Source organism: Crassostrea angulata, chromosome 10 (genome assembly GCF_025612915.1).
Source record: "Crassostrea angulata isolate pt1a10 chromosome 10, ASM2561291v2, whole genome shotgun sequence".
Classification (NCBI taxonomy): domain Eukaryota; kingdom Metazoa; phylum Mollusca; class Bivalvia; order Ostreida; family Ostreidae; genus Magallana; species Magallana angulata.
In genome coordinates, this window is record NC_069120.1 from 25,463,409 (window position 1) to 25,565,670 (window position 102,262).

Here is a 102,262-nt window from a genome sequence, read left to right on the forward strand (position 1 = left end):
TACATGTATTTGGATAATATAATTATACAATCATGAAAAATTATATTCTGGTATATTATTCTATTTACTAGGTTTTACAGTCTTTGAAGTTTATGTATTCGATCATGTACAATTCATTTTTAAGACATAATAATGTCGTTTATTGCATGCAATATGTTTAAATGGACACATTCGTCCAAAACAATATTGGCCCGAGCATCTATTTCTGAACAGATATAAACTACTGCACTGGCTGGCACTACGGCTCTTCTCCTGGGTATACGTTTGTATGACAGAAGATTCTTGTTATCAATATTGTCGTAATAAAGTCCTGTGATGACCTTAATACCAGCTGGAAGAGTTGAGCCCCAAGCGTCAGTGCTTTCGCTGTTTAATGTTTGAATTGCTTCCTGAACTTTTAGCAAGAAATAGTCATGGTCTGGGTCATCCGCATATACGGCAATTACCTGTCCTTTGGATACCATTTCGGACAAGGGCACCTCTTCGTCATCTTCTTCAACATCGAATGTGTTGTTTGTCTCCTTGACCATTTCATGGTGTTGAACTTGCCCAATTCTTTGAACATTTACACATTCGTGATAAATTTGTAAACTGCATTTTTCACAAAAGCAGGACAGTTCGCGTATAATGATATGGGGAGACGAGTTATCAACGATGACTTGATGGACAGATCTGATGTTTGAAATTGGTTTGAAACTTAAATTGTATATCTTGAATCAGTATACCCATCACCAGGGTCAGTATATCTATAACCAACGTTAATGTATATGTTACAAGGGTCTGTACATGTATATGCATAACCAGAGTCAGTATACTCATCACCTGGGTCTCAATACCTATCACAATATAGGTTTTGAGACCCTGGTAATGGGCACCCAGACCCTGGTGATATGTATACTGACCTTGGTGATATGCATCAAGACCCTGGTGATGGATCTACTGACTTGGTATTGGGCACAAAGACCCTGGTGAAACGTTCACTGACCCTGGTAGTAGATAAAGACATCCTGATAATCGTAATACTGACCCAGGTTATGGGTATACAGACCCTGGTGATATGAACACTGACCCTGGAGATACGTACACTGACCTTGATGATACGTACACTGACCCAGGTTATTTGTATGCAGACCCAGGTGATGGGAACACAGACACTGCATATTGATACGTACTCTGACCCTGGTGATACTAGTAGGTAGTGAGAGCCTGGCGACGGGAATACTGACCCGGGTTATTGGTGTTCAGACTCTGTTGTTAAGTACTAAGACCCTGCTGGTAGATTTACAGACCATGGTGATAGATATGATACATATTAAGACCCCGATGAAGGGAAAAAAGACATTAATCATAGGTAAAATGACCCTGCTGATAGATTTACAGACCCTGGTGACTGGTACACAGGGCTTGTTGATATGTACTCTGACTCTGGTGATAGACTTACAAACTCTGGTAATACGTACTCTGGCCTTGGTAATCATAAATTTACAGACCCTGGTGATGGGCACACATACTCTATTGATGGGGATAATGACCCTGGTGATACTTGTACAGACCCTGGTTTTGTAAATACAGACTCTGGTGATTGGTCATTGAATGATCTACAAGGGTTAAGTGACTTGCTCACCCCTAATACCCCCCTCAAATAACTCCTGAGAAAAAGAAAATCAAAATAATTTCCTATCTCCCCTCCTAGCCTTGGTGTTTTTTTTATTCTGGACTAAGAACCTGGTGAATGGCCCAATGCACGAGATAATATTGATTTATATAAAATCTTAACATAAAAGTATACATGTATGTAACGAAACCATGATATTTTGTTCAAGCGCGTACTGAGCATCGTAGAGAAGTGGAGAGGGTACAGACTCATCCAAACAATCTTGACTTGTAAAGAAAAAAAAACCCGGGGGTTAAGTGTACCTTTAACTTCAATTTTACAGTTTTTTCCCCTCCCTTTCATTTCAGTTTCTACCTGGTCCCAAACATTGGGAGGGACTCTATGTTAATTTACCTTTTATATGTAAATTCAAGAAAAATGTTTGCTGCGAGAAAACGTTTTCTGAAAAGGGTAGTCTCGTCCCCCTGCCCCACTCCACAACCCCTCCCCCACTCCGATGCTAAGTGCCTGTTGTTGTTTTCCTGTAACATTGCTCTTTATTGTTCTCTCAAATACTAATATTAAATCAACATTTTGGTGTAAATCTTATGTACATAACATTCCTTTTAATGAACATGTATAATGTAAAAATCGAATTTTTCAATCCTTTTTTGAATTGCGCAAATATCAGTTCAAAGTTCCTCCAAATAGCTCTCGAATTTCCTCCCAAACGTTAGCCGATCCAGATGAAAAGTTGGTACACACATGCGCATATCCTGGTTATAGTGCCTGGTTATCCTACATAAAAAAGCCTATTCTATACATCGTTCCGATGGAAAGTTTGTTCACAAATGCTCATATCCTGGTTATAATGCGTGGCTACATCATATAAAATATCATATTTATATATTTAAAAGTCCTTTACTGTGATAACATTACGAATCAATTTCGAAACCTATAGCGCAATAATTTCGTAAAATATGAGCGACACAAATGTCCTACAGCATAACGAAAAACAGTATTGGCTGTGCCGCGTAATAATTCATAGCATGTGTTATACATTAAAAAAACCCAGTGGTTTTAGAATGTTGTTTTAAAGCGTAGAAATTGGAAGTAATATACATTGTAAATATAAGTAATAAAGAATCATTCTTTGAATATTATGAGGTGATAATTTGGGTCATACCCTGTTCAAATCTATAATAAAGCCCTTCGAGCTTTATTGGATTTGAGCACGCCCTGGCCAAAATCACCTGAGACTATTAATACTCAAAGAATGATTCCTTATCTTTAATAAATTCTATACTAGACCGGTATTTTTTTAAGTATGGCGAAATCTCACGGTTTTGTGATGTAATGAGATGATAAATGCAGATATATGTTAATAAATCAGCATGATCATTGATTGATAACATAAATTAAACAAATTTTTGGAAGTTTGCGCAGAAACCCGTCGAAACAAATCTGTATATCCTGGTATTTTTGGTGAAATTGCATTGCTACATATTTAACAGTTCTTAAATATTTTGTTTATATGTATGCAGGAATTCTAACAAAGCCGATAAAGAAAGATTCTACTAGAATTGTTACATCTGTTACCATGGTTACACCAACAGCTGTGACAATATATTCATCCATTTTTGTTTTACGCCGGTTTACTTCATTTGCCATTTCGCCGTACGCCGATATGGGACAAATGAAGTCCGCCCCGTTTAATTTGTTCACCAAAATATGAAATTTGTTACCACAATTTGGATGGAAAATGGTTATAACCGATTTTAAAAAACCGAAATTACGAATTAAAACTTTGAAATTACGAATTCAAGAATTCGTTATTTCAAATTTAATTTGTTAAAACAGATTTCAATATTTGAAATAACGAATTGAGCGAATTTGTTATAACAGATAAAATTCGTTATAACGAATTCCTAAAATTTGTTATAACAAATTTAATTCGTTATAACGGATTCAACAATTCGTTATAACGATTTAAATTCGTTTTAACAAATTCAAGAATTCGTTATATCAAATTGAAAAATATTTTTTGATAGGTCCTAAATGGGCTTCCGTATTAATGAATGGTTGAATTGCCAGAAAACATGAATGCTTTGATCACACTGCATGTTTTTCTAGTCCACATTTGACCAGTCTTGCTTATTTCAACATTCTATTATATCATCCACATGATATTACTGCACAACTACTCAATATCGTTGATGTTGAAGAAACCCGCAGGCTGATGCTAAAAAAAACCATGCAAACATACATACACTTTTTGACGGAATTACTCAAAAGTTTGTACCCAAACCGATTTCAGATGTGCTCATTGTTCACCCGAAAACAGATCTCTGCATAACATGATCACATGTTTCTTTTAAATGAAATAATTCGTTTTGTAATTGTATGATTTTTCATAGTGAATAGTATATCAAAAATACGAAAGCCGAGAAGGATCATTCGAGATTCGAGATTCAAAATACGAGATTCGAAATACGAGATTCGAGATTCGAAATTCGAGATTCAATATCTAAATTAACCAATCAAATCATGGATCTGAAACCTGTATCCTAGCAACATCAAACTGTTCTAAATAAAGATTATTCGTACATGCTCTTTCCTACAAATAAATGTCTTAATAGATCTTAATAAATGCTATGTTCACTTCTCCCTACCTAACTAAATAATTATGTGTATTTACTTTTACACAGAATATCTAAGTAGACTAGATATAATGCAGTGTGCTTCGCGGATCTAAGTGATTTTGTTTGCCCTGGTGCATTTCCACCGGATGCGTTTGAACCCTGGGGTATTTCACCACCAGTAATAGTTTAAAACCCGGGTTTATTCACCCCCTTTGTGTAAAAATGCGGTTATGGTAGAGAACTTCATAAGCGTAGCTAATTTTTTCTGTAGGGGGTCCAAGGCCAATTTTAAAAAATTTTACTATGTAAATTTAATAAGCTCCAATTTTCCCGAGGAGGGGGGCCAGATCCCCTGACCCCCTTCTTTCTAGATCCCCGCATGAAGATTAGTACATATATCTAAATAATCTAAATATAAATAATCTGTCCTGTTTCACTAATAAATATAAGCATTTGTTATCGTTTTTATGTATGCATACAGTGATACACTAGTACTATGATTATAAACAAAATCATTGAGATATCACATCATACGGAGTTATTAATAAATACATTTGTTTTTCCTTTTCCTCAATAAACAACTTATTATGAGTCTTACTTTTGGAATTGTTTTCAATATAGAAGGATACCTACTCTCTACAATTAAAGGTAGGGATGATAGGGTGGCAATTTCTTCACATTGTCCCCCCCCCCCCCCCCCCGCACCAAAATTGACAATAATTACATATAAGTCATACAAATGTTTACTTTTTTTGTAAGTAAATCTCTAAAGATGTAAATAAGCACTGCAAACAAAGATGTGTGTATTTAATATACTACTACATTACACTTAGCCAGATAAAATGTAATCAGGATGAAGCTACAAGGGGTGAGTGGTGCAAATTTACCAATTTGTCGCCATACACACAGAACACCAAATAAAGAAACTGTGAGTGGTGTGTGGAATGCATAAAAGATGGCGGCAAATTATCTTAAATAATCAGTGCAAAAACCAACAAATAGACTGTTATTTGTTACATATCCTGCAAAAACATTGATAAAAAATGGTATCGTCCCATAACATAGCCGATTATGTTAATGTGTACATATGGTCAACGTACATGTGATTCTAATATACATGTACAAGAAGGCTGACGTATCAGGCGGGGATCCAGAAAATCAAATTTCAAAAATGATCGGTTGAATTACATTAAATGCTTTGAAAATTGTTTTAAACTATCGCACGGGTCAAAATGCATGATAGAAGCTATGTACAGTTTAATTGGAAACTTTCATTTTATATCAATATGTAGTATTACCTATTATAACAAATGAGAGTATAGCACAACTGCCACAAGCAATACATGTCCTTTACCGGCACCACCTCCCTCCCCATAAAAAAATGAAACAATTGTCGTTTTATTTGCTAAAATGTGTGTGGTTCAAGATTTTTCTAAAGGACATACCCGATTAGAATTGAAAAAGTGTCGTACGATTAAAACTAATTTTGTAAAAAAATTTAGATCCATTTGGTTATATTTTGGTCCATTTGGGTAAATAGATGCACCAGCGCAGCTCTTATTTATATATAATCAGGCCATAAATTCAAAATATTTTCAAAAATTAATAGCTTTAAATCCAGTGGATGAAAAAAAGGAAAGCAAGTCGAACTCGATGAGTGCTAATACCTGTGTTGAATGAATGGTACAGTAGGATATGCGCAAAAAAGTCCCGTCTACTCTTTCCTACCCTATATTTATTGGAATATTAAATCCGATTATAAGAGTCAAATCAAAAATCAAGTACGGATATGTACCTGTTTATCAAAAGTAAACCTACTCATAATTTATCTACAGTGCATCGTTATGGAGCTACACTGAAAGTTTTATATTAATTTGCCGAGCCAAATAAAAAAAACCTGGAAAACGAAGAGAAAACAAAGTGGGGACAGAATAACTGGCAAACTAATTAGGACTATATAGCCCCCCCCCCCCCCCCCCCCTCTTGAAATGTATATACTGAAAACAGATTATTGGAGTAAAACATCCCCACACAATTTAAAGAAAACTTCATGTTTTTTTTTATCATTTTCGCTAATGTAAGACATCACAAATACCCCAAACCCCCTCACGGAAAAGGAAATGCTAGGTGATGAGAGAGAGAGAGAGAGAGAGAGAGAGAGAGAGAGTCGATGTAAATCACAGGTGCGCTAACACCGTTAAAATTAAAGCTTGCTAGTTGGTCTGCCCTACCCTAGCTACCTCCTCTCTTTTCTCCTTTAAGAGGCTTAATCATTGTCTATATATGCTTGTAACAAATCAAATCAATTTCAAATTCTAAATCAAAACTGAATTTGACACTACAAAACTCTCTCTGTGTCTGTCTGTCTGTTTGTCTGTGTGTGTGTGTGTGTGTCTCTCTCTCTCTCTCTCTCTCTCTCTCTCTCTCATATATCGACAATGGCATTGCCATACCCTACAATACACTATTCTTATCTGGATTTTTAGCCGGGCTCTGCTGAAAGCAGAGTCCTGGCTATAGGCAGGCAAATCGCCAATGTTACTATAAATAGCACAAATAAACAAAAAACCAAACAGCGTCAAGGTAAAGCTTCCGCTATACCAAATAGTTACACAAAGAGCCACGTTTTGTCAAAAGTGTTGGCATTTTGTTTCTTTTTTTAAATTTCGAATGAATTGTCTATCTTTTTTAGTTTTTTTTATTAATAACGTGTTTTTAAAACATTGCTATGCATTTTGGACACATACAGTGCGCATGAATTTCCATAACTACTTTGCTGCGCGATGAAGAAACGGGGATTGAATATATAATGCTTGTTGCAGAATTCAAGACAGCAACTGTTGAAGAACTTTTTAACTACTCCTAGACAGACATATTTTTTGTCTATAGCCGCTTACATTAAAAGCATGAGAGAGAGAGAGAGAGAGAGAGAGAGAGAGAGATAGAGATTTTCAGTCTTTACTACACAATATGCATAAAGACACACCAAAAGAGCCCGGCTTTCAGTACTTCAGTACTTTGATTGTCTTTGAGGTTGTAAATCATTATATCTTCTATGGTTGAAAACTTTATCATAACCTATATTTTGACATGTCGATTATTTCATTGAGTTTCGTTTCATAGCTAAAACATTAAGATTAAACAGATCTTTCTTCGCGAGCCGAGTTTTACACAGTTGGGGCGAATACACTTCGGGTTATAATTGTTTGGGGGGAAATACATACAGAGCAAACAAAACCACTTAGATTCGCAAAGCCAACAGTGTTATTTCTAATTTAATTGTTTATACTGTGTGGGGTTAATTCATCAATGTTAATTCAACCATTTTATAACCACTATATAAGAGCTATTAAGACATTTATTTGTAGGAAAGAGCATGTACGAATAATCTTTATTTAGAACAGTTTGATGTTGCTAGGATACAGGTTTCAGATCCATGATTTGATTGGTTAATTTAGATATTGAATCTCAAATTTCGAATCTCGTATTTCGAATCTCGTATTTTGAATCTCGAATCTCGAATGATCCTTCTCGGCTTTCGTACAAAAAGCTTTTAGCAATTATAAAAATGTCTTATCTTCAAAAACGTACGTCAGTATTTTTATTCAGTGGCACTTTTATTATATATATATAGTTACAAGCTCTGAGAAGGTGTAGATGGTTAGAATCGATCAAATTTATGTCGATGGGATGGTAGAAATGACTGCATGACTTGAATCTAAGTATCATTTTGCGTCAAAGAGGGTATGTTCATGTATTATAAGGATTGCCAGAAAAGAAATATCTTTATCGATCCTACTTGATAAAAATAAAATGTTTCTTTGATAATTAAAACAACAAAAATGGTTTTTTTTATTAATTGCTTTACAAAACGCGCTATTTTGAACACTAAGATGTGCAAGTGCAAACGCCTCCGAATATAAAAGCATGTGAATAATTTATTTATATTATCTAATAAATATACTGAAAATAGAAAAAATGGCTAGTATTGATGTTATTACTGTGAAATTGTACTAAATCGGGCATTATCGCATCTATTTTAATACTAAATTAACAGCGGAGCACTTTGGACTGCCCCTCAGACGTAAAGGCTCTTTAATCCGCGTCAATTTCCGTTTTATAAAAAAGTTGCATTTAAAATAGAACAAAAAAAGATATAACTTCCAACAGGTTAAGCATTGAAATGACTTACCATCTGATTTTCCTCTGTTAAAAGGAATACAAAATGACACGAACAGATAGTCATTGGTCAAGAAAGTAGATGCCTTGTTATTATCAAATAGAAATTCTTGTTTACATCGATATTGATTCTCCAGTTCCTAGAAAAAGCTTTATCTTTTAAAATTCGAAATAAGATTCCTTTTTATTATGTAGTGTACATGATGTGTATAGATTGTTTAAAGCAGCTTTATGAGTGGCAAAAGCCACAAAACGGAAGCGTTACCTGTAATTGATTATCGATAAGCAAAACGTCAGTGAAAAACCAGATTTGGCTAATTTACTAATATTATTACAGATCTGGGCACCAGCGGCAAAATGTATAAATATTTTTTTTAAATCACAGTTACTAGAGATTTTGTGGTTTTATTTGCATCTAGGCAAAATGTTCGATATAAACCTAAAATTGTGAAAGTCAATTATCTGCAATGTACATAACAGAACAGCTTTGTACATAGTTTGGATCTCATTTGTATCGGCGTCTTTCGGAGACCCATGCATTGATTGTCGTTTGACAAACGTGGGTGTCCTCTTATGTAAAACGTCATCTGTCGTGAATGAAACCATCGCAGCAGCTAGCTTATCTGGGAATAGTTCAGGATCTGTAGTAATTCCGGAGTCATTATGTACAAGTCGCTCATGAATGAAACAATGAACTGCACGGATGTTCCACCAATTTTGAATTGTTCAGAGCAAGGAATGCACGAACTACAATTTTCTTTGACATGGGTTATTACGTTATCATGTCTTTACGCCGCGACAACAATTTTCTCGGTTTTTGGAAATGTAATGGTCATTTTAGTTTTCTTCAAAGGTAGACAATCTAAAACAGACCTACGGCCTTACCTCGTGAATTTGGCGGTTGCAGATTTGATAATGGCAGTGTTTTGCATGCCTTTCACATTTGGTGATGTAGTCTTTAGGTCCTGGATATTTTCTGACCCCATGTGCCCAATTGTCATTTTCATGCAAACTTTATCTGTGTCTGCTAGTGTCTTTATAAATGTTGCAATCGGGATTGACCGACTTTTAGTTGTGCTGTACCCATTAAAATGCAAGCGGTCAAAATCTCGGACTAAACTGGTTCTTCTGTTCATCTGGCTTATGTCTCTTATTTTGGCATGCATGGTGGCCCCGGTTGGAAAGGTAAAACTCGACGGAGAAAGATACCAGTGCCAAGAGGTTTGGCCGAGCAGCCGACATAACCAAATCTTTACCATTTTGATATTTGTCTTGACCTATGCTTTACCTCTGCTGGTTCTGATCATATCCTACTCCATTGTCGGCATATTTCTATGGAGGAGGACATCGCCCGGCAACAGGGATCACGTGCGAGACCTTATGCAGCTACGGGCAAAAGTAAAGGTAAATAATGTGCAAGCATTCTTCATACTATTATTTGTAAACTACATGAAAAGCGGTTATTTTTTGTATATAAAGTAATTCTAAATGAAAAACCACCAAACAGGAAGTTGATTGTTATGTCAGTTTAAACAAATGAGTCATTGTAGTCGGTAATGTTCGATGTAACGTCATTTTAACGAACCTGATTCCTGTTTTTCCCTCAGGCTAAGGCATATATTAATAGTGCTTTAATTATTTATTTCTTTTACACATATAACCCTGAATTCGTACACTTCTGTGAAATGTACACGTATGAAAAGAAACTCCAGTTAACAAAATCACCGCTTCATTAGTGTTCTCATTTTAGTTTTATAATTTTTTTTTAATAAATAACAACAAATAAGCGTGTTCTAGTTTTAAATTCGTAATAATTTTCTTATAAGAAAGTGTCAAGTTTAGTGCTAAAAAAGAAATCGATGTTGCTTCAGTATTTTATTTTATTTGACTATCCTCAGATGAGCAATTTGCTTTGCGGCAACAGTATTTTTAAGGGGAAATTCAATCTTAACCCATTAAAAACAAAATCAATGATTCATGTTCCCCCTAATTTTTTTTCGTTCGTGCTCGAGTAGCTTTTTATCAAATATCAGCGACAGATACATGTATGCTGACAGAACAGCAACAGATTGATTTAAATAGGCGTTGACTCTCCCTATGTTGAATAATGAGGCTATATAAAATAAACATCACAAGATTTTCATATTTTATTTTTACAATTTACAGTATTTTGATACAAAGCATCGGCACACATATCAGCAAAATTGTTTCACATGATTTTCATTCAATGGAGCTCTGAATGTAATTATATTGTATTCATTAAATGGGTTTACGGTTCTGTACCACTTCGAATTTTAATTAACCTTGAGGGCTCCTCTTTATTAATCACTGGCACATCCCGTATTTAACATTTCAAAAACTCAAATTATCGAAAGATTAAAAAAAGATATGAAGGCGGACGTCTCTGGATTAGGAGAAAGAAATCAGCTGAACCAACATCTCACGTTTTTCCAAAATAGATAACATCTGAGCAAAGAAATCGGAAACCAGGCACCGTCAACGTAAAACCAAGGATATTAATAACCACCCTCTGAAAAATGACCAATTAATTAAAATGCCTCAAAAAGTTTCTCCATTCAGAAGATTGGGAACTTTTGAAGGATAGTACATGTATATATATTTTATTTTGTTACGCTAAGGAGGTTGATTGTCAAGGGAAAAAGTCCTGATGGCTGATGACAGTCATTTTGTAAGTAAGAATCAATACAGTAACGTATAAATGTAGAAATAGGTGATTTTGAATCATATATCTTATGTTCAAGTCGTCCCTGTAGATCTTTATTTCAGTTTTGCCCAAACATACTTCATCATATGCATTGGTCTGATGGTTATGATATTATATCCCAGAAATAGCCAATACACTGGTATAGAACTGTCTACTGGCGTTGTTTTTGAGATATGTCATTTGGAGGGACAAAGTGTTGCGGTGGCCTGCAAGGAATTTTAAATTTTGATGCAATTAAAGGTATTCCTAATGTAGAAATTTTATAGGTGAAAACCAATTAAGAATTTTAGATTTAAAGGAATAAATGACGATTATTTTTTCAATTTTTTTTTCCTTTTGATTTCAAAACGTTTCTTTCATTTAATAATGAATTGGCAAACGTTGTTGAAAAGGGAGTTAAGCCCTGTGGTTTTTACATACTTCAATTAGTTTGTCCGAGCTGCATTAAAAAAAAGACTACTAGTGAAACATTGTTGTTATTACATCTTGTTATATATGTTAAGCTAGAACAACAGTCGCTATAAAATATTATATGTAATAACAATTGTTATAAAAAGATGTTGTTGACGTCATTTTAGCCTAAAACAAGTGAAACACTATATTAAGATCATGCCTTCAAGTTAATACCGGTCCATCCTTTTTTAACTTATTCTGGCTTAATCCCTCGCGTTGAGCTATGATTTCAAAGAAACCTTACTACTGTTCTAATCAGATTTGTTTTCACACGAAAATCTGCTATTAACATTTTGAATCACGCGTTTAAGCAATTTGGAAGAGAAAATGGGAAGAAAACATTTTTTTTTTGTAATAAGTTTACATTTTGAGCAAAAACATACCAAATATATGTGAATTACTGAAATCAGGTAGATATGATTCATTTATATTCTCTTGTATTTTTTAAATCAAATAAGTTTTTATACTAGTATTTTATGAAGCAAATTTACAACGTTGTATAAACGTTGTATTTTAGTTTATGAATAGTATTTTATCTATTTCGTCTACCAAAAACCAACCATTGAAGTATGAGTGACACTTTCATTGAAATGGTCCCGTATATGAACAACAGGCCGAATCACCATCGGGCAAAGTAAACCATCGTTTGAGCAACATTTGTTAAACCTTATTTTAAAATATGTTTTTTAATTACTTATTACTGGTTCAAACTTCTAAACGAAAGAACCATATTGAGTTCTTGAAGAAACTCGTTTAACTTCCAAAATATTCTTAATGGAACAATGTCTTGTAGATTCCGAAACTTTTGCACTTCTTATTACATGTATTTCCCGCCAGTAAATGCATTGTTTTTCGGGGGCGGGGGGGGGGGGGGGCGGTGTGGTTGTTCCTAACTCTTTTTTACTTGAATATCATTCACCTACGTCAGTAGAATAAAGCTTAGAACTTTTTAAATCGTGTCTTAAATGATTTTACAAATTTAAAGCTGAACCGAAGGCTTTTTTCTGATGTTTCCTCATTTGTACGGCGGAGGACCATCCAATAACGCGAAGGATGAAACTTGTATGTCTTTGGGGAGGGAAAGATTGCATTCAAGTATAGAAAACTTCTGAAAAAATAATGTATTTTAAAGTAATAAAGACTATTCATTATTATGTATTCTCTTTGGTCATAGATGTTGGAGAGAATATTTTTCTATAAAGATGTATAAAAATATAGTTTAGAATATATGACAGTTCAGTGAATGCAAGAGTCGAAGAAAACCATCTATTGTTTGGAATGTGTGCAAATGAGACTAAAATAAAATCGTGTCTTGCTGGGTTTTTTTAAAAACAAAGAACGGTGAAAAGTTGTATCCCATGTGAAAAAAAAATTTTCACACAGTTAGAGGGTTCTAGTAAGTAACTTGACACGGTTCAGGGGATTTGTTGTCCGAATATTTTCTTTTAACGTTACCTTACAATTAAGGTCACTTGTATTAAAAAAAGCTTATTTCCAAGACTTGTTCTCCTCTGCTTTGCATCTTGTCTATAATAGGCAATATTTTATTAGCCTGGTATACAATTATTCATGTTATACATACACAGTCAATAATTCATTCATATGTCACGACTTTTTTTAATATTGCATTGAAATTTTCCTGTGTCCCCACTCTGTCCCTTTTAAAAAAATTCTCAATGGTATTGGATGCATTAAATTCCAAACAAGTTTAATCAATACTATAGAAACGTTTTATTTCATATATTTTGAGGGACAAAACTGAAATTAAAAGTACCTGACTGACGAAGCGATGTACATTAAAACCTCAAATAGATGTCTACAAGAAATATTTTTTGCAAACTTCATGAGCAAAATTCCAGTAATTTTTTACTATTCTTTATTAATCTTAATTATAAGACTAACTTTAATGTCAGATTGATGATTAATTTTTGAAATTTTTAATACACTGCACATAAAATAATAATGAATACATATGTAAACCAAGTTAACAAGATGCCAGTGGTAAGTCATGTTGGTTATATCTTACTTTCTAAGAATCAAATTTAGATCCATTAAAATTATACAAATATATAATGCAAAAGATCTAGAGATAACACTCAATTTTTCTGAGACGCTGAGTAAGGATATGAACCCACTACATCATTACTAACCATCTGTCTAATCACTTCTCCCCAATTGATTTTAGACCAGAAGCTTTACCTAAAATCAAACAAAATGTATTTTTTTTTTAGATGAAAATGAATTATATTTTGTAAATATTGAAACAATGATAAACGATAATGCTCACTGTTATGTAACAATTTATTCAAAATTGCATTTAATAATTCAATCAAGCTTGACAGGTTGCGATATCAGAATCAATGAACAACGTAATGTCGTAAATACATGTAAAGCTCGCCGACGGAAACTTGTTTCACCCTGAATCCGAGAACTTTAGACTCCCTTGTTGGTGATATCATTTCATGTATATAAGCGACTCTGAGGTAATGATAGAATATGTCATTATTGATTGATATACATGAATAGTTGACGCTCTGATAAAGCGGGCTGTAATGTCGAAAGTTGGCAGACATAAAAGTTAATTCTCCAGTGCAATGATGAGTTGGGTCGATAATTTTCAGATTTTGTCTTCCTTTTCCAATTAGATTTTGCACGCAGAGAATTTTGATTCACTTTCATTTTCAGTTTCATTTAAGTTTGTCGTCGATCAATTTTATCTTTTAATGAAAGTTATGAACATTGAAGAATTTCTTATTTACTTTTTTTTAATTTTTCTCTTGGAGAACTGTTCAATTGCAAAATTGAAATCTGTTTTTACTTTTATCAAGTAATAAATAAGCCATTTACTATATATATATTTCGATTTTAAAAACAAGGTCATGTTTTGTGCTTGTATCGATATGATTTTTTTTTATTTAATATGATTAAGAAATCAATTGTTTTCTGCTGTCTGCGTTAGTTTTTTTAATTCTATATAAAATACCAAAAAAAGTTGAACAATGTTAAAAAGGTTGTGTGGAAGTCTTTTTTCCAATTTGTAAAAAAAAAAAAAAAGACTTCCAAGCTGGACGTGTATCATATTGAAATTTTCATACATGTCAAATGGAACATCAGTTATAAAAATTCCGGGAAACATGCATCTGAATCAGCCAAATACAATCAATATTAATTCTAAACATAATACAACCATAACAAAAAGTAATCTACAACGTTAATTCCATGTCATATTTAAAAGCACGCATTCTATTATTGTGTTTTTGGAGTGTTCGAGTGGGAACTTTTACCGATTAAATGCATGTAATGAATTAAAAAGCGTCTCTATAATAGAGTGCTGAGTATGCTTTAATCTAATTGTGAGATCCACTGATAAATGGCAATTCGTAGGCCCGGCAATTAAGTTTCTCTATTCATTAATGAAGAAATGACAAACGAATTTATCGCCGCAGTTATTCCGGTGGAAAAAACGCTATAGTACAACCCTTTGTACTTATGGAAGGAAGGAATCCGGGACAGTTGATACGAAAAGAGTTCCACGCTCTCAAAAATCACAAACTAGCGTGTTCGTAAAAGATATCATACTCTTGCATAAGTGCTAATTCAAAATAACATTAGAAATAACTTTGGGGCAGGGGACTTGCATTAAAAAAAAAAAAAAAAAAAAAAAAAAGGTCTCATATTCGAACTTTGGATCTGCTTGTCAGTAGTCTAACCTTTTACCGACCATCGTTTTGACCCATCGATGCATCGTGAGGAAAACTCTTTTTTTGTCAACCAAATTTTTCCATTAATATAATACATAAGCATTTCCAAGAGAAACACTAAATGATTGAAAATCATTTTATGATTCTTGTATACACAGTAATTAGAATTGAATTGTCTGAAGAAAAGGGTTAGAAAAACAAAACACCAAATTAAAAATTTCATACATTTATTTATCCAGAGACATAAAAGTAGTATTTAATACAGAACCCTAACAGGGTGAAGGTTTTGCACATTGCAAATTGATTATAGTAAACAGGGCAGGAGCCATTCGAGGGGGGGGGGGGAATTCCGGTTTTATTTCAAAATCTATTTTTACAAACATATAGTACTCATATATTTTTAGAATTATATGATAATGGATAATGTAGATCAGAAATATCATAAAGTTGACATCTAAGCTGTAAAGTACATTAACAGCGGATTATCTCTGTTCAGCCTTATGAGCCCTAAAATAATGTAAACCATCATACATTTCGCATTCTTTTTCAAAAAAAAAATATTTTCATCGAAGTCAAATTGAAACATTTTGCAGACAAGAAAAAAACGGGTCGTAATGTCCCAGACGATCTGCTAGCTTAAGGAAACCAATATCCGATAGGAAACCTTGATTGCTTTTGTCGATTGGGGCAAAGATTTACTGTAAATTGAGGAAACGTTATTCTTAAGATTTGCCTGAATCGTCTTCAAGTAGTTATTTTAGAAACACGACAAGTTCTTATCGATGCTTTATAAAACCACCTTTTTTTCTATTTTACAATGTCAACTTCTTACACGGCTATCAAAAGTTTATTGCCCCTGGTTAGTATACAGAGCCAACATATAAATGACCATATTTTATCTTTGACCCACAGAACAGTGCAAACAGACTGGTTCGGTTTAGTAGTGATTTACTCTTTTCTAAATACTCAATCACCATTGCTTAATCCTACTCACTTTCTTCCTGACAGGTTGTTAAGATGCTCATCGTTGTCGTTGCTATGTTTGGGGTCTGCTGGATGCCACTTCATATCTTAAATGTGATATTGAACTTCCGGACCGAAACATCTAGCCGAGCAGACGACACCATTGCCGCCATTTACATATCAGCACACTGGTTAGCCATGGCCAACAGTTTTGCCAATCCAATCATATACAGCTTTACAAACTCCATATTTCGGGTAAAATTGCTTGTGCTACCAAATATTTCACTTTTGATCCCAACGTCCTTATGTAATTTATATTACTGAGAAAATATTAAGTTGCAACATCCATTTCAGGTCAATGCTTTCCATATTTTTTCAGCATTTATGTCATTTCGTTTGAGTTTAGAGTTTTGCGGCGGGGATGAAAAATTGTGTTTTTCGTCGTTTTTCTTTTGAATTTAATAGAACATGTAGGAGTGCAATTGTAGTTTGAATAACATCTGCTAAGTCTCCATCTTGCTCGATAGTTAAAGAAGTTTTTCTTAAATTCATAGAAGAAATACCAAAAACGCAAATATAAACAGCGAAAAACAACACCCATTTGTAATGCCTAATAGTAAGCAATTTTCAAAATCGTTTATCACAACTTCCTCTCAAGTTTTATTCTTAATTTGTAATGGCAAATATTTCCAAAGTCATCCACAAAATGATACAACAGCGTTCAGTAATAAGCTAACATTCAAAAGCAATGCGTGGACGTTTTTTAAATATAATGAATTTATTGTCTTAATCAACGAATGTTTTATTATATTCAAGTTAAAAAACACAGCAGTTGACCATTATCATAATTTCACGTTTCCTCTTCGGAGCTACATGTACCATACATTCCTACTCGTGATTCAAGATATACTGCGTTGTGTAGTCCTGTTTTATCTCGGGCAGTAGATTAAAATACTAGTGTATAACACTTTCATTAATAATTTGAACGAATAGGGAGATCTAGAAATTTGAAGGTCATGTAATTAAGATAAATCAAATCTGTTTTTAAAACTGTTCGTCTAGGCCATGCCAGTAATATGCACATTTAAATATGTGCTGATGATTGTCTTCTGGTTAGCTTTAATTTCGTTTTGATTCTTTTAGAACAATGGCATCATAATTCATACAAACGTTTTAGTGGATGAAAGCTCATTATCCCCAATGTCAGTTTTATTTTTTTTTTCTGACACTAGATAGTCAGTCTGAAGATTAAAAAATATTTCTCAGGAGTATGGCACGTCTGCTCGCATCCATTGTTTCGTTTTGCTTGATGGTAATTTACGGTCAGGCTTGTGTTTCTTGCGCTTAAAAGACTTGCAAGCTTCTGTTTCATGAAGAAATGCACGATTTCTCTACGGACCACTTCTATTGGTTATTTTGTCTTCGAATGGTCGAAATTATTTTAATTCAATATGATGAATGTAAGAAAGACAACTCCTTTACTAAAAGTTCATGATCAGTTAAAGGCATTCAAATTTCTATAAGAAATGAAAATGTATTTTTTTTTTAATTTCGTCTTGGATGACTTGGAATTTCTTAAAAATATATTCAGCATTTTAAATATCAAAATTAATTATCATTTCAAAGTACGTTAGAAAGGTAAAACAAAAAATTGCAAGAAAATCCCAACAAATATGATTTCATTAATTCGTGTCTTTTATAAATTTTAAAATTTATTAGATATCAAAACAAGTCATTTAAGTGTCTAATTTTTAATAGATATCACAATCGTTTGATTACAAAGATTAAATACTTTGATAATATGTATGGCCTCTGTAATCCTTAAATGTCCAATACAGTAACTGTTATAAACATATCTATCTATCTATCTATCTATCTATCTATCTCTATCTATCTATCTAGTTATTTATCTATCTAGTAATATATCTATCTAGTTAGTAGATAAATAGATAGAGAGACAGAGAGGGACAGATAAACAGATGAATAAAACTAGACTCTTGTTGCAAAAGCAACAAAAAGGTCTTCCGTTTTGATATACATTTATCAATTTAACTGTAAGACATTGCTTCTCTCAGTATTTCATAACCATTAGACAACAGGACTTAATTGACTATCAATTTGTCTTACCTTGTCAAACAGAAGCAGTAAATCTCTTAAACAACATGAATTGTTTGAACTCTTCCGGTGTGGACCGGAAGTGACGGTTGACAAAATAAAAACGGTTAAACACATCTTCTATCAAATGTCTATCATCCGTGTAAGTTTTGTGTCTTGGTCACTTACAGTTTATGAGACTTCGCTGTCATAATATTTGTTTTAAAAAGACTACCTGAGATATTTGAGATATCTCACCGGAAGTAATTTTTTTTGTTTATTAATCATCGGATAGATGACATATGAAAGCGTTTATACCTTTATATCATTTCAGTGTTAAACAAATAAAATGCGTAAAAACATAATTATTTGAAGAGCTTCCGGTGACGACCGGAAGTTACGACGAACAAAACAAAATAGTTTAAACACATCTACAGCTATAGGTCTATCATCCCTCAAAGTTTGGATGTTCAAGTCTTTATCGTTTCTGAGATCTCATTGTCCATAGCTTTTTGTCGCGGGACAGGAAACGGACGACAGGAAGTGAATTTTAAAAAAATGAAAAAAATGCCTAGAGATATTTTCGTTCTCTATCAGTCCTATAAATTTCAAGAAAATCCATCCATGCATCTCTGAAAAATCGAGTTAAACTTTTAAAAAACTTGATTTGTTTGAACTCTTCCTGTGTGGACCGGAAGTGACGGTCGACCAAATAAAAACGGTTAAACACATCTTCTATCAAATGTCTATCATCCCTGTAAGTTTCGTGTTTTGATCACTTACAGTTTCTGAGATCTCGGGGTTCAAACATTTACTTTAAAAAAGGCTTCATGAGATATTTGAGATATCTCACCGGAAGTAGAATTTTTATGTTTATTAATCATCGGATAGATGACATATGTAAGCATTTATACTTATATTTCAATTCTCCGAGAAATATATTAAATGCGTAAAAGCATAATTTTTGAAGAGCTTCCGGTGACGACCGGAAGTTACGACGAACAAAACAAAATAGTTTAAACATATCTACAACTATAGGTCTATCATCCCTCAAAGTTTGGATGTTCAAGACTTTATCGTTTCTGAGATCTCATTGTCCATAGCTTTTTGTCGCGGGACAGGAAACGGACGACAGGAAGTGAATTTTGAAAAAATGAAAAAAACGCCTAGAGATATTATAATTTTCTGTCAGTCCTGAAAATTTCAAGAAAATCCATTCAGCCATCTCTGAGAAATCTTGTGGACAAAAAACGGACAAAAAAAAATAATAATAATAATAATAACTAGACACTTGTTGCAAAAGCAACAAAAAGGTCTTCCGTTTTGATATACATGAATCAATTTAACTGTAAGACATTGCTTCTCTCACATAGAAAAAGAAGTGGATATGATAATTATTGTTAATGATATATCCAGACATTACTTACATGTAAAACAACGAGATTGAAAAAGAAATCAATTTTTGAAGTACTTTCTGTGACGACCGGAAGCAACGCCGATCTAAACAAAAACGTTAACCATTTGTACAATCATAAGTTAATCCTTCCTCAGAGTTTGGTTGTTCACGTCTCTGCCAAATCTAAGATCTCTTTGAAACAATAGTTTTTTTCTGGGGACCGGAAACAGACAAACGGAAGTGATTAATAAAAACAAAAGCTGGTATTTCTCGTACATTTGCTTAGCGTACATCACTGTTTATCAGGCTAGATGAAACACCCAATAAAATCAGTTAAACTTGTTAAAAACATGATTTGTTTGAACCCTTCCGGTAAGAACCGGTTCTTAAAGTTGACAGAATTAAACCCATTAAACACATCCCCAATCAAATTTCTATTAATCATGAGAGCTTCGTGTCTGAATCACTTACAGTGACAAAAATCTCGCGGACATCAAATTTGTAAAAATGAAAGTTACACAGATATATTTGAGATATCTCACCGGAAGTAAAATTTATTTGCTGATTTAACATTATATAGATGACATATGTAAGATTATATACTGATATTTTCTTTTTATGTAAAATGAATAATATTTGAAAAAAACCCAAATTTTTGAAGTGCTTCCGGTGACGACCGGAAGTTCCGCCGAACAATACAATATAGTGTAAACATATGTACATACATACTTCTATCATCCCACAAAGTTTGATTATTCAAGTCGTCACCGTTTTTGAGATCTCTAGGAATCAAGGTTTTTTTGTTTTGGGACAGGAAACGGACAAACGGAAGTGTTTGATGAAAATGAAAGTTAGTATTTCTTAACCATTACACAACAGGACTTTATTGGCTATCAATTTGTCTTACATTGTCAAACAAAAACAGTTAAACTCTTAACCAACTTGAATTGTTTGAACTCTTCGGGTGTGGACCGGAAGTGACGGTTGACAAAATGAGAGCGGTTAAACACATCTTCTATCAAATGTCTACCAGCCATGTAAGCTTTGTGTCTTGGTCACTTACAGTTTATGAAATCTCGCTGTTATAATAGTTGTTTTAAAAAGATAACCTGAGATATTTGAGATATCTCACCGGAAGTAATTTTTTTTGTTTATTAATCATCGGATAGATGACTTATGAAAGCGCTTACACTTATATTTCAATTATGTGTTAAAGAAATAAAATGCGTAAAAGCATAATTTTTGAAGAGCTTCCGGTGACGACCGGAAGTTACGACGAACAAAACAAAATAGTTTAAACACATCTACAACTATAGGTCTATCATCCCTCAAAGTTTGGAGGTTCAAGTCTTTATCGTTTCTGAGATCTCATTGTCCATAGCTTTTTGTCGCGGGACAGGAAACGGACGACAGGAAGTGAATTTTGAAAAAATGAAAAAAAGCTCCTCTAGATTTTATCGTTCCCTATCAGTCCTAAAAATTTCAAGAAAATCCATCCATGCATCTCTGAGAAATCGGGTTAAACTTTTAAAAAACTTGAATTGTTTGAACTCTTCCTGTGTGGACCGGAAGTGACGGTCGACAAAACAAAAACGGTTAAACACATCTTCTATCAAATATCTATCATCCCTGTAAGTTTCGTGTCTTGCTCACTTACAGTTTCTGAGATCTCGGGGTTCAAACATTTATTCTAAAAAAGGCTTCATGAGATATTTGAGATATCTCACCGGAAGTAGATTTTTTATGTTTATTTATCATCGGATAGATGACATATGTAAGCATGTATACTTATACTTCAATTCTCCGAGAAATACATTAAATACGTAAAAGCATAATTTTTGAAGAGCTTCCGTTGACGACCGGAAGTTACGACGAACAAAACAAAAATGTTTAAACACATCTACAACTATAGGTCTATCATCCCTCAAAGTTTGGAGGTTCAAGTCTTTATCGTTTCTGAGATCTCATTGTCCATAGCTTTTTGTCGCGGGACAGGAAACGGACGACAGGAAGTGAATTTTGACAAAATGAAAAAAACGCCTAGAGATATTATAATTTTCTATCAGTCCTGAAAATTTCAAGAAAATCTATCAAGCCATCTCTGAGAAATCTTGTGGACAAAAAACGGACAAAAAAAAATAATAATAATAATAATAAGAAACATTACAATCACTATAAGGTCTTCCGTTGGAAACGGAAGACCTTAATAAGAAACATTACAATCACTATAAGGTCTTCCGTTGGAAACGGAAGACCTTAAAAAGAAATGCGGACTTTTTAAAAGAAAAAATAAAGAAAACATTTGTGTATGTTTTTAAGCATCGACTTTTTTCTCAGATTTCCTTCTCGCCAATAAAAAGGAATTGGCAAATTAATCTGTTAAAGGATTTTATACGAATGATACAACCATTCCTGTGACACTTAAGGTCATATATCACCCTAATCCCCAGGCATTTGTCAATAATCACAATTGAATATCCAGATCTTGGCGAGCTACTGTTGATAACGTTCAATAATTAGCAACATTTCGTCCACAGCGTGCGTATGCAGGAGTGTCCGCTTACAAAGTGTAAAAGTTCACTTGTGCGGGTCTAATACAAGGGCATAGTAATCCCTTGTCTATAATGCGTGATAGCGATTTATTCACATTACACATTAATCTAGCGATAATATTCTGTTGTATGGGATGGAGGTAAAGAAATATAAATTTCTTTTAACGGTGCTTTCGTGATCGCAATGAGAGATAAAACGAAGTCACGAATGAACGCGACCTATATTAGCATCATCTTCCTTGTTTGTTCTGCTTTCATTGCAGATTGGTCACATGCCTCAACTACGCATGTGTGCATTTGACTTCAATGAAATCTGGGTCGTTCGATGTTTTTTGTAATTTATGGAACATTAGTTTAATTTAAGTGAACGACCTCATTTATTTTTTTTTACAATTTCCACATCGTTACATTTAGATATTAGTATTGATTCTGGCACTCTGTAAACCATAAAACGATTACAATTTTGCTCAATTCTCAGGTGACCAATCTATTCTCCTCATCCCCAAAAGAGAAATATTCTTGATTTTCCTGCATATTTCTTTTTTAACTTCTCGTCTAGGGATCAAATAATGTGCTTGGAAGATTGATATAGATTAAAAGGGAAGGAAATTCAAAATTATATTTTATTCCTGATCATGCTGTTTTGAAAATAAACTACATGTACATAATTAAGCTTTAATGCACGTTTGAAGTTAGAGAAATCGTATTTACAGGAGGCTGACATATGTAGAACTCTTGTATTAAAAACCAAAAATATGAATTATTTTTATTAAATAATTCAAAAACTAAATAAAATGTAGTTATACTAACATTACGAAATATTAATGTAAAATAAAACAAACCGAATAGATGATGTGACGTCATAGATTGAAGTTTGATGGTAGCTCCGATCCCAGAGCGGCGGGAAATTTAAATTAAGCGACCAGTTATCCTACTTTATTCACTGTTCCGGGGTTTTTAATGAAAATAATTAAATACAATTTACAATTATAGTAGATGATAATTAATTGATTAATTTAACAACATATACTTAGTTTCCTTCCCCCTTTAAATTAAACGAAATGTTCGATCCAGCAAAAAAGACACTTTTTCGCTGCTTAGATCTATATCTGAAATTCCACAAATCCTTTATCAAATCCTCGATCAAACCTATTCATCATTTACTTAAGTCATGGTCCCAAATCATGAATTTGGTTGTAGTTTACATGCAATGCAATGCACAGTCAAAGCAACGTATAGGATACCTTTTATCAAGAAACGCTTTTATGGCTAAAAACCTTTACAGAACAATTTTAACCGGTAAAATAAATAACATATACATGTATGAAGACTTTGACTTATTATTAATTTATGATTGTCAAAAGATACATGATATTGTAAATTGACATGATACATTTATTCGAAAAGTTATGTTTTAATTCCATTTTTCATTTCTATGAATGAGGATGATTTTTACTTGTTTTTTTTTCTGTTAAATACGCCATGTGTTAGATCAGATACATGTATCATATTTTATATATTTATTTTTCCATAGACGAGGACATTTTTTACAATCTTTCATTGGAATATATCATGCCTTTTCAGACCAATAAGATAAAATCCTTTGTCAAATTCAAGGTGTTCATATCGTTCAATAGAACGCAAATTCTACATCAAACACATACTTAGCGAATCCTTCGACAAACTCACAGCAAGCAAATGCTCAATAAAAATCTAAGGAAATCCTTCATCTAACTGTACAGTTATTTAACTCCATTTTAAACGGGTGTTCGAAAGGAAAAAATCCGGCTTTTAAAATGGTGAAATAAGGGGAGGGGCGGCTGCCAAAAGGGTACCCCTATCGTACAGATAACTCTTCCTACAGTTTTTATGATAGGAAGTTGTTGTTTTGCAGATCAATTGTATATTTATTAGAGATGTACATATTAGGTCGTACATGAATTTTGGTTTATGATAACTTTTGAAAAAATACCACCTGTTAAAATTGGTAATTTTTTTTATGCATAATACTGCATATAGGGTAGCTCTATTGCAGGATAACTCCTCCTACAGTTTTCAAGATAGATGTTGTTTTGCAGATCAATTGTACATATATTAGAAATGTGCATAGTATTTGGAGTTTGAATTTTGATGATTTATTGAGAGAAAAAAAATACCACCTGTTGAACTTGGTTATTTTTTGGCAAAATATTGCATATAGGGTGACGCTTTTCTTGGGATAGATCAATTTAAGGTTGACAAATGGATAATAAGTATTGTTCCCACAAAAGAAAACCCGGTTTGCTGTCACATTGACATATTTTTCTTGTTATTCAAGGCACGTTACATTAAAGATGACGGTGTGTTTCTCTACGCTTTCTTAAACGTTAGTTTCGAAATAGCGTCTCCATAATTTTGTGAAACAATTCTGCACCGAAGGTAAATTATTGGCGCAAAGTGTATGTCGGTAGAATAGATTCAATTATAATAGTGCTAAACTACATGAAAATAGCTGCGCCTCTTAGATGCAATAGCTATTCGCTTTCTTAGATTGTTGTCGGAATGAATTGATATCGGTAACAGTATAGTACAAACAAAATAATCTCTAATATTTGAAGACTCAGCTGTTCCTTTTTCAAAATCTTTACCTCTTCACCGACATAATTCAATTCCACCCCCTCCTCCCTGACAAAAAAAAATATTAGGTTAATCGTATCGTTCACACTACTGATTCCCATTTTTTGCCAAAACATACGACAAACAACATTGATTTACGACCATTAATCGTTATACCACTTCGACACTCTATCCCCATATTCCCTCTCTCTCTCTCTCTCTCTCTCTCTCTCTCTCTCTCTCTCTCTCTCTCTCTCTCTCTCTCTCTCTCTCATCTATAAAAAAAGAGCATAAATAGGTTTGAACGGAAAAAACAATCCGACACCTCAGTTAAAAGTCCGAAAGGAATTGATTTGTCTCTGCAATTTTTTTGAGACATCTGTCTGTGGTATTTTTGTCTTTCTTATTCTTGCTAGAGGTTTGCGTAGACAAAAAATGTCTCTCGATACTTAAGAGGCCTTGTTATGAAATGCAATTCATACTGTTTATATGGTTTTTATTGAAAAAAAAAAAGAAATATACTTAATGATTTTACTCTAGAGTTCCAAACAATCATAAACGAATTTTTTTCTGTGAAATTATATCCGATTAGGTTCTACTGTGGTTTCATTAATATTCAATGGTATCAATTTTCGTGGATAAAGTAAAAATCACAGTTTCAAGGATACATAAATTCGTGGCCAATGCCCTATCAATATAAAATGTTGATAAAAATTGCACTTCAATGAACATTAAATTTCATGGATGAACTTAACAACGAAATCCACGAAAATTGGTTTTCAACGAATATTGATGAATGAGTAATGTTTACAGGGATAAAATTTTAATGTCTCTCTATGACGTTTTACTCGCCGGCTGATGCAATTCATGGCACATATTTATTTAATTTTTGCCTCGTGGGCAGAGATTGGGGACATTTTTTTTTCATGACTGTTCTTTTGTCTTTCTTTTTGTTAGTCTGTCTATGCAAAAATTTATAGTAAAATAGTAGAAAGCCCTAGTAAAACTGCATCAATAAGGCTAACGAACGTCCGACGGATGGCACAGCGGATAGCAAAATTTTTCATTCTTACAAAAGGAACAGGTATCAATTTATTTTATTTTTATTTATGTCTTTCTTTCTCTCTCATACACAAGAAGTATTTTCGAGAGAAGGAAAAATCTCAATCAAACGTTATAAAAAATAAAAATAAATAAATAAAAATAAAACTGCAATTGTTGCAAAACATAATAGCAACTTCCCTAACCCACACATCCCCTTTATTTCTATATTCAACTCAATCTATAACAAAAGAAAAATATCTTGAATCAATCACAACCCCCTTTCATTGATCTGCGCTTGTGTACATCATTATACCAAGATCAATGGAGAGTAACTTGGACAATTGTTTTTACTTCACCGTGTTTAAAGATCACCGACCTTCCATGGCTATAACAAATTGGCTGAGTGAAGCATCATCGTTTCCGGTTCCTGAAGAACAAGCTATCTGCCTGCTTCAAAGAATTTTTGTATGTATCGCTTTGTGCGTCGTTCGAATGTTGATGAAGGATCTGAGGGAATCCTTTAGATACAGCAAACGCACAGTTCAATACCCAAGAGACTACAGGTTCTAAAAATGCAAAGCAAACTAAGCTGCCGTATCCAAAATATTCGTCGTCTTTTTTTAAAGATTTCCATTATAATTATTGAGTTCAATAAAACGGTTTGAAGAAATGATCCAGGATGTTTACTTTGTTTTATTCGGAGTGGCTGGTAAACAACTAGTTCTTGGTTCGTTTATAAAACCCAATTAGTCACCACAATACGCTTGATTTCAAATGAATACATGATGCTTTTATTTGAGTACTTCAAGTATAAAAAAAAAACTTCTTCGGGCGTTTTACAACAAATTCAATTCATCCAATCAATTCAAGGAAAATTTGACCTTTGATCAATAAAAAAAGTAATCAGTATTCACTTCGTCTGCACAGTTTTATAACTTTTGTTTTTATTTCTTTATTGCAGAACGATCTTGTTGCTCTCGTATATTCCTGTTTCCCTTGCTGCTGCTGTTGTTTGAGAAGTTACCTTCCTTACAGAAACCAAAGGTTCGGACATATGGCCTCGCGCTATGCCAGTGTTTCCAAGTCGTCGCCATTTAACTCCCATCGTTCGTGGGCAGTGTCATTCAGGTCAAACCAAACCGGAAGTCTGAGTTCAAGACGGTCACATCTAAGTAGCTCTCACAGACAGACACGTGCTAGTGTAAATTCTAACAAATCAACTCTAAGTGTAAAAAATACCAGGACACTTCTAAATGGTAATAATAAGTAAGGGGCAACTTTGAAGTGTCAAGTACAAAATAATAAAATGAACACTTGGAATTGATGCAAATCTGTTTACATGTTCTTCAAGATGTATATGAATCTTTTATAAAGGTTTTTATTTTCGGAAAAAGATTCATTTTTTGTTCTTATAGAAAATGAAACCAGATAAACCTGAATTAAATGATTGGAAAATATTGTTTGTTTATATCAAAATGCACAGAGGGTGAAGAAAATAAATCTGCTTACAATTTGCTTACAATACAATTTTTATCCAAATGTCCACACACTTATGATATGAGGAACAATTTAATTATTGTTAAGAAAAACCTGGAAGAATTTATACTTATCATATTTTCCGTGTAAACTGAAAACTATTAATCATATCAGAAAGTCGCACTCAAGTGGCCATGGTACATATATTACATATGTAGGAAATTTAATGTAAATATCGCCTCTAATTTCCGGCATGTGAACTTGACGTAACGGCGGCAGGCAACCCGGAGTTGAATAGTTTTGTCGTTATTATTTATGCAGGTGAATAGAAACATCTAAGAGGCTTTAGAAACTGTTGAGCATAATACATGTTAAAATAAACAAGAAACGGACATAAATCTATCGGAAGTCAAAACAACCATGTATACTTTGTCTCGTTGTGTTTAAGATAAATAGCCATTTTTTGATCAAAAAGTGAGCACGCTTGGTTGCTGATTATTGACAAGGCACCTCTCGCTCGGAAGCTTGGAAGTGGCTTACAACCTGAACAATGATAATAATTAGTATCGTTTACTCTCTGATGGATATATCACGCATTTAACTGCGGGGAGGAATGTCTGCTGGTGAGGATAGCATTCTCCTACAGGTCGGGCGAAACTGGTGGTCCAAAACCAAACTATGACGGCTTCATCCCACGTGATCGATAGAGCGCCTTAACCAGAGATTATAGCTTTGGGGTTTCAATGACAGTACTAAATTTTTTTTGCAGTCTCTTTTCTATTTGTGTATATTTTGGTCCATTAATTGTTAAATCAGAAGTTAAAGGATTACGTATTTTTCGAGAATTCTTTATTTATCACGGAGACTGTACGTCTCATTCCTTAGAGAGCGCTCGGAGACAAGACAGATGTATTTAGGGGAGGAATGAATTAAGCGCATAATGTGATATCCAGAAGAATTTAAGCTTGCTGCAAATTCAATTCTTACAGAGAAATATGGAATCGACTAATGGTGAAAACTTTACAGCAAATATTTTTTTTAATTTTACCTGTTTAAATGGAACTTTGAATATGTCAAAATTGTGTAACGATTCCGGAATCAACTCGTTTCCCTCAACGATTCATTCGGATGATGAAGATAAGTTATCCATAGATGCCTTAATAGGATTAATATTTCTGTATGCCATAACAACTTTTCTGTCCTTGGGTGGCAATATTTTGGTGGTATTGGTCTTTGTGAAAGGTCGACGTTCGAGAACAGACCTTAGACTCTTCCTAATCAACCTTGCAGCATCCGACTTAATTATGGCAGCCTTTTGTATGCCTTTCACCTTTGCTGACAGCATTATGGGCTACTGGGTGTTTACAGCCCCCTTGTGTCCAATTGTGTTATTTTTTCAAATTTTTTCCGTATGTGGAAGTGTATTTACTAATGTCGCAATTGGAATTGATAGGTTTATGGCGGTCTCATTTCCGTTGCATTCCAGAATTACGTACCGACGGGGAAAATACGTAATTGCATTGGTCTGGCTGTGCGCGTTTGCACTTTCGGCCGTGCAGTTTTTTATCGGACGGTCGTCCATCTACAAGGGCAAAGTCATTTGCAACGAGGAATGGCCCCACCCTAGTTCACGTCCACTGTACACTGTCTTTGTGATGATTTTGACCTACCTGTTTCCTTTACTTATTCTTCTACTTACATACACCGTAGTTGGAATAATGCTTTGGAAGCGGACGGCCCCGGGAAATAAACATTATGAAAGAGATAGACATCAACTTCGATCGAAAATTAAGGTATTTATCTCGGCAATAAGCACACACTATCAGAGCATATATACATGTAAAATGCATAGGCCAACACGAAAGGTATCAAAGTTCACCAACAACATTGCACTGTTCTTTAAAGATCATAGGTTCACCTATACATGTACATGGATAAAAAAAAACCCACAACTTCAGTCCGTTATTTATGTATTTTCCGTGATCATTTCATTTCCCCGGACACTTAATATTATGGTCATTTCGTGCGTGAGTATGTATCTCAGTAAAATAAAGAATGGCATGCCTCGCTCGAATTCGTTTGAAGTCCGGAGATGGAGGTTGTAGAACCTCACAACATCACAGTAGGACAGCAGGCATGTTGTATCTACAGCCAGATCTTGAACAAGATGTGTACTAGTATATGTGTAGAATGTCCATGAAGATATTTTCCTCCTCCACCCCCCCCCCCCCCTTTCTTTACCACTGCGATAAACTTTTTTCCAGGAGTTTTGACTCACAAAGGGTTTTTCCCTTTATTTTTAACCCGAACAATGCGCTGTTATCTCTACATGAGAAATTCTAAGAATTATAAAGGTTTATAACGAAAAACGGTGATGATTTCAAATAAAGTCGGACGCTCAAACCTTGCATTAACTATTAAATTGATAAATCTCTCACATTAGGCAATTTTTTATAGAAATAAAATAACCCATTATGCTTCCGAGAATTCCTGTTATATATGAAGCTTATGAAATTTATGTTATACGGTTCTTTTTTATTCAATGTAGAATTTGATAAATCACCTGCAAGTCTACCGAAGAAGGTCAAAAAGTGCAACATGAATTTAAAACTCAATTACAGAAATACTTTCCTAAGCGAACATTTTCATATTAGAATATTTCGCATTGATAAGTCAATCTCCTTGAATCATCAGTTTTTAAGCATATTCTTAGTACAAAAAATCAAGAAGTACATACAAAAATTAGAGGAAAAAATCGGCATGATGCCAATTTTGTTATCGTTTTCTCTGTAAGAAATGAATAGAGGTATGTTTTAATTAAGAAAGAACTAGGATATTAAAAACGATGTGCATTTCTCTTTTTGTATCCGAAACACTAACGTGAGCAGAACAAGTTCATATATTCCCCCAATAAACCTACTAAACGGTGCCCTACATACATTTCACTGCAACAGCAAGAGCAATATTCGCTCATTTTCAACAAAAATTTTATGTGCACTTTCGATTTCAGGCGTTGTCTTTGGTTTTGACACGTTAATATACCAATTTATTACTGAACGTGTTTTCAGTTTTTTTTTCCTGACGAAACCGACAGTACATAACGCGTCAGTAATCTCTTTGCGCTAAGAACGTCAAAATTCATTTCCGTCGACGAAATGCAATCCTATATTTGTTTAAGATCCTATTATATTTAGAGTGCTGTGAAGAAGACAATTGAAAGAATTAAGAATCTTGAAATTAGCAGTTTAAGGAGGTGTTCATTATTTGGTTACAAATAAACGATTGTAAAAACAACAGAAACTAAACCGAGACGTCGAAATCCTTCATATACATCCATTAATTTATATCATGCAAGTTTATAAAATTGATACACCGATTAAAGTCTCAGAATATTTATGATGAAATAAAACGACCAAAAAGATATAAATCTACTTACTCTTGACTGTACCTTAAATATATCGATACCAGAAAAAAATCTCCCAGAAAAAGATATATTTTGTGGCAGATTGAATACTTAGTAACCTTAATGAAATTGTCTTAAAAAACACATATGCCAGAAAAAATTTACATAAAAAAATGTTTGGAAAATAGGCTCAGTCAAAGTGCAAGATAGTTTACTTAAGTACTTCCGACAATACTTGAGATCTGATAAATTAAAATGTACTTAATGTGTATCGTTAAGATGTTTTTGATGAAACGTTTTATTGGCTTGTTTAACCAAAATCTAGTACAGTGAAAAAAACCCTGAATGAGCAATGGCGAAAACTCAAATGATAAGTAGAACAAGGTGGATTGAAGCGAAACATTTGATTAAGTTTTTATTACAAATAGCCTTTTCAAGTACAAGTAGACAAGTACTGTAGTAATTGATGAAATAAAGGCAGTTTTTTTCTTTATTAGCACTCTTTAATCTAAGTTGCAGAGATTGAATGGACAAACGCTGATCAAGTTGTGATAAAAATAAAACTAATACTAGTATCAGAATTATGTGATGATTTGTCATAAGTTTTAAAAAAATAGTTCGATAGCAAATGTTTGCGCAAATAGTTAGACCAAAAAATTGATATACATCTCCACCCCTTGTTCCATCAAAGAAAGAAAAACTCGGTTTGCAGTCAATATCGGATATTAAAGAACAAAGGTGTTAAAGTTCAATTCTGTTCCCGCAGAAAATTGCAAGCGAGTTAAAAGAGTAATTGTAGTATTTGCAAAAGTTATAAAGCAACATCAATAGATAACATGTTTTGTTAATTTCATATTTTCTGGCCAAAGGCTTTTTTTTATTTCTAGAAACGTAGAAATATTTTTTTTTAAATCGGCCCATGTTGCGATGCTTTGATGGCCAATATTAATGAAAGTACAAATTTACATATTTGTCGATTGATAAGGCTTGATTGAGGGACATTCTTTGTGTTCTATTGAATTCAAAGCAGAAAAAAATGTGTTTGACATTTCTCCACCGATGTTGCAAATGCATTTGGGCTTTTACTTTGAGCATATAGATGTGCGATTAATTTTTGTTTTTGTCTTAATAGCCCATTTCAACGACTTTAATGTGAAACACAACTAATTCAGTTGATGCAAATATGATAGACGCGGAGTTTACTGTTAAGGTAGCAAAAAATTTAAACTTACATAGTGTGCGAAAATGTTTAAGATCTATTCAAGTTTACATTGATTCTGATACAATATTCTATTATAAACATCATTTCATTTGTTATTTTAGAGGTCTTTTATCTTTTCTAAAATTTCATTTTTTCGGCAGGAAAAAGTCTTTTGCCATCGTATGTATCTTATGATACTTAATCAGTGGGCATGGTGCTTAATCCTATATAAAGGTATCTTCATGAATCTGAACAAAACGCATATTGCTGGTAAATTGACGATCAATCAATCAGTGAAGAGAGCAAGCTAAATCAAATTGTTTAATTAAAGTATGAAGAAAGTTTTTGGGATGTTGACATGTCATCGAATTAAACGATCGAGAATTAGTATAATTCTCTTGAACTTATCAGTAATTAGTGTGCGGGTGTGAACTGACTAGTATACTGTATAATTAATCCTATAAATGTATCTACTTCAGGAGCATGTATAAGTACATAATAATTTTCCCCGGAATAACCAGTATTTGCAGCGAAATTAAAGTAATACACAAGCAGCAGTGAATGTCAATAACACTGATTGTCTTGTCACAGTCTGCTTATCATTATAGTACGCTTGCTTTCCAAAACCTCTATCAGGAATTGGACAGTTCCCAAAACTCTAGAACACCAAACGTGTAAGTATCCATTGCTCACTGGTGATAGAATCGCGATAGAGAGAGACGTGTCGTTGTAATTTTGCCGTGTTGCAGTCAGATTAAGACTGTTTCTGGTAGTTTCTCTGCTGTGTGAAATATATAGTGACAGAGAATGAAGCTTATCGCCTATATAAGATGTACGTCGAGCAAGAACACGACAAAATGTGTCCCGCAGTCCTTCGTACTAGTATACAAGCTTTATGATAATACATTTTTCCCGATTCTTCTTTTTCAAAATTGCTTTTTTCCCGATTTTTCTTTTAATTATTGCTTATTTTCATTTGAGTTCTTAAAGATTGCTATAAATTCAAGAACAAACTCATTTTTTCTTCTTCTCTTAAATCAATCACCATCAATTTCTTTTTCTGTTTTCAGGTAAGGTTTTAAATATTGAAACTTACCAGTTAATTTGCATTTTGCAACATTAATTTCACATTAGAGGTTTGATAGAAAATTGCAAAAAGGTTGAGCAATTTGATTCCAATAGTTGGTTGTCGATATAAACAAGGACTTGTTTTGTTTTCATTTTATTTGGGGGTAGTTGTTAGTTTTTTAACACAAAGGCTTTTGGGTGGAGGCTGCGTAGCATTAATTTAGCTTCACTTCCATTTGTTACCCGCTCCCATAAAAGTTGGGGGGGGGGGGGGTAACCCAATGATAAATCAATATTTAATATGTGAATTGAAGAAAAATGTCCGCTGCTAGAAAAGGTGGGGTTAGGGCCAGCCCCCCCCCCCCCCCCCCACCTCCTCCTCCCCCTTGCATGAAACCAAAAATTTTTCTAAAATAAGATCCCTTGGCATAGTAGATACCGTCACGACAAGATCCTTCTTACATATTTCAGGAAATGGTGGAGTCATTTTGAGCTATGAGCAAGCAAGCTTGAGTAGGGCGTAAAGTGATGTAAAATGTCACCTCCAAATGCATATACTTTATTGGTTGATATTGATGAATACATTTCATAATCAATGCATGTTTTTTTACATGATACAGCTTACTTTACAATATCCAGATCAGCTTCTCGTCTGATAAAGATATGGATTTGATGGGCGATATACATTGTGGAAAACCTCATTTCGGAACTCTTTTTTTTATTTGGAACACAATTTTTTTGATTAATACATGTGCTATATTTTTTAATCATTTGATCGAAGTGAAAATTAAAACTTTACTGACTGGAAAACTGATTCAATTTTATTCGTAGTATTAGCTGGTACTTACGTACCGAGAAAACCTTGAAAAAGACTTTAACTATTTTTGTTAATTCTATCAATAACCAATTTGTTCCCTCCATTTTTTTATTAATATTTTTCATAGTAACATACATTGTATATAATATCTAATTTCAATTTGATATCAATGAGGGTTTCTTTAATGGTAAACTTGGTATCATATGGTTGTTTTTTGAGCAAATGTAATGAGTGTGATGACGACATATGCTTTATCGGTATAATGGGTGCCCTTTTCTCTATCACACAGGGTAAACCTGTATCAACCCAAAACATCAATATCAGCCCACTGATATTTCCTGCCTCGGGTTGATAAAAGGTTTTTATTAAAATTTATTGATATTCCCCTTGTATAGGGTACTGTTGCTGATGTATCCTTCAGCATCACTTAAATATAAGATCAGAGCAAATGTTCCTCAGGGATTTGTAATGATAACCTTAAGGCTCTCCACACCAATATTGTAAGATTGATTGTAACAAGACATGGTTCTTGACGACGCCTAATTACACACAGAATGCTACAATTAATATATATATTTTTTTACAATCGGAAACTATTCCTGGGTTTTTTTTTCCCACTGTTATCTTTTAACGAAGCTTCATGGCATTCTTTCCTGTCGATTTACTTTTTTTTTGTGTTATTTTATTTATTTTTTTTCCCTCCCTCCTCGTAATTTCTTAAGTTTCCAATTATCAAATTGTGGGTACGCTTTCTCACCCATTTTCTCACCTGTTGTGTGATTGCTTTTCACAATTCCACAAATAACGCAGCTGTGATAATTTGGGAGATTTCTGAAGTACCAACCAAGAAGTTGCTCTATATCATTGGATCTGGTGCTTTCCAATCAGTCAAACTTGTGTGCTTATTTTCTTTCACTCTATTAAACCAACGTCAGAATGATATGATAGCCCTACTCTTTCTGGTCTATTTTAAAGTCATTAGTCAAATTATGACGTGCCAAAGAGAATTTTAGTGCTCTCTTGAATGCATCGAATAACCCTAAAGAAAGAACTCAATTGATTGTTTGGTTAGAATCAATGATTTTTTTATTCTCTCAATGTCAGAAGTTCTCAGAGAGTTACTGTCAGAATTCTTTTCGATTTGTCATCTGGTTGAAAAATGGTCTCTCATTAAAATGATGTATAAACTGAATCTAAGCTTCGATTGCAACGTTATCAAAAGATTTACACGAAGAGATGGAGAGCAATCTACGAGTGTCTCTTATGATACAGGATGGATATTCAGGGTTACCATTTTCCAATTTAAAATCTTCAGCAGAACTATAGTAAAGGGCAAAAAAAAATCCGGATTTTAATTTAAGTCGTTTTATTTTTCAATTTAAAACAATATCATCATTTTGAAACAAATGAATATAGAACCACTGAGTTCAAAATGCATAATGTTAATTATCACTCAGAGACCCCCGTGTCGCTCTATTCACTGAGTGATGCGTCGTTGCATACTGTCTATCATACTGTCTATATAGTTCTGATCCAGACCCATCCACGTTTCCATGTTTATTATATTTTCACATCCATCAAATTTTATCGAGTTAACTTCTTGATCTATTTAAACGGCTACATTCTTCGCAGTCTTTGACCATCGATGCTAGAATGCTGTCCTAATCTAACGTTCGAGATTCATTGCTGTAGACCAGATTTGATAAGCAATAGCATTGTTTTGCGAATATGACTGATATCAAAGTGCTTTTCGACTACAAATATTTGTAGATTATTAATTATAACATGTAAGACCTCATTTTTCAATTATGTATTATAGTGTGTTTTCATGAATTTGTTGTTGGTTTCCAACTACATATATTCGCAACCAACAAGTACTTGCAAACGAACAGAAGTCGTCGTTTTAATTTTGTTTGCGAATGGGAAAAGATTTCCAGCATAAGTATACTTTTTGTGTCGCAAAGCAGTTTTGTTAACAAGTATATATTTTGTTTGGCATAGAGAATAAGAATACTCCAGATAACACTAGTTGTTCTAATATGATAAATTAATCATGCCGGAAGAACCAGAGATCTTTAATAAATATGTTTGCTAAAGCTGATTTTTATTTATCATTATACATAATTCTGAATTTCAGTCGATAATATAAATAAATAGTTCCTCTTAAAGTTAAGACCGAGAAGGAATAAACAACCACATATGTGAACATTTTTAAAATTATCGGATTTGGTTTTTTTTCTTGGAATCTTTTTTAATTAAATAGTTTTCTAAACAGCAACTTCTTTGAAATCCAGTTAAAGGTTTAAAAAAATAATATAATCAAACACTTTATCTTATCGAAGTGAAATAGGGCAATTAATGCCTGCTAAATTTAAAATACTGTATGCGTGTCCGAATTTCGAAGAAAACATGCATGCAAAGAGGGCATAAAAGATTGAAAAAATGTCGTCATGCCACGCAAGATATATTAAACACATGGACAGAACAGAACTTCTGGTATTAACCTGGAAATAGTGAAAATTGAGAGGCATGGCATAACACTGAATGATGCGTTGACTGTTTAAATACACTTACTGAATATATAAAGTGAATCGGTATGCCCAGAATTTGTATACGCTTACAATTTTTTTTTATTTCAGATGTGATTTGCCTAGAATAATTGAAAGCAAGATCTTTTTAAGGATGTAACAATGTGATATGAATAACATGAATTGTTAACAACGTAAAGCTCTTTTGAAAATATCTGTGTGTAACAACCCCCCCCCCCCCCCCCCCAACCTTTTTTTTTCGCTTAATCGTCTCCATGATACCGCATCCAATACATAATTCAGTCCCGCAATGTAAATTAATTTCTAACCATATTCATGTCTTTGAATCCGACACGCTATTGCCACTGGGGAAAAGCCGCTAGAATTCTTTGTCTTGACACTTGGAATAAATAGAACGACTCGGCTACACTATCCCAGAAGATATTATTTAGAAGGGTTTCAAATGATGAAGTCTGTCTGTGCTCCTGAAAATGTCCACAGAACGGAAAACTATTAATCAAATTGACTACATAAATCATATCGAATGGCCTTGATTAATTGATTTAATGTCACTTCTTTACTTGCGTGTCTCAGCAAGGATGGTCATGTTATACATGATGTCTTCTCACTTAGACATGTATGGTTTTGTATGTAAATGTAATATACACATATATATATAATATGATGGGTTTGATATGTGGTTATAGTTATTGCAAATTCTTAAATTATTAATGGGAAACGTGTATTTTAAAACAAAGAGTGTGTATACAACCTTTGATTGCAAAGTTTCGTCATATTTTTGCAATGAAAATTCTGGCCTAGGAAACTTTTAGAATCTGTTCTGAAACAAACAGTTAGCTGCTTATTCTATTTGCCGAAACACGAGTAGGTTATTTAGATATAGCAAAGAATCCCAAATAAAATCGCAATATTATAGATATATTGTATGGTTAATCTAAAAGATATCAACATTAGTCGCAGGTTTTTTTTTTCAATTCTCAAATATCAAAGGCCAAGAGCTTTTCTGTACTGCGGAAAGATAAGACAATTTGTTCAAGGTTTTTTGCCTTTTTTTATAGACAGATTCGATTGTTTTCGATAATCATTATAATCTTGCTTAATAATATCTATCCGAAATTTTCGTGTGTCACTTAGCAAAGGAAACGGCAATGAAAATATCTAAGATTGTAGATTTAATGACACACGCGCTAACATCCGTTCAACACTAAAATTAAAGTTTGTTCTTTGATTAAAGATTAAACGGTTTAATGTAAATTGGATTCTTTTAACATCATTCGAAATTATCTGGATAAAAGATAAAACAGTTGATGTTGGCAAAGGCTTTATCAATTGAAAGCCTGAATTACTACTGCATTTCACGTTTTACGATACACTGTTAACAATTGAAACATTAACGCAGTTCAGGGAGAAACTTTGTCCTAAATAAATGTTCTGCATCAAATTACATCTTAAATTCAACAATCAGACATTTAAGTTGTTCGTACCGAACTTTGGGAATTGTGACGTCAACATTTGCAGCTACAACATAAAAATAAACCTATTGCATCAAAACAAATCAAGAAACATTTTTGTTTGAACACATAAGAACGATATTCAAAGCTAAAACATATCGAAATAAACAACATAAAACAACGAGTAGATGAATGGATAACAGAATTACGAACCGAATTGATCGGACATTAGTTGCAGCATTCATTATATACATGTTGAAATTTTGAAGTTTTGTTTACAAACAAACAATTTTGCAGTGTACTTGATGCTCTTTAGCTCCTGTTTTTGCATGGTTACCGATTTTCTTTCCTCTCATTTCAGGTCGTCAAAATGTTAGTCATTGTCGTTGTGATGTTTGGAATCTGTTGGTTGCCTCTCCACTTGTTCAATCTCATGGGAGACTTTACCGAAGTTTTTAAAGATGTTCCACACCAACAAAAACTCGCCCTTTTTCTGGGCGCCCATTGGTTAGCCATGAGCAACAGCTTTGCAAACCCAATCATATATGGATTTACCAATGAAACATTCAGGGTATGAAAATAACACTTCAGCAGATTTTCACATTGCAAATATGTTTCACATATTTGCTGTGATTTAAGCTTAATCCATACGGTATAAATTCATATATTGACTGAATGAATGGATTGCTTCTGCATGCAACTGCATGCAACTTTTTTTAAAAAAAAAAAAATCATTTTAGTCTACGAATAACGAGTAAGCGCTTAAAAATAAAATATCTCAAAAAATACAGACTAAACATTTCACTTCTATTTAGATTTTCTCGCGAAATGTGCAGGTTTTTGATCCGTTAACATTAGGAAACAGTACTATCAGTAGTAACGAGGTCTTCTTGACCATCCCTGACCTATTTTTCCAAATGACATCCATTATGGTTGATAACGATCGTCAAGATGAGATTGTTAAACTACATTCCTCTTCTATCTCTGTTTCAAAAGCAATGAGTAGATGACTGTAGTAATTATTTATTATGTAACAGGTCATAAATCCTTACCGTACATAAATGCAATACAGGTCAAAGACAAACAGTCATGGTGATGTATGTTAAACAATACATATGTATTCTGTTCTGTACGACTGTTTTATGAAATGTGTTATTTATTGTTGAAACAATGCACAAGGGGAGATTGAAACTTGGGAGGAGGGGGTGGGTGTTTGAAAATAGTTTTTCTGACAAAACAGGTGTTATGAATGAAAACATCATCGATAAGATTTTGTTTGACTTTATGCAGTGGGTTCTTTTGAACATAGTATTGGGATTAGGCATCTTTATGCGCAGTATTTTTAGTGTTGTTGTGTAGATAAAGATTTATTAGCTTACCAAACTCCTCAAATATGCTTAAGAAATCGCGAAAAAAACCATATCTTTATTGCTATAAGAAATCGCCATATCGACATTAAATCTGATTCGTGCACATCTAGCAGCACAGCACCTAAGACAAAGTATTAATATTGTTATCAAGTTCATCAGAGTTTGCTTTATTGAAGCGCTATATCCCGTTTCGCCACTTCTGGCTCCGTTATAAACAGTTATCCACTAACAGCATTGTACCGTTATCTGTGAGGTAATAAAAGAAGATTCATACCAAACAACATTTAACCCTCCCATTTCAGAATTAAAAGAATTAACTTGAAAAGTATCGATGCAAAAATCAAATAGGTTGCAGTTGGTTTCCTCCTAAGCCGAAAATGCATATGCACTTGAAAAGATAAAGAAAAATGGCTAGATGGAAGACCGATTTGTAATTATTCGTTAATTCTAAGTACATTATACCGAAAGAAATTATGTTTTCGTCACTTTTAAACAAACATGCATATTAAATGGTTGCGTTGAAAAGAGAAATCGTAAGAATGAGGAAGTAAAATGTGCTGAAAATATTTGATTGAGAAAAACGTGCATTTTTTTTTCGTGAAAATCAATTCATCGACTAAAACTGGCTCACGTTCATTTTACAGAATGAAAGACGTATTATATTCTTAAAATGATAAAAAAATTAATATGCGAACACATATTTCATATCTTATCCATGCATCTTAATACCCTTGGATATTAGTACATGTACAGGTACATGTGTGATATTTCTACGTATGTCGTACGTATATCATCCATCAACTTTTTCGTATATATCTTCAGATATTTTCTGTATATACTAATGCTTTTCTGCATATATGTAACTGCGGATTACATTTTGTATTAAAATTAGCAAGCCAACGTTATGACCTAGTCAAAATATGGACTAGTGTTAAATTTAAAATGTGTACTGGCTCTTCCGTAAATGTGTATCATGCCATAGATTTTTCGATTGTTTCATCTTAATGACTAAAAAGAAAGAAAGAAAAAGAAATAAGGTAATAAATAGTTTGCAAGAAAAATAATTACACATTTTTGTGTATTTTTATGCAAGATCCGCTATCTTATGTCTATGGAATATCAAAGAAAACACCTTATCGAAAATTATCGAAACGCACAGTCTCGCCAGCATACACAATAGCTGTTATACAGGCATTCCTATTGAGTCATGGAAAAATATACAAATCCTGACAAATTCAGAAAGTTGTGATAAAGAAGTAAAGGCGATAAACGCACGATACGGATATCTTTGGAACTGCAGTTGATATATCCATCAACAGTATTGCTAAGTGTACGTGACTACACGGTAATCCAAACTCTCTGTTTTCCTAGAGACATCAATATTAACAATTTCACGTGCACTGTTGTATATAGAAAACACGGGGAAATGGATTTGTTGTTTTGGTTTGTTGTGTTGTTATTTTCCCATGCTTATAGAAGACAATGGAACTCCTTCGTATCAGCATGCGTGTGTATTTTGTACACAGTGCAAGTGTTTTCTGCAAGCTAAACGTACATTAGTTACATGTTAAATTGATTATGATATATGTCATCGTAAATAAGGCTCGTCTCAGAGATAATCACTTGCAACTGGGTATAAGAAATTTGGATAGTGTAATAATCGCGTCTTTTATGTCATTTGAGATAGACGACCTGCATAAATATTGTATAAGACGTCTACATTCATTTGATATATCGCGCACAGTTATGTTCCTGGCGCCATAGAAATTCAGTTCTGTCATTAATATCAATATTTTAATTGCTCTCTAAATGTACACCATTTTGATTTATTATTCAACAAGGCTATAATTCTCGAAGTTTTGCATTAAGCTAGAAAGACTTCCAGTGATCTATCGTTGGCGTAAGGATGGTGATGTTTGTTGAAAAAAAAAGTCCAAGTTACCATTAGTACATGTATCGTTTCTCAACTGCTAATGGGTTTCGTCTTTTATTCAGACTAGTTCTATTGAACCGACCCACTGTCGCAGTAGTCATAGGATGATGCATCTGCCGTATACATACCGCACTTCTATGATGCTGTATTATATAAATAGTGCCTGTTTGGGAGGGTAACAGTTGAAATTGACACCCCGAGAAAACCATTGTCAACCGACGCGAAGCGGAGGTTGACAATGGTTTTCTCGGGGTGTCAATTTCAACTGTTATCCTCCCAAAACAGGCACTATTTATTTTGTTATACTGAATGTCTTTTTTAAAAATTTTAAGAAAATTTTACTGCTTTTATATAGGAATAACATGAATTCTACAGCGAACCGTACGCGCATAATTTTCGCGCATGTAACATTTTTTAATGTTACCCGTTGCCAAGTGCGTTGCTAACGCTGAGGGTAATAGTAAATATTATTAACTGCGTCTTAACCAATCAGATTTCAGTATTTAACATGAAAGTATAACAAACAATGTTATTTTCGCCCAGTGTTATTTTCCCCCTTCAACATTTGCATTCGGTTTTGCTCCGTCTTAAATTCGCTAAGATATGCTTGTGTACTAAAGAGATAACTTGGAACATTGGAATTCGCCCACTGACAAAGAGGGCGAAAGGGCCGGCGAAAAAAACGGGGGCGAAAATTTCCCTGTATACAATAATCCGCAAAGAAAAAAATTCTTTGAAGAAGTTAAATGATTTTGTACATAACAAATCATCATATCGTAATCATACTTCTTTCAAAAATATTCTTTTATTTCATTTTCCAGGCAGATTTAGTTGTGCTTATGCACAACTGGTTTCCATGGAGTCATTGCCTTCGGAACTTGATGATTCGAACCTACAGCCTTTCAACATATGACAGTGTCATCTACCGACGGACCACCATGCTCAACAGACAAACCTCATTTAACAACAATTCGTGTTCCAGTAAATCTCTCAAAGCAACAACGACGCTTAACGGAAGTGCCAGGCCAATGAGAAAACTCCATCGTGTTGGAACAGAGGTGCGAACGAATAAATCCAATATTCCTGTCAGAAAGTTTAGTTCAATTCAATACAAACACAGACTACCATCATCCGATGAACAACCATGACACCTGATTTTTTTCTGTTAATTTATTTTTCTATTAATATCAAAAATTGATATAATGTGAATATTGATGAAAGATGTTTTGGGGTTGTTTTTTTTAAACAAATATGTGATTTCTTAAATTTGTTTGTTAGATTGCAATGAGCAACTTTAAAACAATTAGAGTTTTATGATTCTATATAAAGATTCAATCTGATGTTGCAGAATTATATGCACTGACTGAGTAGCACTGGTAAGATCAGGTAGCTGTTCTGTCGTCATAGGGTGTTAGCAAACAGGAAGCAGATGACGGATCGTGATAAATCTCCAGCATACCTCTCCCCTTGCAGCATGAGCATACAGGGATACCCTGTTTTCCTTGTCGTCACGCGAGAACACACTTGACAGATCGTTCTCTGTAAAAGTTGTTGTAAATTTTTTCCGCTGAATAAGTACTATTTGTTAACCCGACATTTTTATTTGAAATCTATAATTACTTTAGTGTTTACTTCTTAAGAATTAACGAGGCCGGGTCTAATTTTTTCTGCCCTAGATTTTTGAATGAAATTTTTAACAAGAATTTCTACTGATATAATTATTATTTTAAGTTTAAAAAAATAAGACATTTACCACACCGTTTGTTTAAGGGGTCATCTCAAAGTTTGTTGATTTTTAACATAGGACTCTATGGGATTTTGCTTGAAATGTACCAAATTTGCACATTTTTTAAACTTCTGCCCTAGGGATTTCTTTTTCTGTTCTACAAATAAAAGTTATTGCTGAAAGGCATCAAATTGTCAAATAAAAAAAACATTCTACCTCCTGGTTTGTTCCAGGGGTCTTATCAAAGTTATTTTTTGTACGCCCAATTTCCCAGTTTGTCAGATAATGGCTATTTTTTATTTGACAAAGACGGAAATGGTGACCTTTATTGTATTATTAAAACATTAAGACATATTTCGGTAATAAATAAATATATAACATCACATATTAAGGGTAAATGATATGAAATACATGGTTAATGTCTTGAAATAAATAAATTTAGCGATATTTAGGCGGGTTAAGAAAACGTGACAGAGGGTTAGGCTTGCTGAACCCTCTTCACGTTTTCGACCCGAGCCCAAATATAGCTTATACTTCGAGACATTTATGTTTATTCCACAATATAATATCAATTTTACACATCAAACGAGTTATTTTCAACAAATTTCGCTGAATATCTGCAGTTGAAACTATCACGCCATGGCGTCAACAAAGCAAAAAGATGACGTCACAATACAAATGAAACGCTGCGCGAAAGCGTGCGTACTCGTTCTGTACTCGGCCTCGTTTAGAGCTATTCATTGCGTCAGAATATGAAGAAGACAAATTTTGACATTTAGAAGACAAAACATGAAAAATGTTCACGTACTAGAATTGTATTTCCAAACCTTTTCCAGATATTTATGCATATACAAGACGGATACCGGTACATTTTTGATTAATTGAAAACTTCCTTGGTGTTATCATACAGTCTTAACGTTATGCAATTTGTTGACTGTTAATTTTCAGTTGTTGAGTTCTTATCCAATAAAGTTCCTTTCAAAGAAAATATAAAATTTAAGTTACTTTTAATTCATTTACTGCGATTGAATGATGGATTGTGCGGCAGACCAGTTGTGAAAATAAATATATCTTCAATGTATTGAGTACAGCGGTTTGGATTTTTAAAATTATTAGTGTCCTTTACAAAATTCAAATTCAGATCCTTGAGAATCAAGTGAATAACAAGAATGTGAAACCTACCCCCCCCCCCCCCCCCCCCCGCTTTACTTTTTGATGACTGGTGCAAGATGCCTAGAAACTAAATTGCAATCTCACAAAACGTTAGATTTAGAGCTATTGGCAAATAGACTCTGTGGTTGTAACGTTTGAGGCAAACGTGTCAAAATAAAATGTCTGCTTATAATGTATTTTAACACTCTTCTCGTAAATTGGTATAGATTTTTGTAACATTAGATTTTTAAGTGCAGACATTCTCAGTGCTATTAAACTGAACCGCTTAATGTTTATTCAGACTGTAGGGATTCCGGTAACACAATAGTTGCGTTTATGGAACCTTTTGAAATAGTACCCTATATAAACTATTTATACACAGCAGTGTTACCTTTTTTGAATTAGCGAATACGCTAAATTAGATTTCACAAAACTAGCATAAAACGATATTTTTTTATTTTTTGCATTTTCTAAATCCTTTAACTAAATTTGATTTGAAATAAAATCAATAATATACTGTATCATTTTACTTATATGACCATTGCATAACTTTATTGACTTTTTAAAAATTCATTTATTTTCAGTCAACACAACATCATTCCCCTTCGCTTCTTATAAAACGGGCCACTTAATTCGCGCATTACGAGATTAGGAGCGCTGACCGATGATACATTTTGCGAGAAACAAAACGTGTGGTCTGCTTTCTTTGGCTCTAGGATGCAAATGCAACACATTTCTAACTTGACACAGCATCCACGTGTTTTCTTTATAAAGATGATACAGATAAATCCAAACACATACAGCAGACACTTCCCATGCGTCATTGTCAGTTGTTCTTTTGATTGGAAATTTACTTATATCTCAGTCTTTAATCGCATTCGCCCTCCGCCCTGCACACTTAGCCAATATTGAGAAACTTTTCTCAGTGTCAATGGAAAAAATATATATATACTTGATATTTATCGATCCCTCGGTCTAATTTCTTTGCTTTAAATATAAACTTGATATCATACATGTAAGTACTTGACATAATTATGTGAATGTGTGAGAACGTTTCTACTTATCATTTAAAGATTATACAAAAAATTCTAACATCGTTAAACAGTGATGAAACAGAACGGTGGTTTTGTACGATGAGCGTGCCATGCAAGTGGATTTTTAATAAATATCCTGTTCCTTGGAATCACAATGCTTACGCACAAGACTCGTCAATTATCATTAGGCCAACCTTTTGTTCAGGTGTGAGATATTGACTCTTGCATACACTGTCAACATCGAGATTGATTAATATGTAACCAATTAGGCTGATATTGGAAATAGAGGTTTGTAAAACCAAGTAAATACTAGTATTCACAAAGATGTATACAGATTAATACAGAGACATTCTGAGTGAGAGGCAATTTTAGGCAGCTATGCTAGTTGCGCGAAACTTGTCTGTATGCATGCGAATAATTCTTGAGCGTAATTTATAATTATTTGGAATGATTATAAATATTCTGATCAGTATATTGAGTACAACTCACTAGAGTACAATACATGATCCCTATTTCTCTTGACAACGCTCTGCCAGGCGTTGTAATGCGCAGTAGGCACATTGCAATCATCTTATGAAGTATAGGCTCACTGGAAACTGTCTCTGTAAAAGTACATTGCAAACATGTCCTCTCTCTCTCTCTCTCTCTCTCTCTCTCTTTCTCTCTCAATGCTCTGTGAAATAGTTTAAGTTATTTGGTAAATATTATAGCGCTACATAATGTTATACACATGTACACCCCTTTATTACGTGTAGCAAGCCAATACACTAGTAAGCATAGAGGTAGGACAAAGATTTCATAAACAGTCAGATACCGTTATGCATCTAATGTCAACTTTCATTCATCAGTTGCAATGACGCGAGAACCTGGGAATTTTCTTGTGTATCACAGACACTCTTAAAAGACTGTTCCTACTTATCAGCTCTCGTTAACCTTTCTGTACTATACTTCCTTCTTCCTTACGATTTCGTGATTCAACAAGGTTTCGGTATAAGAAAGGTCAATTTAAAGAGGTTAATACCAGGTATAGTTAAAGAAAAGCTTTTCATATTCATATGGGTCTTTTTTTAACGGATATTGATAGGAATAATACAATATTATCTAATTAATAAAAAATCATTTACCTATAATTGCTGTTAGGAAACATGATTAACAAAACAACAAGGGTTTGGTTATTGATTTCTTTTTACGAATTCTATGTATCAAGTTTTATTTGTTAGAATAATCATTCATTTATTGTAAAATCTCAAAACCATTTTACATCGATATCCGGATATTTTAAGAGCAAAGTATTTTAACCACTTTGTAATTTGTGAGATTTGTTAAAGCCAGTTGTAAGAGATATATGAGACAAGCCAGCATAATCATCTAGTGAATAAATAGGTGGCAGAACTATGCCAACATAAATAACTATAATGCTTTTCACTATATGTTATCTAACGCTTTTTCAAAATCTGAAGCTTTTATTTGAAGTTTGAATGAGATATGTTATGAAAATGAATCCTGTCTTTGATTCTTGTCTAATACTTCAAACTTGTCCGTACTTACATAGGTTTGTTCAACTAAGAATTGAAAAGTTGAAGTGAAATGTTTTTCAATATGTCTGACTATAATTTTGTAGATTTTTTCATCCTTGTTTTTGTATACGGGCATGTTTTTTGTTTTCCTTTCTTAACAAGTATACTGCTAATGTAAGTCTCTGAAATGCTGCTTTAATTTTAATAGTGTTGACTGAACTTTATGATCATAAGTTATTATTAATAGATGACATTTCTTCCCCTGTGGTTTCAAACAATTCACCAAACTGATAATTTCTTCCATAGTCAATATTCAACAAATTGATAAGTCCTTTCATTGTCAATATTTAAACATGTCTATGTTGGTTCCTGTTATGACGTTGATATCACCTGCCAATATCACATGTTTATCCCCTGAGACTATCTCTTGCATCTAAAATTCAATTATTCTAATAATATTTTCTACAACTGTATTTGAAATTTTCTTGGCGAGGAGAAGGTTAAATTCTTTTCCAACTTTTTTTCTTGACTGGTAAGTTTTTTGAAATTTCAATTCACAAGTACAGATTTAGATTATGTTTCGTGGATGATAATAAATTTACTTATTAATAATTAGAATTTTAATTATATTATCATGCCTCCAAATTTTTACAGAAATTTACGAATCTTCAAAATGGACGTTTTACAAAATTCGCGAAAATTGATAATGTTAATGTTAATGAACAGCCTGAAGTTTTATTTCATATACTGTACATATACTTACATCTAACGGTGGTATGGCATGCCTCCATATTGTGGTGCATTTCCCATGGAAATAAACAATATAATCAAACATATTTTATAAAAAAAATTCTTTCCCAAAATTGATACCTTATTATAACAGAGTAGCAAAATGGGTTACTGTAGAGCGTTAGCTATAAATCTGAAGTCATGAGTTCGAATCCCTCCGACTGGGACTTTTATTACTTTTATTTTATTTTTACTTTTTAAAAAAAAAATTAAAGCATTATTTTGGTCAAGTAGTGTAAAATTTGAAAAATTTTAAACGATGAAATTTTTTTGATTATATTGCACTATTATTCATAACAATATCGATCGACAGGTGCCCCATACCACCTGTTGTGAACTCAGTAAGCTACCCTTATATTGATTTGCATCTGGCCTGGTGTCAGAAAGCTGAGAATTGCTTACCATTTTTCATTACTTGTAGATATTAGATTAAACAAAGGTCGGATTTTTTTTTAATTTAAACCAAATTGTCACCGCAACATACCGATTATTTCGAATGTTTATTGCTATTTTGTTGCAAAAAAAGCTATGATGTCCCAGCTGATGCGAAGAATTGCAAGAACAAGTTAACTTATATTGCAAACCGAAAGTAGACTGAAAAAAAAAAATAAAAATGGGTGATCGCCTCAAAGAACTCAAAGAGCGCTCCCTTAAAAGAAAAGAGCTACTTGCCAAAGCAGTAAGATTTTTTGTCTTTTATTGGATTTCTTAAGAATTCGTTTAGATGGTTTTATTTAGTTGAGCAAAATTCAATCGATTCTCTATTGAATGTTATGTGTGGCGTCTATCTTTTGATTTATGTTAGAATTTTCATTAACATAGGCTGTCCCTTCCAAGAATGTAATTTTAATATAAAGTAATGAAAAAAAAATAAGTTGAGCGAATTTTGCATTGTGTTTAAGAGGAAATGTTGGTGTAAGCACTGCTAAATAACATTGAATTAAAGATTTCTGTATTCATATTTTAAATCAAAGCTTGGTGTAGAAGGCCCAGATGGTTTGAAAGAAGTTCTCAACATAAAAGAAGATGCAGCTGCGAAAAGGAAAAGCCAGGGGTATTAATCTGTTTATCACTTTGCACTTCAAATTTATATCCCATTTGGGATATAATATCCCATTTGGGTGATTGGTCCCAGCCTGTTTATATGTGAATGATAGTAGCTGCCATTGCAAAAAGATCAATTTCACTTGGAATTGCAATGTATTGTCAAAGTGGTAAAACCAGGTTTTTTTAATGGATCTAATGGTAATTCTTTATACATATACAGATAAAAATAATGAGTTGATGCCAACACACTTGTACAAAGTATATTTTAGATGCACCATAATCATAGATTTTTTTTTCAACTATCTGTAGAGACAGTGGAGCAGTTTCCACAAAGAAGACAAAGACAGATGACAGTAAAGATGAAAAAGTGAAAGAATCCAATGACAAGAAATCTAATACTTCTTCTGAGGTAACCAAAAAAAAAATCCAGTTCAAATGGATTTCATTCATTCATGCTTATTTATAAATAATTGATATTAGACACACTGACAAAAACTAAGAAAAATCATTGTAAATTATACCTGTACCAGGAAAACTAATATCATGCAAGTTTTACATAGCGTTTATGAGTATTTTCAAATGATTATTGTTTTTAAAGGTTTTCAAACAAACTGATTTGATTTCAGAATGGCGTTGACCAAGAAGATGAGTTTTACAAAGATTCCAGTACATTTTTGAAGGTTGGTTCTGCACACTGGTAAATCGACATTTGAATTTTTGTATGAATTAAAGCACAATGTGGTAATGCAGTAAGATCTTAATCTTAAGAAAAAAAAAAACTTGGTTGCAATCACTACAGATAATGCACCCTTTAAAAAAATGTACATATAGTTTTGATTGCAATTGGACAGCTTTAAGAGCTATACATGCTTTTAAGGTGCTTTTTCTTTCTTTGTTTCAGGGTACACAAAGTGCCAACCCACACAATGATTACTGCCAGAACTTTGTGGATACTGGAGAAAGACCTCAGAACTTCATCCGAGACACAGGTACAAACACGTCTCTAAACCCTCTCTCACATTTTCGGGAGACTCCAGCGAATGGCTCTAAAATCTAAAATCTCCCACATTCATTCAATCTCCCACATTAGAGACTAAAATCTCCTGCAAAAGTACTGGTTTATCCATAACCTCTTGCAACTGATTGTTTGTTTCTGGACATGATTATTCAAGAAACACTGTGAGTTTTTCTTTGCCTTTGGCTTCAAATTTGTTATTTGTACAATTTAATTAATAGTGTTAAGTCAACAGTTGACATTCTCTATAATAATTTTTGAAATCTTAAATACAATTTTTTTTTCTTACCGGTATATATCATTTAAATGTAGATGGTTGATGGTTGCAATATCAGAATTGTGACATTTACTTTTTTGTAGCAAACAGGTATTTATGTACGTGTATTAAAGCTATGTACTTGTAAATTAATAAGTTAATTTTTGTTCTTTGCACATCTAGGCCTTGCCAACAGATTTGAGGAGTATCCAAAACTACGTGAACTGATTCGTTTGAAAGATGAGCTTATATCGACGACTAACACACCCCCTATGTAAGTACATAATTATATCATATACATATACCATTTAGTGTATCAGCTTTGATACACATGTTTTTGACTAGTGAGACAGCTAGCAACTGGAAGGTGAGACAGCAACCAAAATCTATATAAGGGCTGTATTGCCATCAGAGCTAAATATCTCTATCTCAGCTTGTCGTCAAGGGACTGTATTACCCTCAAATTCAAAATTGTTAATTCTCCATTATTAAATTTGATTAAAATTGTAAAATAATGATAAAATATCAGGTAAAAAGGTTTCGCATTGTATCTTATATTGGGAACTTTTTATTGATAAAATTGAAAAATCTTTTTTTTTTTAAATAGCACAATTAGTACATGTAATAAATATCTACGCAAGAAGAGGTAACTTGAGCAATAGTTTTGTACTAAGAACAATAACAAGCTCTCAGTTTAAATTTAGTCAGTTTTTAAGTTATGATGGATTGAGAAACACAGAATGTGAGCTCTTGACCTCTTTAAAATGATGTCAAATTGAATATAGGTATCAGGATTACTTTTCCAACAATTATAAACTTAGAATGTCCTGAAATTCTTAAACTTTCTACATAATTCCTTTAAAGCTGTTAAGGACCTTTAAAGCTGTTAAGGACGGGAAAAAGATTCTTCAAATCAATTATAACGTCATACATGTAATGATTCTAGCACCAAAAAGACACTCTGAAAACATTTTCTATATCTTGACCTTAAGGATAGAATTTTTCTACATAAATTTGAATTCTAGTGGATCAAAAATGTGTCATCACTGACCCCTTTCTTAACATCAAATTACAATGGTTTGTCAAATAACCGAGTCCCACAACTTTTAAAGCCAAACACATTTATAAAGCATAAAAATAAATGAGTTTTGAATGTACTGCAAAATAAGTATATTTATTACTTCTTTAATAAATCACATTTTGTATTTGATATTAAGAATACATGTACTGATATATTTTTGGTTTCAGGTACCGGTATATGATATGAACATTACACTGTTGTTTGATTTTGGCCTTGGTATTAGCCCTTGTGTTTTATAGACTTGGGTAAATACCATTCACTCAGCTGATACCTTGGATTGAGTTTAAAAACAGTATGATATTCTATGATACACATATGTATCATGTGCATGTACCGGTACATTTATTCTAAATCAAGAAGCCATTGAAAATGGAACACAAATTTTCAGAAAAGAAGTTAGCATTTAAATAGAATTAAAGGAACAATAAATCTATTGTCTGCAATAAATCTTCCTCTTGATTTCAGGTACTTAAAGTGTGACCTTCAGGAGTTTGACCTGAGTGAGATTGGCTGCAAGTTTGACGTCATGTTGATAGAGCCCCCTCTGGAGGAATACCAGAGGTCAGGCGCAGTCTATGACAAGTACTGGAGCTGGGACGAGGTATATAAATATACTGTAGACATTTTATATTCAGTGCTTATGATATCTGGCAAAAGTTGATTTTCCAACCTGTTAGTCTATTTTAAAGCCCCAAGTTCGGGGGAATTTAATGCAGCCACTGTATGTCACACACTGCTTGTTTTAAACTCAATTTAATTGGTTTGTTATCAGAATCTGTCACCTAGCATTAGATTCAGCTGTATATAGAGCAGCTGAGTTGCAGAGCCATCAGCTCAGCACTGCTGGTATATCACTGACTTTCATTGATAATGACCAATTGCTAACTTTTTATGTAAAATTTCTCAAATTAATACAATTAATTAACAATAGCAATTATTTATCACAGCAAATAAACCATATTTAGATAATATTCAGTCATCATTATCACTCTCAGAGTCCGATTCTGAACTATTTACTTACATCTTTAATATCTTGAAGGTTTTGCGGACAAGGACAAGGTTGTTTTAAAATTAGTATGGTCAAGGTATCCAAACCCACTTAGTGTTCCTTACCTTGGACACAAGTGGGAATAAATTTCAACATATTCTTGTTATTTCATTCAGTAATGCTGTAGCCTTTTAGGCAGAGCATCACTGCAGAGTCATAAATCTGACTGGATTGTAACCTTTTGTTGACAGCAGACCCTGATGAAAAAAGTTTCTCCCATGGGAGAAAAACTGGGGCTTTAAATTTTGCGCATTTCTGAATTTTTGTATAAATAAATAAGTGCATAACATTATTAATAGCATTACATTTGCTATAGTGGAAGCTGATTTATGTCAAAAATTATAAGTAGATAAGATTGTGCAGCCAAATTGAATACACTCATATTAAAAAGTGGCAAAATAATAAGTATGCAAAGTTGCATGACTATTTTCTTTCATCATTTATTAAATTTTGCAAAGATGCTTGATCACAATGTTCATATGAGCTTGAGAGTTATCTCCCTTAAAATGCTTTTAATGGAGGAAATATGAATGCTTCTGCTTTATTGGAATGATTATACCAATATAAAGGATCAAAAACAAATAAAAAAAATTGCCATGTCTCGAAATTGAAGATATTTTTATTCACTTATGTACAGATTTTTTTTCTTTTATATTGTTCACGAAAATTTAATAACTTTGACCAATAAATATTGTTTTGTAATTAGATTGAGAATCTGAATATTCACGCCGTGGCTGCCCAGAGATCCTTCCTGTGGATTTGGTGTGGGAATGCTGATGGACTTGAGAGGGGAAGAAAGGTAAAATGAATTCCCAACAGATCAAATTCGTAGATTTTTAATGAGTTACTAGTAAATCAACTGAAGAGTGTAAAGCATTTTTCAATTTATATACCATTATATGTTTATGTGCACACTCATGAAATTCAAACTAGTCAATTTAAATCCTTCTGAAAACATTACTTGCAATTCAGTATTCAGCCAACTTTTGGCTACCTTGGTATCATAGTTTTTATAATGCCTATGGTGTATGTTTTCAGTGTTTGAAAAAATGGGGATTTCGGCGATGTGAAGACATCTGTTGGATTAAAACCAACATCAAAAACCCACTGGAGAAGAGGGCCCTGGATCCCTCTGCTGTCCTACAGAGAACTAAGGTAGCGTACAGATAATATACATCAAAATCTCAAGAAGTGTTCATTCCTTCAGATGCACATGTCAGAATTTCTTTTAAAAAAATTACTCAATAATTTTTCACAAACTGAAAGCAATGTGTGTTCATTTCTTTAGATGTACATGTCAGAATTTCACCAAAAATGTAATCCAGTAATATTTTACAAGCTGAAAGTAACGTGTGTTTATTCCTTTCGATGAACATGTCAGAACTTCTAAAAAAAAAAAAATCAATAATTTTTTTACAAACTGAAAGTCCCTCGTTACATGCAATTGTAACACAGCCGATAGATGTTGAAAAACTTTGTAGCATTGAAAAAGTGAGATTTCAAACAAGCTTAAGGTAGATTGGTTTTTTTTAGGTCTAATAGACGGGTGTTTCTGTTTCAATGGCATTTTGATAATCTATTCTAGACTCGATTTTACTAATATTATGAGATGACAAGTATATAGTGATCATTATATATTAAAGGAACATTGTTTGATGGGAATAAAGGGAACAGTGAAAAGAAGCACTGATGGAGATTTCATCCACGCCAATGTGGACATTGATCTGATTATTGATGAAGAGACTGAGTACGGCAGCAAAAGCAAACCAGTGGAAATCTTTCACATCATGGAGCATTTCTGTCTCGGCAAACGTCGTCTCCACGTCTTTGGGCGGGATGACACAATCAGAGCTGGGTGGTTGACCGTGGGGCCAGAGCTGACAAGTTCAAACTTCGATGCCAATGTGTATTCTGGATACTTTAACAAAAATCCCAACGACTTCCTGACGGGATGCTCTGAAGAGATTGAGAGACTTCGACCAAAGTCACCCACACCCAAAAATAAGGGTCAGGGTGGGTCCTCAGATGGGCGTGGGGGTGGTAGAGGGGGGTCAGGCTCCAGGGGAGGGTCTGGTAACCGGGGGTCAGGGTCTGGGAACAGAGGGGGCCAACAGGGGAGAGGGGGATCTTTTTCACGTGGTGGCCATTCATTTTCTGGTTCAAGAGGTGGGTCTTTTTCAAGAGGGGGAAGATCTAGAGGAGGTTTTAAAGGGAGGGGAGGCGATCGATAACTGTGTTTTTATTTGCCATACAATTGAAATCTGTTGCTTTTTTTTTGCTTATTGAACACAGTGTAATTTTATACAGTATTTTATACTTCATGTAGGTATTTTTGTGAACTGTTTTTTTTTTTTTTCATAAAGAGGAAAGCAGCAAACATACGTTTAGAAAATAAAAATTTAATCAAAATGCTTATGCAATTGAATCATTTCTAGGAAAATATGATCTTTGCTAAATCATATACTGTATCATTATTTGTTTGATATTGTACATGTTGTCAAAATATTTTTTCATCTGAAATTAAATTTGCAATCTACTAACTGTTATTGTTTATCAGACCTCATCTTCGCTAGCCAAGGGTTTTCGGTCCACTTTGCTCCCCATAAATGTGGACCGAAAACCCTTGGCTAACAAAGATGATCAGACTTGGAAATATGGTATTTTTGTAGTAAAGTTATCTCCCTTCAAAGAAAAACTCTCCTGACTGCATTTGGAAGTATTTGGTAATTTTTACTACTTGCACAGTGCCTGCGTGATTGGCATAAATATGCCAGTAAATATGTTGTTTCCCATCTTGTTCAACATTTGGTGAAATATTAAATTTAATATAATATTAATAGATCCATCCAAAGACACCTGACGTTAAATATTTTCTCACAATAAAATATATATACCCTCTACCTAATATTATATGATAAATTGAAAAATAAATATCCTCTCCCTAATATTAGGTAGAGGGTACATGTATATATTTTTTATTATGAGAAAAATATATAATGTCAGGTGCGAGTGTATCCATCTTGATGTTATTAAATGAAGAATGTCTGATGTAATTTACAGAAAAATTTAATGTCATAAATACAGTACAGACAAATAAGTATAAACGTTTAAACAAAATAACAATGAAAAAAAATAATGTCCTGTCTTGTTCATTCCAAGTTGTTATTTTTTGGGGTCCCAGGATGTTATGATGTCTTTCATTTATTGTGTCAGTATTCAAAATTTCTGTGGAGTTGTCTACTTGTATGGGAATAGCCTGGTGGGAAGAGGCCAAACTAACTCTGAAAGAGAAAACAAATAAAGAAATGTAAATGAAGATGCATGTGTATGTACATTGAATTTATGTTAAATCTTTTCTTTACCAGTAAATAATAATTCAAAAATGAAAGTATTACTCTACAGAAGTTTATATATTTCTGACCAAGAGTTTTCAGGATAGTTGATTTTTGATCTTTCAATTTTAAGATTTAAATAAATCATGAATTGAGTGCATAGATATAAGATGATAATATTACAAAAAAATTTTCTCTCAATTTAGTAACTTCTGTAATAATAAAAAAAGACGACAATAAATTCATGCAAGGTGTATGCACTTCACTAAATGCAGAAAAATGCAACCCAGAACCATGCTTTGGAGGATATTGAGTGGTGACATGCATAGATCGGTAACCATAGTGACATACCAGTACCATACTACGTAACATCCAGTGAATCAGGTGCTAAAACAAGGGTACATGGAGTGATTGTTTTCTGGGGAGGTTTACATGTATTTTTGCCTTAATTGGAATAAAGATGGCCACCACCAATAATATTTTTTTTTACACAATAGACATGCTGATCTTGCTAAAAAAAAATTCACTGTAACATTACTGAAATTTAATTAAAGAATTAACTAAAGGATTACCAATCTATGTTTTAATCCAAGATTCATACTAGTATTATTTTGATCTTTTTTTTAACAGAACAAAAAATATTTTTTTTCTAATATCAGTAAATTAAAATTTATAAAATTTGTAAATGTTGAGATTGATTTGACCAGATATTATCGGCAAACAAAGGTAATAGACTAGGTATATATTGTATCACACAATAGAGGCTAATACTAGTCTAATGAACCTTTGGATAAATGTACAAGAGGTCTGTGGGCCTTAATGGTTACCCAAGTATACCGGTACTTGTAAGACAGTCTTGTGGAGGATCCATATATTTGTAGGAGGGGAGGGGGTATGAAAACCTATGGAGGCACTGTCACTCTAGTGATTATCTAACTGGCCACAATTGTAATCATCCATAGGTTTAGGTTTTTAAAAAAAAAGAGAGAGAAGGGGAGTATGGGGAATACCGGTATTCAAAACAGTTTGGCGTATTGAGAACTGAAAGTGGGTTGGGAAAGAGGGTTAAATGCCTTGTCTGCCAAATGTAAATTAGGAGTAGCTCTGAGATGAATATTTTTAAAAATTTATTCTTAACAGATTTTATCCAAATTATGGGACCTCTTAAGAGTGAGAACATGAGTTTCACAATTCACGTGTTCTCCTTTCCCTATGTTGCATGCCAAATTTAGACATGATTGACTGTACGTATATATAGTTTCAAAGAAGAATTCGAACAAGTTTAAAAGTTTACTAAAACATGTATTTGACAAAAGTTTACTAAAACATGTACATGTATTTGACATTACTAATATATGTATTGGACAAGTCACAACCAAAGTTAGCAATAGAATATGCCCAGTAATGAAAACTAGAATCATTATGACTTTGTTTGTAATAGAAAGTACATTTTGAAGACCAGCATGTATATAGTGCATACTGTGAAAAGTGCTCAAAATTTCAACTTGGATTTGGTAGATATAATCTTATTATCATAAAAAGTTACATTAATGGAGAACTCTGAATGTCCAATAATTGGCACAAAACTGTATTCATCGTAAAATGTACAGATGCATGCAAATTCATAAGGTCAAGCAGAGAGCAGATAATTTAGAATCCATCTTTATATGCCAGTGTACTTCACCTGAAAACATGCAGGTCCCAATTGAACAAAAATAACTTATAACAGCCAAAAAAACTTATTCTGTATTTGGATTTCAGTAAATCTTTTAAAAAGCTGGTAATAAAAAACTTCTTGAGAAGCAAATTTGCGTTACTAAGAAGAATTGAAAGTAAAGCCAAATAAGGGGAAAAAAAATTTGATCTTCAGCATAAGCTGTTTCATGAAACAGAAAGCCCCTGAACAGAATTGAATACTCAGACCCTTCTTTTCTTGTGAATCAAGACATTCAAAGCTCTCTATGGTACCAGTAGACAACTTAATGGTGATTTAAATGTGAACCAGCGCACCAAGTTATCTTTTAATTTATTTCACCTAAATTTATCTATCAATTTATTTCACCTAAATTTATCTTTCAATTTATTTCACCTAAATTAAAACAATTTTAATGATTTTGAACTCTAAAAACGTATTTAAATACTTTGATAATTGATATCAAGATAACTTGGTGCAGAACTGTGAAACACTTTTGTATTATTACAAGATACTTTTAAGTTAATTAAACATGCAGTTACCTTCTGTAATGAGAAAAAGACAAAATATTAAGCAAATTAAGGTATGTTAAAAACATGTACATCTAAGCACAAAGGCAAGTACATGTGAAAGGAAATTTCATTTGAGTTAAAATTATCCAGGCTCAATTCAATATGTACACATTTATCATTCATGGACTCTAAATAGTTTCTTTAAGTATTAAATATCTTCCAAAATAAAAGCTGGTCAAATTTGAAAGAGTTTCTAATTCATTCTTACAAAATTTAAAATAAACTTGGGTACATTTGTATTATTGCAGAAACACACATTTCGAAGATAATATGCTTCATTCCTCACTACATTGTGGGTTTCTGATGATGAACTTTTACAGAGTACATGTATAAATCAATAGAATATGTATAAAGTAGATAATTTGGACAGAATGACAGTACAAACGTGTACATCTCATTTACTGATTAATTTGGGTTTTTTTTAATAGGATACATGCAGTTGGGGTAAATTCATGAATAAATTTATAGTTATCAAAATAATTTTTCATAAATAACATGCAAGGACTGGAACAACAGTAGCAGGGCAAAAGAAAACACATTTATTTAAATAAAGCAATAAATTTCTCAAAATATTATGTTCAAAGCTTATAATTTTATTTTACAGCATACTGATTTCACACATGAAGCATCACAGATAGGACTTTGAATCCCAGAACTTACCACTTTCGAGAACCACATCAAATGGCTGTTCCTCCAGATTAATGTATTCTTCTAGTGTTATCATGCAGGGATCTTCATCCTCCATCAAGTAATGCAGGACAGCTAACATAAGAAATATTGAATTTATAATTAAAATATAAAATCAGCCAAAGAAAAAATCATTGTTTAGAAAAAAAACCATGAAGGACATGACTGCGTGCTCTCTGACTCTCTCTCTCTCTCTCTCTCTCTCTCTCTCTCTCTCTCTTATGTGTCTCTCTTAAATAAATTATCTCTCCCTCAGGAATGAAATGATCTCTCTCTCTCTCTCTCTCTCTCTCTCTCTCTCTCTCTCTCTCTCTCTCTCTCTCTCTCTCTCTCTCTCCTACCTACCTTGTTGTGGTAATAGGTCAGGAAGCTTTTCATGTAGAGAGTCCATAACATTTTTCAAATTTAACTAAAAAATAACAAAGAATAATTATAAATTATTTGACAATTATGTAAGTTTTAGCTTAAGAATTAATTAAAGATATATGAAATACAATGTAAATGTACATTAAAAAATAAAGCTAAAATCTATGCACTCTATATCTAAGAACTATCAATCAAATTTATTTTTCCGATCTTTTAGATCATGTGACTTACTTTGGGTGTTTTGGCCAGTGCATTGCCCAGCTTCAGTAGCTGGGTGACAAGGTCTATCACTACTTTATCTGTTGATTCGTTAGAATCAATGCTTTCGATGCGTGCAGCTACAATGTCTAACTGTCTGAAACTCCACTGCTGGTACAAACGGTTCTGAATGTCATGAGAAATCACTAAAATTTTCGAATTTTCCAGGAATCCTTTTGTTGAGCTTTTGCTCTCCTTCATGTCCCGAACCACAGCCATGATTGCATCAGCTGAACACTGTTAAAAAGTATATATAGAGAAGGTAAAACAAATAATAAGGCTCATTTTATTTTTTTAATGAATTTATTGGTGAACTGTTGTATCTTTGATAAACTTTTCAAATATCAGACTGATCAATGAAATTCAATAGTTATTATTTTTTTGGAGGGGGGGGGGGGGGGGGAAAGGAGGGAATGGTACATAGAAGGCATACAGAAAGAAAGAGAAAGGAATGGTCATGTGACATTACCTCCATGACATGGACCAGGTGTTTCATGTAGACCAATAGGAGGCCGGTGATTGGCTCTGTCTGGTTCGTATTCTGCAGATTCTTTAAGAGTTGCTCATGATAGTCTAAAATAAGTTCCAAAAATAAGTAATTTTTAAAACTTACAACGCATCATGTCAGTTTTATGATTATTAAACCAGCAAGCATGAATAACCGTTAATTAATTTATAAATTCTTCAAATTTAATGAGCTACTATTAGCATTGCATGAAAACATGGGTTTCTTTATTTCTCTTTTACTAGCTAATATAAAAAGATCAAGCAGTGTTACGTTGTATACTTTCAATACATAATTACAGTTCAAAAAATATTTTTTTGATTTTAACATAAGATGAGTATGAGTAAATTTAGTCTCACTTACTTCCAACTTCACTCCTATCTGCATCCTCCTTCAGTTTTCCAATGATTACAACTCTGTGCACAAGATTTTTCTGTAAAAGAAATTAATGCACCATTAATAAATGGTAAAACTATCAAAACAAACACATTAATTTCCAGCAAAACCCCTTTGGAAACAAGTTAATTAGTTCAGCATCCATTTATCCTAACCATTTCATTTCCCTCTTGACAAAGAATTTCAAAGTAACTCTTTTTTGGCCAATCAAATCTCTTGTCTGTTTGTTTCTTGGATTTGACTATGGAGACTTTTTTCACTTTTTTCCTGCGACTTGTGGGAGATTTTTGACCATCAGACTCATCCTCAGCAATATCTATCTCTGAGGCATCCATCTTGGATAAATCCTGACCTTCAGCCATATTTGGAAATTTAAGTAGACCACTCTCATTCACTTCCGCTCCAAAATATATGTTACTTCAATATCCGTAACCAACAGTATACACACTGTGTACCTGGGCAACCTGAATATCTCTCTTGGACACTTGTAATCAATAAATTGGAGTTCCAGCCCATATTTTATCAGATGCAATTGCTTTAAATATTGGATTATTTACTCAAGAAAACTATGTAAATATGTACAGGTTTTGGTTCCTTTCAAGTATGTTTAACAAGAAAAACCCAACTACATTGCTCAAATAGCCCCAATACAATGATTAAAACTCTCCCACTTTTCTTTGGCATTGAATGCATATCAACATCTCACTATTATCTAATCACACTTTACAATGGAGTCTTGAAACTTTACTATGTGCACAAGATTTGATGTTTACCTGCATGGGGTCCATAAAATATACCTGTATTAATGTAAAAGTTTCAATTTCTCTGAGGATATTGTGAAAGGACGGATCATTCAGTTTTTATTTCATTGTCAGACTTATATAATTACATTGTATATGATGATCCAGCAGGGAAAAGTAAGTACATTTATCATATTTTTTATCGTGGGTTTTTTTTCTGTTGGGAAAAAATTTAGGTGAGTATACAGAAAAATAAATTATTAAGGTGAACAATAATTTTTCCAGAATTCTAAAAATATTTTATTTAGTTCATTTCCAGAAATTCAAAATTGAAGAATTCTTTTATCCATTACTGGAAAAAAAAATTAAAAATTCCCATTCTAAAAAACTATGTAAAAGCTGAATTTTCTGCAAGATCCTTTAATTAAGCTTCATGCTAAAAAGTGAACTTGCAGAATAATTTATAGAGACTGTAATTGCTGCTTTAAGGTGTCTACATTTCTTTGTATAAAGATTAGGTTTCAATTCTTCTAATGAGACTTCTGCACACTGCATTACAATACATAATGTATGGTATACTTATATCAAAAATATACTCTTTTCCGCCCTGTCAATACAAATCTAAAATTTGTCTACTTGTACAACCATTAGCTGGTTATATACTTGGCCTTGCAAGTATTTAATCAAGGGGTGAAGTAACCGTTCAAGGATTTATGAAGCTGTATATTTTGATTTATGGTGGGATTACAAATAACCCCCCAAAAGGTTCAACATATGATTTGAAGTTTACTATAGTCTGGATTGTACACATATGTGTTTTAGTCTTACATCATTTTAACTATTTTTGTAGAAATTGGTAATCAAGATTTGAAAGAAATTGTCGTCTTATGAGTTTTTAATTAATATGAATACTTAATTCCGCAATTCGCTGTTTTGTGTCACACCGCTTGTATATAAACTTCTGAGCACTAAACTTTATATATTTTCATATACATGTACCGGGTAGAAAAATTCACAAATTAATGTAAGAAAAATAAAAGCAAGAATTTGAAATCTGTGAAGATTATTTTTCGCAAATTTTAGCAGATATCAATTCCTTGTGCTGAATTAGGAATCCACAGTATTTGATATAAATCTAGATTTGCGATTTGCCTTGAGTTTTTGCTTTAACATTACAGGTTATTTCATTGTTCACTACAATAAAGACTTACTGCATGGTAATGAAATTTAAATGCTATTGCCTGTCTTGATTTTTACCTAGTATACAAGTCAAAGCTTGATCTTGTTTTTAAAAAGCTGTATTGGCCCGGATAAAGAAAGAATAAATTTTGTCAAAATATGTTTCTAATTCAGTATATGTAGCAGGTTTGAGAACTATATAAATGTTTGATAATATAAATTTGTTACATGTACAACTCATCTGATCATTTCTTTACATATATTGATCTCTAAGGAATAATTTTAAAGTGATTCAAGTCATGAAGACAAATTTATATCTTGAACTGCCTACTCCTGTGAAAATTTTTTAAAAAATTATAAATCTTTGCAAGTCCAACAATTTTATAAAAAAACTTACATTATTTAATTCCAATATTTTGTGCAATCTGGTGTTTAAAAATACATTTTTATAGGCATTTATAACATAATACAAGTTTTTATCCAATAAACAGTGGCTGGGATATTTTTAGTCATTAAAAACTTCATCAAAGTTCATAGCAAATTCATTTATTTTATACCATCTGGTTGAGTTGCATTGATCTCAGTTGAGAATAAACTTTAATTTTTCTAAATATCACTGATTAAGAAACTGCATCTACTTTGTTTAATATCAACATGTCCAAATAAGCAATTCTTTGAAAGTTTTTTTGTGTGGAGGGGATTATATCTAAAATACATGATTACTGTCTATAAATATAAGCATTATTTGGGCAAGGGTAAGAAAACTTGGCCCCTGGTCAAAAATGTGAAGAGGGCTCAGCAAGCCCAGTGTCATGTTTTCTTACCCTTGCCCAAATATCGCTAATATTTGAAGACAGCACGTATATAATTGTTCATTCTGCAAGATAATATCACATTGTATGCCTCAAACGAGCTATTTTTCACAAATTTTGCTGAATATCTGCAGTCCAACCATAACGCCATGGCATAAAGGGAAAAAAAAAAGATGATGTGACAATGAATGTCAGATAAATACAGCTATATTGGAGCATTGACAAAAGATATACTTTGCTTTATAGGGTAACCTTTATTTGGTCAATGACTCAGTGCAAGGGATAGTTGCAGGATTAATATATCTTCGGTGAGTTTGCTTTTGCTGCTGTCAAAATGAATACCTATCTTTATCTAAGGTGCATGTATATATAACGTAATGTATTTTGTATAAGGATTGCATGTACATGTAAACAAATGTTACGAATTCTTAAAAATTTGTGAATTCTACATAAATTTCTATATCAGGGCCCTTATATTGAACACACAGATGTTAATTTTCAAAACAAACAAGCATGTTTACATTCCATTGATTTGTGCTCGCGGAGCTTGACCCGGAAAAAGAACACCTGCTATTTTTTATAGTAGGCGCGAATGTGGAAAATCCAATATTTACGATATGATAGCGTAATATTTAGAAATTCTTTACAATGTGTTGTTTTAGGGAAATCCTGAAACTCGTTACCTTATTGAGTGCTCTGTTTTTGTCTTCAATAACCTCTAATAAAGAGGGCCTATGGCCCTCCAAAACTGAATCGGCTCGAATGTCCATGGCAGACGCCATGTTGTTTATGACTTCCAATAGCAACAGTTGGAAAGGTACTAATTACCTGAAAGAACGATGATATTGGCAGCAATAAGTTATTTTGATAACATAACATCTTGATTATTTTCCTTGTCTAGACTTTTCACCAAAAACTATAGAAAAACTGTACACGTTTTTATTTCTCTGCAATTAGCATATGAAAATATTAAGTATTCAATTAAATAATAAGATGCTTTTTTTGTGGTTCATTCGAGTATGAAGGTACATGTAGCGAGCATTGCAGAAAAAATCCACAATCGTGTTATGCTCAATTAAGACTGGGCGAATTCCAATGTCTGAAATTATTTCTCTAAAAACACACCAATGTCTGGGCAAATTCAAGAGGGCGAAAATTACACGGATCGAAAATAACCCTGTATACATTACACGGTGTATATAGGTTGCTGAAGGTTTAGACCGATCGATAATTTGGTTAAAACTGCATATCTTAGATTACAGTCATGTCAGTTCCAGTAGTGCTATGAATCACAATGCTTTTTTTTAGTAAACAGAGGAGAAAATATATACTCAGTGAACGTACATAGAAAAACGGAAGGTGTAATTCTAATTTATTAATTAAGATGAGCAAAATGGAAAAAAAATTCTAGTATTCATTTGATATAAAAATAGACTTACAATGTCTTATTTCATTATCAAAACTGACTATCTGAATTTTAATAGTTCATTTTTGAAAACTACATGTATATATTTGCTTTTTAAAACATGTTTAATCAGGAGGTTTGGTGTTTTATATAGAAATGCAAATCATTCAAATTTCTTTATATTACGTTCTAAATTACCACAAATATTATGCCTCAGACAACCCACCCCATCCCCCACCCCGGGGAATTTTTGGGATCCGCGCATGTAAAGAAATTAACAATACCTAAATCCATTGCATGAACACATTCCGGGCAATCTAAATTCGAAATAAAAATATGTTTATGGCAGAACGTTATATATTTTTGGAATACATGACATGCATGATCTTTGATTGTCCGGTTATAATTAATTAATCACAAATATTGTAAAATTAACGCCGTAAATTATTTTGTCCAAAAAATAAAGTTTATTCGTGTAAAAAAGACATCAGAAATACCACAGTTATTTACATATAGTCTAATTTTATCTTTAATTTTACAACGATCATTGAGATATACACATAGTAGCTACTTTTTATGGTTCTTTTGAGCAAATCGTTGCACCGCTCCTGATCACATCATAGTTATCAGTGCGTTTTGTTAAAGCGTCAAGATGAAAAATTTGGACTGACAGTATCAGTATGAGTATCCTGTAGCTATGTCTATGGTTTGGCCACTTTAGGTTGTATTTTTGTGTAAGTGGAATACTATTTATAAATTTATTTAATTGCTTGGTAATTCAGACAAGCATGTGATGCGTAAAGTAAATAATATTGTCACGATCTAAGGCTTAGTGAGATTCGTCGAGTTGACGTCAGCAGGCCAGTCTTGACGATTCTCGCAAGCAGCTGGCTAAGATACATGTAATTTTCGGTCGAATTTTTAGATAAGTCTTTCATCCAGTACAGTTTCCCAGTGCGTCAATTGATTATTCTGTAACCCGGTTACACCAAGAACGAAATATTATGATTCATAGGGACAGTCACATTAGGGCACGGTATATCTTTGCTAAGGTGAATTGTTAAAACAAATATAACAAATTTGTCTAAATCAGGGGAGCAAGGATCTCTAGCTATGTACAGATGTATCTATGTTCAACAGGATAACAAGGGTAACGAGGGTAACTGACCCTGGTTCTAAATTATGGTCTGAAACAAGGGTAACATACTCTTGTTTCTATACAAATCTCTGTTCTGAAACAGGGTTACAGGGGTAATGAGGGTTACAGACCCATTGGGTTCCCGTTAAGGTTCCTTATGGTTTTCTTTTGGATTCCTTTGAGTAAAGCTATGTACCGCCAATTATATCGACCAAATGAGGATCAGTTTTTGTTCATTCTGGATTCTCTTTTTTACCGATGAATAAAAAATCGCATCATCTTTACCACAGTGACAAGGGTGCACACGATCTTCATACCTTATTAAATGTTCTTTTTAAATATAACATGCATCAATTAAAAATTCCAAAACCATGAATCTTCTCCAACAAAATTAAAGACACTTTAAGTGAAAACAGGTCTCCTAGTCTAAAGAATATGGTAATTTTGATGTACTTCTGTAGTAGTTTGATCAAATATACATGTAGCCATGTACATTATCAAGTTCTTAGTTGCCTGACTCTAACTGACTCATTTTGCTTTTACAGGCCATAAGCAGACATGGAAAAAGTAGTATATTTTGTGCCAGAAAGTTCAGAAAAAGAAACAAAGCACACCAAAAGCACAGAGAGAAGAAAACCTGAAAGGACTGGGGAAGAAGCAAGACAGTTTTATGAAAAATTAATAGCTGAGTCTGTTAATAGCAATGAAACCAGGCAAACTTACAAAGTTCCAAATTTTACGTGTAATGCAGCTGGAGAAAATCATACAACTGAAGGTAAAATTTCCCAATCATCTGGTTTATTGTTCAGTGAGAGTGATTTTTTGAAAGCAGCTCAAAATGGGGACATTAGAGTTGTGAGGAAGTGTATAAAGAGTGGAATAGAGATAAATTGTGTGGATTCATATGGATGGACGGCTCTTATGTGTGCAAGTCACAGTGGAAATGAGCAGGTGGTTTCATATCTCCTCAAAAAGGGAATAAATAGACATATACTGGACAGGAAAAGAAGAGATGCTGTGTGCATAGCTAGGAAAGCAGGACATACAAATCTAGCTGATTTCATCAATACGTTTGACGGTAGCAGAGTGAAATGTGGTCGTCAAGATAAACAGCAGACAGAAACCGTGGAATTTTTCTGTGATGTGTGTAAAAAAAATATTTTTCAAACTGATGGAGAAAATCACGAAACGTCAACTGTTCATTTGTTTAATAGGAAATTAAAGCCTAAACCTGATAGTTTTCTTATTCCGCCAGGCAATAGGGGCTACCAGCTTATGTTAAAAAGCGGATGGGACGGAGAAAAAGGTTTAGGGTCAAGGGGTCAGGGACAAAGATACCCTGTGAAAACTGTGCTGAAAAGGGATAGGCAGTGTTTAGGAGGAGAAATGGAGAAGGCTACTAGAAAACAAGCCAAAGTGACACATTTTGGACCATTTGATCATAATGCAATTGAAAAATATGGAGAAAGAAAACCAAGAACTTCAACACTTAATAAAAGAGATAAAAGGAAGCAAGAAAAAAAATCCCAAGTTTGGGAGAGAAATTTAAGAGAGGAGATGAATGATTTGTTTTGAGATTTCTTCCAAAAATTGTGCAATAAAATGTTTTATGGTGTCTTAAATTTTTGGTTTGTTTAGCTTGTCTTTTATTTACTTACTAAAATGATCATATACACAGTTATTTTACGTTAACAACTATATCCCATGGCCAATTAACATAGAAGATTCTCACTATAAATGTTTTTGGAGTGTGTTCAAATAAGAGTTATGCTTCTTTGTCTCTTTTAATTGGGTTTATCAAAAAGTTCATTTCATTTTTACAAATTTTAACATAAGTGTTTAATGAAAGGGTATTTGGGCTACTTAGAAAAAGCTACAGATATAATCTAACCCACAGAACACATTAAATACTTTAATATACTTTAGTAGTAGTAAGTTTGAGATTAAAAATGCCTAGGAAAGTTTATGGGGAACTTAAGATATTAATTTGAAAAAAAACTCTTTCATCCATTTTTTTTCCGTCTATATGCATTTGCCAACTTTTCGAATAAACTAGAATGAAAAATTTGAGAGATTAACAATATTAAGAAGAGCTTCAATCGAAAAATTTGGAAGAGATAACGAGCTGTTGGTCAGGTGAGCAATTCAAGTTTTGGCCTTTTGTATGTAAAAACAATTAAAAAGAACTGTTTTATTTCACACTATCGAGAGGACAACAAGGAAGGAAGGATATGAAATATATAATTATTTGAACTGTGTTGTACAGCAACGCTTGAAGGTTAACGTTTTCGGATAATGTAAGTATTTAATTGTTTGATTCTTATATCAAAAGATTATTCGGTATTTCCTGATTATGTTTTACAATTTGATATTAACATTTTCTGGTGTCTTTTTCTGTGATAACCCTACGAATCGATTTTGTATTTACTGTCCAATAAATTCAAATGACCTATCGTTGGGACGAAAGCGGGTTTTGCATAACTAAAAGAAATGGAGATCACATAAACATGTCAATATTCTAATATTTTAAAGTTGCGAAAAATATATAATGTAAATATGAGTAATAAGGATTCACTCTTTGAATATTATGAGGTGATAATTTCGGTCGGAGAGTGGTCAAATTCTTCAAAAAAACCGTTCGCGCTTTATTGGATTTGACCAAGACCCCGACCAAAATTATCACCTCATAATACTCAAAGAATGATTCCTTATTTCTGAATTTTATTTATTAAGAATTGTTACATGCGCGAAAATTATGCGCGTACGGTTCGCCGTAGAATTCACGTTATTCCTTTGTAAAAGCAGTTAAGTTTTCTTTAAAATTAAGACATTCAGTATAACAAAATAAATAGTGCCTGTTTGGTAGGATAACAGCTTCGCGTCGGTTGACAATGGTTTTCTCGGGGTGTCAATTTCAACTGTTACCCTCCCAAACAGGCACTATTTATATAATGTTACCCGTTGCTAAGTGCGTTGCTAACGCTGAGGGTAATAGAACGGATTATGAACTGCGTCTTAACCAATCAGATTTCAGTATTTAACATGAAAGTATAACAATAAAAAAATTGAATGTATTATAATTGTTATAAACATCACTTAACGTATTGTTATCAATTAAGATATCAATTTTAAACCAAGTTTAAATTAATTTCCATTTATTCGACATTGCATTGGAAGACCCCCAGTACAAGTTGTATTTATTTTATTTCCGGGTTCTGTACAGTAATGATCATGAATACCTAGATCTGCAATGAAATATAAACACTTTAGAAGCATTAAAAGGGCATGTTGGGGTATAAAAAAATACCCCCAAAAAATACTCAAATTTAAAAGCTAAAATTAACAATTACAAATCATATCTTGAAACTTAAAACTTAAGGTGAATCTGAGTCGTGGTCTGTCTACTATGATACACAAAATTTTCGATTTTGATCTTTGATCAATAAAGGTCACTATACATCATTACCTACATCATGAAATCGAACGGACAGACGACAGACGGACGGACGAACGTAGGCTAGACAGACTGTCGACGTCTTTCTACCTGGTTCAGAAGAAAACATTTTGAACATTTCCTACGAAAAAATCGGACGTTTTCAAAGAACAAGTGCACTTAAGCTATAGAGAATGGGCCCTTTTTCAGTGCCGTTTTTATGTAGAAAATATCAACAAATTACTTTTAATTCTCGTAATAGTTAAGCACTGATGGATACTTCTGATTTTTATGCACGCTTAAATTTACCAAACTTAGCATACAGTTTAAAAAATTGAGGATTTTTAAATGCCTATAAATAATCTAAATCCGGAAAAATCGAACCGAACCTACTTGAATTGTGTCTATTTAAATCAGAAGGAGGAGACATTTAAATCAACATTGCTCTGTTGGTGGTTCGATTGGCGCGTTTGCAGAATTATACTTTATGCATAATTTTACGTTTAAAAAAAATCGAATAAAGCTTTAAAGTTACATATTACCATAGTGACCAAACAAACATTCCTGACCATACAAAGATGATGGAAAGCGATTTAAAACGTGTCAATGTTTTACAGTGAGCACATTTGACGAACGCTTTCCTTGGTAGAACCCATGTGATTGTTTGAAATAATTTATTCCATGCGTGGGTTCAAAAATGGGTTACGCAGGTAATCGCTTTCGCTTGCTATAGGAAAAACCCTGAAATTTTCATACGTTTTTCATTTCTTAGGTACCAGCCTAATGTAGTACAAACTTCTTACTTTCACAGGAGTTTTCTATATGTAAAATGCGTATTTTGTCTTCTCCACAAGTTTGTACTCGATTAGGCTGACAGTAAACAAAGGTTTTGAAATGAAGGCCCGGTGTCGTATAATTTAAGGTCCGGTCCGTAAAATGGTCCGGCCGGACCTTTAATGAGGTCCGGCTTTCCCCTATAAGAAAAGGTCCTACCCGTAGTCACGTATTGCAATTTATCTCAGAGTTATTATTCTTTTTGCTCATGTGCATTTACATGTATCTAAAATATGTCTTTGTTTATATAAACCACTCGGCCATTAGCGTATGGTACATAACAGTATAGCCGTATCACTAAATTATGTTGTGGAATATTAAATATTGATAGCGGATTAGATTTTGACAAATTGTTTGCGAATCAGAGTAAAAAAAAAATAAAAACATGAGTTTTTTTACAATAATTTGAACACACTATTTACACGTAGTCCCGTTGTTTTTAAATCTCTTTCGGTGTATACGGATTAGCGGAGGATTTCACGACACGTACACACGGGTAAATGAAGCCCTGCAGGCATTCACACCTTACCTAATCAAAATAAACCCCTAATCTGAGAGAGAAAAAAGGCTCCACTGTAGTGTTCTGCACAAACAATATTGTCTTTTTTTCTCGTGCTTTGTTTAATTTTCAATAGATCAGGAACGTTCGATAATATACTAACAATTCATACGTCTTTAGGTAGAGTCCATCATTATTTTAGGTAATTACTAAAAGGTCGCGCATGTGCATTACCTAGACAGAGGGTATACATTCACAATATACTTAGTTGTGTATACGTAACTGTGGTAACTATAAGGGCGTGAAAAGACAAAAGAAATTAATTAGATGATACATGTACAATGCACTTATAATTAAAAAGCATCTTTTGACTGACTGAAAGTAAGATGTTTTAAAAAAGATTAAAAGTCTGATAATTTGGTAAGTTATAATCTCTCTCTCTCTCTCTCTCTCTCTCTCTCTCTCTCTCTCTCTCTCTCTCTCTCTCTCTTAAGGTTTCAAAACAAGATAGAAGGTATATTATTTGTGATAAAAGTGCTATGATACAAAGCGTCTTGATGCAGAAATATACTTGTAAACTGTCTAGCAATTATCTTCAGATTGTTGTCTGAGCGCCTTTAAGGCACCATTTTAATTTGTTTTACTACTTCACATTTCAAAGCCTCACAAAATTAGATGCATTTCTTTACATGAAAAATTAAAGAATGATTTAGTTTAAAGGGAAAAGTGGAGAAAAATTATGACATTCTTTGATCGGAGCTAGTGATCAAAGAAAAAAAAATTATCAGTCAAATAATCTCTACATTATTCGAGCATAACGTTAAATGAGACATGAATAACATTCGGAGACATTTACACTTTTCAGATCACCAAATACACAACACTGTGGGATTGATACGAGGGTTGCTCCAAAAGTAGTGTCACAGTTGCAATAAAATCATGAAAACTCGCTGTAATGACAAAATTTGAATACTTGAAAAGTGCATTTCTTCTGAGATATTTCAGATCTTTTTGAGATGTTAATTTTCTGAGTTTGTCCGGGCTTGATCTCAATAAACTCTAGTGACTGAACAACCAATCATTGCTATAAAAATAGACCTTAACATGTAAATGTGCAGAATAGATACATTGTATCAATTATTAGTTCATCACTTCAGTAATCGCCGAAGGTGACACCAAAAATCGGCTTTTTTAATGAAAAATTCTAATCTATTTTAGATCCTTTCGAATGAAATATACGTTATCCTCATTTGAGATATTTCAGATATCTATTTGATATGTTTCTTTTCTGATTTTGTACGCACGATATATCAAAAACAGTAAGTGATAGAGCAACCAATCTTTGCTTTATGATAGACCTTTTCATGAATATGTGCAGAATACGTATCAATAACTTGTCTGTCAGTTCTGGTCGTAACCAGAAGCAAGCAAAATTGTACTTTTTGCTTTTATAATTTTCGATAGAATTTTCCAGACTTTTTTTTCAGCGCATTATTGTAATGGTAAATACATGAGTATTGCTTTTTTCTACTGAGGTATCTCAGATATTTTAAGAATCTTTTCTGATTTTGTCTGTGCAAGACTCAATAACGGAAAGTGATTGAGTAACCAAGATTTGCTATATGATAGACCTAAACATGTAGATGTGCAGCAAAGGTATCAATGATTTATCCGGCATGACCAGTCGTCAACGGAACCAAACAAAATTGTATTTTTTAAAACTTTCTAATCAATGATAGTATATATTTTAGATTTTTTTCAAAAAATCAACCCATGATTAAAATCTCAGCGTAAATCATCGAGATGATTACCGTATTGCGTTTCTTATGTTGAGATATCTCGGATATATCATTTAAATGTCTCTTTTTTTGTTATTTTCATGTTTTATTTGAAATGTCAGAGTATCAACAGAGGAACACGTTTTCTTTTTTTATCATGGTTTTCCGCTTTGTAATTGCAAATGCAACGAAGCGTTTAATGACAACTTTTGTAGTTTAGAGTTTAGGGTTTTAAAATTCGTGTATGGAAGACCTATTCGTTGCTCGCAACGAGATCGCATCTAGTTATACATGTATTTACTTTTCAGTTATAGAAGTGGGGCCCATTGCATGTACATGAATTGTGTCCCCAAAAATACAGAAAAATTAGTGTTATTTAATTTTTTAAAAAAGAAGTAGTAAAACATATTTGTAACTAAGTTTCATCAGACTTTTTTTTTTAATTGTGACAAACCCCTGGAATTAATTTTCAAACGATTGACCTTCTCCTTGAAATAATCTTAAAATAAGGTAAATTTGTGTGACGGTTTTGATTTTCATCTAATGACCTTCTTATCTTTTTTATAATGGAGGGGCCGGCAAGAAATGCATGGTATGATATTTGTGAGAAAAAAAATTAATGATACACGTATATGTGAGTGTAGAAGATTAGGCAATTAGATAATTAAGGGGTCCTCTGAGGGGCACAGGTATAGAGTATACCTATGTTCACCTGAAAAGTACAAGAGTTGATTATTAATTATTACTTTCGTCATATGTTGAATTCATTTTATTTCATTGTAAAAAGTTAAAAGGAATGAACACGATTTCTTAAACTAAGATGTCACTCTCCTTGTTAAGGTAGAATAACACACCTGGAAAAAGTCACTCGAATTAAAAGGAATTTTTTTGATAATGAAAGATATAATGATAAATAAACTCTATAAATGTCAAATAAGCGAAAAAATTGCAGTTTGGGGATAAAAAATGAAAATATAAAATAATTATTCCAGTAAGTAACAAAAAAAAAAACCTCTGCGGGATTCGAACTCGGGATATACGGATCACAAGTCCGACACTTTATCCACTCGGCCATTGATTAAGTTACATGTTTCAGTCCATAAAATCGTTTTGATAAAACGAAATGTCGTTTCGATCAGCGGTCAGCCATTTTGTAATGATGTGTTATTCCACCTTAAGAGCATTATATGTTCAATTAAGTTATTGACTTATTAATCATATAGTATATGCTACATACAAAAAAAAATAGATACTTACTCCAAAATTTTCTAAATGTTTGTATTAGAAGCAAACAATTTTTTCTAAGAAAGATTAGATAAAAATATGAAATTATTTAATTGAAAAACTTAGAACATTTTCAAAATTAGGGATATCGTTTTTATTTTGCTCATATGAATGAAATGTAATCTATCCTTAATTATCATGATAAGATTATCAAAACAAAAACAAAGATAAAATTTAAAACAAACGACAAGCAAAACAAATGGTTTGCCTCAAATCCTAATGTAAGAGATAGAAATGCATTGGATTCCCTTGAGAAGATATTTCTTTTAACAACAATAATTTATAAGATATATTTATGGTTTTTTATCTATACTTGTATATCTTAACTTCCCTCTCAATTTTCTTTGACAATATTAAAATGAAAACTTATGTTTAGGGGATATCTGAGTGATTCGAGACAGTTAGTACAATTTACATGTACAAATATTTAAAAAAAAATTAACTAGCTAGTATTTTTTTCTGTACATATGTCAAATTCCGTATGTTATTCTTTTTAAAGGGGCATGGTCACGATTTTGAAAATTAATTTTCCGATTTTAATGTATATAATACTTCATTAAGGAAGGAGTCTTTTCTGGTTTTCGACTTGTCAAACGTAAATTTGATTAATTGTTCATCAAATCAAGATGAAAGGAAATTAAAATAGTATATTTTTGTTTCTTTTTTACTATCATACAACTTGGCATAGAAAAATGTAATCAATGTTAAAAATGGAACAAGGACTATATTTTTGGCGTAGGAAAATATCACATGTTGCGCAATTCAGAATTGCAGCAGATTATATATATATAATGAGTCTGTTTTAGCATTTTAAAAACAATAACAATAATGTTGGATTTTTTTTACTAATGTGAACTAATAATATGATACTTGGGTTTCAGAATATGTTTTTAAAATATGATTTGCCTATCAAATAACATTTTTATAAGCTTTTTAAAGCGCCCATTCTATACATTGATTTTTGCGAAAAAATCACTAAAATCAGTTTTTCTCTCTTATGAAACGGTCAATATATTAGCTTTTCTGTCAATTTATATCTTTATATAAAGTCTTCATAATACATAAAAATTAGAAATATTTTATTATTGGTAGCATAAAAAAATAATCAAAATTTCTTCAAAATTTAAGAAAATTAGAGGAAATGCGGGCTAAGCAATATCAATTTTAGTATAAATATTTATTCCAATTTAGTAGTATAAGCTGATAGACACTCTCATGGTCTATGATTTCATTGAAAATTTGAATCTTCAAATCTTAAACAAATGTCTACAGAACTATAAAGAGCTAAACTTATTTTTATCACTCTTTACGTTGAGGAAAACGGTAGTGACCTTGACCTGACCTTTATCCGAAAACAAAAAGGTCAAATTTAATTAAACTGATAGAATCATTAAGTAATATGATCCGTTTGACTGTGTCAAAATTTCATGCATTTCTTATTATAAGAAGTATGTTTGATAATAAAAAGACTCCTTCCTTAAGGCAATTTTGATAGGCAGCCAAAATTCGAGTGCCACTCGTTAAGTTATCAGCGATTTACTGAGCTTACAATTCTTTGCTATGTAAACAAATATTTTGTTTACATTCGTAATGTCGAAGACCTAAAATGAATGTGTTAAATATTAGAAACTTTTTTTGTTAAAATGAATATAAAGAAGATAGAATAAGCCAAACTTATCCCGTAAAGTTGCTTTTTAGTGCTGATATTAATCAAATATTACACATGAATATTTAGTTAAGAAGAGAGACACATCATCATAATGGAAATACCAGGAGAGAGAGAGAGAGAGAGAGAGAGAGAGAGAGAGAGAGAGAGAGAGAGAGAGAGAGAGAGAGAGAGAGCATATAATGTAATGGTTCGGGCTGGGTGGTTGGGTTGATTATGGGTGTTGATTCTAATATGTTACATGTAGTATGTTAATCAAAGTAACAGAAATTATAAAAATACATGTATACATGGATAATTATAATGAAAAATCGATTAATATCTTTCACTTTGGGACTTAAAATTGAATTAAAATTAAAACTCTCGAAATCGAAAAGATAGAAATGAAATGTATACCCCGGACCTTTTATGTTAGGGGGACCTCTTCTTATACGGGCCGGAGCCTTTTATAGCAAAGGCGGACCTTAAATGTTAAAATTAAAGGTCCGGCCGGACCCTTTTACGGGACGGACCTTTAACTATACGACACCGTCCTCGATTTACTATACAAAATCACGAATGTCTGCTGACCCCTACTCTATTTTAAAGCTTCGTGATTTTTATATACAATAAATTCAGCGCTAAAACTTGTTAATTTTTATGGAATAGATATCAATAGATACAACTGTAATGTTAGGGGGAAAATATGCGTAATTTGAATCTTTATTTTTTTCACTTTTTACCGGGGCCCATAAGTGCACTCGTCCAAAGTTGAAACATACTTTAGTTCTAAATATCATCTCTGAAAATCGCACAGTTATTTCTATGGAACATAAAAGATCATAACCCTCAAACAATGAACACGAACATTTTTTTTTTTTTTCAAAGGTAGCCCAGTTCATCGCACAAAAAGAGAGCTGTACGAGGATTTCGTCGATAAACACGTCATATTTGTAAGGATAGACAATTTTAAGAAACCGACGTATGAGCTATTCGATGGAAGACTTCCTAAATATGCCAAGACTCGAAACAGGAGGAAACACTCTTTCATTGTTGTAATCGTGAAGAAATCGGAAAAAGTGGAAGAGAAAAAAGATCTTTTTTAGAAAAACTCGATGCTTTAATCTCGGTTAAGATAAAAAATGGAGGATGCAAGGCCAAACGGGATAAAACGCGTCCTGATAGAAGACAAGACAGTATTAGAGTTAAACCAAACACCTGTAAAAATCCGGCCCATACAAAAATTCTAATAGACGATTATTTTAATTGTCCCATTCAAGCACAAGACCTAGAATCAAATATATATTTAGCCGAATTTAACGTACAGGACAAAAACGACCATTGTGTATTTTCGGAAAAGGGTTCGTTTTCCGTTGGAGCTGGAATCAAGAAAAATGTAGACAGCAAACTCGAAGAAAAACGAAGGACTGGTTTCTGGTGAATCACTTAGAGACATCTGAAGTGGTAGACGGTAAGGAGTGCGTTAATAAATGAGCCTCCTTTTACAAAAGCATCCCCTCGTTGTGAAACACGAGGGACGCCTTAACTTTGCATCGCCTTAAGGTCAGATGCGACCTATCTTCCATTTTTCTATCTTCACAATGTGAAGATTTTCACTTTGTAATTTCATAATTATATATTTATGTAATATGATTCTTTTTTCATTTAGATATAATGTGTTCAATTGAAAATGTATAGTATGACTTTACTTATAAGCATTCAAATGCATTTTGCGAGCTATTTTAAGGAAAATTTGAAATATTATAGCTCCGAAACGAGTCTGGTAATGTACTCTGATATTTTGGTAATTAACAGGTTTAAATGTTAATAAATAAGGAATAAAATATGAAAATGTTATACGATTGAGGAACGTCTCGTGTGTCATTAACTTTGCTTAACTTTGCATCGACATTTTATACAATATATTTTGTGTTCCATTTTTGTGATACCAGAAAGGGAATGCATGTGGAGGATACTAAATACTATAAATCTGCATGTCATCCCGACTTGTATTTTTGTTGCTTATTCGTTTAAGTTGAGAGTGTAATTGGTTTCCTGATTTATGATAAATGTGTAATAAATTTAGAACGACTTCCTGAAGGAATTGAAACTCGGGTAGAATTAAACCGAAATGGAACGTTAAATTCCGTTCGTTGTAGTGTAGAAATATAAAATAATCTACATGTTTAAGAAAAGAACTTGTTTTAAATAGTTAAATTCCTGTAGAAATTACCAAATTTCCTTTGAAGAAAGCTAGGATTTTTTGAAAGTCTTACATGCATTACAATAAAATTATTTTTCTTTAGGGAATGATCTATTGCATGGCACGTAGGTATATCAATTTTTTAAAGAAACGTTTCTTAGAGCAACGAACAGCGCCGGATAATTGCATGCAGTATGTCGTTGTCATTAGTAAAATTTTTTACAACAGTTGAGGAAGCAGCCAGAGCCGTTGGAATATCGTTGCCTGCATTTTTTCTACAACACATTGTACTCGCTTTTTATTTGGTCCTCGGCATTGTTCTAAATATGAAGAAAATGGGAAGGAAACGTTATTTTGATATATTATTGTACTGAAATTTAACACTCAATATAAGAGATAACAGGAAGCTAAAGAAAAGGATCACAAGTTTGGGAAAGAAACTTTATAGAGGAGATGAATGATTTGTTTTGAGATTTATTTAAAGGAATTGTGCAATAATAAAATGTTTTCTAAAATTTAAGATTTTGTTTTAGTTTGCTTTTAAATTAATAAAAACTGAGCGTGATTATTGCAGTCAACAAAATTAATACACGACTAAGATGGCCAATACTGGCGAATGAACCCCATTTATGAATAACAGGTCTGTTCATAAAAAAAGTTATGTTCTCTTAAAAGGAGTTAAAAGATAGGAATAAAATAGAGGTTTAGAATTAGTTTATTTGAAAATATTTACATTTTCCAGTGTCTTTGCCTGTGATAACACTACGTATCGATTTTGTACCACATAACTCATAAAGCCAAATTGAGGCGCCAGCAGGGTTTGCTTATTTATATTTCAATATTTAATCGTACGATTGTTTAAAATTATATAAATATAAGTAATTAGGAATCATTCTTTGAATATTATGAGGTGATAATTTCGATCAAGGCGTGATCAAATCTATCATAAAGCCCTTCGGGCTTTATTGGATTTGATCACGCCCCAACCAAAATTATCACCTCATAATACTCAAAGAATGATTCCTTATTCCTTATGAAATGCTCCTTTTAACTTAGAATCTTCTTTTTTTCTTTTCTACTACTGTTCATTTAAGTACTTTCTGTTCAAACATTAGAAGGTAAAAATATTGAAAAGGAGATTATACCTCTTATGCTAACTTGTATTAGTAAATTCGAAGTTGTCAAATTAGTAATCTGTGTTTTATTATATTATTAGTTTGCTTTACTTGTTATATTTGATCGACAATATACTCTGCCAAAATCTGAATGAAAATGTAATTCTTGATACTTTCCTTCTATGCAAATATTGTCTGATTATTTTACATTTTGGAGCAGGAGCCTTTAAATGCCATATATCAATTATAACTGGTCATATTTTCACCAAACTTGCCTGGTTGAAGCATTTTATGATACACATGCGCTTGACAAGATTAAATTATGAATCTGAACCATATGTTTTAATTTAAATGCTGCAGGACGTAAAAGTTTATGGAGCTAATACAGGTTTGTTGGAACAGGAGCTCTTTGATGGCCATATTTAGGTAATGGTTGGTTCTATCTTCAACTTGAATGTATGATTCAGCTTGTGATACTAATGCAATGTATATTATAGGCTTTTATGCTAGATCTAAACCACAGTTTTGAACAATGGAGTTGGTTAAGGTTTTAAATGCTGGTTAAAATTTTTAGAACAAGAGAAAGTCTCTTTGAAGGCAAAGTTTTATCTCTACCAAACTTTAATTGATGATGCATCTTTTGAAATCTATTTATTGGAAAAGCTTGGAAAATGAATTTGAGCCCCTTATTCAAATGGGCACACTTGCAAATTTACTTATGTAAATGATCACAGAGCTAGCTGCAGGTACTGAAAGTGATCTTGATTATCCATATTCTAGGAAGAGCTCCGGTGAAAATCTTTAAAACATTCTGTAAAATCCAAATACTTTGGATATTTATGAGCAGAAAAGTGTGTACAGGGTATATTGGATGCAGAGGGACCTGAAAATCCAGATTGACATTTGCTGATGTGTACTTATTGTGAAAGTTTTGGATACTCTGAAGTGGGAGCACTCGGTGAGTACAGCTCAGCGGAACACTGTCGTCTATAGCCAATGCTGTATATACAGTGGGGCCTCAGATATCCGGACGCCAGATAACCGGACGCTTCAGTTTACGGACGATTTTATTTAGGAACAGATTTTTTATACGTTATTTTGTCTCATTTATCCGGAATTCCACGTTCAGGATCCGGACGGTCTGTTTTTACCACAAAACCCTGATTTACTACTAATCTTGCTTCATTTAACCGGACGGTAAAATTTAATGATACCCTACTCAGTACAAAAGATTACCCCCGTCAATTAAGTTTCACACCTTTTTTACGTGCTAGACCCTAATGAGTAGCTTGTATAAACACACTGACTTCCCAAATCACTTTGAAAAAATGAAAAATTGCGAACAACAGTGTATCACACACATATCACACTTGGACACAAGAAATTAAGCTAGATTCGGTTATCATTATTGTCCGGTTAATATTCAGTGACAAAATAATAAAATAAAGCAGAGTTGTTTATATTTAAAAACGTTCATATCAACAGACAACTCTAGCATGTGTTGCTATATGGTATGAAAGGCAAAAAAAAAAACTATTATCAACACTGGGAGCCATTGTATACAAATACATTATCATTCATGACAACAATAGACACATTTCAGATATCCGGACGCTTCACCTATCCGGACGATTGGACTTGGGAACGAAAGCGTCCGGATAACTGAGGCTCCACTGTATTTGTATTGTTTTATACTCCTTATTTCGTACGGTCTGTAGTGATTGCACAGTCAACATGTCTAAAGGTATTTCTAAAGGTATTTCTGATTGTACCAAACTGGTCACAGAGACTCATGCTATTATCTATGGTGACACAAATAAAGGACCGAGCGCCAACAGTGACGGAAATAGTGACATCACTCTAGCATCTATCCACACAGTTCTGATACAGCTAACACAAATGCAAACACAGATGAACGCTAAACTCACAAATATTGAAAACAAAAACGCCGGCCTGGAGTCTCGAAAGTGAAAAAAATATCAACAAATTCGCTGAAATCAATAATGTGGTCAGTTCTTTGAAATCCCAAGTGGAAGTGCTCACTGAGGATGTCCAATTTGTGAAAAACAATTCTAACGACATAGAATCCAATATGAGATAGCTAGGAAATATTTTTGATTCGGTTAAAGCCATAGCGAATTCGAACACAGTTGCAATCGCAGAGAACCGAAAAAACATTGACAAGTGCGCTCAGCTTCAGGAAACAACAAACCCTAACGTGAGGAAAGAGCTATTCGAAATGCGTGAAGTAAATTCAAACTTACAAAGGAGAAAATTTGTCACCATTTTTATTTTCTCTTTTCATTAACGATTTGGAAGATTATTTATTAAGAAACCAGATAGAGGGTTTTACTTGTCCTTCTCTTCAAATACAGGATGATTTATTTGCTATGTTGAAACTATGTCTACTTTTTTATTCCGATGACACTGTCTTGTTATCTGAATCTGCGTCTGATTTACAAAAGTCATTAGATGTGTTTGCAAATTATTGTGATAAATGGAAACTTAATGTCAATATAGCCAAAACAAAGATCCTCACATCTTAGAAGGTACACATTTTGTAAACGATAAAAAAATGTTTTTACCCAAAAGATATTATTAAAACCCAAATATTATAAAATTTAACGAACTCATGAATACTTTTAATGTAGAAAAACTAAAAAACTTGTCAATATTTATAAAGAAAATTTTCAAAGTCTGTTCTTCCAGAAACCAACTTTAACAACCTATTGTATTGTGATCTTAACCTTTTTTCGTCATTATTACTCCTACTGTACATGTGATCCTTGACTGTGTTCGTGTACATTTGTATATACTGATTTTGAACCTCAAATACCAGTGAACTGGTCTTGAGTGAATAAAGAATTGAATTGAAGACAGGTTTAAGAATTTAGGATCTTGGAGCTGGCTACTATATGAAGTAAATCCTTTTTATACTCAATCAGACTTGTAGTTAATATAGCTTTTGGTGTGTAATATAGACGTAGATTCAGACACTGAGCTTGATGATTAGTATGCTTGGCCGGGGCAGCTTTTGGAGTTGCTCAAAGCAGGTTTAAATGTTGGAAGAAAATAAATGCTGAATATCTGACCAACTGTCATGGTTTATGTTATTAACTTTATATTTGAACTACAGATGCAGAACCTGATCCCCATTATCAAAGATCAAGAAAACCTGGTTTTATTTCAATAACACTTACTTAATGGATGTGATTGTTAATATATGATATATAATATGATTAATATTTCAATGATATTGCAACTTTTGTAGAGTCATTTTGCATTATATTATCCAATTTTGTATTATAGGATATAATACGATATAACATCATACGATACAATGTCGTATGGTAAGGTATGACACAATATCACATCATGGGATAAATACTGTATTGCGTCATGTAAACAATATTGTATTTTAACATATGATACAATACCATATCATATGATATAATATGGCATTGTATCATAAGATATGATACAGTATTCGTACAGTTTAACCTGACAATAGCACAATATACATGATATAAATAATGTGTCATGACATGTGGTGTAAACGAAGTGGTCAGAATAAAAATACAAAACAGGAGCAGAGCAAAAAATTAAAGGTAGGGCCATGTGCCATGGAAGAGTAATCATCCTCTGCTGACCGGTTACACCTGTCTTTGTCGTCATCGGGAAAACAAATGAAAACGTAGACAATTAGGTGATTAATTATAGTGTAACACTAAGTATGAAAAACGTCACTCAGCATGCGACCCAGAGGAAGATTGTATTTGCTGACAAGGTCGTTGTATCGACCTTAGAACTTACGAAAAGATGACCTCAAATGAGACTGTTGATAGTCCTGTGTCATTAACTTGTTTGTCAGTAGCTTACCTCGCCTTAACAAAAAGGCCGATCGGCCACATTGCTTACCTGAGCCATTCGGAAATCAGATTTAAGGAGTCATATACAAAAATATCTTGACAATGTAGTAGAATAAAGATATAAAAAAGATTTTCAATTTTTCTTCAGATATTATTGTGATAAACATTGATCTACTTTTGAACAGGGTGATTTCATTAATATCACATAAAGAATATTACAGTTCTCAAGAAAATCTTAAGCAATATCTGTAAACCTACATCAAACTTTAAGCCCCTTGTGGACCGAAAAACGGTCCAAGTTCTAAGCAATGGAAAATAAATAATAAATCAGGATGCTCGCATTTTAATAAAATCATGTATTATAACATTTAAGTTTACAAGAATAATTTTTTTCCTATGTTAAAACTGCCCTTTCCCATATTGTGGTCCCACCTACCCCCAGGGGTCATGATTTTCACAACTTTGAATCTACACTACCTGAGGATGCCTTAACATAAATTTCAGCTTGCTTAGGTGATCGTTTTCTGAAGAGAGGGTTTTTAAAGATTTACTCTTTATATTCCTATCTAAAAATTTGATCCCTCATTGTGGCCCCACCCATTTCTCTGGTATCATGATTTCCTTGAGGATGCATCCACATAAGTTTCAGCTTTCCTAGCAAATTACTTTTTGAGAAGAAGATTTTTTAAGATTAACTCTATAAATATCCCTATGTAGAAATTCGGCCACCAATTGTGGCCCCATCATACCTCTTGGGGTCATGATTTTTCCATTTCTGAGTAAACACTACCACAGGATGCTTCCACACAAGTTTCAGCTTTCCTGGCCAAACGGTTCTTGAGAAGATGATTTTTGAAAAAATTCTCAATATTTTCAATAATTTTTTATTAAATCCCCTTGAAAAAAGGCGTGGTCCTTAATTTTTACAATTCTGAATTCCCTTTGCCTAAGAGTGCTTTGTACCAAGTTTGGTTAAATTGGCCCAGTAGTTCTTGAGAAGATGTCAAAAATGTGAAAAGTTTACGGACAGACGGGCGGACAGGCGGACGGACAGACAGGCGACAGACAAAATGTGATCAGAAAAGCTCAGTTGAGCTTTCAGCTCTGGTGAACTAAACACTTTTCCATTTTATTATTATACTTTCTGCAAGTTTGTCTCTCTAAGTAAATAAATGCATGTTAACCACTTCTTTTACAACATGGCCAAGAAAAGATTGCATAATGATTGTTATGTAATGTCACTAATTTATATGAAAGTAAAATAGGGCTTTAGGATAACACGTTATATAACTGTTTTACCGTACTCATATGAAATCAACTTTAAACAGAATCGATAATAGGAAAATATTGTTTTACTACAAAATTCATAGTTTCTTTTTCTGCTTTTGAAAACCACATCATGAAGGTCATGCATTTTCCAGTTTTTCATTCTATCCAGTAGTTAGGGTGTTCCGTTTCCAGCGGAAGACCTTATTGTTTTCTACTGTTTTTTTATTATTTTTCACAGATGATTACCAATGGTCACAATTCTAGACATTTTTTGAATTTTTGTTTTCGTTACTTCCGGTTTTGATTACGGACGATTTTGTATTTTTTACGACCTAATTTGTGCATCTCGGAAACTATCAGAGATATGACTATGACATTTTCAGGATAGGTAGACTATAGTTTAAAGATGTGCGTTTTTATGTTGTTTAACGCCCGTTGCTCCATTTCTTTGAGCTTGTCTAGGCACAAAAACTGAGTACTAAACAAAATTGACAAACGTTTTGATCTGTATCTTTTTATCAGTTGACATTTTGCTAAGACATATATATATATAAAAAGTAATAGAGTTTCGAAAGTTCTTTTCAACAAAATCAAGAAAAAGGACTGGCCCCTTTAGTAAGGGGCCGCCAAGAGACTCGTAAAGTCAATTACAAATACTAGTTACTTAAAAACGATAAAGATTTTGTAATGCATTATCAAAGCAGAGTTGTTGATCGCAACAATATTTGATTGACGAATTCATTGTCACAATCATTTATTACGGAATTAGGGATTCTAAGGGGCATACTTCCTTAAACCTTGGCGCAATATACATAATTATGTATCTCGAGAAGAGACATATTTTGTAAAGCATTGTATAAGTGAATATGTCAGCACTGACAATTCTCATCGATTTCACGAATCGAATTACTAATGTCTGTCCCCATAAGGACCTACAGGTCATGCCCCTAAAATGATCAATCATTTGTATAAAAAATGAACAATTATAGATGGGTGTAAGAATAAAAAATGAACAACAATTTTAGATGGGTGTAAGAACAAAAAATGATAGTATTCGCAAGACTTTCGTATGAAATCAAGACAAAGGGGATGACCCCTTTAACTATGCCAAGAGACTCGTAAAGTCTATTACGAATACAATTAAACTTAAAAATGATATAAAATTTGGAATGCATTACAGAAGCAAAGCTGTTGATCGAAACAATATCTGTTTTAAAAAAAATTGCCACATCCATCCCATTTACAATTTAATTAGAGATTTTTATTTATTATCTGAAAAGGGGAGTGTGGTTAATTCATAAATTATGTAGATATTTTGTTGTTTTTACCCTTAGAAGTATGATATTTGGGGGTAAGAAGGGTTACACTTTTTGCAGTATAATCTGCGACCCTTCCCATTCAGACTTTAAATTTTCAATATCGAATTCGGTCTAGACTGTTGTGATTTAGCTCCTCTCATTTTTTCTGAGAGAAACTCAACTTATCCTTGATTTCATGTATAAGAAAATCAATGTCATCTCGGCCTGCTTTAAACAAGAAATGAATAGAATAAAGGGGGAAATCTACTATACAAGGGGCTTCTTTGTTGTGATGTGTCAAAAAGAGCGGGGATCAATAACATTCCTGGGACCAGAATCAATGTTCTGTAGTTCCTGAGCCGTAAGGTTTAAATCTATTTTACATTAAAAAAAATTAAAAAAATATTTTTACAATCAACCAGGATGTAAATAAAGATCTCGTAGAGTCTCGTTATCAACTTTCCGTTGAAGAACGGTAGGTCATAAAAATAATCATACCATTAAAGCAATTAGATTTTAGATTTATCAAAATTTTAGATGTACAAAAATATAACTTTATTTTGATATGTACAAAGATTCATTCAAACACTATGAAGATAAACCAAATAACAATTTCAGATGGAAATTCCAGATACTGTCCAAGAAAATCCAGCAGATGCACCACAGCATTTTTTGCCGTGTGATATTCAAGACTGCAGGTACAACTGTCAGTTTTAATGCAACCATTGCCATCTAAAATTATGTCAAACATGCAAAGATAGACATCAGAGGAGTCCAGGTACCAATAACCACGAAGTGGTTCCTTACCGACAACGCAGATTACAACCAAATAAGATCCACGTCAAGAAGATCGTCTTATATGTTTTCATAACATTAATTTTAAGCGCTGTATACGACGAATTTAACGTCAACAATACTGGAAAACAGAAGAAACAATACAGAGAGAAGTCTACTGTGAAACCAACACTATCTCTATCTTCCTCTGTCACCAAGGTCAGGGAGTACACACTACCAGGTTTTGATAATGTATACCATATTTCACTACCATTAGGTAGGTTCTGGGCAGCGACTGGACGGCAACCTTGTTGAAACAGATCTACACGGGAATCAGCTGAAGAAGATACAAACCAATGGTGGACGTGGCTATCACGCAGTCACATATGATGGATATTTGTTCTATAATGACAGAGACAACAATGTTATCAATAGGATAACACAGGATAGTACGATAACTGAATTCCTTAAAACAGGAGACTGGGAACCAATAAGCATACACTCCTCCCACATCAACGGGGACATACTAGTGGGGATGATAAAGAATAGAGAGGCTAAAGTTACGCGATACAACGAAGAAGGAAGAGAAATGCAAAGCATACAGAAGGACAACAAAGGACAAGAACTGTATATTTATCCACACTACTTCACAGAATATCTCAGTGGTGATATCTTTACATCAGACTTATTCAAAAATGCTGTAGTGGTGGTAAATAAAACCGGACAGCACAGGTTCTCCTACACAGGTCCGAGGTCAGGGTTTTATCCCTATGGTATATGTACTGACATCCTCGGTCACATCCTGGTGTGTGATGGTCTCAATAACACTGTACATCTCCTAGATCAGGATGGTCAATTCTTATCTTTGCTAGTCACACCACAACAAGGAGTAGAATATCCCCGTGGCGTGTGTGTGGACGATGAAAGCAATCTTTATGTCGGACAACGAAACACAAACTCTATAACAGTGTACAAGTATCTACAGTGATCACTGCTTTTGTGTTAAAAAAAAAATTAAATTAATTTAAATTAGTATCAGAAGTATGATTTTTTTTTTCGTGTAGAATAGTAGTATTAGGTAACAAGAAGACGTAAAAGGTAGATAAAACTGATCAATTCATTTTTAATGTCGCACCTTCTGGTATTGTTAGTGTATACTACATGCACAATGCATTATATACCATGTGAAATTGTTTGTTGTTTTATTAAAATGAAATTTAGAATGTAGATCAGGTCATAACATTTTATAAATTGGTTTTCAACACCAGATTAAATTATTATATTATTTGTTTTTATTTGAACGAGAAATGTTGTTAACAACACAACTGCACAATAGTGCTGAAAGTTATAGCAAATTTACACAGTCATACGCCTATATATCATAGACAGTATTAACCTCGTAGTCTACTGTCTTACTGGTACCCGCTCCTACGATATTTAAAAAAAAAGTCATTAAGAGAAACATTGTATCTCATCCTTAATTAAATTCTCATTCCGTCATCATCATCGTTGAAAGTACACAATAAAAACCAGGTTTGTAAAAAGGACATCTAACTTTACAAAAATAGGTAAATGAAGCGCATTATTTTAAAGATTATGGCAATGAATAATACGCTACGTGTACAATTATAGTAAAAAAGATTAGCACTTATGTGTTTTAGATTATTAAATTGCTAAACATTCTTGTTTTCAAAGAGGAACATTTTATTTATGAAATTATTAAAGCTGTTTAATTCAAATATATCTAGATTAGTTTGATTTTTTTGTATATTCTTGAAAATACGGAATACACAAAGTAGAAGAATAGTTTTAAATAATTTCTTTGCTGACTTGACTGCGTTATTATCATTTGATGGTTCGTTATTTTGGTTATAATATGTAACTTTAAGATATCGCTACGTCATTTTTTTTTTTTTTTTTTTTGCTCAATATAAATATGTACACTGACCATTTTTCTACCGACCGTTTTAATATAGCTGTGATAAAAGCTGACAGATTAAATCATTTTGTCCAGGTATGAATATACACATTCTTAAACTTTTAATCACATTTGAACTGAAGGTTCAAGTGAGCTTTTCAGATCACCTGTTGTCCGATGTCCGTCCGTCAACTTGTCTGTCCGGCTGCCCGTTTGTCTGTAAACTCTTCTCATTTTGAATTCTCTAGAACCACGGGGCCAAATTTAGCCTAACTTTGTACAAAGCATCCTTATTTAGAAAGGAAATTCTAACCGCTCAAATGATATACATAGTTCATTTTTTAATTTGTTACAATTAATACGTTGAGGTTAAAGATAATTAGATTGGTAAGTTAAGGAAGGCGGACCCAATTAATTTTTGCAGAAGTGATTTTTCATTAAATAATTACATGAGTTAAAGTCACTATAGAGTTATCAAAATCAATTAAAAAAATAATTAAAAAAAATAAAATAGATTTTGGTAAGGACTATTTCAAATTTTTTATACTTTTCTTTTTTTAATTGATCATAATGGAGAAAAGCATTTTATGAGAGATAAATAAGATAATATTTAAAAAATTCTGCAATATATTTTCAATCTAAATGGAAATATGATACTTATATGATGATTTTGAATTACCATCATGTAAATATGACCATGTCATCGACTTCGTTTTTACGGGGGAACATGCCAAAGTGTGGCGTGTTGTTATTTTTCTTCAAATTTTCATGAAAAGTACTCCCTAAACTTTAAGAAAAAGGTTTTGTACATCCTCGCGAGGTTGATTTACTATAAGAATGTGCAAAAAAAAAATTATGCAAAAAATTCTTTAAACCTAAAGCACAGGAACGGTATTACTCTCTTTTCAATCCAAGAATCGAAGCGGATCGGGATGTAAATGATTTGTTCACTGGAACAAACCCCAAACTAAATTTATGTAGACGGTTATGAATAACTTGAGCTAATATAAAACTCACTATGAACAGTGCTCCTACATTCTAAAGGTAGTTGTGTGTGTTAAATAATGTTGAAAAGGGAATTTAGCATGGGGTTTTTTTTGGGGGGGGGGGGGGGCAGGGCGTTGCAATGTAAAACTATTTGTCAATGATTTTTTTTTTTTTGCTTTTTTAAACACATTTACATTAACATGTCCACTACAGCATATATCATTTCATAACTACTTTCCAACATTGCAAGGGAGATATTTTGATAGGAATTCCCCCTTTTTTATGGCATAACGATTTTTGTAAAAAAATTTTATTATTTAAATTTTCTGCAATAATTATTTTATTTGATGGAATTTATTTGCAAATTATGTTCATTAATTTTAAGAACAGATAGAAATTTCAAAATTATTTACATCATTGGCTCTTTTACACAGCGATATAATTTTATCAAAATATTGCTAAATTAATCACTTCAAGTTTTGTGGTTTTTTTATTCTACATTTGAACAAAATTTGATGGCACATAAACTATTCTCAATAAAATTTTAAAATATCAACTTTCACATCTGCTTTATAACTTTTTATCAATTTTCATAAACATTTTCTTGGCATTCAAGGGAGATACTACAATAGGAATCATCCCTACCCCTTTTTCTGGCATTATTACTTTTTGTGACAATTTCTGTTTTGAACCATTAAAAAAGTTAAACATTCTTTATATTTATTAATTAACGCAAATAGAATGATAATCAGAAGCTTTTCAAGTGTGTTCATATTGAGAGTTAAGCTTCTTTCTCCTTTTTAATTAGATTTATAAGAAAGTCCATTTGATTTTTACACATTTAAACATAAATGATTTATGAACGAATATTTGGGTTACTTACAAAAATCTACAGATATGGACTAACCGACAGAACCCATTAGATACCTTAATATACCATGGTTTCATTAATATTCGAGGGTATCAATTTTCGTGGATAAAGTCAAAATCACAGTTTCAAGGATATGTAAATTCGTGGCCAACCGGCCTATCAATACAAAATATTAATAGAAATTGCACTTCAATGAACATTTAATTTCGTGGATCAACTTAACACCGAAATCTACGAAAAATGGTTTTCAACGAATATTGATGAAACCACAGTACTTTAGTAGTAGTAAGTTTGCAATTAAAAATGCCTAGGATAATTGATGCTCTTGGAGCTTAGGGTATTAATTTGAAAAAGACAAAGATTTTTCATCCATACTCTATTTTGTTTATGCATTTGACAACTACTCGAATATACCAGTATGAATATTTTGAGTTTTACAAGTTTTACAATCATTACAAGAGTTACAAACTAAAAATTTTGAAAGAGATGAACAAACTGTTGATCAGGGAGCAATTCAAGTTATGGCCATTGTGTATGTAAAACATTAAAAATGAAGTGTTTTATTTCACACTATTGAGAGTACAACCAGGAAGAATAATTGTGAAAAATTAAGCAACGCCTGAAGGTTGGCGTTTTCGGATAATGTAAGTATTTAATCGTTTTATTCTTTACAGTCTGATATATACATTTTCCAGTGTCTCTATCTGCGATAAGACTATGAATCGATTTTGTATTTACATGTACTGTCCAATAAATTCAAATGACCTATCGTTTGGGCGCAAGAGGGTTTGTAAGCGGGGCTTTTAAAAGAAACGGAAATCACATAAACATGTCAATATTCTAATACTTTATCGTACAGTTGCAAAAACTTATATAAATCAAAGGAATCACACTTTGAATATCACGGGGTGATAATCAAAAACGCCTCGGATAGTTGATGCCCTAGTAACTTAGGACATTAATTTAAAAAAAATTCTTTCATCCATATTTTATTTTGTTTATATGCATTGCCAACTTTTCTAGTATAATATACTAGTATGAAAATTTTGAGAGTTTAACAATATTAAGAAGGGTTTCAAACTCCAAATTTGGAAAGAGATGTACGAACTGTTGATCAGGTTCAAGCCTTGGCCATTTTGTATGTAGAAACAATTAAAAATAACTGTTTTATTTCACACTATTGAGATGATAATGAGGAAGGAAGGATGTGAAATATTTAATTATTTGAACTGTGATGTATAGCAATGATTGAAGGTTGTCGTTTTCAGATAATGTAAGTATGTAATCGTTTAATGATTTATCAAAGGACATGCTATTGGTTTTTCAATCCATTAAAACAATAAAAAAAAAACTATGAACAGATTGAAAACAAACATTTCAGTAAGATTAAATTGACGTATAGTTCATGCACGTGAAAGCTGTAACGTATGGTGGCATATCTCTCGATATACGGAATTAAAATATTTTGCAGTGTTTATTTTTTACTATGCAGATTGGCACAAGAGATGAAGATCGCCTGTCCTCTATTTGTGTCTTTCCTGACCTATTTATTGTTAGTCAATTCAAGTACATGTAAGTGGTATATTCTCGTGTTTTTTCGAGCACCATGTCATTTTAAATCATTTGAATCTCTTATACATGTTGATTTTATGTCCGGGTTCTGTATAGTAATGAGTATCTCAATTAAATGTAAACACAATAGGAGCATTAATCGAAAAATCGGAAAATCTTTTCCCCGCGGAAAAAAACTTTTGAAAAATACTTTACTAGGTGTTCATTAATAAAAAAATGTCACACTTTCATATCAAGAACACATTGATGACTTTTCAATTTTTGCCCGAATAAAATATTTTATTCCTACAAGTAGGAAAGGAGATAAAGACGTGAAGTAGTTCTAAAAGCTTAATTTTGAACAAGGATTTTACACAAATTTTCGACCTTGATCTTTGATCAAAAAATAGTTACTGTACATATTTACCCACATACACTATCTGGATGAAGTGTGACTTAACCGGGCCTAAGGGAGATACATTACGCTATAGAAGGGCATTTTTTCAAGAAGGTAATTTGACCTTGACTATTGATTCAGAAAATTGTTTTAAGGTCATTGTACACCCTTTGCCTACACTTTATAAGTAATATTTGAGATCAATTGAACAAAGAGGGAAGAAAATATGCTCCGTTACATTTTGTTACATATTGACCTTTTATTAGAAACACATTAAGTTGAATGACATTGCACACCATCAACCCACAGGCACTTCATGGTTGAACTTTTAGCCCAATACCGGTATATATTAAATATGTTTATGATCTGAACAAAGGAAATCAAACGTCTGTCTGATTGCATTTTTTTTTACATTTTCGACTTCTTCTCCAGAACCACTTGGCCAATATCACCCACACTTTGTACAAAGCATCCTTGAGTAAAGGAAATTCAAGATTATCAAATTAAAGGGTCACGCCCTCTTTTAAAGGGTGATAATTGAGAATTTTTGAAAATTTGTTGTTATTTTTCAAAAGTCTTCTTCTCACAAACTATTTTGCTAGAAAAGCTGAAACTTTTGTGGAAGCATCCCCAGGTAGTGTCCGTAGGTAGTGTAGATTCAAGTTTGTTCAAACCATGATCCCCAGGGGAAGGGTGGGGCCACAGGGGGGGGGGGTCGAATTTTTACACAGGAATATATTATAAAATCTTTAAAAATCTACTTTTCAAAAACCAATTACATACAGGCAGCCAGGGATGCTGTAGCTTGTGTTGGAACATCCCCAGGTAGTATAGATTCAAGTATGTTCAAATCATGATCCCTGGGAGTAGTGTTGGGGTCGAATTTTTACATAGGAATATAAAGAGAAAAATCATTTTTTTAAAAAGTGCTGTAACTTGTGTGGAAGCATACCCAGGTATTGTAGATTCAAGTTTGTTCAAATCAAGATCACTTGGAGTATATGGTGGGGCACATTGTAGGGGGGGGGGTCGAATTTTTACATAGGAATATATAGCGATTTTTTTTTTCTTTTTACAAATCTTTTAAAAACTAATGTGATTTTCCTATAAAATCATTCTGTTACAAAGGGGGTTATATGTTTAACATAAGAATATCTGAAGAAATATTCGTAAACCCTTTTATACAAGCATCCATAATGCATTCCACTATGTTGTCAAGATTGTTTGTATATGACTCCATAAAACTGATTATATTATGGCTATTTTTGCTCAGGTGAGCGATGTGGCCCATGGACCTATTGTTTTATATTTAAAGGTACCCCTGTTCATCGCACAAAAAGAGAGCTGTACAAGGATTTCGTCGATAAACACGTCACTTTTGTAAGGGTAGGGAAGAAACCAACGTATGATCTATTTCGAGGAAGACTGCCTGCATTTGCCAACACTCCAAACCGGAAAAAACACTCTTTCATTGTTGTAATCGTGAAAAATTCGGAAAGAGAGGATGAAAAAAAACGCTCGTTTTTAGAAAAACTCGATGATTTAATCTCGAAAAAGATCAGTAATGGGGGTTGCAAAGCCAAGCGTAATGATATAAACAATCCTGCTGCTAGACAAGAAATTCTTCGAGTTAAACCAAACACCTGTAAAAATTCGGACCAAACAAAAATTTTGATAGACGATTATTTTATTTGTCCCATTCAAACAAAAGAACTAGATTCAAAGATATTTTTAGCTGAATTTAACGTACAGGACAAAAACGACCGTTGTGTTTTTTCGGAAAAGGGTTCGTTTTCCGTTGGAGCTGGAATCAAGAAAAATGTAGACACCAAAACTCGAAGAAAGACGAAGGACTGGTTTCTGGTGAATCACTTAGAAAAATCTGAAGTACTAAATGGTGAGGAGTGTGTTGAAAAATGATCCCCCTTTTACATAGACACCCCCTCGTAATGAAATGCTGCAATGAAACAAGAAAAAAGCCTTAACTTCAATTCGTCTGCATCGACATCTTTTACAATACATTTTGTCTTCCGTTTCTGATGATTCCAGAAAAGGAATGCATGTGGAGGATACTAAGTACTCTAAATCTGCATGTCTTCCCGACTTGTATTTTTGTTGCGTTTAAGGATTTGATAATGTTATTGTTTTCGTGCTTTATTTTACTTGTATAATAGAATTAGAACGACTTCCTAGAGGAATTGAAAATTCAGGTATAATTTAAACGAAATGGAACTTTAAATTCCGTTCATTATAGTGTTTCTGAAAGAAAACAACTTGTGTTGGTTGATTAAATTTCAGAAAGAATTACAATTTTCCTATGAAAAATATAATTTTGATATGATTTTAAAAAAAAAATTCCTACGGGATTTACAATAAGAATTTTTTTTCACAAGAGAATGATCTATTTAATATATGGCAAGCATTTTTTCAGATTTTTAAATCTTCAAAATAAATCTGTAGCTGCGCAGTTCGACAGCTGTTCTGAGTGATTTAAAAGGCATTGTCCTGTTCTTGTATGCATATTTTTCAAACAAAATGACATTAAGGACTTTATATTTGTTGCTTTTATATCTTTTAGCAAATTTTTTGGCCAGTTTCGGGCATAAACGAGCCGGTTCAAGAAATGTTTACATTCTTATCCTCAAATGTACAAGATGGCCGCAAATCCCCCTTAACTTTGGTTTTCTGTCCGACTGATAAAGATATTTGTAATCTAATTAAAATAAGATGTTTGATTCGCTCGCTTACTCGAATAAGCGAGCGGATCAAACATCTAATTTTAATTAGATTGCCCTATTTTGAGGCAGAGTTTCTACAATAATGTGCAGGATCCAACCTTTTTCTCAACAAATGGTTGTAATTTGCATACAAAACAACATATTAATTGCTATTTTATCTTTTGACAACAGTTTTGGGCAGAAACAAGCCAGTTCAAGAAATGTTTACATTTTTATTCTCAAATGTACAAGACGGCCGCACATCTCCCATAACTCGACAAACTTGTAGACTTTACATTTGTCGATTTGAAGGTGTCAGATGAACTATTTTCGAACATGAAGATCTAATAGAGAAACTACAGATTGAAAATGTTCAAAGGTGAAGGTTATTTAACTAAAAAAAACAATCAAGCTGCAAAATGTGCATCATACGAAGGAACAATACTGTATATATTATGGAACTGGTAAAATCAAATCTTATGCCCGAGTTTCGTAAGTTACACCATTAGAATTATACACATTCATGGATACCCAGACTCACAAACCAACACGATTACATAGTTTACATACCTGGATTTTTTAACACGATTACCCTCCATAGTAATTATCCGGCGCAGCGTTGTTCTGTTCTCAGATTATTTTGACTGTGTGGCATCATCTCTCAGATTCTGCAGATAAAAAAAACTATTGTTAATAGACCAAAGGTCTTTACCGGTCCCCTTGTTAATATTAAGTATTTAACACACTTCTAATTCTTGCTGTCAGTTTATATAAAAAATAAATATTCTGATGAATCTTTATTTCTTAATATAAACTGACAGCAAGAATAATAAAGTACGTAATATATACAAATAATACAAAAATCGCAAAAATAATCACAGAGACCTGCACACACACACACACACACACACACACACACTGGAGATACTGCAACTCTACAAGGTTAAGCAAAGTAGAAATTAAATTAACCGAATCTCAAATTCCAATGATTTGTCAACATGTCCATTACTTATCGTTCAAAAAAGCAATTTCAACAGAATTGTATCAATACTAATTGGAACTAATATTCTATAATATCATTTTGATGATGTTCGAAAACTTATATATACCTCTTATATTTTAGTATTGTCAGAAAATCAGCTTCCTTGTGATTAAGTAGTGCTGTACAATGTCGCAAAAAGAAGAACCAGTTCCGCATCTGCCAAGATGATTAATTGAAAAATAAGTACATGTGCATGTATAATGTATTTCATTATTAAACTACATACATTTTATTGAAGTTTAAAAATATTTCTTTTTATAGTGAAGTGATCTCGTATTATGGAAGTATAAGGTTGTTATTATTACAGAAGGAGAAATTATCTTATTATAAAGAGAAATATTTTTAACGTCAGGTGACTGTGTATAAAACAAATTAAAATCATCCAAGTTTTTTGTGAGGTGAATGTATCTTCGAACTGCTTTCTCACATTCTATATATAGTTTCTTCAAAACAATAAGAAGATGGGGTTAGATTTTGCAGCTGACACATTAATAAATTTCAAAATAAATTTTAAATATAGTCTTGAAGACAAATATTTAATGTTGTGATTAGCATCAATGCTATGATAATGTTAGCTTTGGTCATTTTGCCACAATTGAAAAGTTCAACACATCTGTTGCTCGTCAGACTAGACACTCACAAATCTGTATTACTTCTTAGATACACACAATTATTTTAAAGAAAGATGACAGGTGTCGTGCTACACTACAAAAAGAATCAAATTTCATGAATGGAAAATATCAAGTATGCAAGATAAATTACAGTCAATTATGAAAACAACCTGTTTGCATTGGCTGATATCGACAATAGTTTGACCATTAATCAACCCAACAACGTCGTCAAATAGAAGACGTCAGCTTGGAGCGAAAGCGAGACAAAAGTGAGCCATCGGGATGCTGTAGAGTCATTCTGATATTTCTCGGCACGCTGCAATAATGAATTTAACACAAGCGCAATCTTATTCGTCATTTTTTGGAAATGTAAATATATCAAGCAACAACGGAGAAAGACAGCCATCGCTAGACTTTTCCATCTTTGCGAGGCTGTGTCATCATGCCAGCGGGAAAACGAACAATACAAATAGCTCTTTTCTGTTGCAATTGCGGAATATATGCAATTCGCCGTTATATAGTATTACCATAGACAGGAAAAACATTTTACCCGCGCCGTTGCCGAAAGCCTCATTAGAAGTGTTCATGGCATTGTATATTCTCATCATAATTTTGGCAGTTTTGGGGAATTCTTTGGTGCTTGGACTGATCGGTGTTGTGAAAAAAGCGCGAGCGTTGACCGACATTTACATTATATCGTTAGCCAGCAGTGACCTGATGATTGCAACCCTGAACATGCCTTTTCAACTGTACCATATTGTAGCCAATGACTGGATGGCGACTGGGAACTTTGGATCGTTTCTTTGCAAATTTACGGCATACGTTGAAGGAGTAACTGTCGTAGCTAGTATTCTAACTTTGCTTTTCATTGCCATTGACAGGTATACTTCATTTTCTTCCATTTGAGAAATAAGAGTGCGGATAAAACTTTAATATTTGAATTCACAAGTATTAAAAGTCTAAGCTACAGTGTTTTTGAACCATGCATACCCTCTTATACGCACAATATTTAATAAATGGAAAACATCAACGTTTATTAAACACTTCTTGATATCATCATCTTTTCATCGAAATCATTTCATATCATATAAATATAGAAGTAAACTTAATTTCTTATTACAATAAATCAAATACATTTTAAAAGATCAAGATCAACATTACCTGGAATTTCTTGATTTTTTTCTGTCCCTGTACTGGTATTAATTTTAAACTGAGTTTAGTTGATGAACCATCTGGTAACATATTCAAGATTATATGCATACATATTCGTTTTTGATAGGTATGCGGTCATTTGTGAAATAGGATTCGCCAATGTCATCCACAACAGAGGGTCGGCAAAAATGATCATACTGTCAGTATGGTGTGTTTCATTGTGTGTTCCATCTCCAAATTTAGTTTTTCAGAAACTTGACAAAAGAGTGAATGTAAAGTCTGTTGATGGTGTCTTTATCATGGATGGTTTCAAGTTCATCTGCGCTGAGTTCTTCCCAAATGAATACGGTAGCCGTATATACACAGCTGTGACGTACACGTGTTTTTATCTACTTCCGGTTCTGATCATGGCGTTCAGTTACGGCCGAATAGGACATAGACTTTGGATCCACCATCCTATTGGCGATGTAGAGGAAAATCCACGTCATCACGAACGCAACATCAAGCAGAAGAAAAGAGTGATCAAAATGCTTATAATGCTGTTCTTGTCGTTTGCTGTGTTATGGCTGCCTTTCTTTACTTTCCATCTCTACAGGGAATTTGTTATCAATGAAAACGAGTCTTTTCGAATAAAAAGCGCAATTCTAAAACTGATTGGATATGCAAATTCTTGCGTCAATCCTGTAATTTACACGTTTTTGAATAAGGCTTTTCAGAATGAGTTTAAGCGCCTTTTCTGTAAAATCCGTGTGTTTGTAACGTCTGCAAATGGCAAAACAGAAGTAGTACGTATTACAAAGATGTAAATTTTGGGACAAACATGTACTTGAAAAGTTTTAAATTTACATATATACTCTATAAAGCTATCCGTGTCTATTCTCAAGCATGCACGTGCTTAAAGATGTTTTTGTAAATTAACAATTTTTTCCCCTGGTTAATATTATAAAGCTCTTATGCAGAAAACGATGTTACTTTATTTTCAAAAATTCACATATATATTTCAAATAAATTCAATTTAATTATAATGTACATATAAACATATAATTTATTTATTTTTTTTTACAAATTTGAGCGTGTGTACTATCTTATGTAGTTTATTAATTCTTGGCAGAGCTTAATTGCAGAAGTTTTAGACTCAAATAACAATTCATAATAAATTCAATATTTTCTGCTGTTATGAATGAACAAGTACGGTGTAGATACGTGTAGTTGTTGATAACTGTAATATGTAGTGGACATACATGCATGTAACCCCTTATTACATTTATTTTGATTTGTAAATATCTTGATATTAAAAACACGCATATGCATATTGTACATGTACTTTTCATACTTTCAAGTTTTATTAATCGATACAAAAAAAAACCAAATATCAAAGTACTGTGTATGACACATATAAGAATTCAAATTCAAAGAAGGATTTAGTTTTTTCTCTTGGGGTGAGGGTTATGGGTAGGGGTGGCTAAATAAGTCAGAATTCAATGTGATGATTTCTTCATAAAGCTACCGTAACAGTAATGAATATTTTTGTCCCCCGCCGCAACGTGGAGAGGGGACATAGAAATGCCGGGCGTCCGTCCGTGCGTCCGTGTGTCCGTGCGTCCGTGAGTCCGGGCGTCCGTGTGTCCGTCCGTCACACTTTTTTGTAAGCGCTCTCATGCCTACAAATTTTGACGGATTTTCATTAAATTTATACCAAATGTTTATACTACTATTACCTTGGTCAAGTTCGAAAATCAGCATTGGTCGATACTTTTTGTTGGAGTTATGGGACTTTGACCACAATAATGACTCCGTTTTATCCAAAAATTGACCTTGTAAGCGCTCTCATGCCTACAAATTTTGACGGATTTTTAATAAATTTATACAAAAATGTTTATACCACTAATACATTGGTCAAGTTCGAAAATCAGCATTGGTCGATACTTTTTGTTGGAATTATGGGACTTTGACCACAATAATGACTCCGTTTTATCCAAAAATTGACCTTGTAAGCGCTCTCATGCCTACCCATTTTGACGGATTTACATGAAATTTATACCAAATGTTTATATCACTAATACCTTGGTCAAGTTCCTAAATCAGCCTTGGTCGATACTAGTATAGATCTACTGCTTGACCGGCGGGGGACCCAGGAATTCTATTCTTGTTTTTAATAAATACCTTTCAATACATTTTAATTATTACCTTTTTCAATAGAAAGCTTTATTTTACTTTCATTTAAAATAAATTAAAAAAAACCCAGAGTAATTGATATTAAATTTGTTTATTATTACCTTTAAAAATTCCGAAGCAGTGGCTCCTGAAAATTTTCAATTGCAGTTCCAGGCAATTACAATATAATTTTAAGTATTATATCAATGTTTACTTTTAAAACTGTTGTTCGTATGGTAAGATTATGGTTTTGCGGTCATTTATACATGATTGTATATTTTCTAAAATTATCCAAAGTTATCGTTCCTGCAACACTATTCAAAGATTTGATTCACACTGTATGTGAGGGTTGTGGAATAAAAACAAAATGATGCATAAGATTGTATTGAATTTGTTGACATTGTAATAATGTACTTATCACCGGTTTCAAATTGTTAATTTTTGATTCCTAAATTAATAGATGTTGGTTACGCACACTGAAAATTAGATTCACATCTTTTATTGTGGTCGTGTCGTCGTGCAAAATGTGTAGATATCAAATATTTGTAACAACACTGTATACTAGTTATTTATGTCAGGAGTATCAAATTGTGTGTTAAGGTTATACAATCAAATTGTACAAAAGGCAAATTACAGATGAGTCTTTGCGATGCCATTAAATTGGTCGATATTATTTTAAACTGAAAATTTTTTTTTCAGTCGTATCATTTTTTCAGAGTGTGCAATTTATGACGACAATAAATTCATAGTAACAAGTGCATATGTTTCGAAGTGCATAGTTACCATGAATTTATTGACATCATAAACCAAACATCACTGAACATATGGACAGTTGTATAAAAAAACTGAAGAATATTTAACGATCACCACGTTGAAGTTTTTATTTGCAACCCTTAAAAGATCATATTATGTTTATAGACTATGAAGATCAATGTTTATCGACTATTGACATCAATGTTTATAGACTATGAACAGCAATGTTTATAGACTATGAACAGCAATGTTTATAGACTATGAACAGCAATGTTTATAGACTATGAACATCAATTTTTATGGACTACAAGCATAAATGTTTATCGACTATGAACATCAATGTTCATCGACTATGAACATCAATGTTTATCGACTATGGACATCAATGTTTACTATAATGAACACACATTTATGGTTAAGGTGATTTTGAAGGAATAAGTTTCCTCGCAAGAATAAATTAGAATAAGGCGTACATTATGATAATTCACAAAACTGAGAATAAAATTCTTGAATTGGTCCATATCTGTAAGGGTATGAGATAATCACCGTGAGTTTTCGACGGTGTAAAATGTTTTGATTTTTTTAAAGAAATAGTTGGTTTATGAAATCGTTATATGAACACTAGAGTATGGTAGTATAAAGAAAATTAAGAGAATATTTGTATTAATTTAAACCGTTGCTCATGGCGGTAGAAGAAACACCAAGGCTTTTTATATAGAGAGGAAGTTTAACTATGGGCTTCTTGCTAAAATATTTTACTTATAAAGAGAAAGATATTTGGTAGAATTGAGAGAATTTATAGAAGAAGCACACCCGTATATATAGGATTTCAATCTTTTAATTAATGCTTGAAGTCAGGGAGCGAGATGTATGATTGACAATTAAGAATTGTTAAGTAGTAAAAGACACTTTAGACAAAAAAATCTTCTAGTTCTATGCATATGATGTTTATATTTTGTGAAGTTATATGAAAACAACTGAAGGTAATTTAAATACATGTTCTTACGTATTTCAAATCATTTATCTCTCCCTTCCATGTCTTGTTTGTTGTTCTATCCATTTTAAATGATCATTTGACTTTGTGTTACAATCAAAATAGGGGGAGGGGTTGGGGCTGTCGTAAGATTTATGTCATATTTAAACGTGAATAAACTCAATTTTACCATTTAAGCCATAACACCAATTTGATAAGGCTAAGAAATGTGTCAAAAGTTAGAAGTAATCAATATACCTTGCACGAATCTACAGGTAATTTACCTGTGCGAAATGCATGAGGTGTTGTGATCAACTAAAATAAAAAAGATGCATTTCATTTCTTCCGACAGAATTCTGCACGTCTTATCGCAATTTTAACAGAAATCCGATCGGTCAATATAAAAACTGGTAGTCACTGGTAACGGAGTGTTTTTATAACCGTTACTTAATAATGCTGTGTTTAAAGACAGGAAAATATGGTTTTTGGTTGCCATATAAACTAGTTGATGTAATTATAGCCATTTTAACAAGACCTTGGATGTAACTATAATATATAAATCTTGCATCAAAACAAGTTAGAGTCATTTTAACAAGACCGTGGACTTTTGGTAGGTTGCAACTATCTATTTCTTGCATCAAAACGGCTTCAAATGAAATATACACAGATTGCGTAGCCTTTGCTCAAGAGCCATGACCAGTGGCCAGCAATGAAATAGACACACATGCCTACGTCACACATTGCTGTTTGACACGATTACGTAAAATCAATTTGAAAGCTTTTTAAAAAATGGTGTTGTACAATACATACTATACAACAAAGTATACAAAGCAACATTATGCCACATTATACTCATACTCTCTCTCTCTCTCTCTCTCTCTCTCTCTCTCTCTCTCTCTCTCTCTCTCTCTCTCTCCAGCAACTGTAAGATATCACATTGCCTGGTTAATGACTGTTTCTTTGTTCTTCGATGCATCGATATAAAACGAGGGGTATCGCAACATTCAGATATATCCAGAAGAGTTACGGTCTACAAGGGGAAAACAATATACAGATGGCTTTTTATGGCTGTTAAACATGTTTTAACAGAGGCTTGTATCAGCTCTGCGTGAAATTATGCGATGTGGGAGGGTATACTATAGGACAATGTGCGTAGGTGTATATGGCTATGCTTAAAAGGGTAACCGAGGGATGAAGTTATTTTAATAAATATACATATAAAGTTTTGGAACGAATATGTTTGTAAAAAAAAAAAAAAGAGTTATGCAGGATATTAAATTCTCCATTACTTTATGGTCTATTCGTTTGATGTAAAAGGCCAATTTAAAAAAGATTAGTTATTTTTTAAAACGAGATGAAAGAGGACGCGGGTAATGAAAAGGTTTCCCGCCATGGGTATACCCACAACAGCAGGCTTTTATCAAACGTAATTTGTTACCTTTCCCGTCACACAGGTAGACCTATCACCTTGGCTTCCCATTGATTCAATATGTAAAGGGCGAGGCTGTGAAAGTGTCGTGTGCAAAGAGAGTAAATGAATATTGAATTATTTACAAACAGTTGTAAAACTACGAAGGACATTAAAGACATAATTTTATTATATGGAGTTATTCAACTTACATTAACGTTGTTTTCTATTTCTGGACATTTGCCATAATTAAATCAATCACTTGAATATCTTACATGTACTTCCACCTCAACAGAAGGTAATTGCAATAAACGGACATGACCCGGTAGTTCTCCTGAAGCAATTTCAAGCATTTTAAGGGTGTTGTTTACTCAGGGTTTGAGTTCTCGAATTCGGATTGTTATAAAGTTCAATGTCATGAGTAAAATTTGTTCTAAACACAAAAAGTATCCGTGAAATGAATTATTATTGACATAACATTCGATATTTCTACTACATTATGGAATTATGCCAAAACAAAAAAAGACTTTTAGCCAAACAGAGGAAATTCGGACTAAATTTTGCAGATTTTGTTTTCTGCTTAAACATTTTTGGAAGTACTCTAATATTAAAAGTTAAGATTTTATATTTTAGTCTATATAATTTTGCATATTTTCTGGTAGTTTTAACTCATTTATTCATTATAATAACCGTATGGCATGAATTTAAAAAATATTGAATTATGCTTAAAAACAAGAAAAGACACCATATCTCAAAATTTTGATCATTGACCT

The 102,262-nt window shown here is 33.0% G+C and overlaps 7 protein-coding genes across 16 annotated transcripts; 6 read left to right on the plus strand and 1 right to left on the minus strand.

Annotated features, from left to right (window-relative positions):
* The first annotated feature begins 8,883 nt into the window (after positions 1–8,883).
* LOC128164668 (gastrin/cholecystokinin type B receptor-like) lies at positions 8,884–27,395 on the plus strand. 3 transcript variants are annotated; one of them, XM_052828642.1, is made up of 4 exons: positions 8,884–9,819; positions 16,303–16,512; positions 17,524–17,569; positions 26,306–26,831. In XM_052828642.1, exons 1-4 carry the CDS (start codon positions 9,079–9,081, stop codon positions 26,506–26,508), a joined length of 1,200 nt encoding a protein of 399 aa, XP_052684602.1. In that variant the 5' UTR covers positions 8,884–9,078; the 3' UTR covers positions 26,509–26,831. The 3 variants fall into 3 exon arrangements, with proteins under 3 accessions (XP_052684602.1, XP_052684600.1, XP_052684601.1); XM_052828640.1 differs by lacking the exons at positions 17,524–17,569; positions 26,306–26,831 and adding an exon at positions 26,900–27,395; XM_052828641.1 differs by lacking the exons at positions 16,303–16,512; positions 17,524–17,569; positions 26,306–26,831 and adding an exon at positions 26,900–27,395.
* A 316-nt stretch (positions 27,396–27,711) lies between these two features.
* On the plus strand, positions 27,712–43,913 carry LOC128168353 (RYamide receptor-like). Its single transcript, XM_052834598.1, has 3 exons — positions 27,712–29,207; positions 38,265–38,474; positions 42,028–43,913. Exons 1-3 carry the CDS (start codon positions 28,410–28,412, stop codon positions 42,352–42,354), a joined length of 1,335 nt encoding a protein of 444 aa, XP_052690558.1. The 5' UTR covers positions 27,712–28,409; the 3' UTR covers positions 42,355–43,913.
* Positions 43,914–47,965: 4,052 nt separating this feature from the next.
* Positions 47,966–54,407, plus strand: LOC128166304 (N6-adenosine-methyltransferase non-catalytic subunit-like). Its single transcript, XM_052831396.1, has 10 exons — positions 47,966–48,103; positions 48,399–48,478; positions 48,781–48,880; positions 49,098–49,151; positions 49,373–49,460; positions 49,926–50,016; positions 51,289–51,424; positions 52,578–52,670; positions 52,910–53,026; positions 53,515–54,407. Exons 1-10 carry the CDS (start codon positions 48,038–48,040, stop codon positions 54,100–54,102), a joined length of 1,413 nt encoding a protein of 470 aa, XP_052687356.1. The 5' UTR covers positions 47,966–48,037; the 3' UTR covers positions 54,103–54,407.
* Positions 54,408–54,919: 512 nt separating this feature from the next.
* On the minus strand, positions 54,920–63,218 carry LOC128167395 (testis-expressed protein 47-like). Of its 2 annotated transcripts, none has more exons than XM_052833100.1 (7): positions 63,095–63,218; positions 59,648–59,717; positions 59,249–59,352; positions 58,753–59,016; positions 58,501–58,564; positions 58,129–58,230; positions 54,920–55,152 (listed from the first exon to the last, which is right to left on the minus strand). In XM_052833100.1, exons 1-7 carry the CDS (start codon positions 63,191–63,193, stop codon positions 55,109–55,111), a joined length of 747 nt encoding a protein of 248 aa, XP_052689060.1. In that variant the 5' UTR covers positions 63,194–63,218; the 3' UTR covers positions 54,920–55,108. The 2 variants fall into 2 exon arrangements, with proteins under 2 accessions (XP_052689060.1, XP_052689059.1); XM_052833099.1 differs by lacking the exon at positions 63,095–63,218 and adding an exon at positions 59,836–60,152.
* LOC128167394 (G patch domain and ankyrin repeat-containing protein 1-like) lies at positions 60,241–66,576 on the plus strand. Of its 3 annotated transcripts, XM_052833098.1 has the most exons (3): positions 60,241–60,597; positions 62,658–62,719; positions 65,500–66,576. In XM_052833098.1, the coding sequence occupies exon 3, from the start codon at positions 65,513–65,515 to the stop codon at positions 66,527–66,529; it is 1,017 nt and encodes a 338-aa protein (XP_052689058.1). In that variant the 5' UTR covers positions 60,241–60,597; positions 62,658–62,719; positions 65,500–65,512; the 3' UTR covers positions 66,530–66,576. The 3 variants fall into 3 exon arrangements, with proteins under 3 accessions (XP_052689058.1, XP_052689057.1, XP_052689056.1); XM_052833097.1 differs by lacking the exon at positions 62,658–62,719; XM_052833096.1 differs by lacking the exons at positions 60,241–60,597; positions 62,658–62,719 and adding an exon at positions 64,412–64,550.
* Positions 66,577–81,085: 14,509 nt separating this feature from the next.
* On the plus strand, positions 81,086–86,180 carry LOC128165090 (uncharacterized). Its single transcript, XM_052829300.1, has 2 exons — positions 81,086–81,100; positions 85,233–86,180. Exons 1-2 carry the CDS (start codon positions 81,086–81,088, stop codon positions 85,941–85,943), a joined length of 726 nt encoding a protein of 241 aa, XP_052685260.1. The 3' UTR covers positions 85,944–86,180.
* Positions 86,181–89,234: 3,054 nt separating this feature from the next.
* On the plus strand, positions 89,235–97,149 carry LOC128168374 (QRFP-like peptide receptor). 5 transcript variants are annotated; one of them, XM_052834634.1, is made up of 4 exons: positions 89,235–89,375; positions 90,224–90,303; positions 91,995–95,930; positions 96,329–97,149. In XM_052834634.1, the coding sequence occupies exons 3-4, from the start codon at positions 95,374–95,376 to the stop codon at positions 97,005–97,007; spliced, it is 1,236 nt and encodes a 411-aa protein (XP_052690594.1). In that variant the 5' UTR covers positions 89,235–89,375; positions 90,224–90,303; positions 91,995–95,373; the 3' UTR covers positions 97,008–97,149. The 5 variants fall into 5 exon arrangements, with proteins under 5 accessions (XP_052690594.1, XP_052690595.1, XP_052690597.1 ...); XM_052834635.1 differs by lacking the exon at positions 89,235–89,375 and adding an exon at positions 89,852–90,004; XM_052834637.1 differs by lacking the exons at positions 89,235–89,375; positions 96,329–97,149 and adding an exon at positions 89,908–90,004 and having other exon boundaries at positions 91,995–92,983.
* Positions 97,150–102,262: the final 5,113 nt, after the last annotated feature.

Bases quoted from the DNA above. Each gene is read 5' to 3' on its own strand.
- LOC128164668 (XM_052828640.1), top strand. From the start codon at position 9,079: ATGTACAAGTCGCTCATGAATGAAACAATGAACTGCACGGATGTTCCA. The intron at 9,820-16,302 runs GTAAATAATGTG...TCTTCCTGACAG, and splicing joins AGCTACGGGCAAAAGTAAAG to GTTGTTAAGATGCTCATCGT. The intron at 16,513-26,899 runs GTAAAATTGCTT...TCTTTATTGCAG, and splicing joins TTACAAACTCCATATTTCGG to AACGATCTTGTTGCTCTCGT.
- LOC128168353 (XM_052834598.1), top strand. From the start codon at position 28,410: ATGGAATCGACTAATGGTGAAAACTTTACAGCAAATATTTTTTTTAAT. The intron at 29,208-38,264 runs GTATTTATCTCG...CTCTCATTTCAG, and splicing joins AACTTCGATCGAAAATTAAG to GTCGTCAAAATGTTAGTCAT. The intron at 38,475-42,027 runs GTATGAAAATAA...TTCATTTTCCAG, and splicing joins TTACCAATGAAACATTCAGG to GCAGATTTAGTTGTGCTTAT.
- LOC128166304 (XM_052831396.1), top strand. From the start codon at position 48,038: ATGGGTGATCGCCTCAAAGAACTCAAAGAGCGCTCCCTTAAAAGAAAA. The intron at 48,479-48,780 runs GTATTAATCTGT...AACTATCTGTAG, and splicing joins GCGAAAAGGAAAAGCCAGGG to AGACAGTGGAGCAGTTTCCA. The intron at 49,152-49,372 runs GTTGGTTCTGCA...TCTTTGTTTCAG, and splicing joins ATTCCAGTACATTTTTGAAG to GGTACACAAAGTGCCAACCC.
- LOC128167395 (XM_052833099.1), bottom strand. From the start codon at position 60,042: ATGGCTGAAGGTCAGGATTTATCCAAGATGGATGCCTCAGAGATAGAT. The intron at 59,718-59,835 runs GTTAGGATAAAT...TTTCTTTTACAG, and splicing joins GTCAAGAGGGAAATGAAATG to AAAAATCTTGTGCACAGAGT. The intron at 58,231-58,500 runs GTAGGTAGGAGA...TTCTTATGTTAG, and splicing joins TGACCTATTACCACAACAAG to CTGTCCTGCATTACTTGATG.
- LOC128167394 (XM_052833098.1), top strand. From the start codon at position 65,513: ATGGAAAAAGTAGTATATTTTGTGCCAGAAAGTTCAGAAAAAGAAACA.
- LOC128168374 (XM_052834634.1), top strand. From the start codon at position 95,374: ATGAATTTAACACAAGCGCAATCTTATTCGTCATTTTTTGGAAATGTA. The intron at 95,931-96,328 runs GTATACTTCATT...CGTTTTTGATAG, and splicing joins CTTTTCATTGCCATTGACAG to GTATGCGGTCATTTGTGAAA.